This window comes from Onychomys torridus, chromosome 17, assembly GCF_903995425.1.
Source record: "Onychomys torridus chromosome 17, mOncTor1.1, whole genome shotgun sequence".
Classification (NCBI taxonomy): Eukaryota; Metazoa; Chordata; class Mammalia; order Rodentia; family Cricetidae; genus Onychomys; species Onychomys torridus.
In genome coordinates, this window is record NC_050459.1 from 52,582,670 (window position 1) to 52,704,565 (window position 121,896).

General features: G+C 41.3%; 1 protein-coding gene and 1 long non-coding RNA gene across 4 annotated transcripts; one reads left to right on the forward strand and one right to left on the reverse strand.

Annotated features, from left to right (window-relative positions):
• Positions 1-63,253: 63,253 nt before the first annotated feature.
• LOC118569100 lies at positions 63,254-73,164 on the reverse strand. The gene is made up of 2 exons (XR_004943016.1): positions 72,393-73,164; positions 63,254-63,696 (listed from the first exon to the last, which is right to left on the reverse strand). It is a non-coding gene; the product is annotated as an uncharacterized LOC118569100 (long non-coding RNA).
• Positions 73,165-73,187: 23 nt separating this feature from the next.
• On the forward strand, positions 73,188-114,637 carry Aadat (aminoadipate aminotransferase). Of its 3 annotated transcripts, none has more exons than XM_036166821.1 (13): positions 73,201-73,508; positions 74,054-74,222; positions 89,409-89,541; positions 92,384-92,458; positions 96,518-96,727; positions 99,039-99,104; positions 101,236-101,318; positions 101,776-101,872; positions 103,978-104,039; positions 105,104-105,168; positions 107,064-107,170; positions 113,082-113,183; positions 114,287-114,637. In XM_036166821.1, exons 1-13 carry the CDS (start codon positions 73,442-73,444, stop codon positions 114,326-114,328), a joined length of 1,278 nt encoding a protein of 425 aa, XP_036022714.1. In that variant the 5' UTR covers positions 73,201-73,441; the 3' UTR covers positions 114,329-114,637. The 3 variants fall into 3 exon arrangements, with proteins under 3 accessions (XP_036022715.1, XP_036022714.1, XP_036022716.1); XM_036166823.1 differs by lacking the exon at positions 73,201-73,508 and adding an exon at positions 73,554-73,679; XM_036166822.1 differs by lacking the exon at positions 99,039-99,104 and having other exon boundaries at positions 73,188-73,508.
• The last annotated feature ends 7,259 nt before the right edge of the window (positions 114,638-121,896 follow it).

The following is a 121,896-nucleotide window of genomic DNA, read 5'->3' on the forward strand; positions in this document are numbered from 1 at the left end:
GTATGCATATAAATAATTATAGTGGGAAATTATATGTGAGGCATTCCAAATGATCTACAGATGGAGTCATGACACTAATAATCTGAACTATGCAAAACAGGCACTTACTTTGTATGTAGGAGGAGTCACTCTACAGATGAAAAGGTCGGATTCACTAAAACTATGTTTATGTCCTCTAATACTACAGAAGGAATAAACTCTTTCATCCCTAAGAGAGGATCAGGGGCTTTTTGGGTGAATGAATTATGTATATGAGTATGGGATGCTGGCCTATAGAACATACATCACCAGACAGAGAGGCAAGATGAGTCATTTGGAGCTCAAGTCCTAAAGATGCAAGCATTTTGATACATTTTGATGAAAAATAAACCCAAGAAAATACAAAGATTTGATTTTAATCTAGTGCTTTGATTTTAGTCTGGTCTAGTAAAGCATACCCACCTCATTGATCCAAAGGTCACTTGTCAAACAATGACTGACAATTTTCTCATTATGAAGTCCTGTTGTCCAGGAGATGCCCAGATGTACCTGCTATACATCCTGGACCAAGACTGAAAATGAGCACAGCACAGGCTGTCTGTCCCACACAATGAAGAGTCCTCTCCTCAAGCTATAGGGATCATTGTTTGGCGAGTGCTTCAAGGCAAGCCAGGGAAGCATGTTTGGAAAACAAAGGACTTTTTAATTGCTGCTGTCATGAATGAACTCTCTGAAACAACAGCTGTGTCTTGAGATTACATTACAAGGCATGTGAGCAGGATGCAGAGCATCCTCATAAAAAGACAAAGCCAAAGAAGCCTTTTATTGCTGCTGAAAAAAAAATCCCAAGGCTAGGATGCCTAATTCCAGTTCCTGCAGGATGCAACAATCATATGTTTGCAGAACCAAACAGAGAAACAATCAATGTACTTTCAGTAGCGGATTAAAAAAAAAAAAAAAAAAAAAAAACTCCAAGCAGGCAGTTTGGGCAAGCCTCAGAAATCAGCTGGCAAGGTTATCTTTGTCCTAAGAAGTTGGTCAGTGGCAGTGACATCTGGCCATTAAAATATCGTCCCAAGAGATTATTTCCTTTCTCTCTGTTCACAGAATGTCTGCGGCTGGGTATAAATTATGGACAAAAGAACTCATTTGGAGAAATATTGACCCACTCATACTTCATAGGTTTATTACTACCCTGAGAGAAATGAACCTTGTGAAATTATAATGGCTGACCTACAACGAAGATCCTTTCAAAGACAGACCTCAAGGAAAAAGGAAGAGAAGGTTACGGTGGAGGAGGAGAATCAAGAGTACATCAAGAGGAAAGGGGAGGGCGAGGAAATGGGGATTTAGTGCACAGAGCAATGGGTCTGACACCTAGGAAATGATGATGTGGAGACCAGGCCCAGCACTGCTCTAGGTTGGTCCACACACTGGGTGAAGCGGTGGCTTTGGGGCTGTGCCTTGCCCTAGGTGACTCCACTTCAACAAAGCACTGTGTAGCTCCATTTTGAGTAGAAATGCACCCCCACTGTGCATGTAGACACCATCACCAGTCCAGCTCCACCTGTGAGGCATGGGTTGGTAGATAACATATCCCTTCAAGTTACAAGCTACAACCTATAAACTAATCAAGATTGATTACAAGCACATGGTGTATTAAAAACCACAGTAACAGAAAAGCAAAGTAGACAGCATGGGGCGGGGCAGGGGGGGATGTGTGATCAAGAGTGAATAGAAGTAACTGAAATTGTAATAAAAGAACTTGTGATTGAGGGGAGATTGGGGCTTCTTGGTAAACTGCAGTCAATGAAAGTAACATGGTTTGTGAATGTATTGTTATTCAATGGATTGTGACATTGTGAAAAGATACAAACATGTTTGTCTGTGTTTCTGGCATCGCATGCTCACAACAGATGATGACATTATTTCTAGAATTCTCTTTGTCAAAAACTCTATTTTAGATATTTTTAGGATAATCATTTTCATCAAAACTGCATATGAAATGCACTGAGAGTGAGTTTTCCCATGAGATTCTCAGGCTCTACGAACTGAGAAGGTTAGAAGCAATTATGGCTAAAGAAAGCTCCCAAATTGTCCTTAGCATGGAGATGTGGGATCTATTTCCCCTCCATTGAGTCTAGCATGGGTGATGACTTTTTGGCTGACAGGAATAATGAACCAGTTCCAGATTCAACCTACAGGAAGGCTTTGTGCCTTGGCCCTCTGAATACCTGAGCTCTCCTAAGATCACAGTAGATAAAATGCCCAGTCAACATGGGAGAATCTCTGCAGACATATGAATAGTAAGGGACGCTAGGAGTGAAAAGGCACCAGAAATGCGAGGGGAGAGGGAAGGACCTTTTTTTTTTTTCTTTTTTTAATTTTGGTTTTTTGAGACAGGGTTTCTCTGTGTAGCTTTGCACCTGTAGACCAGGGTGGCCTCAAACTCACAGACATCCACCTGGGTCTGCCCAAGTGCTGGGATTAATGGTGTGAGCCACCGCCACCTGGCAAAATCAACCACCAATTCTTTTTGTTTTGTTTTGTTTTGCTGGAGCTGAGGACGGAACCCAGGGCCTTGCACTTGCTAGGCAAGTGCTCTACTGCTGAGCTAAATCCCCAACCCCAGGAGGGCCATTTTTGAGCCTCTCTCAAGACCTTTATCTCCTAAGCCCACTGCTGCCAACTCGATCAGAGATTATCACCTTGCCTGGACCTTTCTAAATTAATTCCTCAAGCAAAAATTGAAAGAAGATGCCTTCCTTAGCCTGGTTGACTCCAGCCTGTCTCTCTCTTGCCTGTGTTTTTCTAAGTAGCTCTTCCCTCTGTTTATATTAAATTCCCAGAACACAGATCTGAAAGATGATAAACATCCTGCAAAGCTAGTGGAGATCACCGCCTGGTTCCAGGATCCCAAGCCTGATGAATATGTGAATACCCTCCCCTGGGTTGCTTCTGTGCACAAGAAGACCCTGCATGCCAGGGAAACCCTGAGCTTTCCTTTGTTCTTCTCCCCTACATAAACTCAAATACCCCAAGAATAACAGTTACACTTGCCCTCCCTTCCATATGGCCACTCTGAAATCAAATTTCCTTTTCTCAGTTTATCGCCAACTTCTCTGTCTTTTGTGGGGGGAGGGGCCAACCCTAGGTTTGGGGGGCACCACCCCCAGGTGCCACTTTTTATCTTAGGGTTCTGGTGCCAAAATCATGGTCAAAGTAATGTGTTAAATCATGAAATTCAAGAGTAATTTGCTCTAGAGGGAGAGATATCAAAATACACTAAAAAAATTTTTTTAATGGTTTTAAACAACTCAAAACTTTTGGACAGTTTGCAAAATTGGGGATTAACATATCATTCTAAGACAAAAGTTTTTATAATACACTCCTACATAATCTCTGATCATTGTATTTCTAGCTAGTAAAACAACTCTTTGTCATAAAAGGAAAATAACTTGCCCAAACTAAAAATAAATATGAATATCAGAACTTACATTTTCCATTTGTCTTTCAGCAAATGATACTTTACGTGATTCTTAGCTTATTTCATGCCTAATTTCTTTCCTGTCTTTTAGCTTCTTTGAATGTGGTGCTCACTGCTACTTTTCAGTGACTTCGCTTTCTTATTAAATTAGTTAGTTCTTGCACGGGTGAAATGGTTCAGTTTTTAAAGGACTCACCAACAAGACACATTTCTTACATAACTACTAGATATTTACGAAAGAATTTCTCGTTTTCCTTTTGCTCAGGATTGATCTGAGTAGTTTGTCAGTACATGGAATAAAAACTGATTTTTGAAATTTGTATTTAGGTCTATACTTCTTGATGACTTCATACCCTATCTTTCTTTCCTGTGACTTTGCTATGGGAGACATTAACTATAGAAGTTTCCATTCAATTAAAGTGGATATGATTTCCTAGAATTTCTCATCCTTCAACTCACCTGACCAGGAAGCAAGAAGCCTCATAACTTTACATCAGCTTTAAGTAATTGCCAGTCTTATGAGTGATTTTAATTTTTCTTTTAAAAATTATACCTAATTCCATGAATCAACCAAGTTGTCCTATTTATTTTTACACTAGTTTCCCATTTCTGGCTAGAACTTCCTCCAGACATCCTGCTTAAATAAGCTCTTGGATGGACCACTGGGCACTGCTCCTCTCCTGAGCATGAGGCAGAGACAGAGCACTAAGAAGCTGACTCCTCCTGGGAGGCCTCACCCTCTCTGAGGATGGAGGGTGGGGTAGGGCAGAGGTAGGGGGTGAGCAGGGGGAAAGGAAAGGAGAGGAAACTGTTGTTGACTCCCCCTGGGAGGCCTCACCCTCTCTGGATAGTGGGGAGGGAGGAGCAGAAGAAGGGAAGGGAGGGGAAACTGTGGTTGGTATGTAAAATGAAGGGGAAAAAAAGCTGTTAAATAATAATAAAACAAAATAAAAAGAATGAGCTTTGGCTTAGGACTGCACCTGTGCCCTCTCCCACAGTGTGACCTCTCCCTTCACCAGGCCATTCTGACTCAGACATCTCACTAGATAGCAACACCCTGAGAACCCTTCTATAAAGTTGTGCTCATAGGCCCCAGTTAACCCACACTTCTTTTCACTTTCAGCACCGTTTGCCCCTCCCCAAATTTTTTTTTCCTGCAAATAATTTTTATCTGCTGTTATCCAAGGTACCTAGTAACACTTTCTCATTTGTATTAAGAAGTACTGGTAGTTGATAGGGTCATCTCATGGCTCCTTAGGGGCTGGGATAATGGCTCAGTTGGTCAAACCCATGCCTGTAAGCCATGAATATCTGAGATCTATATCCAGCACCCATGTAAAGAGCTGGCCTTGGTAACCCGTGCTTGTAATTCCAGTGTTGGAAATACAGAAGCAAAGTTTCTCTGGGACTCGTTGACAAGGCACCCTATAGTAACCTGTGACTCCCGGCTCCCAATGAGAGATGCTGTTTCAGATAACAAGGCAGACCTTTCATGCATTGACCTCTGGCCTCTATCACCCATATGTGTGCACACATGCAGTGGTCTTCCCAGGTCCTGGTATTTTCAAGCCTTAGCATTTTTTCTCTGTTTTAATCACCTTGCTTTGGCATAAAGATATAATTACAATAAAAAATATCTGCTGATCTCACCTTCCCCAGAACCAATGTTTTAAACAAATATTGCAGTACTCTGTGTGCAGAGAAAATTCTGGGGCAAACATGTGTCTTTTTATTCCCTGTTAATGGCTCCTGAGGGAGATGAGCAACAAAAACAATAGCCTACCTTCCTTACTAAAACTTTGTTTTCCAAATTGTAGAAACAAAGCAAATATTATGATCATTTCCAGCTATTCCGTGTTTTTCTCCTCCAGGTCAGAGGTGGCGATTTCTTTTCGTCGCCTCAAGCATGACATCTGTATTAGCAGGGTGGAAGTTCTCATTTGCCTCTTTCATTTTTCAGAGAACATCCTACCCAAGCCTGTAACATTCCCCAAAGAAAAAAATTCATTGTTACTTCATTTCTCCCTCAAACATCCTATTGCTCTTAAAAAAAAAAAAAAAAAGAAAAGAAAAAAAGAAATAAAAACTTCCTCAATAGGACATAGCTATCTTTTCCAAATGGCCAGCATTTGAGTTTCTTGATATCTCATTTTTTAATCTAATAAGATGGGAACTTCACGCTTTTGGTGAAAGATAAATACTATGTTCTGTGTAGTAGATTAAAAACATTCTGACCTTCGAATTCTTTCATACTAAGATTGTGAGCTTGGCTGGGCCATGGTGGTGCACATACATACATATAGGCAAAACATTCATACACATAAAATAAAAACAAATTCAAAAAGAAAGAAGTATTTCCTATGCTGGTTCTAGTGGTGCACAAGTGTATTTACAACCCTCTGGAAGCAGAGGTGGAAAGGATTCTGTAAATTCAAAGCCACCCTGGTCTACATAGGAAGTCTCAGGCCAGCCTCATCTACACAGTGTGATCCTGTCTTAAAACAAACAAAACGAAAGTTAAGGTGTGCTGGTGAGCGCCTGTCATCACAGCACTCACTAAGCAAAGGCAAGAGAGTCAAGAGTTCAAGGTTTGCCTGGGTTTCATGAGGAGACCCGATGTCAAAAAATAAATATTTGTATTTGTTAAGTGCATGATATATAATCAATTTCCTGAAGAGCAACAAACAAAATTTTCATTTTTAAACTGAGACTTCAGCATTCTTATCCTAAAACATAAACATGTTCTTACAAAGGAGTAGGGATCCCAGGCTTCGTATAATCCAGACTCAGTCAATGCACTGCACTAGAGTTTTCTGAAACGTATGCACTAGTGAGATTTTGCTTTTAATCATGTTTTAGAATAAGTCAAATTCTTTGACCATAGGAGGGATTAGTCATAGTGCTGTAATTTTTTTTCTTATACCAGATCTTTATTCACATCCTTCCAAATATTCATTCTTCTTCACATAAGGACAACTGGCCCAGGTTTCTAAGTCTGGACATAATATACCAATTGTGGTAGCTCTCAACATAGAATCAGACCAGATTTTGTCCATGAACCTGGTGTTCTGTCTGTAAGCTTCCATAAGCTCTGCATGTCCTTTGTCCTCATGTCCCAATGTCCAGCCACACGACGAGCATCATTCACTGTGTCCCATCCTTTGTATCACAGCTATGTCATTTTCCTGAGTTCCATTTCCCATCGCCATTATTTGAAGACAGCGACAAGCAAATAACTGCTGTGGAAACACTGGAGCTTGCTCAGTGTGACATTCAAGAACACGGCTTGCATCCGAAATCCCTGTAGTCTGACTGCCATCTAGAGAAGACCGGAGACACAGCTAAGCAAGCACCTCCACAACTTTCCTTTGACAAAACATCATAAAGGAATGCATTTAAAGCCTGAAATGCAAAATATGTGTAATGTTGTGTGGTGCTAGTATTAATCTGTTTTTCAAAAAAAAAAAAAAAGTATTACATTTCTAAGGAGGAATTATCCTATTGGTGATAGCAATCTTCTTGCTTGGCTGTTAAATGTACTTTATGGAATCCTTATGAAAATATTCATCAAAGTAATGTAGGTGCATGCACGCTTGCAATGTTGTAATTAAGACTGAAAAGTTGGACTCATTCAATTCTCTAGATTGTTTATTAACTCCTGGCTTCATCTTAAAACAGATTCTGAAATTGTCTGTGCTTCTTGTATTAATACTGACAGACAACAAATTTCCCCAGTTTTATAAAAGTGTTGTAAAAGGCCCTTTCAGCATCCTTATGCAGAAGCAGCTTCAATTGTTTATGTTTTTTTTTTAATCTTACAAGACTTTTGCTTGTATGTTATAGTTTCTGATCTTGTGTTTTTATGGGGTTTATTTTTGTTTTGTGTGTGTGCCTGCCTCCCTACACGTGTATATTTTAGAGGCTTTTTCTTTCTTCTTTTTTTTTTAATTCTGTTGTGTTTTATTCTTTTAATTTATCAATTTTTTTTCTAAAGAAAGAGAGAAAGAAGGCATGGAGTTGGGAAGGTAGGGTGATCTGGGAAGAGATAAGGGAGGAGAAAACATAAAGCATGGACAGAATGTATTGTATGAAAAATGTATTTTCAATTAAAAATATATTTTTAAAAAGTGACAAACAGAATACTCTGAACCAGAGTATTTAAAAACCAGTTTCTTTCAGAAAATCACCAGAAGGTATCATCTGCATACAAACATTCAATGTCAATTTTCTTCTCATTTCTGCTATGAAAACATTGATGGACCAGCCTGACCCCATCTTAAAGATGGAAGCCATTTTGTTATAAGGTCAAAACAGATTCATTTCTGGTAGGTGCAAAATTCAAGCTCGAGCATGTTTTAACCTGTTTCTGGAATTTGACATGCTCTCCACCCCCACTGAGTTTGACTCACACCTTGCATATACCCTGATAAGATGTTCTGCCAAAGAATTTTGAAATATTCAGCCAAGTTCTTAAATAGCCAACATTCCTCTGGAAATCCTCCAACCCTTGGAAACTCCCTAGCCTTGCACTTTTAGGGGCTATATAAACCCCACTTCTCCTATATTCAAAGCTATTTTCTCAGACTCTGCTTTGGGGAAGATAGCCCTGTCTGACAGAAAATAAAGCTGTCAACTTTGACCAAAGAATTTGGGGAATGTTCTTTACTTTGGTGGGATTAATAGAAATTTAGAGGAATTGAAAGAGCTCAGTATCTTCAAGGTACCCTGAGAACTTCTGATATTGGAGTGCCAAGGAGTCAAGGCTTGGGCTTATTGAGTCTCAACCATTTCCACTACTTGCTTTTGGTTTCTCAGAGTTTCTGATGATGGTAGTGAGAGTGTTATATTAAGGAAACTAGCCAAGCAAATATGTAATTGCATGAACAGAGAGAAAGATTGGTATCTTTACAGCTTATACTGAGGCATGGAGGTGGTGAAGATGGAGCACCCAAGCATGTATATAAAAACCAGTGGACTATATGTCCATAGTGTGCTGTACTGCCTCCCATCCCTTGGAAGAAGCTGATTGAAAACTGAGGCCAAATGAGAACAGAGAGAGGATCTGCAAGAATATGGAAGGAGATTCTTGGCAAGAGGAAATCAGTAACCCAAATGTTCTATTCTTAATCTCCTCACCCAGAAGATCTTAACCTATTTTTAGATATGACTCTAAAGGCAGTACTATTAAAGTAGTATTCACCTTGAAATAGTCTATCAAGGGATTACTTATTACAATGAGTCCCAGTAGACTCAGAGTATGGTGTGCTGCCAACAGGGGTCAGTAAACTTGTTCTTCTACATCCAGATGGTAACTGCTTTAGGCTTTCTGGAAAGTGTGGTCATAAGTACACAGTTGTCACTGTAGTTTGAAAACTGTCATAGACAAACTGCCATGGCTATGTGCTGATAAAACTCTATCTGTAGTAATGATGCATGCATGCCTACAAACCCAGACCACAGGAGGCTGAGGCAGGAAGACTGTGAGTTTGAGACCAGCCTGAATTACTACATAAAAAGACAGAGAGAAAAAGGAGGGAAAGGGAAGATTAAAAAATTAAGAGAGAAGACGCCAGCGAGATGCCTGCCCACAGCCACAGCTGGGCATGAGAGACACCAGAGAGGATCTACCTACAGAGATGGCTGCAGAGACAGAGCAGGTACTTGGGATGAGCAAGTATGTATTGGAGAGATGGGAGAGGAAGGAAAGCAGAACAGTTTGTGTACTATGAAGAGAGACAGAGCTGGAGGTGTGAGGGTGGTGAGGAACAGCCGACTGTGAGTAGCCTGGGCTGCCCCCTGAGGCCATGGAGATGTCCTGGCCCATGTTGCCACTGGGGGCCATGTCTGGGTCCAAAGGGCCCTATAGCAGCAGGGGTCTGGGTCTATGTCCATGGCCCATGTTAGCACTAAAGGCCATGTGGACCTCCCTGGTCTGGGCTGCTGCCTGGGGTCATGTTGATGTCTGAGGGCTGTGCAGAGCTGGCCCTGGCCCTCACTCAGGAAAACAGTCCTGCACTTCATCTGGGCAGCACAGTAGAGCTGGTCCTGGTGGTGGGGGTGCTGGTGAGCAGGCCCTGAGGGTGTGAGGGCCCCCAGCCCTCATTAGCTGTATGGTCGTGTGGGTGTGGGAAAGATGCCACGCCCCCTTGCTGCCTATGGCAGGCAGGAGAGCTGGCCCTAAGAGTGGGAGAGGTGGCACTGCCCCTCGCCAGCTACAGCACTCAGCAGAGCAGGCCCCAACCAGACCAATGACTCACTGCAGTCAACATCTGCGAGAAAAGCTGTTTGGGCGAAAGTGTAGACTGGGTGACACACCCTGACACAACCCAGCTTTGACTTTGCCCACATATATACAATTTAAAATAAATAAATCTTCAATAAAAATTATCAGTTACTCAAGTGCTTAATGAACCAAACCTTAATGTATAAACATCTCATTTACAAATCACTAGGAAAAAAACGTTAAGGTATCAGGGGCACCTTCTAACATTATAAGACTTAAAGTAAGTTCAAGAATAAGTACTTTTCCTGAGACACTGCCAAATTCTCTCTCTCTCTTTCTCTCTCTCTCTCTCTCTCTCTCTCTCTCTCTCTCTCTCTCTCTCTCCCTCCCTCCCTCCCTCTCTCCCTCCCTCCCCTCACTCACTCTGTTTCTGTGTCTCTGTTTCTCTGTCTCTATCTCACACACACTGACTGAAACACACACACACACACACACACACACACACACACACACACACACACACACACACAAACACACACACCATTTCTTAGATTAACAATGGCAGCGTCAGGTATAAGTAAGTAAGTGAACAGGTATGTCCTATGCACAGCCATGCTGGCTGTAGGTTGCTGTCCTTGCCTGACCTGTGAGTTCTACACAAGCTTCCAAATGCTTTCTGTCAACTTGAAGCTGACCTTGTTTTTCACACCAGGTGTTCTACCCTAAGTAATACCTATCCAGGGCACCCCAGAAAAAGAAGTTGCCCATAAGAGCCCTAAGCAGTAAAGGACCTATGCTCCATTGGGGATTCACAAAACCATATTATCTTCATATCTTCATACCTGTTCACATAGGGCACATAGGGAGAGTCACAGACCAATGACGTACTAATGGGAAGGAGAAAAGCAACACACAGGTTGTCCTCTGACCTCCACACCCTGTGGCACATGCAGGCTTACACGCATGCACACACATGTGTGTCTCCAGGGCTGTATGTGTTTCTTGTGCTTTTGTTTGTAATTTTTCTTTCTGTTTGTTTGTCTGTTTTGTACGATTCTGGTTCATTTGGAGGTGTTTTTTGTTTGGTTGGTTTGGTTTTTAGTCTCCTGTTTGTTTTCTATCTGATGAGAGAAAGGAAGAATGTTGATTTTGGTGGATGGGGAGGCTGGGAGAATCTGAGAGGAGTTGGGGGAAAGTAAAATCATGATTAGAATATATTTTCATTAAAAAAATCTATTTTCAATAAAAAATAATTGGCTTAAGGTAATGTTGAACTTGTGTGGCCTTCAATCCAGGCCATGGAATTGTCCATATCATCAATGAGGCTGTTTTATTTCCCCCCCCCCTGTGTCTCGGTTCCTAGAAGAACATTTATTTATTTATTTATTTTTTGGCTGTGTGTGTGAGGTCCAAGAGTGTAGATATGATTCTTTGCAAGAACCTAGCTTTTAGCTTACCTCAGCTTTCAGTTGATCTTCCTCACTACGCCATCTCTAGCTTTTGATTTAAAGTGACATATGTGCTACTCTTTCATTCCTTTGAACACTTAGAAGTTATTATAGAGCTCCTACTGGCTTGAGAGTTGCCCAGGAAGCTGGACCAGCAAGCTCCAGACTTCCTCACATCTCATGTCTCTACTGCCCTTTTTTTTTTTTTTAACGTGAGCTCTGAGAAATCAAAGTCAGGTCCTCATACTTGCATGGCAAGCATTTTACCCACTCAGTTGCCCCTCCAGCCCTCCACATGTATTCTTGACAAATAATCCGTCACTAAAGTCTCCTCCAAAAAAAAAAATTAATAGGCTTCCTATTGAAAGTGAGTTTATATATATATATATATATATATATATATATATATATATATTATCTGTCATAGAACCTTCAAACACAACTGAAGAGAACAAATGGAATTTGAAAGTTTTAAGCTACTTCTACCCTCCAAGCCACAGCCTTTATTTTCCTTTCCCAGTAGGCTTCAGTATTGGGGTTTGCATGTTGTAACATACTGAGAAATCTGTCGCTCTGGCAAGCACATAGGCATTTTCAAGCTCTGGGAAAATGTCACTTGCTCTGCGAAAGCTTCCTTTTCTTCCTCACTCAGGTGGATGCACTTCCGTCTCTCATATAATCTTTACACATATTTCATAGTGCATCTGCCTTCATCAACACCGTGGGCCTCTCCCAGACTGTACCTTTAACCTCATGGATCTTGTGTTTCTTCACGTCAAAACCATTGTTAAGGTAATCCCAACCTCTCCCTGGAGGACATATTGGTGTTTACATGCATACAGAAGTATAGGGTGTCAGCAACAAACAAAAGCTTTTTCTTTGGAAATTCCTTCCTAAAACCAGACAGGGAGAGAGAAAACTAGGGCACATGATGCTACAGACTGACAATTCATCATGAGCCCTGCTGCTAATTCTGAAATGATAACCTCTGGGCTTCTCGTGTTTGTGCTTGTAAGAATTGCAAGCATTACCTACCTAGTCTGCAATTAGTTCTGTACAACGTTGAAGGTGTCGTCTGCAGTGTCACACGGGAGTCCCCATGAGTCTGCCGGGTTAAACAGTTCCTGTCACATTTAGAGCTGTTGCTATTGAATTCTGCTACAAATGCCTAGTTTTTAAGATGACTGAACACAAAGCCAAGCACAAAGCTGAAGCCTTTTGATGAGTGTCAAGTTGCCATTGGACACCACTCATATACTGGAGGATACAGTCCATGTCATCTTTCTCTGCCCAGGAGCAACTGCTTCTTCTCAACATCTTGACAGATCTGCATGAGTCCATAGATCATCACTGTCTTCTAACTCTTTATCATGTTTTAAATCTGTTGAAGTGTGGAAGAAAAAAATCTAGTGTGCTCCACAGAACAGGGCCATAAAAAAAAATGAAGTTGGATGGAGCTGTCTTTGACGGGAATTTTTGAATTATGCCTCAGACAAGTCCAAAGAAAGACAAGGAAGTTGGGAGGGCATCAGAACAGAAGCCCTAGATACAGTGGCACCTTAAGGGCAAGAAGATGAGGCTCTCTTCACGTGTGAGTTTAAAAAAAAAAAGTGCTATGCCAGGAAACAAAACAGGCTGCAGGAGCAGTAGGTGTGAACACGCTTCTGGAACCTCCTTCAGGTCTTCACACTCGAGATACCGTCAGGCTAAAGATTTGAATCCGTCCCAACCCCCATCTTCTGTCGTGGTTTAGGGTTGCTGAGCTGTTAGTGACTACCACTAGTGAGCGATGTGCCCTTTCCACTGTCACCTCGAAATATGCACCATCTTCTCTGCTCTGCCCTTCAGCCTCACCTGATCTCCCCCTCGAAGAAACGGAACTCCAGCTACTTGACTGGCTTTTCATTTCAAACCTTCAGGACTCAGGGATGCTCCGTGTACCTGCAACACTCAAGGAAATAAAATGGCCCGCACTTGGCCACGCTTGACATCTGGGTTCTCAGCCTTTTCATTCTTAACATAATTCATCAATTTGCATTGTATTTTATTTCCTCTGGTCCTTGACGCAAAGATCAGAATTTCTCTCCCCTTAGCCTTAAAATCTTACAAACCGTGAAAATACTCACTACGCCAAAGCCTAAGATTAATATCAACTTTATTTAATGCATATGTGTTCAGATGTGTCCATGTGTTCTCTTGTGTTTCAGTGTTGCTCCATTTGAATTTTGAATTACCATTTGCTTTGGTAATTTAGTAATCTGTGTGGATTTTTTTAATGAAGTGCATTTTGTATAAATATTCTTTTGTTGTTATTGTTTTTGTTGTTGTTTCAAGACAGGGTTTCTCTGTGTAGTTTTGGTGCCTCTCCTGGATCTCACTAGGTAGACCAGGCTGGCCTCAAACTCACAGAGATCCCCGCCTGGTTCTGCCTCCCAAGTGCTGGGATTAAAGGTGTGTGCCACCACTGCCTGGCTTGTGTAATCATTCTTAAGAAAATAAAACACAGGGAAAAAAAAAAATACTGAAATCTCAGGTTCCAAAAAAAAAAAAAAAAAAAGCCAGGCGGTGGTGGCACACACCTTTAATCCCAGCACTCTGGAGGCAAAGGCAGGCAGATCTCTGTGAGTTTGAGGCCCGCCTGGTCTATAGAGGGAAATCCAGGAAAGACACAAAGCTACACAGAGAAACCCTGTCTCGAAGAAAAAACAAAACAAAACTCAGGTTAACAAGCACAGGTCTTGTTATTTCTGAAATGGAAGACTTGCTTTTCTTATATTTGGGAGAATGTAGTCAAGCAGAGCTTTGGTAAGTCCATGTGACAAAAATGAGCCAGACTCTTCCTCTATTCTTTGTGTGGGTATTTGCAAACAAAAATAGATAATAGTAAAGGAAATGCCGGGGTTAACAGAGTATTAAGAAGCTGAAGTGCTAATACACCACTGCCCCCAGAGAAGCCCGGAGCTAAGCAGTTGAATGTTCTTCCCTCTGTCACTTAGGTTATATAAAGAGTGTGAAATCTGGCCAGCAACACAGATGATGAGAAACCAAGTAGATGTGTGCTTACCAGACTGTGGCGGCAACATCTAGTCAGTGTTCAAGATGAGACCAGCCTTTACGAATCACCACATTGTTATGACAGGAACTAGAGATAAGGCAAACTCTTTGGACTCAGACTTTGCAGACAGGAAGAAGCCAAGAAGAGAAATGCCATGATTAGGGATCACATTGTACCACAGACATTTTCCACCACAGCCTTGGGAGCAGGTGGCACTGATCTGCTCATCCATTGGAGAATTTCCTTCACACTTCCTTTCCAAAGATGAAAGCACAGTGGACTGCATGCTTATGTCACACAAGAGTATAAATTGTATCCATAATCCCTATGTGATTGTATTATAAGATAAAGCCTTTCAGGGACAACCAGACTCAGATGAGGTCACTAGGACCCAGCCCTTGTGATAGAGCATTGTGCTCTGAGTATAAGAAACAGTAAGGATGTTTTGGCTTTCCCTCTCCTCAGGTGTGGACACAAAAAGAAATGAAGACAACCCTCACCGTAAACTGACTATACTCACTTCTCATTCTTGAACTTCAAGTTTATAAAGTAAAAGTGAATTTCTAATTCTTAAACTTCACAAGGCATGCTACTTTGAGGTGAAAAGCATGAGCATTCTTTAAAAAAAAAATAAGCAACAAAAACCACGGAAAGGAATGAGAAAAGAATATTCTGAAAGGTGGTTATGGATTGTCATTACCTGGTAGGCAATTCAAGGAATATGATAGAGAAAAAAGTCTATATTATAGAAGAGAAAGGTAGACTCCCTACAAGGACCTTACTCCTGATCCACAGACCTCTAAGAAGGTTCAGAAAGACAGATACATCACCCTATTAGCAGGTTACTTCTTCTTCAGAAACATGAGGCTACCCTGAGTAGAACAGTGGAAGAATCAGGAGGCATGCTGTCCTTACTGAAGACAGATGTGAGGAAAAGACCAGCCACAGGCAAGGGTGCGCAACACTGAGAACTCTAAGATGACAGTCCCCAGGAGGGTACAGGTCTAATTTGCCCAAGCTCCAGCCATAGCTCAGACTCATGTGTCAAGTAAGGCCCACTCACATCTACAAGACCGACATGCTTTAGAGACCCTGAAGCGCTAAGCTGTGCAGAAAGGTGCATCAGCGTAGCTACTAGTTTGAAGAGTGTGGCTTCAGAATAGAAGAAACATGCCAGAACGGGAAAGTGATCACTATGAATGATGTTGAAGAAAGAGAATTGGACTTCCTGTTTTAAAGCTTGGGAAAGTAAAGGGAAGAAGTATTTACACAAACACCAGATGATCTTTATAAATGCCTGTGTTAGTTCCTTTACTCACTGCTATGACCAAATAACTGACAAGAAGCAACTTAATGGAGCAGGGATTTGTTTAGCTGGTGAAGTGTGGAGGGCCGCAATCCAGCGCGATGGGGAAGGCGTGGCAGCAGCAGGCTTCTTGCTGGTGGGCAGCCAGAGGTCATTGCCTCCTCATATCTTGGCAGAACAGGAAGCAGAGAGGTCAGCCTGTAACCAGGACTGAGATACAAGCCTGAAAGTCCATGCCTTAGTGACTCACTTTCTCCAGCTGTGCTCCACCTCACAAGACTCCTCAGCTCCCCAAAACAATACAGCAGCTCATGACTGAGTGTGTAAACACACGAACCCATGAGGGATGTTTCACATTCTGATGGTAACATCACCCGATCTATAGTATGCTGAGAAACAAGGGATGAAGAGTGAGTAAAAAAAATCATAGGACAACAATATTGAGATTATCAAACGCATGATCCAAGAAAGAATCAGAGGTGGACCTTACCTTTGCCAACAAGACAATCAAGAACCTCACTCACCAAACAACTTCTTCCTAAAATCACAGTGGCTGGCCAACCCTAGAAAGACAAATTTAGGATTCAAATTTCTCAAAACAGAATTTTAAATGGTAAGACACTGATCATAACTCTGAAGATTGTCTCATGCCAGTTAAGTCATGGGAATCCCCACTGAAGTGAGTAGTGCCAGATGAAAAACAGAGTGATGACTAGGGACAATCTAATTCTACCTCAGTCAAAAAAGAATTGGAATATTCTCTCCATGGAAATTATCACAGGATAAAAGTTGTCTAGAAATTCCAAAGTCCAGGCAATCACAAATAGTGCCATTTCACTGTTTATTTAGTATCTTAGTACTACATGTTATGGTTTCAAAATACAAAGACAAATATAATCCTAAAATAAAATAGTCTATGGGTGGCTAAAATAATAATCATACCATATTTAGACAGCTCATCAAAACCATAGCAATATAAGCCATCTCCTTGCTCTAACTGGATATGATGCATTATTGCATGTTGGTGACTTTTGTGGGTGAACTGAACACCTGTAATCCCAGCACTCTGAAGAGGCAAAGGCAAAAAGATCATGAGTTTGAGGGAAGGCTGGACTGTACATCAAGACCCTGTATCAAAACCTAAAATACGTTTAAAAATAATAACAGTTAAAGGAGGCTACATTTGTAGAGTAAAAGTAGCGTGAAAGGAAAATTAATTAACCTGTGAAATTACAGTGACTTTTGATTCTAGGTAAATATTGAGGGAAAATCTTGAAGATGATACTGTCATTAGTAGTCTGTGAGAAGATGACAGTGCAATATGTCACTGCTCATCTAAAAGTGATCCAGTCTCAAATACATCCACACAAGCAGACAGGAAAATACTGCATGATTCATTTCATCCCAAATCCTCTATACTTGAGATACAGTTATTATCACCATTACACAGGTGAGAAAAACAACCATCAGGGAGAGGAAGGCTTATGTCAACAACAGCTTTTAAAAACTGAGTCAATAGATCAGCTAAGATTTAAATGCAACTGAGCACTGTAATCTGTAGTCCTAACTACTTCATTGAGAGATTAAAAACAGTAGCTGGTAAAAGAATATTGATTTAATTTTTAAAATTAAAATATAATTACATTACTTTCCCCTTTCCCATACCTTCCTCCAATTCTTCCCATATACCCTGTCTTCCCCATCTTGCTCCCTCTGGAGTTTATGGTCCCTTGTGTGTGTGTGTGTGTGTGTGTGTGTGTGTGTTTGTATGTGTGTATGTGTATTCATAAATATATGAATACCACCCATTCAATCTCTTTAGTGTTACCTGTAATGTATGAGATTTCAGGGCTGACCACTTGGTATTGTTTAATCAAATAAAGGTCATTACCTCAGGAAGACTATTTCTCCCACTTAGTTGCCTATAGTTCTTTGTCTAGAGGCAGGGTCCTGTGAGATTTCCTTTTTCCATATTAGTATGTCTACAGGTGTTGTCTTTGTTCAGGTCTCTTTAGACAGCCATCACTGAGGTATCATGGATGAAGTGTTCTTGTCATTTCTAGGAGACACAGCAGGTTTTCTAGTCCTCTGGCTGTTAACAATCTTTCCACTTGCAGGGTGTGGTGGTGCATGCCTTTAAATCCAGCACTTGGGAAGCAGAGGCAGATGAGTCTCTGGGAGTTAGTTCAATGTCAGCCTGGTCTACATAACAATCTTTCCACTCACCCTTCCACAAGGTTCCCTGAGCCTTATGTGAAGGAGTTGATACAAGAAAATATTTAGGGATCATTTTGGAATACTCATAATTAAAAAAAATAACAACCACACACACAAAAAAAAAATCAGGGTTCCATGAGTCTTCTTTTTGCAGAGTGACCGGTTTTCTCTTGTGATGGCTGATTTGGGCTATCTGCTCAGTTCGTGAGTCACTTGGGAGATTCATGAGTCATACTTCAGAGTATGTCTGTGCAGACATAATCAGATCGTGTTGGTCCTGAGTAATGAATGCATTAATCTCTTGAGGGATTCATTCATATGATGGGATTGTCTGGAAGTATTGAAAAGGAAGAGTTTGTGTCTAGTTAAAGGAAATAACTCACAGAGGTCATGTCTCATGGGAAAATATCATGTCCTAACTTCTTCTCATATACTCACTTCTCTGCTTCTTGTCTGCCACAAACAGGCTCCTCCTTACACTCCTATCATCACATTGTTCTGATTCTCAGGTTCTCCTTACACTCCTATAGGTGGAATTTTTTGTCCCACCAGCCAGCTCCCAAATAACCACAGGAAGACTTCTTATTTATTACAAATGTTCTGCCAATAACTTAGGCTTGTTACTAACTAACTCTTAAATCTTAAATTAACCCGTATTTCTTATCTACATTCTACCACGTGTAGATCTGTATCTTTCTGTAACATGGCATGTTCATCTTCCTTCTCTCCACATCTCTGAGTCTCCTCCAGACTCTGACGTCCTACTTCCCAGCATCCTCTCAGTCTGGCTCTCCCGCCTAACCTCTTCCCGCCCAGCTGTTAGACAGTTAGCTCTTTTAAAACCAATGAGAGCAGCACCTCTTTACAGTATACAAAAGGATTATTCCACACCACACGCCTACTATCACATTGTTCTGCTTCACAGTGGTCCCAGAAACACAAAAACATAAGACCAGGGACTGGACTGTAAGCATTACAGCTTGGATAGAAAGGTATCCTGCCAGTTGGGAGCCAAGAAATACCACGGAGTCACACCACACAACAAACCTCACACAAGAGACTTATTGGGAGGCAGATAAACAGGAGGGTGGCTGCCTCTGCTCCAGCAAGATAGTACTGTGGGGATAATATGGCAGTTGGAGGTCCTCAGAGGAGGAGCCTGGCCACTGGTGTGGCTAGAGAGACTTACATTGGACCCTCAGAAATCAGAAGCCCAACCAAAAGATTCCTCCCTGAATTTGTTCTCTCAGGTTCTGTGTCACAGAAAAAAAAAAAAAAAAAAAAAACTAATGCCAACCATACACTGTGCATGATCTACCATGTAGTACTGATACTGAGGCAGGAACGCCAAGTATCAAGACTCCTATTGTACTTCCAGAGCTTGAGGTCATGTTCAAACTATAAATACTGATTCCACAAATATGGAGGGCTTTCAAATAATATGCCTCAAGAATTCCCGATCCTTACCTCAACATTATGGGTCACTGTAGTTGGAGTTTTCTCCAGTCCCGCTCAGACCCGCAGCCACTCAGACCCAAATACACACAGAGATGCTTATAGTATTTAAACTGTTTGGCCTAATGGCTCAGGCTTCTTGCTATCTAGTTCTTATATCTTAAATTAACCCATTTCTATTAATCTATAAGTTGTCATGTAGCTTGTGGCTTACCAGTATCTTACATCTTGCTTCTCATGGCAGCAGCTGGCAGCATCTCCTGACTCAGAGCAACACTTTCACAGCAGGAGGTGGATTTAGCCTTTGCTAATACATTTTTTTAATAAAAAAAAAAAGAGGTCTCTAGCTTGGCTCCAACAGAAATTGCACAACAAGACAATTTCCTTATCTGACCTGCTTTGAGAAGCAACTCCAGTAGAGCGTTGCCTATTGAAAAACTAAGAGTAGAAATAGAAAACCTCAAGAATCTAACTTTTATTGTTCCAAATCTGAGAATTTGTTGTCTGGATAACATAGTTACACAGGTGTATTTTATTAATGGTCTACTTAAATTCATATATTCTCTTTATTATCATTTACAAATGCTCTACAGCTTTGCAACACTCCCCCACTAATGATCATCTAGATTCTAGCCATGGACTGACTCATGGTATCCCTCATCTAAGCTGTGCTCTGCTTACGTTGCTGTTTCTGTTTGCTACCAGCCCTCAAACACAGTTCCATTCTACATCTTAGAATCTATAGTTGACACACCACTTTTAATTATGCACCTCATAGTGTAGCTTTAAAAATCAAATTAGACAATCAAAATAGTAAAACATCACATTCTTAAATTTGCAGGTTGGTTACTATTATTATATTCCTTATGCTCATTGTAAAGTATGACATTCCATTTCATTATCATACCCTTTCTCCCCTAAATGAGGATGGATTTTATTTTTCCAAATTTTTTCAATCTGTTTTTTTTTTCCACAGAATGTATTAGCAATAAAACTTAGGTGGTTGAAAGTGGAACATTGAAATCTTGACAAATGCTACATTTTTATACTCTGTAATTTCTGAACCATGTTCAGGTAGTAAAACATGCAGGACCTTTCTTATCAAGAGATTTATGATACAAAACAGTTGTTAAAATATCTGTCAAGGCAATAAACTGCCGTTCCAAGAAATAACTAGGTGGTCTTGACCTTAAGATCTCATGTGAGCTATAAATCTAGGGAGAAGATGGTTTACGGCCAGCCATCAATCTGTAGATGTGTTTCCACACAAATTCTAGAAGTCTTGTGTTGGCTCACAAATCTCCTCATCAAATATGATTGACAAGCTTCTAAAATCCTAACTGTGCAAACATATCAAGAGTGTTTTCGAAGTTAATGTGAAGTGTCAAGCGCAATTAGTAGCACTTAATAGCGTCTTAGAGAAAACGGGTTGTGGAACTACAAGAACATTGCCTTCTGCCTCAGGAGCCCAGAAAAGATACTAAGAATGTCCCCTGAAGCCACGCAGGCAATGGGGCACCGAGATGTGGGAAACGCCCTATCTCGGTGACGTTCTGACACTATTATTTCCTCCAAGCTCACTTCCGTGTCTGTTATTCAGCAGTCCAGTCTCTCAAATCCTGTGAGTGGAGAGAATTCTCCCACAGCGGGAGTCACATTTCCTGTCACAGATATTATAGTTAATATCATCGTATTCGCAACAATCCATGATCTTTGTGTTTCACTGATAGTGAAAATATCCATTCCAATATAATATCTTCTCTCTGCATTAATATTCCTGTAGGAGAATGCCTAGAAGGTAAAATAACCAAAATGCAATCCAGCTTTGGATCAATACGATCTACATGTCCTTCATGTACTTTTTTTCTACCAAGGCCAATTCTTTCTCAGCTTCAGGTGATAATTCTCTTGGACTATTTAAGTCCTTGTCACCTTCTACAGTTTTGAACAAATTATTCAGTTCATCATTTTTTACCCCAACAATAGTTCGTAGATGAGAAATGTCCCCAAATAATCTTTGAAAGTCATTAAGAGTCTGTAAGCGATCTCTCCTAATTTGTACCTTTTGAGGTCTAATTTTTTGTAACTCTATTGTATATCCTAAATAACTAATAGAATCTCCTCTTTGTATCTTTTCAGGAACAATTTGTAATTCCCAGCAAGGCAATATTTTCTTTACTTCTTCAAACATTCTTTCTAAAGTATCTGCATTTGAGTCAGCTAGTAAAATATCATCCATATAATGATAAATTATAGATTTAGGAAATTTTTTACGTATCACTTCCAAGGGCTGTTGTACAAAATATTGGCACAGGGTTGGACTATTCAACATTCCCTGTGGGAGGACTCTCCATTGAAATCTTCTAACTGGTTGAGAATTATTGTAAGTGGGCACCGTGAAAGCAAATCTTTCTCTGTCTTTTTCTTGTAGGGGTATTGAAAAGAAACAGTCTTTTAAATAGATAACTATGAGAGGCCATCCTTTAGGTAACAGAGTAGGCAAAGGAATTCCAGATTGTAGAGAGCCCATTGGCTGAATTACTTTGTTAATTGCTCAAAGGTCTGTTACCATTCTCCATTGATCAGATTTCTTTTTAATAACAAATACAGGAGAATTCCATGGGCTAGTAGATTCTTCAATATGCTGAGCATTTAACTGTTCTTCTACCAGCTCTTCTAAAGCCTGGAGTTTCTCTGTTGTTAAAGGCCATTGATTCAATTATTATCTGGCTAGCTTCTGAATTTGGGACCATTCTCTTTACTGCTGAAGTCAGCCATTGTAAGAAATCTGTGAAAGATTCTTTTGGGCCCTGTATAACCTTTGTAAATGACTCAGTTTTCTTCCCTGGTTCCTCAACTCTGTCCCATGCATTCAAGGCTGCCATTCGACATAGAATTAGAGTTTGCATATCATATAAACATTGTGTTTGTACTGCAGCATATTGGCCTTCTCCAACAAGCTGATCCTGGAAGATGTGGAGAAGAACAGATGCTGAGATGAAGCCACATATACACAGCCAAGAAAAATGGACAGCTGAATTGAAAAGACATCAATAATTTCCAGAATTTAAAATCCTGAATCATGACATGACACTAATGGAATTCAGGTGTTTCTGGTACATGGACTGCTCTCACCAAATGTGAGGTCAAACTGTTGACCTTGTATACATCCTAGTTCACAAAAGAGTCTGTCAGATACGCTAAGCCTGTAGGCTGAAGATGATGCCCCAACACTGCGGAGAAACCTCAGGTGACTGTCCAAGCAGCTGGCTGTTTCTGTCAACTCACATTTTTTTTTTTTTGGAAGCTGCTTGCATGCACTTCTTGTTTTTATTTTTTATTAGGTAGTATTATTTCCTTCTTGGGTCTCTGAGGGAGTTGAAGATCAGTTAGTTATAGTTATAATTATCTTTGTTAAGGATTTCAGAAAAACTCACTAAGAGCTGTAAGTGTATAAATTTGAAAGACGTTATAAGACAGTTCTGTTAGCTATATAAGTTAGGATAAAAAGTGGATCAGGTACATTCTAGACTTACCAAAATAAGATAGATAATGGAATTATTTTCTCTGAATTTGTCAAATACAAATAGACTAGACATTGTTTAGGTATTTATTGTTTGTATATATGGTATATATAGTTATTGTACTTTTGTATATAGTTTTTCTTATATTAGTTATAACTTTTTCCTTTTTTTCTCTTTATTAAAATAGAAAAGGGGAAATATAGTGATATTTTATTTGTATTGAAATGTGATTTTATTTGTATGTCAATAAAGTTGCCTTGAGGTCAGAGCAAGCCAGAGCAGAAGCTGAGCAGTAGTGGGGCACGCCTTTAATCCCAGCACTTGGGAGGCAGAGCTAGGTAGATCTCTGTGTGTTCAAGGACACAGCCAGCATGGCAGACACACGCCTTTAATCTCAATACCAACCATAGAAGACCTGGAGGTCTGTACAAACAGGCAGTGATGAGGAGGTCATGTGGCTGGGTTTACAACCAATGAGAGAGGAGAACAGAAAGTCTTTAAATAGACAGGACACACAGAAGTAGGCCTCTTGCGGAGAGGAAGAACAGCAGAAGCAGTGAAGGGTAAGGTTTTCCGCTCTTGCTCTGACCTTGTGTTTTTTAACTCTGCAATCCGTTCTGTGTTTCTTATTTAACAAGCCGGTTACATCTACAACATGCGGCACTCTCGGAATTTTCTTTTGACCCCTTTTCTCCCTGCATTTCATTTGGGATTTCCTCTTCCTTTTCACTTACTCATTTTCAGAAGGCAAGATGAAATAAATGTGAAACCATGTTCTATTCTGCTACTAATCAATCTGATGTATAATTGCAAGCCTATTTAGAAAAAAAATGTATAATTATTTTCCAAACAAGAACCTATACTCCCGAAGGTGAGGTGAAGCTGGGAGCTGAGGCACACTGAAAGCAGTGCAAATTGATAAACATTCTGACAAACAGCATCAGAAATAACTATGAAATGATCCTATCCCACTCCCCAAAAATATCATGCCTTTGTGCTATTGTAATCCCGTTTGGAGAAAAACATGTAAGAGCCCAAGAGAAAGACAAGCTTTGTTCATGGGTATGTGCATTGCCATATCACTCACAGAGGAAAACCGGAAGCGGCTGCCAGGATTAATTGAATTACCTGTTTTTATGATATTCTAGCACGTGTGTTCTTTCTTCCTGAGCCGCAAATGCATCTCTAACTTAATGCCTATTTAAACCCTGTGAAGTAAAGAAAAAAGAAAAGCCAAACCAAAGTTAGTGCTTCACTTTCAAAATGCACGTCAGCCTAAGGGTAATTGCTATAGCTGAAGATGAGGCCGCGCAATCAGAGATATAATAATAGCAAATGGTAGAACCCACATCCACGCCTCCATGATCTTCTCCACAGACTGAGTGGTTAACCACCCCCCTCGCATGCCTCCCCATTATTACCCCTTCAAACTGCTCCCTATTTAAAAACATGACAGTTCAGTGAGAAGCAAGCTGCCCTGCATTAGGAATTCCTGTGCACGGCTCCAGAAGGGACATACAAATTTAAAACTCTTCCACAGAACTTATTTTTTTAATCCAGATTCATGCTGTTTAAGAGATGAATGTCATTTTTAAAAATAATATTTGTGCTGCCTCTTCTTTGTTTTTATTTTTTATTCGGGTTTATTTGCTTGTTTGTTTTCTAGAGAGAGAAAAAAGGCATGAGTTGGGAAGGTGGAGATGTGGAGAGACCCCAGGAGGAGACAGAGGAGAGGAAACCATGATCAAAATATATAACATGAAAAAATTATTTTTGATAAAAAAGAAATTAAAATTACATCATTTTCTCTTTACTTATTTAAAAATAAGTAAATGAATAAATTCTCTTTTTTTAAAAATTCATACAAAAATACAAATGTTTGGGATGTGGTATGACAATCCTTATGATTTTAAACATGTTTTTTAAAATACATACTAGTAAAAGAGAAACATGAGAACTTACTTCAAAATATGAGATAGGGATTATGTGGTGGTTTTATGTGGATTCATGTATTTGAGCACTTACACCCAGTTTATGGAACTGTTTAGAAAGGATTAGGATCTGTGGACATGTTGGAGGAGGTGTGTCACTGGCTGAGGGCTTTGAGGTTTCAAAAGACTCATGCCATTCCAGTGTGCCCTCTCTGCCTCCTGCATTCAAACCAGCATGTCAGCTCTCAGCCTTTCCTCCATCACTGTGGACTCTAACCTGCTAAAACAGTAAGCCCAATTAACACTGTCTTTTGTAAGTTGTCTTAGTCATGGTGTTTTAGCACAGCAACAGTGGAACCAATACCCAACAGTTATTGAGTGACTAAGAATCTAAGACTAGATAGCCCAGGGACCTGGGGCAAAACCAAATAATACTGGTCTAAAAAATATATATAGTGATAAAATGACTTCTAATGATATTCTGCTATATTCATGGATCAGCGCCTTGTTCCGTCATCATCAGAGAAGCTTCTTCCTGCAGCAGATGGGAACAAATATAAAGACCCGCAGCCAGACATTAGGCAGAGAGTAAGAGATCTTGAAAAACTCAGCCTTAAATGAGATGTTTCCATCAAATCACTTCTCCTCAGAGCTTAGGGAACCCTGTGGAAGAGGAAATTGAAAGAGTTAAGATCCAGAGGGGATGGAGGATGCCAGGAGAACAAGGCCATCCAAATCAACTTCACAAAACTCGTATGAGTTCACAGAGACTGAAGCAGGATGCACAGGGCCTGCACGGGTCTGCAGCAGCTCCTCTGTGGATGTATTATGCCTTCTAGTTTAAGGTTTGCATGGGATTCCTAAGTGTTCAAACCAGTGCGTCTCTGATCCTTGTGCCTTCTCCTGGAGCATTTTTCATTCTGTTGGTTTGGTTTGGTTAACTTTGATATGACATTTTTTGTTTTATCTTATGATAATTTATTTTGTTATATTTTTTAAAAGGGGTGAATGAATAAAAACATGGCCACTAGTGTAGAGGTTAACAACCAGACTGTCATTTACACCTGCTGGGAGGAGGAAAAATCAAATTTCTCCTATGGAGTAACACTGGGTATGTCAAACACTTTAGTTCCGGACTTACGTTCAGGAGTAGTTGACCAAGATATAATGTATAATGAATTCTGCAATTCGTTTACATGATTTTATTTGCTCACAGTCTGGGGAGAGGGTTGGAGGGTGGTTTTTGTTTTTATTTTGTTTTCTTGTTTTTGTGGGATCTTGTTGTTGTATTGGACTTTTGTTTGTTTTTTTAAGAAAGAATTTAAATGTGGGTAAGTAGGAAGGGAAAGAAGATCTGGACGGACTTGGGGGAAGGGACCATGATCAAAATATATTTAAATTTAAAAATTATTTTAAATTATAAAAATATAACAGAAAAAAGAAAAAGAACTAAGGCATAATATGTAAATAAAACAAGATAAAACAGGAATTTGAAAGGGAAGCATCTGGGGATGAATAGATGAGGATTCATTTGTCTAGTTTTCCCTCTGTAAGATCCACTTGCTGTTTCCTATGATAAAATGTTCAAAATTCATCATAGGTGCACATTAAAATTCGTGTGCAGAGCTAAGAATTGAATAGTTATGTACAATAGTCAGTATTGGTCATGACTAAAATCCCTGGTCATGGTAAAAATCATCCTACAGTTTATGGTATACTTATATGCTTAAGCATCCATAATCAGCCAGCATTCACATTTTCTCCAAAAGTTAGTTGACTATATTACAAGCATATCCATAATATAACATTAAGTAGGAAACTGTTTATTCATAGACAGAAGTTATTAAGAAACATATTAAAATATTACCAAGTTAATCTTAGCAAAGCACTAAGAAAATAAGTATGCGATGGTGATCTCTAAGTAGTCACAGGTGGGTGGTTTTTTTTTTTTTCCTCTTAATCTGTACATATTTTCCAATATTTCTACCATGAAGGTGGACTGTTTCTGCTCATTTAAAGATCATATTTATTAAGGAATTTAAAGAACATAAAGAAATCTGTGTTCAAAGAGTAAAGGACTCGTTAGAGAGTTGTGAGGGTTTTCTGTGGAGAGGATTGTTCAGTTGTTCAAGCCCCTGTTGCAGAGAGATGGGAGTGCATGTTCCCAACGGTTAGAGCTGGCTGCTAGTCAGCTGTTAGCTCCAAACTCTACTAGCATCCTATAATCGGTCGCTCATGGCCCAGGTGATACACTGGCCTTACCCAATACCCTCAATCCATTTACTTAGCATATGCAAAAAGATGTGGACAGACAAATGCTAATCTTTTAAAGAACTACAAAAGGAAGTGACTGAGCAGAGTCATGAAATATAGAGGCAATCTATATACTACATACACAGTGAAATGGTATTACTTCTAGGTACTTGGAGACAAAACAATTTAACATGTGCCAATATGAGAAAAAAAAAGAAAATAAACAAAACAAAAGCGGCCTTAGGGTGGGTGATCATTGGCATGAAAAAACATGGTAAACTTCGTATTGTTAAAAAATATTCTTGGCCTAAACTCTCTGTCTTCTACCAGCATTCATATTTACAGATATGTCTAATGAAACATTGCAAAGAAATGGTGGGTGGGCAAATTTGGTTACCATGTTACCAGAGAGCTTGTCACAGAGGAATGGCCCTATATGTATGCTTGCCTCAGCACTACTGCTCAGAATATCTGAATATTGTCTAAATTTCTGGATTTATCCTTGAGTTTAAAGTGGATGAAAAGGTCTTCCTCCCCAGTGATTCCCTGACCTTTGAACATGTGAACTCAGCTGAAACTTTTTTAAAGGTTCCATCTTAAAAGAACAACTCAGGAAGAACATGGACATTAAAATCCTTCATTTGATGAGTTCTGAAACTTTCACATTTTCCCCCAACCATGGAAACAGTGCCTCCTATGTTATGGTATCTTCAAACACTCTAATACACTTACTCTGACATCCAAAAAAACATGTGACATCACTAGATATGTATGTATATGAATATCATTTTTAACTTTGTTGATCCATAATCTTACCATTTTGAGATTTTAGCCAGATGAATTGGTCAAAAATATCCATGAGGGACCAGTGAGGTGGTACAATATGTAGAAATACTTGTCACACAAGTCTGAAAGCCTGAGTTCAAACCCAGGAAACTACATAAATGTGGAAAGAGAAAACTGACTCCAGAAAGCTGTCCTCTGACCTCCACACTCATGTACATACCATGCGCAGCACATATATAATAATAAAAAGTTGAAATGTAAAAATATATTTATGGTATTTATCCTTGATCATTCATACCTCTGACACCTATGAACCACAGCCTTAGGCACTATCCCATTCCCCAGCCTACAGAGCTCCTTCCTCTCCTGCCAGTACTCCAGACCTCAACATCCCGGCTGCCCTATACCTGATCATCCTTCAGATTGAGGAAGCACCATGACTATGAGTTAGGGATGGTAGAGCCTGAAGCTAGGTTCTGAACAAGCCCACACTCCAATTGCTGGCATCCATGGCTGCTGTGAACCTTGCCAACTTGAGGCTCTAATGTCCTGGAAAGTTTACTAGTAACACCACCATTACATAAAATGCACTCACAAACCATTCTGAATGCCAAGGATTTCCTCAGATGCTCTTCCTGAGCAAGAGGGGGTAAAAAAAAGCCATGAGGATTCCAGAAGAATTCACAACTGAGAGTCCCAAGAGTGCCCATTGCTATTATGACACACACTGCTTAGATGCTGAGGATTTCTCACCAATACCAAAGGTGAGAGTCTTCTCCACAAAGCCCTCCTACAAAATCTAGAAGAGATCATTAATCACACAGAAAATGCACGAACTTCAACACAAGGCAACAAGAGATATGCAAACTCAAGAACATAACACCACCAAAGAGCATCGTCTAGAAAGAAAGTCAAAGACATAGAAGCCTACAAAACCTTCTTTTTGCTTCAAAAAGTAATCAAAAGTATTTTTTAGAAAGCTTGAGGATTGTGAGTGTGATGGTGCACACTTCTAATACCAGCAATTGGAGGCAGAGACAGGCAGATCTCTGTGAACTGGAGGTCAGCCTGGTCTACATAGCAAGTTCAGTTCCAGGCCAGTCAGGACTACAGGCTGATATCCTGTCTTGATAGAAAAATAGATAGATAGATAGATAGATAGATAGATAGATAGATAGATAGATAGATAGATGATTGATAGATGATAGATAGATAGATAGATAGATAGATAAACTGTGCAAAAATTCTAGACCTGAGGAACACACTTGATTAAAAATTTAAACTTCACAATAGCATCAACAATTGACTTTTTTAAAATATTTACTTATTATGTATACAATGTTCTGCCTGCATATGTCCCTGCAGGTCAGAAGAGGGCACGAGATCTCATTACAGGAGGTTGTGAGCTACTGTGTGGTTGCTGGGAATTAAATCAGGACCTCTGGAAGAACAGTCAGTGCTCTTAACCACTGAGCCATCTCTCTAGCCCCAAGAGTTGACTTCTTAAAGTAGAAGAAGTGATCTTGGAAAATGTCTACTGAAAGAAGGGGTAGACAAAAGGACAAAAAGGAATTGCTTTAAAGCTTAGGCAATCTATGGAGTTCCATAAAGAAAACTAACTTCCATTATGGTGATATTTTATTGGTGCTGAAATGTGATATTTTATTTGTATGTTAATAAATAAAGCTTGCTTAGAGATCAGAGGTCATAGCCAGCCATAATCAGAAGTCAGGTAGTGGTAGCATGTAACAGGAAACTTAAAAGGTCTTATTAATGAAACTCAAACCCGAGGCCAGTTATTGGGGTGATTGCTGGAAGATCAGAGAAGCAGAACAAGCCACAGTTTTCTCACCTCACCAGTTCCTCAGCTGGTCTTGTTTCCTCAGACTGCAAGCTTCTTAATCCTCATCCCAATGGCTCTCAGCTGAACTGTGTTCGAAAGCCTGAATGCTTAACCAGCCAAATGCTTTACTCACTACATGCTTTTTTCTCTTTAGTTCCTGGTCCTCACGCCTTATACCTTTTTTCTTTCTGCTCCCATTCCCTGGGATTAAAGGCGTGGGTCACCATGCTTAGCTGTTTCTAAAGTGGCCTTGAACTCAGAGATCTGGCTAGCTCTGCCTCCCAAGTGCTGGGATTAAAGGTGTGTACCACCACCACCCAACTTCTTTTATGGCTTAGTCTTCCCATTTTCTAGCCACCATTTCTGGCTTTGTTCTAGTGGCTGTCTGTTCTCTGACCCCAGATATGTTTATTTCGGGGAACACACAATATTTCAGGGAACACAATACCCACCACAGTAGCACACACCCTTAATCTGATCACATGACAGGCAGAGTCTCTGTGTGTTGAAGGATACAGCCAAGCATGGTGACACACTCCTTTAATCCCAGTACCAACCATAGAGACCTGAAGGTCTGTATAGACAGGCAGTGATGAAGAAGTGATGTGACTGGGCTTAGAGCCAATGAGAAGGCAGAATGGCAAGGCAATAAAGGTGCAGGTTACACAGGAAGAGGCGCTCTTGGGAAGCTACAGCGACGTGGTGAGCTAAGGTTAGTTGGTGGCTATTGCTTTGATCTGTATGGCTTGCACCCCATATTTGGCTCAGTGTTTCTTATTTAATAAGACTGTTTAGAAATTCGTCTACATTCCATAAGTGAGACATTCAAGAGAAGGAGAGAAGTAGAGATAGACAGTTTGTACAAACTAACAATGCCCGAAACCTTCTCACATGTGAGGGAAGAGGTACACGTGCAGGAGCTGTGGGGGACAGTGACGTCCCAGCCTTGTCTACATCCTATCACACTATGCCTTTCATTTAAAAAGAAAGAATTTTAATTTATTCTTTGAAAGTTTCATACAGTACATCTTGATAATTTCCATTCCCCACTCTCTCCAACTTTCCCTAAGCCCCAACATATCTCCTGCCCAACTTCATGTCCCTTCTTTTTTATATAACCCAGTGAGTACATTTTGATTGGTGTGAAGCTTTTATTAGCCCATTATTCTTCAATAGAGTTCTTTAAAGTAGAGTATCTATATGCATTTTAATCTCCTATTTTATAAAAGTTTCTGTTAAAGTCTGATATTCAAGAAAATTTCCATTTGTCTTTATCCTTCTCGAGGGCAACTGTCTACTAGAGCATATTACAACCCTGTGCACTCCTAAAGACTGGAAGTTCAGGTCACCTAATCACTGCCATCTGTGAAGCTATCATATGTATCTATAGAACAGAGTGAAATACAGAGCCTCTCTGACTTACAGTGGTTTGACAGGATTTTTCAGAGTTAAGATGTTGCAAACAGGAGATGCTTTCAGTAGAAACCATACTTCAGATTTTGAATTTTCATTTTTCTATGCTGGTGATAAGCAATATAATACTTCTCTGTGGTGTTATACAGTGGAAAGACCGCGTGCCCAGCCAGTCATGTGACAAAGGCTGACAATTGTGTTTCTATATCACACTACACAACTAATGCAGGTGAACTATACTCAGTGCACTTTGACTTACGTTAATTTCATTACATGAAGTTTATTGGACTATAGCTCGATCATAATGCTATCAATATCTGAATGTTATTTTTACCATGAGGACTTCAAGTCAATCTCATTCTGCAAGTGATGTTTTCAAATTCTATCCCAAATTTTCAAGCTATATCATTTTTGTATAAGAAGAAAAATGGGGAGGAAGCATTACATCTCTAGCTCTGGTTAGTCAGTAGGATAAAAATGAGGCTTCTAGAATAAATGTCTTCCTTCGTCACCTTATGTGAGTTACAGTAAAAAACAGAAAAGAAAAGAAAAACATAGCTGAATTGGGACCTGAGTGAGAAAGGTAGAGAAATTCAGTCTGTTTCACAATGCCCAGCATCTTTAGAAATAAAATTAATGAACACCTGCACCGAGGAAGAGTTGGATATTAAAGTTTATGCTGCCAGTAGTGGCTGCACAATATCAATTTCAAATGACAACCTGAAGTTTTGTGCAGCCACATTCATCTTTGTATTTGTCAGAAGTCATTTCATTTCCTATGATTCATTTCATTTGTACTGTAATGTATTAGTTGGAGACTCTATTGATCCCTGTTCCATACAATTTGGGCTTTCACAGACAGAAGAAAATTCAGTTTGAAAGATAAGTATTGTAATCTGCTCACCAGTAACACTAATGACATTAACAACACAAAGAAAGAAAGAAAGAAAGAAAGAAAGAAAGAAAGAAAGAAAGAAAGAAAGAAAGAAAGAAAGAAAGAAAGAAAGAAAGAAAACATGGCTGGGTAAACTGCTATATTGAAATGCTATTGAAGGTAATTGTGACTCCAGAATAAACAGGCAGCTGGCTGGTTTTTGTATATTTTTGTATGTTCGTTTCTATTGATTCATGGGCAAGTAGATAATTAGGGCACTATACAAACTTCTCCACAAATCTGGATAAATACATAGCCAAATCTCTATTTTCTCAAGTAAATTAATAGCTTGAACATCACTTGCAGTGTCAGAAGAAAGTTAGTCAGTAAATATTGAGTGACTGCTGTGTGAGTCACTTTTCTGAACCACAACAATTTAAGCTTCAGTTGGCTTAAGTTTTCCTAGGCCTGCCTTTAGAGGCAACTCCATCCCTCAATTACCCAGGAACTAAACTAGTCTAAATGTCTGTCTAGCAGGCCAACCTCTAGGTCCTGATGAAGGATGATCTGTTCATCCAATGATTCCACTCTTTTCATTGCTTCCTTGGAGCACACAGAGCTGAAACACCTGCCAATAGTGTGGTGGGTAGTAGTGGGTGCTGATTTGTGTTAGCTGAGCTAATGATCATTCAGATTCCATCGAAAAACCAAATGAATCTTAAAATAAGGAAAACACAATTTGATCTAAGCAAATCCGTGACTGAGCTTCCTATGACCCATCATTAGCTTGCCCCACCAGGGAAGCCAAAGATTAGGGTGTTTGACTGTGGGGCCCTCCAGCCACGTGCTTTGCCCAGTCTAAAAATACATCTCTTCAGAGATCCAACAGAAGTTCACTTTCCATCTGTGACACCCTGAGTCTGATTGCACATGGCTTCCTATCCCATGAAAGAGTATTTTGTAATCTCCTGAAGGCATTACATCATCATACATTCATCCAGTCCTCCCTTCTGTCACACCTCTGGGTCAGTCACTGTTCTTAGTTCCTATTGCCTGCAGGAAGAACCTTGTGGAGGAAGCTACGCTCATATCTGTGAAGGAGTCACACCTATGAAGGAAAGCGAATGACTATGTGACAGCTTTCCATCCTGGAACACATGGAAAGGCCACCACAGGACTTACCACGGAGCATCCCTTATAAGAGTAAATGTAAATGTATGAGTAAAGTGTAAACAAAAGGGCAGGGAAACTACTTGACAGTTCAATGACAGTGCAAACTAATATCAATTGCTTTCCCAAAGGTAATTGCTATGAATAAAGATGAGCTTATTAAAATTAAAAAATATTTTAGTGTTTGTAGCTATTCATCTAACCAGAAATTGAGAGATTCATCCTGACTGCAGGCCAGGCCGGACAAGGAAAACTCCCAGCTACAGAAGGCAAGATACCCTGAACCCCATAGAATAGAAAGCGGAGAACAGTCTTGAATTCATTGGTACAGGAAAGACTTTTGGAATTGGACAGCAATAACAAAGGAACTAAAAACAATAATTAATAAATGGGATCTCATGAAACAGAAAAACTTTTTATTAATTAATTGATTAATTAATTTTCCAAGTTCAATCAGATTTCCTCCCCTCAACCTCCCCTCCTTCTCCCATCTACTCCTCCTCCTTTCTCTTCAGAAAAGGACAGGCATGGCATATCAATTGCAGTAAGACTAGACGTTTCCTCTCCTATTAAGGCTGGACAAGGCAATCCAGTAGGAGGAAAGAGTCCCAGAAGCAGGTAACAGAGTCAGAGACATCCCTTCTCCCGCTGTTAGGAGTCCCACAGGAAGACTAAGCTATACAACCATGACATATGTGCAGAGGGCCTAGGTCAGTCCCATGCAAGCTCTCTGGTTGGTGCTTCAGTCTCTGTGAGGCCCTATGGGCCCAAGTTAGTTTATTCTGTGGGTCTTTGTGGTGTCTTTGACCCCTCTGGCACCCATAATCCTTCCTCTCCCTCTTCCATAAGATTTCCTGAGCTCCACCTAATGCTCGGCTGTGAGTCCCTACATCTGTTTCTATCAGTTGCTGGGTTAAGCCTCTCTGGTGATAATTGGACTAGGCAATGATCTATGAGTATGGCAAAATATCACTAGGAATCATTTCATTGACTTTTTTGCCAGTCATATTTGGTTCTATGCTTGGTCTCTGGGCTGTCCAGACTCTGGGTCCTGATCCTCCAGTCCTCATTAAGACTGGGCTCCCTCTCGTGGTATGAGTCTCCAGCTGGACCAGTCATTGGTTGGCCACTTCCAAAATTTCTGTGCCACCTTTACCTTACCATATCTTGTAGGCAGGACAGATTGTAGGTCAAAGATTATGTGGCTTGATTAAGGTCCCAATCCCTCCACTGGAAGTCTTGCCTAGTTACAGGAGGTTACAGGACATTACAGGACTTTACAGGAGGGGGCCAGTTCAGGCTCTGTATCTCCCATTGCTAGAAGTATTAGCTTACAGATTCCCTAGAATTTCCACTGCACCAGGTTTCTAACTCATCCCAGAGATGCCTAATTCCAATTGTCTTTCCCAGTACTCTCTCCCTCTACCCTCCACCAACTTGATCCCTCCTGTTTGAGCACACAACCCTCCCATCCAGGAGACACACACACACACACACACACACACACACACACACACACACACACACGCTGGTTGACCTGTGCTGTCTCTTCCATTTCTCCCTCACAGTGAGAATCATGTATTTCTCCCTTGTTATTTGGCTTCTTTGGGTCTATGGATTGTGGTATGATTATTCTTTACTGTACTGCTAATATCCACTTATAAATAAGTACATACCATGTTTGTCTTTCTGAGTCTGGGTTACCTCGCTCAGGATGATTTTTTTTTTTTCTAGTTCCATCCATTTGCCTGAAAATTTCAGGATGTCACTGTTTTCAACAGCTGGGTAACACCCCATTGTGTACGTGTTCCACATTTTCTTTATCCATTCTTCAGTTGAAGGGCATCTAGGTTGTTTCCAGGTTCTGGCTATTACAAACAAAGCTGCCATGAACACAGTTGAGTAAGTTACTTCTATTTCCATTTTCATGTCTTGAACAGTTTCCTTCACCTGTTTGTTTTTCTTGGCATTCTTTGAAGAATTTACTCATTTTCTCCAAATGTTTGTGTCTTCCTGTATTTCTTTAAGGGATTTATTCATTTCCTCTTTAAGGACCTCTATCATCACCATCGTAAAGTTGGTTTTAAAGTCATTTTCTCGTATTTCAGCTATGTTGGAATGTTCAAGTCTTGATGTAATAGGGTAGCTGGGCTCTGTTGGTGCCATGTTGCCCTTTCTGATGTTGATTGTGTTCTTACCCTGGCATCTAGGCATCTGGCTTTGGAATGACTATAGGTTTAGGTGTTGATACCTGAGTTTGTCTTCTTTGGTTGGGTGTTTTCTTCCTTGGTTTCTGTTTCATCTCTGGTCTTCTACCCTAAGTGGTAAAATACTCTGACCAAGGCAACTTAAGGGAGAAAGGTTGATTTGGGCTCCCAATTCCAGGTGACAGTCCATCATGGTGGACCAGTCACAGTGTCTGGAGCTGGAAGGAGCTGTACTGTAGCTGAAGTCAAGAGGCAGAGAGAACAATGAAAAATAGTGCTCAAGTGGCTTTCTCCATTTTACACGGTCTAGCATTCCCTACCCAGGAATGGTACTGCACACAACTAAGGTGAGTCTTCCCACAGCAATTAGTGTGGTCAGGATAGTCTCCCACATGCATGCCCAGAGGCCCATCTTCCAGATAAGTGTAGATCCTGGCATGTCAACAACACCAACCATCACATAGCTATTGCAGGCCAAGATTCTGAAAGAAGCTCTTAAAAGCTGCATATGCTGAGTGCCTGAGCTGACTTACTCTGGTGATCGGATGGCTGAATACCCTAACTGTCATCATAGAACCCTCATCCAGTGACTGATGGAGACAGATGCAGAGATCCACGGCCAGGTCCCAGGTGGAGCTCCAGGAGTCCAACAGACGAGAGAGAGGAGGGATTCTGTGAGCAAGAGGTATCAAGATCATGATTGGAAAAAGTACAGACACAACTAGCCAAACTAGTGGAGAAACATGAACTGTGGACCAATAGCTGAGGAGCCTCCCTAGTACTGGACTAGGCCCTCTGGATAGGCAAGACAGTTGTTTAGCTTGAAGTTTAGGGGGCCCCAGGCAGTGGAAATGGGACCTGTCCCTAGTGCATGAGCCAGCTTTTTGGAACCTAGTGCCTATGGTGAGACACTTTGAACAGCCTTGGTACAGGGAGGAGGGGCTTGGACCTGCCTCAACTGAGTATACCAGGCTCTGCTGACTCCCCACGGGAGACCTTGCCTTGGAGGGGATGGTAATTAGGGGTAGTTGGGGCTATAGCTGGGGGGTGGGAAGAGGGAAGACAGGGGAATCTGTTGTTGGTATGTAAAATGATTAGAAAATCTCTTAATTAAAAAAAAGAAAAAGGAAAAAAGACAGATTGAGAGCTGGAAAATACATTCCAGTTGGTAGAATATCTGTCTAGTGCATTGGTCAGGATGCTCTAGACTAACAGAACAAACAAAGAGAATGAACTCTTTATATATATAAAGAGTATATAATAGAATGACTTATAAACTGTGGTCCAGCTATTCCAACATCAGTTGCCTATGAACAAAATATCCAGAAATCCATTTGTTGTTCTTTTTACAAGGCTGTATGTCTCAGATGGTCTTCAGTATAAACTGGAATCCTAAAGAAGCAGGATCTAATGCCAGTGAAGGAGTGGACTTGCTGTCGAAGGTGAGAGGAAACAGGCAAAGAACAAAAGCTTACCTCTTCCATGCTCTTATATAAGATTGCAGCAGAAGGTATTCAGCAGAAGGGTCTTCCCACCTCTGAAGATCTGGATTAAAGGTGTTTCTTCCCGCCATACCTCTGGAGGAAGCCTCTCACTTCTCAGAGGCCAGGCCTTTAATTCCAACACTCAACAGACAGAGGCAGGTCAATTTCTGTGAGTTCCAGGCTAGTCTGGCCTATTAGTGAGAAACAAAGAAAGAATAAAAGGAAGGAAAGAAGGAAGGAAGGAAGGAAGGAAGGAAGGAAGGAAGGAAGGAAGGAAGGAAGGAAGGACAACATATGATAACAAGGATGGGTGTTGGGGCACACCCAAAGAATCAAACACAGTAGCATGAGGTGCACTGATGTTAATGGAGACACTTTCATGTAGACCTAGCTGTGGAATCATTTATTGGTGAATAAATAGATAAAGAAAATGTGACATCCATAAACTTGCAGAAAAAATAAATGATGGTACTGGAATTCAACACAGTCAATAAACCAGACAAGTACATTATGGGTTTTTTTCCTCATGTGCAGAATGTAAATTAAAAACAAAAATAGACATGACAGAAGAAGTGAGATTGTCTGGAGAAGAGAGGACCAGCAGTGGTTGGGAGAGACCTATGAAAGCAAAGGGGAGGTGAATGTAGTTGGAGCCCATTTTACCTGTCTATGAAGATGCCACAATGAAAGCCATTAAATAACATATTAGTAAAAGTGATGGTTTCAGAAAGAAAATACACATGAATACAAACCATGCTTGTAGCTGTGGAAGTAATTTTTCTTCTTTTTCAAGTCTGAATTGCTGTGGGATATTCTGTATGTCAAATGTGTTGATCTGATTGGTTAAAATAAATAAAGTGCTGATTGCCCAGTAGCCAGGCAGGAAGGATAGAGTAGGCGGGACAAGGAGGAAGAGAATTGTGGGAAGTGGAAGCCTGGGTGGAAAGACGCTGCCAGCCACCGCCATGACAGAAAAGACATAAGGTACTGGTAAGCCATGAGCCACATGGCAAAGTATAGATTAATAGAAATGGGTTAATTTAAGATAGAAGAAGTAGATAACAAGAAGCCTGCCACAGCCATGCAGTTTGTAAACAATGTAAGTTTCTGTGTGTTTACTTGGTTGGTTCTGAGTGTCTATGGACCTGGCGGGTGAGAGAGATTTGTCCTGACTGTGGGCCAGGCAGGAAAACTCTAACTACACTGAATAATTATTTTTTTTATAAAAGTGGAAGAAGAAAAGGTAGAAACCAATCTAGACATTAAGTGAGATCAATTCATAGGTGAATTTACTAAAGATAGATTATTGACTGAGCAGGTTAAGAATCCAGTCCACACTTATTCACTGAATACCCTTGACTACTCTTGACACCAGCCTATGCATGGTACCTAGTTCAGGCCTCTCTCTTTCCTGAGTCATCCTCTCCCTCATCCCTCTCTGAAAAGGCCTGGGTATAACAAGTGCATCCACTTGGTCCCATCTGTCACCTGTATCTTCAAGCCATTGACACTAAGTACTGTAATTTTTACTCATATAATTCATTTTCTCATCATGATACGCTCTGAAATATGTGAAGTTTCAAACCCTCACTCTTGTCTCATGCAACAACTTTCCATTGTTTTCTTATTATTGTTCTGTTTTTACCCAGAATCTCATGTATACCACACTGGCTTTGAACTAGATACGTACCCAAGGATGACTTTGAACCTCCATTCCTCCTGCTTCTACTTCCTAAGAGCTGGGATTCCAGGCATGTACCACCATGCCTGGGGTATTGGAAATTGAATCCATGGCTTTCTTCATGCTGTGCAAGTACTTTACCAACTAAGCTATATCCCCATCCTCCTTATCTCTTTTTTTTTATTTTTCACACAATGTATTTTATCATATTTTCCCCTCCCCAAACTCATCCAGTTCCACCTCTCTACCCACCCAACTTTATGTTCCTTCTCTCTCTCAAAACAAAATAAATAAATAGAAATCAAGACAAACAATAAACTAATAAGACAAAAAAATACCAAAAATATGGAGTCTATCTTGTGTTAATCAAATAATCCTGGGCATGGGGTCTGCCCTGGAGTATGGTTGATATACCCAGCAACATTCCATTGGAAAAAAAGGAAAAAAATTTCCCTTACCCAGCAGGTATCAATTACGAATAGCTTCTTAGCTTTAGGTAGAATCTGTGTTCACTTCCCCTTCTCAGTGTTGGGTTTTGTCTGGTTTGAATGTATGCAGGTCTTCTGCACACCATCATGGTCTCTGTGAATTCATGTGTGCATCAGTGTCCTATTGTTTCTTTGGAGTCCTCCACTACCTTTTCCCCTTACACTCTTTCTGCCTCCTCTACTGCCTTGGTCCCTGAGCCTTTAGAGGAGGGGTTTGATGAAGACATCCTTTTGTGGATTGGGAAGCTCCAATATCTATTCTCTGCACATTTTCTGTTTGTAGGTGTCTGAATTAATTCCTACCTATTGCAAGAGGAAGCTTCTCTAGTGAGGGCTAAGTGATACTCTCATCTATGGGTATATCAATACATCATTAAGAGTCATTTAATTGCTATGTTCCTTCTGCAGAATAATAACTTCTTAAATAATACTGTTTCTAATCTGTAGAGTTCTGATTCCTCTGAACACACTCCAGATTGTCTATGTCCTAATTAAAGAATAATACTGATGTTCTGTGTACCCAGTTTATACTTCAACAAATTTTCCTTAAGGAAATAATTTTGAACAAATTGTTATCTACATCCTCACAGCACTACTTAAAATATTTCAAAATAATAGCACAATATACTGTTCCAGTTTGGTTTCTGTTGCAGTGATAAAACACTGAGCAAAACCAGCTTGGGGAGAAAGGGGTTTATTTGGCTGACAGGTTACAATCCATCATTAGGGAAAGCCATGGCAGAACCCTAGAGGCAGAAACTGAAATGCTGATTACTGGACTGTTCTCATGGCTTGTGCTCAGCCTTCTTCCTTATATAGCCCAGGACCACCCGGCCAGGGGTAGCAGTGCCTACAGTGAACTGTGTTCTCCTGCATTGATTTTTAATCAAAATGCCTCACAGACATGCCCACAGGCCAATCTGATGGAGGCATGTCAGTTGAGAGCCCCTCCTCCCAGGTGACTCTGGGTTTTGTAGAGTTCGCAAAAAGTAAGCAGCACCTATACTTATAGAATAAAAATAAAACTGTATCAAAGAGGTCCTTGAAAGACATGTTAGAATTTGTGATGTATAATCAAGTGGTAATAAAAGGCAAAAGTATCCATAAGATAATCTACATATACATACATGAAGCATGCCTAAGAAGTATGGGGATATATAGCATATAACAAAATAACTTTGTAATAAAAAGAAGTCATACATTATTACTGAAAAGCGAACATACTCTAAAAGGCCAACTGGGTCCTCGAGTGGGAGCTGATCAGCTGGTAGAGAGAGACATGCCAGCTTCCCACTCACACTCCCGTGCACACCCACACCGTAGCACGTGGATGTTTCTCCAGCCACACGACATAGAGGAGCCATTTCAGGAATGTGTTCATCTAGTTTCCATTGCTGTGGCTGAGACAATGCTGCACAGGAGGGCACTTTTATTTTTGTTCTGTTACAACTGCTTCTTCATTTGTGATCAATTGGTTCTGCTGCTTTTAGGTCTGTGGTTCAAAAAAAAAAAGTTTCATGGCTGGGTGTGTGCACATGGAGGCCTCTACACTGTATGGCAATAAGAAATTAAAAACGGGGACAGTCAGGGACCAGTTCCAAGATGTCTTTCAAGAGAATATGCCCTGATGGCCTTCCATGAAACCCCCATCTCCTGACATGCAGCATTATTCTTTATTTCCACAAAAAATTCTGGCAAATTTCTACTGCGTTATTGTTGACATTATTGTCTTGTTTTCTTTAGTTCATTGTAATATGTGAAATTTGTGTTCTTAAAGTTATGTGACATGATTACTGCCACCTGAGGCCTCACCAGTGCCACTGAGGGTCCACCATGTCCAGTACCACTGAAGGTCCATCATGTCCAGTACCACTGAGGGTCCATCATGTCTAGTACCACTGAAGGTCCACCATGTCCAGAACACTGAAAGTCCACCATGTCCAATACCACTGAAGGTCTACCATGTCCAGTACCACTGAGGGTCCATCATGTCCAGTACCACTGAGGGTCCATCATGTCCAGTACCGCTGAGGGTCCATCATGTCCAGTACCACTGAGGGTCCATCATGTCCAGTACCACCGAGGGTCCATCATGTCCACTACCACCAAGGGTCCACCATGTCCAGTACCACTGAGAATCCATCATGTCCAGCAGAAGCTCAGCTCAGGATCTCTCTTGAAAACTGAACAGATGATCCTGGATCTGAGTTAGGCAATTGTAATGCTTTGTATTAATTCTCAGCTTGACAGAATATAGAACCTTGTGAGAGATGAGCCTGTGTGCACACTGATGTGGTGTTATCTTGACTATCTTAATGAAATACGCACCCTTGCCCACTGAGAATCTGGACCACACAAAGCAGGGGCGGGGGAAGTTTCTGAATAGCAACATGCATACACTCTTTTCTGTTCCCTGATTGTGGAGGCAGGCTATCTGGTTTCTTCAAACTCCTGCAGCCTTAACCTCCCCACCATGATGGAGTGTACCTTGAACTGTAGGTCAGAGCAAACCCTCTTTCCTCTCATGTTGCCTTTGTCAAAATACATTTGAACTCTAACTTAAGAATGAAAGGACCTATAAATTCTTAAATGGATCTCCTGTTTCAAGTAGAAAACTACTTTCCCCAATATATTTTACTTCTGACTTCAACATCAACCCACAATATTTGTTTTTCTCTGTGAACAGAAATCAGACTATCAGCATGGTGACACCTTGCCTGCAGTCCCAGCAGAAAGATCCTGAGTTCAGGACCAGCCTGGGTTAACTTGGCTCTAAAAAGGAAGGAAATTAAGGGAGGAGGAGGAAAGAACCAAGTCTCATCCATCATTGCTTCTTTGTAATGTCTCTTCCTCAGCATCTGTGATACTGTGGCATGCACTTCCTGCTTACTCCAGCCAAAACATCTGCCCACTGCTCATCCTGCTAGATGTCCAGGGGTCACTCAAGTTCACTGTTTCCTAATAGCATTGCCGAGAAAAAGAAGTCTATGTGTTAGACAAAACTGTGTTGGCTCCAAGGGTAAATAGAGCGACGTCACTACTAATACACACTCAACATAGTAGCTGATGTTGATTGCTGAGAACTTTGAATGATGCACACCAGTGTCTCCATTTGATGACAGGGATGACTACTTAACTTACCTAGGATAGCTGGCTCAGGTAGGGCATCCCTGAGCCACAGGGTGACCAGTCTCTATCCATCAGACACTGGAGGTATAATTCCGGGGCTGCTCAGCCAAATCCACCCACTCTTCTCCACTTAGTATTTTTCCCTTATTCATCATCCATTACCCTCTCCTTCAGACACTGGGAACCATGATGTCCCTCCCCAAAGCACTAGCAACATCAGACAGAATTACTATTTTTAGATAGAGAACACATACTTTTTAGGAAAACTCTCTATGCTACACACTTGTTTGGGTAAAGGAAGGACTAGAGAAATTTTAATTTAACCCCAAAAATCCTTCTAAATGCAGTGGAGACAAAACTTGAGGTTTGTTTGTGTGTGTTGTTGTTTTGTTTTTCACATCAAAACGCAAGCCTATTCTGCACACACAACAGAAACTTGCAAACTTTTGTCCGGTAAAGAAATGAGCGACTCGTCCCGCTGTATACGAGGTATTTTGAACGGAACTATAAACATTGTGAGACGCTTTGCAAAAAAGCAGAGCAAAAACCCCGGGGGGCCTACAACGCGGTGAAGAAGGAGAATCGACGAGTGTGTTCTTAATAAAGCAGAGATCCCAGGAAGAAGAATGGGGCTTAGGGAAAGAGCGAGGATTACCAGGAGAGTGGCACAAATACGAGAGGAGAATGTGTGAGCGCCTGGGAAAGATTCAGAACCATCAATCAAGGACAGGGTCTACTCAGGAAGTACCATCGGCTCCTGCGGCTGAAAAACCAGTCCGAGAGTGACACCTAGTGTTCAAGAGTGTAAACGCAGCTTCCCTCCCAGATCCGACTATCACGGAAGTTTCAGCCTGCACTAATGGCTGGAACCCACCCGATCTCGTAGCCCACCGGATGTTTTTAGATACAAGAAAACTGATTTCGAAAGAGAAAAACTTGATAGATAAACAGCAACCCCAGAAGACATGCTGAACTAGAACCCGGAAGGTCAGCTTCATGCTCTGTAAGCGTTTCCCAGATGGGAAACTTCTGAACAGAGTTCTCTCTCTCTCTCTCTCTCTCTCTCTCTCTCTCTCTCTCTCTCTCTCTCTCTCTCTCTCTCTCTCTCCTTAAAAATAATTTCTTTATTGACTCTTTGGGAATTTCACATCATGAACCCCAATTCTGCTTATTTTGCAGTCCCTCCATATCTACCCTTCACTTTTGCAGCATCCTCCCCAAATAAAGAAAATTTTTAAAAATAAAAATTAAATTAAATAGATAGATGATTGATAGATGGTAGGTATGTAGATAGATAGATGGATGGATGGATGGATGGATGGATGGATGGATCGATCGATCGATCGATCGATCGATCGATAGATAGATAGATAGATAGATAGATGATAAACTTTACACCCCAGCTACAGCATGGCCCTCTAGTACCAACATGGCCCCAGGTGGAGGCCCAGACTTTGGGGCATCCACGTGGCCTTTGATGATGACAGGAGCCTGTAGCCAGGGTCTGAGCTGACATCCTTGGGTCCTGTTACCACCAAAGGCCACAGAGATTCCTGGGGTCTGGCATGCCTCTTGAGGCCATGTTGGTGCCATGCTGCAGCTGTGAGATGCTGATGTGGGTAGCCTGCACTGCCACCCAGGGCCATGTGACCTCCAGGCCCAGGCTACTGCTGAGGACCATGTCTGGGTCCATGGTCCTACCACAACTAGGATCTATGTCAGCATTCATGGTCCATGTTACCACCAAAGGTCTCATGGATGCCCAAGTCTAGGGCCCACCTGAGTCTTAGTGTCCGAGGGCCATGCTACCTCTGGACTATGCTGATCTATGTGGCTTGTGCTGCCACCTGGAGCCATGGTGACATCCAAGACAGAGCTGCAGCTGAGGGCCATGTCTGTGTCCTTGACCCAGCTGAGAAAATGATCTGTGTTGATGGCCGTGGTTCCCATTACCACAAAGATAATTGGGTCTGGGCTGCCACCTGAAGCCGTGTTAGTGTCTGAGAGTCATGATCCAGCTAGGGCCACACAGATCTGAGTGGCCTGGGCTGCGACCTGGTGCCGTGGTGATGTCTAGGCCAGAGCTGCAGCTGAGGGCCACGTCTGGATCCGTGGCCTTACTTCAGCCAGTATCTGTGCTGATGACCGAGTGGTCTTTTTAAACCGGTCTCTTGCATCCTTAAACAGGAGTGGATAGCAATGCCCTCTATGGAAACACTATTGGCACTGCACTTAAAACAAGGAAGTGTTAGCCAGGGGTGGTGACACAGTCAGAGCTCTGTGAGTTCAAGATCATCCTGGTCTACAAAAGTTCCAGGTCAGCCAGAGCAGCAAGGTGAGACCCTGTCTCAAACAACAATAGTCAGTGTTGTTAGAGCAAGAAGGCAAGGTCCAGGTGGATTTATTTCTACAAAACTAAGAAAAAATGCTACTAATTCCTGAATTTCTGTATGTGTGTCATGTGTGTACATATTCATGTTTGCATGTGTGTTTGAATATGTGTGTGTGTGCAGACAAGTCTGGTAATTTCCTCAGTCACTCTCCACCTTATTTTTTGAGCAGGGTCTCTCACTGAACCTGGAGCTCATTAATTCAGGGAGCAGTCTGACTCTATCCCTCCAGTGCTGGCATTACAGATGCCCTGCCACACTCAAATCATTTTTTATGTGCATTCTACAGATCTGACGTCAGATCCCCATAATCGCACAGCAAGTGCTTCACCAATGAAGCCCTCCTCCCAGGCCTGATTATTGAATTTCTCATGTGTCCTAAGTAATGGACTAGTGATGTCAGAATTACTGTCTCTAATCCTTACAGTAGGGCTGCCGTTCAGGAAACACACTGAAATGCTACGTCTTAATTGAAACTCGAGATGAGTGTGGTGGTTTGAATAAGCATGGCCTCCGTAGACTTATATGTGTGAATGCTTAGCCATCAGAGAGTGGTACTGCCTGAGAGGGATTAGGAAGTGGGGCCTCATTGGAGTGGGTGTGGTCTTGTTAGAGGAAGTGTGTCACTGGGGGTGGGCTTTGAGGTTTCAAAAGCCCAAGCCAGGCCCAATGTCTCTCTCTTCCTGCTGCCTGCAGGTTCAGATATAGGACTCTCAACTACTTCTCCAGCACCATGTCTGCCTTCGTGCTGCCATGCTCCCTGCCATGATGACGATGGACTAAACCTCTGAAATTATAAGCAAGTCCCAGGTAAATGTTTTCCTTCATAAAAGTTGCCTTGGACATGGTGTCTCTTCCCAGCAACGCAACAGTGACTAAGACAATGAGTAACTTACCAGATACTTGCCTGAGAAAGATTTTGAAATGTCGCACATAACTGAAACATAGTAAGAAAATTCTTCAGCCCGTGAAAATGTGAGGCGCCAGGACACAGTCACCATCGTCATTCTGATCTAGTGTTCAGGTTTCTGCAGATTCTGAAGCCCACTAAGAAAAGAAATAGCCGGGCTGTGGTGGCACACGCCTTTAATCCCAGCACTCGGGAGGCAGAGGCAGGGCAGATTTTCGTGTGAGTTTGAGGCCAGCCTGGTCTACAGATTGAGTTCCAGGAAAGGCGCAAGGCTACCCAGAGAAACCCTGTCTTGAAAAAACAAAGAGAGAGAGACAGAGACAGAGACAGAGAGACAGAGAGAGAGAGACAGAGAGAGAAATAACCTCAGAAGAAGCCACCTCTTTCCTATGACAATTTCTTCTTTTGGGTTTAAAAAAATTAACTAAAATATAATTATATCCCTTCCCCTTTCACTGTCCTCCCAACCGTACTTCCGGTGTCCCCTCCCTCTGGCTCCTCCCATGGCCTCCTCTCACTTGTCTCAAATTGATGGCCTCTCCTCAGTAGTGTGTGTGTGTGTGTGTGTGTGTGTGTGTGTGCGCATGCATAAATATATAAAGACAACCAGCTGAGCCCACTGAGTGTGGTTGATCTGTACATGATTTCAGGGTTGGATAATCAGCTGGGGGCTGGGCGTACATCCCTGAGAGAGGCTAATTCTCTCATCAGTCATTAGTTCCCTGTAGATCTTTATCTAGGAGTGGGACCCCATGAATATTTTTTCCCTTCCATGTTAGCATGTCTATTGACATTCACATTGTTCAGGCCTGGTCCGGGCAGCCATGTTTTTGACATGGTAAAGCTTCCCTGTCATTTCCAGGAGGCATTGTTGTACTCCTGGTCCTCTGGCTCTTGATGTCTTTCTTCTATATTCCTGGAGCATTAGGTGGAAGAATTGTGTTATAAATGCATCCATTAAGGCTGGGCTCCACATCATCCATTAATCTCTGAATTATGGCCTATTCTGGCTTCCTGTAATGGTCACCACATGGCCCATGGTGTACCAGTTCTCAGATGCAATTATAATAAAAACCAGAAACTGAGCTACCATCCGCTGAGGAGTTAATGAAAACAAGTTCCTAATCAAGAGCTTGGAACAAAGACTCCTTTAATAACAACACCTGGGGAAGGAGCCATCTCTGTGGGAGGAGACTAAAACAGATCTGAACACTGTCTGAGGCCAACCCAGGACCCAGCTGCCGATCCTGCAAAACCCAACAACTTGGAGGTGTAACTGAGACTACCCTACTCAGCTGAAATCCATCTGGAAGAGGAATCAGAAACCTACAGTCTGCAGTCTGAGGAAACAAGAACAGTGGTGGAGGAGTTCATGAAAGAGCAAAACATGACCTGAGAACACAAAAGAAGGCAACACCCAACCACCAAACCAGATCACCAGAATCATAAGTATACACTTCCCCGACTGAGAACAGGTAAGCTCCCATCTCCAGACAGGCAGATCATGTCTCTAACTCCTAGGCCCTACCCATTGGAGGCCCAGCAACCAGACAGATACCTTTCCCTACTCCCCTCCCCCACCCCACAAAAAAAACAAAAAACAAACAAAAAAACCTAACCCCTATGAACCTAACAACCACTGAAACCATAAGCACACCCTACACCAACTGGGAACTACTGTTCCCAGAGACAGAACCCACTAACACTGATTTGACTAAGCTGATCCCAAACAAACAGAGACCAACAGCATCAATTTAACAAAGAAATCCTAGTGAACCAAGACTAACAATTAGAACAAGAGAGGCACCTTCAGACACAGACACTGCCTGCACTAAACAGAGGAAGAGATGAGTAGACGCCAGTGCAAAAACACAGGCAACAACATGAAGACCTATATGACAACATCACAACCTAGTGGTTCTACACCTACAAGACCTGAACATACCAAGGCAGAAGAAACAGAAGAAAATCAACCCTAAAAATGACTTTAAGAAGATGATAGAGGCCCTTAAAGAGGAAACAAATAATTCCTTTAAAGAGGAAATAAATAATTCCCTTAAAGAGGAAATGAAAATCTCCATCAAAGAGGAAATAAAAAATTCCCTTAAAGAGGAAATGAAAAACTCCATTAAAGAGGAAGTGAAAAACTCCCTTAGAGAGGAAACAAAAAAATTCCCTTAAAGAAATGGAAGAAAAAAAAATTGGAAGAAATCAAAGAAAGCCAAGAAAAAGTAAATAAACAGAGGAAGGAAACAATCCAAGATCTAAAAAATGAAATTGAGACAATAAAGAAAACACAAACTGAGGAAATGCTAGAAATAGAAATCCTGACTAAATGAACAGGAACTACAGAAACAAGCATAACCAACCGAATGCAAGAGATGGAAGAGAGAATCAATGAAGACACAATAGAGAAAATAGATGTATCACTCAAAGAAAACACTAAAGACAAAAAAGTCATAACACAAAACATCCAAGAAATATGGGACACCATGAAAAGACCAAACCTAAGAACAATAGGGATAGAAGGAGAAGAACACCAACTCAAAGGCACAGAAAACATATTCAACAAAATCATAGAAGAAAACTTTCCTAACCTAAAGAAAGAAATACCTATGAAGATACAAGAAGCTTACAGAACACCAAATAGGCTGGATCCAAAAATAAAAAATGTCCCCTTGCCACATAATAATCAAAACACTAAACATACAGAACAAAGAAAAAATATTAAGTGCCGCAAAGGAAAAAGACCAAGTAACATATAAAGACAAACCCATCAGAATAACACCAGACTTCTCAATAGAGACTATGAAAGCTAAAAGGTCCTGGAAAAATGTTACGCAGACACTAAGAGACCATGGATGCCAACCCAGAATATTATACCCAGCAAAACTCTCAATCAACATAGACAGAGTAAGCAAAGTATTCCATGATAAAAATCAAATTTAAACAATACTTGTCCACAAACCCAGCCCTACAGAAAGCACTAGAAGGAAAAATCCAACATAAAGAAGCTAAACACACCTATGAAAACTCAGGCAATAGATAATCCCACACCAACAAACAACAAAGAAGGACAACACAACACGACCACAACATGAACTAACAATCACTGGTCCATCAATATCAATGGTCTCAACTCACCTATAAAAAGACACAGACTAACAGAATGGATGAGAAAACAGGATCCATCCTTCTGCTGCATACCAGAAACACACCTCAACTTTAAAGACAGACACTTCCTCAGAGTAAAGGGCTGGGAAAAGGCTTTCCATGCAAATGGACCTAAGAAACAAGCTGGTGTAGCTATCCTTATATATAATAAAATAGACTTCAAACTAAAATCAATCAAAAGAGATCAAGATGAACATTACATATTTATCACAGGAAAAATACAAGATGAAGTCCTGATCCTGAACATTTATGCCCCAAATACAAAGGCACCCACATTCATAAAAGAAACACTACTAAAGCTTAAAACACACATCAAACCCCACACATTAGTAGTGGAAGATTTCAACACACCACTCTCACCAAAAGATAGATCTACCAGACTGAAACTCAACAAAGAAATAAAGGACCTAACAGATGCTATGACTCAAATGGACTTAATAGATATCTACAGAACATTCTATCCTAACACAAAAGGATATACCTTCTTCTTAGCACCCCATGGAACCTTCTCAAAAATTGACCACATACTTGGTCACAAAACAAATCTCAACAGATACAAAAACATTGGAATAACCCCCTGCATCTTATCTGACCACCAAGCATTAAAGTTAGACTTCAACAAAAACAAAAATTATAGAAAGTTTACAATCTCATGGAAACTGAATAATGCTCACCTGAAACAATGGGTCAAGGAGGAAATAAAGAAAGAAATTAAAGATTTCCTAGAATTCAATGAAAATGAAAGTACAACATACCCAAACTTATGGGACACTATGAAAACAGTACTAAGAGGAAAATTCATGACCCTGAATGCACACATAAAGAAGATGGAGAAATCTCATACCAATGAATTAACAGCACAACTGAAAGCACTAGAACAAAAAGAAACAAACTCACCCAAGAGAAGTAGATGCCAGGAAATAAGCAAATTGAGGGCTGAAAACAACGAAATAGAAACCAAGAGAACAATACAAAAAAAAAAAAAATCAATGAAAGAAAGAGTTGGTTCTTTGAAAAAATCAACAGGATAGATAAACCCCTAGCCAAATTAACCAAAAGGCAAAGAGAGAGCACCCAAATTAACAAAATCAGAAATGAAAAGGGAGACATAACAACAGACAACAAGGAAATCCAGAGAATCATCAGGTCATACTTCAAAAGCCAATACTCCCCAAAATTGGAAAATCTGGAAGAAATGGACAATTTTCTGGATAGATACCACATACCAAAGTTAAATCAAGACCAGGTAAACCATTTAAATAGACCAATAACCCCTAAAGAAATAGAAATAGTCATCAAAAGTCTCCCAACCAAAAAAAGCCCAGGACCAGATGGTTTCGGTGCAGAATTCTACCAGACTTTCAAAGAAGAACTAATACCAATACTCTTCAAATTGTTCCACACAATAGAAACAGAAAGAACACTAGCAAACTCTTTCTATGAAGCTACAATTACCCTGATACCCAAACCAAACAAAGATGCAACAAAGAAAGAGAATTACAGACCAATCTCCCTCATGAACATTGATGCAAAAATACTCAACAAAATATTGGCAAACGGAATCCAAGAATACATCAAAAAATTATCCACCATGACCAAATAGGTTTCATACCAGGGATGCAAGGATGGTTCAACATATGAAAATCTGTCAACATAATACACCATATAAACAAACTGAAAGAAAAAAAAAAACACATGATCATCTCATTAGTTGCTGAAAAAGCATTTGACAAAATCCAACACCCCTTCATGATAAAGGTCTTAGAGAGATCAGGAATACAAGGAACATTCCTAAACATAATAAAGGTAATTTACAGCAAGCCAGCAGCCACTATCAAATTAAATAGAGAGAAACTCAAACCGATACCACTAAAATCAGGAACAAGACAACACTGTCCACTCTCCCCATATGTATTCAATATAGCACTAGAAGTTCTAGCTAGCTCAATAAGACAACAAAAAGAGATCAAAGGGACACAAATTGGAAAGGAAGAAGTCAAACTTACACTATTTTCAGATGATATGATAGTATACATAAGTGGCCCCAAAAATTCTACCAGGGAACTCCTACAGCTGATAAACTCCTTCAGTAAAGTGGCAGGATACAAGATCAACTCAAAAAAATCAGAGCCCTTCTATACACAAATGATAAAAGGACTGAGAAAGAAGTCAGAGAAACATCACCCTTTAGCAATAGCCATAAATGATATAAAATACCTTGGGATAACACTAACTAAACAAGTGAAGGACCTTTTTGATAAAAACTTTAAATCTCTAAAGAAAGAAATTGAAGAAGATATCAGAAAATGGAAGGATATCCCATGCTCATGGATATGTTAAGATTAATATAGTAAAAATGGCAATCTTACCAAAAGCAATCAACAGATTCAATGCAATCCCCATCAAAATGCCAACACAATTCTTCACAGACATGGAAAGAACAATATTCAATTTCGTATGGAAAAACAAAAGACCCAGGATAGCTAAAAGAATCCTGTATGATAAAGCAACCTCTGGAGGCATCACTATCCCTGACCTCAAGCTCTACTATAGAGCTATAGTAATAAAAACAGCCTGGTACTGGTATAAAAACCGACAGACCAATGGAATTGAATTGAAGACCCTGACATTAATCCACACACATATGAACACCTGATTTTTTGCAAAGAAGCCAAAACCATACAGTGGAAAAAAAGAAAGTATCTTCAACAAATGGTGCTGGCATAACTGGATGTCAATATGTAAAAGATTACAAACAGATCCATATCTGTCACCATGCACAAAACTCAAGTCCAAGTGGATCAAAGACCTCAATATAAATCCTGTTACACTAAACTTAATAGAAGAGAAAGTAGGAAGTACTCTTGAATACATTGGCACTGGAGATCACTTCCTAAATGTAACACCAGCAGCACAGACACTGAGCACAACAATTAATCAATGGGACCTGTTGAAACTGAGAAAATTTTGCAGGGCAAGAGATATGGTCAATAACACAAAAAGACAGCCTATAGAATGGGAAAAGATTTTCACCAACCCCACATCTGACAGAGGATTGATCTCCACTCAAGAAATTAGACATCAAAATACCAAACAATCCAATTACAAAATGGGCTAAAGAGCCATTTGTGTTTCTTGTTTTGTGAATTCTCTGTTTAGCTCTTTAAAGAAATGCTCAACATCCTTAATCATCAGAGAAATGCAAATCAAAACGACTCTGAGACACCACCAGATGCCCATCAACTGAAGAATGGATTAAGAAAATGTAGTACATATACACAATGGAGTACTACGCAGCAGAGAAAAACAATGACAGCATGAAATTTACAGGCAAATGGATGGAACTAGAAAAAAATCATCCTGAGTGAGGTAACCCAAACCCAGAAGGACAAATATGGTATGTACTCACTCATAAGGGGATTCTAGATAGAAAGCAAAAAACAATCAGACTGTAACCCACAGAACCATAAATATATATATATATGATATGGAGGACCTTAGGATGACTGTTGCTTATAATAAGATCTGGTTTTACTCAATTACTGAGCAACCCTCAATGAATCACAATATTAAGGTAAGAATTTATTCTGTATCAAGCTGATAATAGAAAAATAAATTAATTAATCTAAAAAATAAAAAAGAAGAAAAAATTGAACTATTAAAAACAAACAGACAGACAAACATATTTTGCTACAGCAAAAAGTGGAAACCAGGGGCTCATCATTCCTCTCCACATTCTATTCTTTCCTTTGTATTATATATTTTAAATTTCTTATCAGTGGATTCTGCTGGAATATCCACTACAGATAAGCACTGGAGGGCTTCTGATGCAAATCACCCTCTGGAGCGATGGAAGGACCTTCCTACTGACACTTGGAGGGGAACCAATCTGGTGTTGGTGTGGGCCCCCGGGTTCTGCTTATGTCCTTCCTCAGGACAATGAAATTCCTCATTGGGTTTCTGAGCGCTGAGTGCGCCCTGTGGCTGCAGCTGAAGCCCAACATGGTAGAGACCTATTGGGTCTTCGTGAAAAACTCTCCCCTTCCGATGCCATTGGGGACTGAAAGCCCAATACGGCCAGCTTTGGCAAGTACTAACGTAAGCCTAGGAACTGCAGCCATGCAGTTGGATTCTCCAGAAGGTAATGTATGGTAACTGCTCTTTCAAGTATGTTTGAGAACGTGTCACCCAGACACCTAGGAGATTAAGGATAACACTGAAGATCACTGACCTCTATTTATTAACAGTAGCATGCCAGCTAAGCATTTTCATTCTCACAACCCTATTCAAGCTGGAGCGGTACCTGCTTCTCGGGAGTGGCTCTGTGCAGCATTTTTTGGCCTCCTGAAATTCATTTAGCCCCCTTTGAAGATACCTTAAAATTTGTAAGTCTGAATGTAGTCATTATGAAACCATTAGTTCTGTTCCTTGTGAGCTGCCTGTTTTTTCTTTATGGTCTTAGTTGTTCCTTTGCAGAGCTGCCAGCTTGGGTCATGCTGGGATCAAGAATAATGGGCCTTAGCGGTTTGTGTTCCTGGAGTTGCGTCCATGCCAATGGATACCCACATGCTCCAGAAGAGAATTTGACATCGCTGCTGCCATTGTTGTTGCTATAACAGTGGCAACCATTGCTACTACTGTTTCAGGGATTGCCATTTCATAATTGGTTACTACAGCTAGCACAGTGGAGACGACCCTGGCAGCAAAAGTAGCTAACACAGTTAATTAATCTTTCATTCTATTGGGCATGGCAAATTTAAATCAACAGTTATCTACACTCCAATTGGCCTTGAAAGCTATAAATTTACAAAGACTTCTGTTGGTCTTTTCTGTGTCAAACACATAGATTGCAAGCCCAGTGCCACTTAGAGATCTTTGGCAACAGTTAACTCTGCAGCTCTCACACAATTGAGCCTGTATGATAATGAGTATTCAGAGACAGGTAATGACTGGGGGGGGGGGGGGCGCTCACCAACCTAACACAGAACACCTGTGTGGCGTGGACAGGTGTCTCCATGATGGGTAAGGTGACCTGCTGACATCCCAAGCAACCTAAGTCAGAAGCTCATTTTTTAGTAAAAGGGGGGGACCTGGCCCCCGTTTGGGGTAACTGTTGTCTTGCTTGCTGACCTTGACCTTGATATCCTCCCTATGCTAATTCCCTGCGAGATTCCACCCTCCTGAATGCTTAAGGGAAGCTCCTTGTCTGTGAATCCAGCATATTGGATGTTAACTGCTTAGATGCAAGATTGTAAAACATCAGGAGCGGAGGGTGGGGATTTAGCTCAATGGTAGAGTGCTTGCCTAGCAAGTGCAAGGCCCGGGGTTCGATCCTCAGCTCAAAAAAAATAAACAAAACAAAAACAAAAAAAACATCAGAAGCGAACTTCTGCCACCCAGGGTTCCCCCATTATGCTGTAAGCCTGTATTTAAGACCTCCTTCCCTCCTTCAGTAAATGACATTCAACATTAAAAAAAAAAAGAAGAGGAGGTCAAGAACATGATGGGGAAACCCACAGAGACAGCTGACCAGTGCTAGTTGGAGCTCACTGACACTAGACTGACAGCTCAGGAACCTACATGGGACTGAACTAGGCCCGCTGAATGTGGGTGACAGCTATGTGGCTTAATCTGTTTGTGGGGTCCCTGGCAGCAGGACAAGGATTTATCCCAGATGCATGAACTGGCTTTTTGGAGCCCATTCCCTGTGTGGGATTCCTTGCTCAGCCTTGATACAATGGAGAGGGGCTAGGTTCTCCTTCAACTTGGTATGCCAGACTTTGTTGACTACCATGGGAGGCCTTACCCATTCTGAGGAGTGGATGGGGGCATAGTGGGAGGGAGGTGAGGAGGCAGGAGAAAGGGAGGGAGGGGGAACTGGGGTTGGTATGTAAAATGGAAAAAATTTTATAATAATAAATAAACATATTTAATAAAAAACAGATAATGGTCCTGCTTTCACTAGCAAAATTTTCAAGAAATTATCTTATGAATGGCAGATTCAACATATCACTGGACTCCCTTACAACCCACAGGGTCAAGCATTTGTAGAATGTGTTCATTCTACCCTAAGAAGCAACTTTTTAAAAAAAAGGGAAAAGGAGGGAAATACTCCTGAGATACTTTTGCTATTACCCTATTTACTTTAAATTACAGATGTTAGACTCACAAAATCCACCCTTCGGTATGATTGGAACATTACTAGTTACTGCATACCCCTGCTTTTACAACAAGTATCATTTAGAAGACGTGTAAGAGAATTTGTCTCTTAATGGCACTGCCTTACAGGATGAAATTTTTCAGACATTTTCTAAGCAGTTGCCTAGAATTTCAGGACAAGGAATAGCAGACAAGATCACTGATACCTTACAAGGTGTAGGTCCTCACTCTTGGTGGCAAAGTATCATGCATAGTGCTCTTGCATCTAGCCTTGCACATATCATGTCCTTTCATGCTTCTCTTAGGAAGTCAAAGACTCCAAACAAGAATAAATGCCCAAGAACCCTCAGCTTCATCTACTGTGCTGGCTATTCTTGCTTTAAAAAATTAAAAACAGGGAGAGATGTTGGAACACACCCAAAAGAATGACCCATGGTGAACAATAGCTTGGGGAACTGTAGGAGAGGTGCCAAGGGAAAAGGCAGAGGGCCTTTTACCTCAGGTGCATTTTTGTTCCCTGGATTGTTCTTGGACAAGATTTCCTGCCTCCTGTGACAAATATTTGCATTCAATTTATGAGATGTTTATTCTTGTTGGATGTCAGTATGTACCAATTCTAGTGAAAATATATGATGAGGGCTGTCCTCAAAGTACCTGAATCTGGATGTGACCTCTGCCTTGCTTTCCCAGATATAATACATGCGAGGCAATTATGTTTAAACTGATCAATCCTGAGGGGGAAGCTCTGTTAATATTAGTTCTGGGAAGCTCTGTTAATATTAGTATGTGCTTACTGACATTTATTTACATATTTTTCTGATCATGTTCTTCTGATAATGTTTTTCTAAACAACCTTGCTGGGACCATTGCTCTCTTTGTTAAATTAGTGTATAAAAGTATACTAAAACTGAAGTAAAGTTGTCTGGAGCATTAGTCTACAATCTGCCCCATTCTTTCAGATCATTGGGTCCCAGGTCTCGAAGACAGATCTACATAGGTCAACAAAAGTCAACACTTCTCTTTCCAAGATACCCTAACTCTTGGGAGAACTTTTTCTCCAGAGTCTAGTTTTCTCTGTAATGAGGTTCTCTATGTAATCCAAATGCCAAACACAGTACAAAATATCTAGAGTATTCATTTACTGGAGAAACAGTTATAAAATACCTCAAGCATTCCAGAAACTAAGCAAAGCTGAATAATTCAGGTAAAGAATAAAAAGTGACTGCCATCAATGAGTTTCCAAGATATTAGAGGAAAGAGGCCCTATAGCAGGATGTTAAATGCTACACCAAGGTAGCTAGGCACGATAGTATGCCTAGAATCCAAGGATTTGGGAGGTAGAGGCAGGAGGATAAAACTTGAAAGTCACTCTCAGCTACATAACAAGTTTCTAGTCTAGAATAGTTTACATGAGACCCTATCTCTAAAGCAAAGGGGAAGAGACGGACACAAGATAAAAAATGGAAATGATGAGTTAAGACCAGAAAAGACATTCTTGAAAAGGCTAAATGAGGTAAGTGAACTTTGAGATCAATTACTATAAATGTACCCTGTGTTTCATTAAGTCACTTTACTGGGTTGTTTCCCTGCACTTAACTTCTTCTCCACCCCATATAGTCATCTAAGACTTCTTTTTACTCATTTCTAGCCCACCTACTCAAACTGCCTCCATTATGCTACAATATTTAATGTCATTCCCTACCAGCTCTGGTCTCAGACCTGTATACTCCATGCTATTAAGTAGATGGCTTCTGTAAATGCTGTAACACTATATAGGTTTCCCAATACCACTGCACAGAATCCAGCTGAACCCAAACTGAAAGCCTCATCTATCTCAAGATAAGCCCCACACAGAGCCACTCTTCAATGTGAACTTTGCTGATCACATCACAGTGTATGACAGGAGCTCCACCATCAGATTCAGTCCCCCAGGCACATGCTTTGTAGGTATGTATGTATGTATGTATTATTATTATTATTATTATTATTATTATTATTATTATGTGTTTTAATTTTATACATCAGCCATGGGTTCCCCTGTCCTCCCCCCTCCCGCCCCCACCCCCACTTTCCCCCCAGGCCCTCCCCTCCATTCCCACCTCCTCCAGGACCAAGACTCCCCTGGGGATTCATTTAAACCTGGTGGATTCAGTACAGGCAGGTCCTGTCCCCTCCTTCCAGGCTGAGCATGTGTATGCATTTATGAACAAAATGTTGACAGACAGAGTATAGTATAAAACTCTTAGAAAGAAAATAACACCCCTACAAACCTTCCAGTCAAACCTGGAAACTAACACAGTATGTTGGTGAAGCTATTTGTGATATTGCCCACACACTCAACAACTGTTGCATCAGACCCCTGATGCTCCATACAATGAAGACATTTTGTGATGGCTCAATCCTTTGCCTTGCAATTTGGATTCAATCTATTCATGTAGATTAATGCTTCATTTTCTATTACAATTTCTACTTTTGATTCCACACAAACTGACTGAGGAGACATGAACAAAATACAAAGTACCCTTTTATTGATTTTCAGTAATAAAATTCCCAATGCATATTTTTGTCTACAATGTTAAAAGCATCTCTTTTTAATAATGTATTCCAGTGTTTAGTATCTTGTCCTATTTCACCAAGCAAGCTTCCCAAAGAAGCAAATCCATCAGTCAAATACTGGCAGTCAACAAGACCAGGTCAGATCTTTTATAAAATGTTAACACCTTAAGTTGTTCTTCCAAAGGCATTGCAAAACTCTCCTAACAAGCACATGTTTTCTTCTGCTGAGGCAAATTAAATTGAGTAATTTATAAATATCTTCTGAGTAGCTTAGTTTCATCATCATGGACACAAGTCTCTTCTTGGCTTATTCCGGTTGACTATAATCGTTGTTTTCAATTGTTTCCCTTGTCACTGTTGACCACATCTACAAAGCCCTCTCCTAGGTTGAAATCTATGCTGTACCAACACTACCCCAGAGTTCTTTAAACCAGTCTTTGCTCCCTTACACTGTCACAACAGTAACTCCCCAATGGTTTTGCCTCACCCAGCCCTAGTTCTTTTTTTTTTCTATGAAAGTGCAATGGTCTAACTATCAGGCTCAGGGATATATATGCATATATGTATGTATATGTGTGTGCATATATGTAAGTATATATGTGTGTGTGTGTGTGTGTGTGTGTGTGTGTGTGTGTGTGTGTGTATTGTGGTTGTTAGTAGAAAGTCAAGGGTGGCAAATGACCTACTATTTCAAAAACACAAGAGTTTGAAAGTCATGAGTTCAGTACAGTCTTAGCAGAGCCCCCCTTGCTTCACTTGAAGATAACAATCTCATGTTTCTGTTTTCTCTTTCTGTCATAACTCTAGATACGCATTGCTGTGTACGCTGTTTCCTTTCTAACATGCTGTTCAACATTCACCCTATAGTCTGTAATATTTTAATAGATAACTTATATTTCTAGACTTCTTAATCCTTCACTTACTACCAGCAGTTTTTCTGTATGGTACAGTTAGGCTGGTTTTATATTAAGTTATCTTTATTCAAAAATTAATCCTTGGTAGACTCATGGTGAGAGACTGCTAAACACGTGTTGCTTGCAACTATGATCAGCTTCTTTCTGCTGTGAATGAGAGTGAGTGCAGACTCTTGGCTGCTCAAGTTACTGAGGACAAGCTACTTCTGTGTGCTCAGCTCTAAGCAGGACATCTAGATCACCACCCCCCTTCGAGGCTCAGGAAAACATAGAAGAGAGAATGAAAAGAATATAAAAGCCAGATGAGGAGGGGGAATGTAAAACCCTATCTTCTGAGAAATCATGAATACATAAGCAGTCGTAGCTCTATACACTAGGCTTGCACAAGACTGGGCATGTCAACATTTAGTTATGAACAAGTGAAGAGCTCATTACGCCTCTACGCCTCTGTGGGGAACTATTGGTTGTTGATGAATGCTGAGCAGAGGGGAGTCATTGGCTTCAGGGATGTAGCCACTAGTAAGTGCCCCATGCCTCCGGTGATAGCTCGACACACATGTGCATATAGAAGGCCTTCACTAAACTCAGTGGGTCACAAAACAAAAACAAAATAACAGAAAAGCACAGGAGGACCTGGAAGGAGGAGAGAGCTGAGTCAACAGAAATGCAAGGGGAATAAGTGAGTGTGGGGTAAGTCTAATCATAATGCACTGTGTGTGTGTGTGTGTGTGTGTGTGTGCACATGTACATGCACTATATATTCATTAATATATAAAACTATCACAGAATAAATCTAACTTTTTTTAAAGGAGCAAGGGAAGTACATAATTCATGTCTATATTTAGGAAATAACCATCATATGTGCAAAATTATCCACAAGTCACTATATATTCATATATATATGAATATTAAAAAGCTTCTATCTGGCGTCTAGAATGAATTTCATGCAAAAACTTATCCAGTATTTCTTCCATCTTCACTTCAAGAACAAGACACTAAATATTTATAAAATATGAGAAAGGCAAGGGTAAGCTAAAAGAAAATAATTTTGGAGTTTATGGAACCAGAAACAAGATGATCTAGAAGGTATGGAAACAGGCCTGTGGATCTGAGCAGCAAGCTCTGGCATTTCAACTCCTGGAAGACATGGTTCCAAAACCAGGAAGAAGCCAAGACTCAAAACAACCATAGGAAAGGAGGACTAGAAGTCTGAAAGTAAGACTCTTCCTGTGAAGAAAGGTTAAAAACAACTAGCACCACTTCTCCAGGATAACTATAACAAGAGGCCTCTTGCCAAAAGTGAGTAAAAAGTAAACCCAATCCCAAGAGACACATCTACAAAACAGCACCTGCACCGAAGGCACAGGGAACATTGCAAATGATCGTAAGAGCCAGAGGACCAGGAAGTCTGCTGTGATGTGTCTCCTGGAAATGTCAGAAGCTACACCCATAAAGTCTCACCAACATGACGGCCTAAATATGCGCTCATCAAGGATGACATCAATAGACATGCCAAAAAGGACAGGGAAAGGTGCATGCGGCATCAATCCTACACAAAAGAACTATGGTCCACTGTAGAAAGTCGGGAGCAGAAAAGGTGGTCTTCTCCAGGGAAGAGAATACCCATTGGTTATCTAATGCTGTCTTAGTCAGTGTTACATTGCTGTGAAGAGACACCATGACCATGGCAACTCTCATAAAGGGAAGCAATTAATTGGGACTGGCTTACAGTTTTGGAAGTTTAAATGTCCAGTGTCGTCATAGTTGAAGTACTGTGGCGTGCAGGCAGCCTGGTGCTGGAGAAGTAGCTTGACAGTTCCACATCCAGATCTGTAGTCAGCAAGAAGAGAGAGACACTGGGCCTGGCTTGAGCATCTGAAACCCCAAAGTCTACCCTTACTGATACACTCCCTCCCACAAGGACACACCTACTCCAACAAGGCCACTAATCTCTGTCAAGTAGTACCATTCCCTAATGACCGAGCACTCAAATACATGAGCCTATGGGAGCCATATATACAAATAACATTATACTACGATGGGGGGACATACATACACATAACATTATACTACTGAGCAGGTTATAGTTAGGAATATATATGCATGCAATAACAATTCATGATAAAAGGGGCATGAATTTGAAGGAGTGTAGAAAGATGTATTTGGGAGGTTTTGGAGGGAGGGAAGGGAAGGTAAAAATGTTGTACATATTATAATCTCAAAAATAAAATAGAAAGAATTGAGCTGACTGTATCACTGAGCAGCACCCAAGCCAGCCCTGGCAGTAGAAAGCACCTGTTGCATGCTGTGGAGAAGAGGCTCTTAGACTCCTGACAGTGTCTCTTCTGTGTCCCCAGGAAGCCAGAAAGGAGGGAAGAGTGCCAGGAGGAAAGACCCAAAGCTCCCCGTCTAAGATCTCAAAGATGCAGGGAAAGCAAGCGCAGTGAATAAGAGGGAAAGAAATTCGACTGCAGTGCACTCTAAGGAAAATGGAAAAGAGCGAGCAACAGAAGACAGACTTTTCAATGATCCTGTTTAAAATCTCCAAGAAATATGAAGACATATTTACTTTTTCAATTGATTTTATGCATATGAGCATTTCCCCTGCATGCGTGTGTTTGTGTACCACATGCATGACTGATGCCCACAGAGGTCAGAAGAGGGTGTTGGATCCCCTGGAATAGGAGTTAGGTGGCTGGAAGCTACCATGTGGATTCTAGGAACTGAACCCAGATCTTCAACAATAGAAGCAAGTGTGCTTAGCCTCTGAGCCATCTCTCCAGCCCCAAGTATCTACTTGTTAAAGTCAAATAATGCAGCGCAGATGAGAAAGAATCATGAATATGGAAAAGACCCATCAAATCTCCAGAAATAAAAATAAATGCTGGCTCCAGAACTTTTAGCACAGGAAAATGGAGTAAACAATTAGAAATGATAGAATAAGAAATTAATAATTTAAAAATAGAACTGCAGAAACCACCAGACAGAGTAGTAAGATAAATAAAGAAAATATGAGATTTGTTGAAAGAAACAAATAATAAATTGAAAATTTATTACTTAATTTAATACACAAAACCTGAAAAGCCATGCTGTGTACACTGCGTGTCATGAAGACTCAGGATGGACCACAAATTGTCCATCATTAACTCCTTGTCTGCCATGTCTGCTTGTAATATGAATCATTGTTCTCTATGGTGGCAACCAGCTCATGCTTGCCTGGCTGCTGAAGTCTATCTGAAAGCTAATTTCACTACTACTTGAGACTTAATAACAAGACCATAACTGTTATTTATTAAGTGGTGCAATGTTATTTATTAAGCGGCGCTGTTCACTATGGAGAAAAACCATGAGGCACAACAAAGCCCATTATAAGAGTTTATTAAGGGAACAGAGGAGGGGTGGGCATAGGCCTATGGAATGACTGTGCAGGAAGAGAAGGAAGGAATAGGTGGAACCCGCTTTTATAGCACCCCCACCACCACCGCACATGCGCATATAGGCTTATGTAGCTATGCCACTCATGAGCATAGATTACCTGATCACACAGCGCCTAGATTACGTAGGATATAAGGCCCAAGGATGACTAAGCGTCTTGCCTGGCTAGTGGACAGCACACACGCAGTCATGTAGCTGGGGTAGTGGCTAGGAATTCTAACAATAACCAGTGTAGCCCACTGACCTCCCACCTCCATTACCAGTGGAGACCACACATTATGAACCAAAACAAACTTCCTTCTCTTACTCAACCTTGAGTAGTTCAGTCAGGGTAGTGAGAAGTCATTAATAGGGATGATAAATGGTCCCGTTTTGATCTCTCTTTTTAAGTCCATTGGCAATATCATGGCACCACTTCAACCGGTTGTTTTCGTGATTTCAAGGAAATGCTACAGATTCAACCCAGGGTCTCGTATTGTGTATTCCAGGTCAATATGCTATCACTGAGCTGTATCTCCAGCCCTACCTATGCTAGTTAAGAGCTAAAAACCTAAATTAAGCTAGATCCCCAGCACTACCTTCACTATTTTTTTTCTTTTTAACCTTTTTGGTAACAATCTACTTTTCACAAGCACTGAGCACAGGGGGGAAATGTCTCTTATACTGAAAACCATGAGGAAATGGTTCTCTGTTGTAACTCTCCATTTCTTCTCTTAGTCTGAGACAGAACTCACTCTGTTAATATTTCTCTGTTGAGGTAGATGTGGGGGAGGAGGGGCTCACTTTGGGTTCCATGTGCGTTAACCAGACATTGGTTGATTACTCTAATTAAACTGCATCATTAGTGGAACATCTTCTCCTCCTTTGGGGGCAATGCATGTTAATATAGTTCAGACCATATCTGTCCCCTGTGGAGGGACCCCAAAACAGCTTGACCACACAGCTGCCATGACAGGCTTAGAGGCCCAGACACAGCTTCCGTGACAGGCTTACTGGCAGGCAACACCCAGATCCAGGAAAAGCCATAAGCTGACCCTAGTCAGGGAGGGCCGGCATCCAAGGGGAACTACCTGACATCCCAAACATTCCAACCATTATATAAGATAGCCAGATGTCCCTGAGTCTAGCACACACCTATTTTTGTTATACAGGTACCCCTAGACAAATGTCAGCCAATCAGGGTCCTGAACCCTGGAAATACCCTCACCCAACCTCTGCTATGATTTAATTAAAAAAAAAAATCCTGCCTGGGCTCTGGGCTCTCTGCTCTCTCCATTGTGTTGAACAGACAGGGAAACCAAACCCCAGAGCTTGAAAATAAAGGCTCTTTGCTTTTACATACAGGATTCGGTCTCTGTGGTAGTCTTTTGGGGGTCCCTGTGATCTGGGCATAACATCATCCAAAGACCCATGTACTGAACCTCAAGTTAGTACTATTGGGAGGTAACAGGGCCTCAAGGAGGTATAGCCTCATTGGATGTCTTTGAGTCTTAAGAGTCAGGACCTGAAGTGGATAGTTGAGCCCTAACCTCATTCTCTATTTTCCTCCTTGAAGGTGAGTGGTTTCCCTCAGCTCCATACTCCTGCCATAGTGTCAGCATTATATAAAGCAAAGAGGTGAATCCATCATGGACTAAAATCTAAACTGAGCTGAAATTAACCTTTTCCATAAGACTATTACCTCAAGTGCTTATTAGGGTAACAAAGAGCAGATTAACATGCATGTGAATCACAGTTTGTGGTCAAAGCTGTTTCAATTTGGTGTGATCATGATAATCATAATATCTTTATTATAATGATCCAAGAGTAAAGTCAGTTAAGAGTTGAATGGTCCAAGGTCAATGTCTGCTGAAGACCCTGGAGTTGTTTTGTTTCTGGTGTTACCTGGTTCTTAGCCTATCTTTCACCAGAATTTCTTGTTAGTGGTCCTCCATGTACTTCCTATAGGTCTTCTTTTTGTTCCTATCAGGGATGTGTCTGAATGAAAGTCAAAACCTCCAATGAAGTTCCACTTAAGTGGGATTCCCTACTTTTCATTTTATGTGCAGAACTAAGAGAGGAATCCAGATGTAGGCGGGAGTTTTCCATCTGCTTTGGAGATCCATTCTTTTCTCTCCTTCCTGCTCTGTCCAAGGCCATAGCGCTCATCGCCTTAGCAGCCTCTTATGTACCTCGGCTTCCAAGTAGACACATTCATAGTGAGCCCTGGGAAAAAAGTGAAGACAAAGGAGAGTGAGATTCAGCGTCTAGTCCTTGCACTTCCTCTCGTTAGGCAGCTCCAATTCTAGGTCAGAACCTCTGCCAAGCAGTTCTTTCCACATACCCTTCTCATTTCAGTAGATCCTACTGGGGTGCAGTTTGGAGTACTGAGCCTTCTTAGTAATTTCTTCATACCTAAGCCATGCCTTTATGAATACTGCTGTTATTTGAATGTTTCTTCTTCTTCCCCCAGGATCCCACCTGATAGAGCAAAGATCTATCAATCTTCTATCTGCAAGAATGTACTTCCATTACAATTACTGCACAATTTCAATAACCTGTGACTGAGTCCAAAAGGGCACATGCAAAGAAAGGTTAGCCAAGGAGTGGTAAGACCCAGACATCTTCGACTATCCCCTTATTTGGACCAGTTTTCTATTCTCTGCAGGATAAAGCCCTGGGAATTACTTGACACACTTTGCCAGGTTCATGATGGAATTCTCTTCTTGCTAGAAAAGAATAAAGGGGGTGGTGGTGGTGAAGCCAACATTGACTAGACTTCAGTGTCTGAGAAGGCACAGTGAGGACTGCTGTCACATACAACACCAACTCATATGACAGGCACAGATGACCCGCATGGATTGATGCTGTGCACTGAAAAATGGTTTGGAGCACATTCCATTCTTCTTCATTTTGTTTTTTTCTCTTTATACCACATTATTTAATATTAAAAGCAGATGATATGGGCAGCAGTTGATGTCATAAACAACAAAAAATAGCTCATGGCTCATTCCAGGATTTATTGCTTTTCTTTCTTTTTTTTCCCCCTCCTTGTTTTAATCTGATGCCCACATCTTTCCTGACACCTCAGGCCATGCACCTGAGCCATTTTCCAAGTTACATGGTCAGAAATGACATGCCAACTTGTCATTAAGGGTAGCTGCCAAGTCATCAGGAGGATGTAGGTGTGTGGACATGTTCCAAGCATTTTGACAGAGGCCATAATACACAGTAAGTTGCATTTAGTTGGTTTTATTCTCTTACATGTATGTGTCACCCTCTACTCAAGAGTTATTTTCAGAAATCAAAAGACTTGAATTTATACTGCTGTGGGACTTTTCCAGAGGAGATGTGAACAGACATCTATTTACCTCAGATAGTACACTAATGACAGTTTAAAGAAACTATTATACCCAAGTCCATGAATTAATGAGCTTATTGGGATCACTTTCAGGAAAATAGGTGGTTACTCTCAGAAACATGGATGGCTCAGAGGCAGCTACATCACCAAACTGTGCACCTGAGCAGAAGTGATAAATCACAAAAGCTGCATCCCTGGAACATCTACCTCTTAGACAGCCCCATCTGAAAGCTTCCTGTTTTCAACGGCTGTTTACTTCCTGAATAATAATTATGAGTCATATTTTCAGACTTGGACATATGTATCTTTATCTTCCTGAGTCCTATGACCTTCCCTCAGCCCTTCTCAGTCTGTGTGAGGCCACAAGGCACCATTTCCTTTTGTTCTCATTCAATCTAAACTTTCAATAGCAAATGCTTGCTGGTGGCTGGGAAGAGATGTTCATCCCTAGAGACACCCATGGCCGTGTTTCTCCTCCCCTTCTCTCTGCCACTGTACTGTTACTTTTCAAAACTGTCAAGAAGGTTAAGGGAGGTGTGTATAGCTTCCAGCCTCAAGGGAGATGTGGAGAGTACAGAAAGGATCTGCCCATGAGAAAGTACCAGTGGCAGGAGGTCCAGTTTATGGGATGAGTAGGACTGGGGCTTCACTTGACTCTTGGGGACAAACTGCAGGGTGCCTCTGAGCCCTAAAGTCTAAATTCGCATGTGACTTTAAAGCTTGCTGTCTGCCATCTTTGGAGTCACAAGGGGTGATAGGATAGACCAAGCTATTGGCATCTCTTCCTCTTCGGGGCACTGCTATGTGGCTCAAACTTCATACTATCTAAAAAACACAATATTGATGATAGAATTCCTCAGTAGATGCTTTGTGCTGCCATGTGGTTGGTCACCTTGGTGATTAACCTGATGCTTCACTGCTCTAAGGAATTTTAGAATGCTGTGGGGGCTGACGTTAGGCAATACGAACATTGTCATTGTCCCATTTGTGAAAATCATTGCTTTGGGCCCTGGAATCCTAATCCCAGAATCATTTGCTACACTAATTGGTTGGGTGCCCAGGAGGTTTGGCTGGTTTTAAAGTATAAGAAGAGTCAAAACCTCTGCTAAATTACACTGGGTCTGGGCTGTCAGCAGTCAGTGCTATCACACTCTTATTTATCAGAAGTGAAATACAAAATCACTCTTGTTCCATGAACAGAACATGTATCATCGTCACAATTGCAGGTCATTGCACTGGCTCCTCCTGGATGGGAATACTTTCTACCTCACACCTCTCCATGCCAAAGCCTGGCAGCAATATTGAAGAATTCAATAGATTTAGGACTGTGCACAGCATTTATATCAAGGGCCACAGCAAAAGAAATGATAGCATGTGTGCAGCAACACGCCAGTGTGGTTTAGACTTTGTTTTACATGCTTCATTTTCGTCTTTCTTATGAGCAAAGCCTATTTCAGTCTGCTGTAGAGCTGTGGGAAACAGTAGTGGGATGTGTCCCTAGGCAGTCTTCTCTGTGGTCCTGTCAGGGTGCTTTGCAATGTCTGGCTGGTTGAAAGGTAGTCACTGTTAGTACCATGCTCACTTTTCCTATGAGTGCTGCTGCTCCAAGGTTACATTTTACGGAAACAGAGGACTTTGGAAGGATGTATGCATTTTGTATTTTTGGGGCTGGAGTATCAGCATTGTGTAAAGCTTTTTCTGACATCTAACTGTTCATTGGAAGGCCAGCAGGTGGACAAAAGAGGAAGTCAGCTGAGGAGAGGTGATTGTCATTGTTGTTGTTTTGTTTGTTTTAATGCAAACAAATAATAAATGTTGTTAGGAAGAGCCACATGACTGATTTCCACATAGACAAGACAAGGAAACTGGTTCCAATCGAGTATAAAAACTGTTTTGATGACCCATTAATGGAGGGAGATCTTTGATGGGTGACTAAAACACACATCTACATTCTTGTAGCATTATATCCAGGGATGCTGGTTTGATCAGAGTATTGACATAGTGGTGTATAATGTAGGAAAAAATATGCACTCCATATGTAAAGAAGTCACCAGGCAAACTTCTAACTTGTAATTTATTATTAAATTATACTAGGCTAGCAAGATGATTATCTGAGTAAAAGTGCCTGCTACCAAACCTGATGAGCAGAATTCTATCTCTGGGACCCATATGGTAGAAGGAGAGAACCAACTTCTAAAAGTTGTCCTCTTACCTCCACATGCATACTGTGGCACTTCATACACACACACACACACACACACACACACACACACACACACACATCATATATCACAAAAATAAATAAATGAAAAATTCAAATTATGTTGTAATAACAATTAAGTGCAAAAATAAATACACCACATAGGAGAGGAAAGAGGTCAACAACTTACCTTACAGATTAAATTTAAAAGATGTCTGTATCCTTGGCTACACAAAGCATCAGTGTTGATGCCAAATGTTTAAAAGGTCACTTTATTGCTGTGGATATTGCTGTGATTGGTTAATAAATAAAATGCTGATTGGCCAGTAGCCAGGCAGGAAGTATAGGCAGGACAAGGAGAGAAGAGAATTCTGGGAAGTGGAAGGCTGAGGCAGAGAGACGCTGCCAGCCACTGCCATGACAAGGGAGATGTAAGGTACCGGTAAGCCACGAGCTATGTGACAAGGTATAATAGAAATAGGTTAATTTAAGATATAAGAACAACTGGGCGATGGTGGCACATGCCTTTAATCCCAGCACTCGGGAGGCAGAGCCAGGCATATCTCTGTGAGTTCGAGGCCAGCCTGGACTACAGAGCGAGATCCAGGAAAAGCACAAAGCTACACAGAGAAACCCTGTCTCAAAAAACAAAACAAAACAAAAAAAGATATAAGAACAGTTAGCAAGAAGCCTGCCACAGCCATACAGTTTATAAGTAACACAAGTCTCTATGTGTTTACTCAGTTGGGTCTGAGCGGCTGTGGGACTGGCGGGTGAGAGAGATTTGTCCTGACCGTGGGCCAGGCAAGACCAGGAAAACTTCATTATTTGTAACCAAAACTTATTCACATTGATATTTCTCAGCTCTTACATCCCCAATCCTTCTTAGCTCAACATGCTTCTGACTATCTCCACTTAAAATCCTTGCTAGTACAGGTGAGATGGCTCAGCAGGTAAAGAGATCAGCCAGCAAGCCTGACAACCTGAGTTCGGTTCCCGGGGCACACATGGTAGTGTCTTCTCACCTCCACCTACTTTATGGCACATATATGTATGCACACACTCAGAGAGAGAGAGAGAGAGAGACTAAGTGAGTGTAAACAAAACCCTTAATGTTTTTTGAAGGGCTAAAAGAGATTTCAGGATCTCCATAGTAATTGTGTAATGCCACAATAAAGTTGAAATTATTCAGAATGAGAAGGCACATAAAATACATGGCATAGTTTCATGATGTAAACAAAGACAATGAATTGAACACTGTGATAAGCCAGGCATTTAAATTAGCTAGCAAGGGTCTGAGAACACCTACATCAACTGGGTTAAACAAACTATTGCAACACATCAGAAGAACAGAGTGAATGGAAGGATGGTCCCAAGAGAAAACTGGAGATTCTTATAAAGGAACAAGGAAAGTATAGAACTAAAAATATAATGTCTGAAATTTAAAAGGCAGCCTTTCTGCTGACACTTCCTTTCCCAGAAGTTCTGTTTTGTTTTCTTTCTAGTGTTTCTGGGAACCCATTTTAGCTATGTGCCTACTCGATCCTGGAGAGTTTCAAGGCCTGAATCAACCACTGATGTCAAGTACCATCTCTGTGACTTGGTTCGCAGGTGAACCCCTCTCTCCCTCACTTGCCTGATATGGACTAACTTGGATTCCCTTCAATTATGGTTTTCAAGCTAAATGTATTCTTTGCTTCAAAAGATAGACTCTGACTCCCATTCGTGTGGACTGGACTTAGCAAACCATTTCCAGTGAACAAAACGCAGCAGAAGTGGGGACAATTGGCTTTTGAAAGCTGACATAGTGAGGCCTTCTTTTTAAGTTACTCAGAGGAAATCAAGTCATCTGCCCCAGAGACAAAAGCATCCAGGCTCCCAGCCAACAAGAGATCGTGGGCTGATAACCCACTTATTCCTGATAAAACCAGCATACTGAAAAGCAGATATGTTATCATCTTAACTCCTGTTACCTCTGAATGCATATCTTCCCTGAAGATAGAGTTTTGTATACACAGGCAATGAGGAAAACTGCTAAGGTAAGGTAAGGACAGGAAACCCTGGCACCAACACCAGAGTTACAGTCAATCATTAGTCAACAAAAACAAGTTGGAAAGCAAGCCAGCAGAACACGGAAGAAGATAAACAGATGATCTTCCTGGGATTTTTGCTTTTTTTTTTTTTCTTCAGAGAGAGCCAACCTTCTTTTGTACTTTTAACTTTGCAAACCTGTGAAATGATAAGAATCTGCTACCCTATTTGGACTCCTTTGTTGCAATTGCTGTAAACTAATACAGCACTTGAACGAGCCACTTTGGAAGCTGCTCTTCCAGGCCCACTCCGTCTTCCCAGTGGAGTCAGCCCACACCATTATCTTGACCACACCATTATCTTCATGGGGTCAACAACAGCAGAGCCACCACCTAAGAAGCTCCCGGATTCCAGCACCAACATATTTATGAAATAAGCATTTGATGTTTGGGCCAAGACTGAAGAGGCACTAAGGGGAGATTTATTCATAGTTCCAGTCCATCTGGACACTATTGTGAGCTCCATTTGCACCAAAGGAAGGAAGAACAGTTTCCATTCCTACAGGAAGGCGGAAACGCTCACAAACTGCTTAGATGCAAAGAGTCAATGGTCTTGGAGACCTGAGATAAGTAAGCTGGATCCAGCTCGGAGATACCATTGCAGGGTAGCTTCTTCTGTCCTGACCATCTTTTTCTATATTGACACAATCTTAAAGACTACTAAAAGTGTGCACAGCTTGGACATAATGAGAAGCAGTTTCTTGTGCATTCTGTAGAAACTCCTGGAAACAGAACTTAAAACACACAGCAAATATGAATTCCCCTTCATAACACCCTGACCCTGACAAACACAGTTTCATCTTGGTGTCAACAACCCTTAAACCCTGGCCCCACTCTGACTCTGTTGAATAGGGATTTTAAGGAGGTAAACTAGGGTCCTGAGGATAGGCCTGATACGATATAACCAATATCCTTAAACGAGGAGAGATACCAGCTGTGTAGATATCCCCAAAGAAGTTGCAAGATGCATGGGGGGGGGGGGGACACGAACGGACGGACATCCACACACTGAAGAGAATGGCCTCTAAAGAAAGCAGGCTAGCTAACACATTGACCTTGGCCTGACAGCCTCTCTACTGGGAGAAAATAACTCCCACTAAGTGAGCTGCTCAGGAGTATTTTATCATGAAAGCCTTAGCAGGCACATTTGATTGTTATGTTTGGGAATAACTTGTCAAAAATAGGTAATATACTTTTTGTTCATTATCCTCCCAGTAAATAGAGCCATTTTTCATTTCACAAGCCAAGGTCAACAACTTAGCCTCAAAGTATGCAGATTAGATAAATGAGAAAAGTTTATCCAAACACAATCATGTGTCTTAGTTGTGCTTTGCTCTACTCTGTGGTGCTGAGGACTAAACCCAGGATGTTGTACATGCTAGGCAAGTACTCTACCACTATGCTATATCTCGAGTCCCAAATGTGGTGTTTGGTTATCTCCCTAATTAAGGGACAAGAACCTGATAAGTGAAAAACAGGCCCTTCTTTGTCCTCTAAGTTTTAAGATAAGTTTGTGGAAAATGACAATTAGGCTGTGTGTGACCCTGTTTGATTTTAGACTGCAACTATGACCAAGATAAATAAAAGAAATATGTTTCCAACCCAGCTGTGAATGTCTGCCTGTTAAAAATCATCGTTTCCCTCTTTCTCCTTTCTTTAACAGAGCCTCCACCTCTGCCAGACACCTGCCTCATATGAAATTGCTCACCTCTCCTGCTCTTCCAGAACACTGAATAGTCTCCACTATCCTTTAAAATTCCTTACATGTCTTTGCAGAGAGTAAGGGATTCAATAAATGTTTGGATAAAGGATCTGGTCCCTCAGCTCTAGCCTCTGGCAATCCTAAACTAAGTCTTTAAGGACTCAGCCCTAAAACATGAGCTTTGCTCCTTCATCTCGCTCCCTCGAGAGAACCGCTCCTGCCGCTCCTGACAGAGCCAGAGCCTGGCCTCTCTGACGGTCAATTTTGCCTTCAACTTGTGACTTCAGATTGACAGCTAAGCTCTTCTCTGCTTAACTCCTGACAGTCTGTGGTGGTTTGAATGTGAAATCTCTCCCACAAGCTCACGGGTTTGCATACACAGTGAGGCTGCTCAGGAAGGTTCTAAAATCTTTAGATGAGGAGCCTGGCTGGAGAAAGTGGCGCACTAGGGGGAGACCTTAAGGTTTGACTTCCTGGTCCCAGTTCCTCCCTCCGTAAGTAGGCTTTCTGCTTTCTGACTGTAGAGGTCATGGGATTAGACACCTACTCTCCTGCCTCTGAGCTTCTCTGCCAATATGACCATATCTCATTAAACTGTGAGCCAGAATAGCCCTTGTTGTCCCTTAAGTTGCTTCTTCACGGGTATTTGGTTACCTCAACAAGAAAAAAATAATATGCAGCCGCTTTCCATGGACTGTGGCTCTAGTCTGTCTACCTTGCATCTCTATAGCCATAACCCCCAGCACACATTACCTTCTCTGATGGGCCACTTTGTGTTCCTACCTGGCTTGAATTATTGTCACCCAGCATATAACCAGTCCGTATCTCAATTATTTTGTCTGTCTAATTCCAGGTTGTGGTGGTTTGAGTGGGAAAGAGCTCACATGTTTGAATACTTGGTCCCCAGCTGCTGGGACAGGTTTGGGAAGGATATGGAGGTATGGCCTTGTTGGAGAAGACGTGTCACTGACTGACACCATTCCCAGTTAGCTCTCCCTATCCCTTGCCTGTGGATCAAAACGTGAACTCTCAACTACAGCTTCAGCAACACTGCCCCGCCCCCTGCTATGGTGGTCAAGGACTCTAACCCTCTGGAACTGGGAGCCCTGAAATCAAATGCTTTCTTTTATAAGTTGCCTTGGGCCCGGTGTCTCTATCACGACAGTATAAAATTAATTAAAACACAGGAAAAGCCGTATGGAGAATGCAGCAAGCTACTGGGAGATAAGGAGTCCTCATCTCGTGATTTGTTGGTCTTGGACGCTATACACTGTGTTCTCTGTGTTCTCTCTTCAGAGTGTGTGAGTACAGTCAGAAGTTGGACTCCGATGCTGAGAAGTCAAGCTACTGCAGTATGTGCTCCCTTTAACCTTGGAATGATTATCATCTCCAAAGCCCATCTCACCCACCCCAGCTCAGCCTCTTGGGTGAAGGATCTCACTTGCCAAGCTGTTTTTAGCTACCATGGTCAACTAGAGATGACACCTCCAAACCATGGGCTGCCTTGTTTCCCAGAGACAAGCTTTAACCCTGAATTTCCAGCTGTTCTTTCATCATTTTGTAACTCACTTTCTGTGCGGCCCAGGGCACCTCGACTGCCAAGTAGTCCCGGTGGGATTTGTTCACTGTATCCTTCTCCTTTAAATGATTGTGAACCTAAGACGGTTTCTCTTTGTAAGGCCGGCGGCGGCGGCCAGGCAGTTCATGAGCTCCTACTTGAATGTCGCTTTATTTCTGCCATGGGCAACACACTTCCAATCGCGGGGTTCTTACAGGGTGAGAGCGCTGGAACTCAGCGGGAGACTGAGAATCCAGGAGACTTCAGGAGACTTCAGAATGCATCTTTGAATTTGGGGCCAACTCTCCCCACTCACTCTTCCGGGCTCATATACTGGAATTCATCTGATTCCCCTTGAAGACTGGCCAGAGAGTGCCAAGAGTTTAATTAAAGAGAGGAGAGAGGGAGAGAGAGAGAGAAAGAGAGAGAGAGGGAGAGGGAGAGGGAGAGGGAGAGAGAATTTAGCACAGCCTTGGTACTGAGATACCAGGCTGAGCGCCTCTTACAGTAGCCGCTGCTATGGAACAAAGCCACCACCAGATGGCACCGAAGGACCAGGATCCTGAGATCAGGTCCGGTGCGAGGGGCTCATTCCAAAAACCTGGCAAGCTACACCTTGTCCAACGGCGACTCTGAGTTGCATGACTCCGCGCTGCAAGGTCAAGAGTCCACGCTGCCTTCGTGTAGATTCCGGCACTAATCCCTGTGGCGTTTGTGCATCACTGCGGGGCCTTGGCCTTTCTCATCCCGACACGCCCATTCTGGCGGGTGCGCAGCTGTAGGGCCACGCCCTGCGGTCGGCTGCCATAGGCCGGGGCACGGGGTGGGAGAGGGCGTGGCCTACTGCAAGCTACCCGGGTCAGCCACGGTGCCCATCCCCTCTGCAGATGGACTTTGCCCCTGCTGCTGCCTGGCCCGGGCCTATTTAGATCGCAGACACCCGAGGAAGCCCCATAGCCAAGCAGGTTGGTGGTGTTCTGCAGCATTCCGCAGACTGCTGCCTCCGTGAGCTGCGGAGTGACCAGCTTTCCTAGTCCTGTGCCAGGCGACCAGCAGAGACATGAATTACTCCCGGTTCCTCACGGCAACCAGCCTTGCCAGAAAGCCTTCCCCCATCAGAGCAACAGGTGAAAACCAAAGCCAGAGCCTCCCCCTGGTGTGCAGTTGTGGAGTTTTCTTCTCAGAAGCTCCGCACGGTTGCACCCATTCGTTCAAGTGTGAAGACAATCTGTGAGCATTAACTGAAGGAGGAATACAGAACTTTTGTTCACTAGCAACTTGGGCTGAGAGGCAAGGCAGTGAGTACTTTCACTGGGGTGTTGGAGGAGCTGAAATAGCGAGAATGTTCCTCTCTTGGTTCTGGAGGCTGGGAAGTCCCAAAGAGGGCAATTGCCGATGAGGATGCTTGTTGCTGCAGCTCGGCCTCTTTCGTGAGAACACCAATTCCATTTCTGAGGGCAGAGTTATCATGATCTAATCTCATCTTTAATATATCATATCGGGTACTAGATTCTAATATAAGAATTGGTCAGAGACACCCATATTCAGGCCACAGCACATTCTGTCACTAGAAGCTGTAAAACATGAATGTTGACTATAATGCATACAGAATTGTCCGTTTATAATACGCTTCAGTAGACATATGTTTTCTTCTTTTTCATGTTTATCATAGTTGAGATAATGAGCAGGGCACCAAAAACTCTCATTTCTCTGGCTCCTGGAAGTCCAAACCCGAGCGTGTTCCCATTTAAGGAGGCTACTTTCACTGTGGAAAATGGAAACACCATCCAATTTGAAGAAAATGTGCTCCAAAGAGCCCTCCAGTACTCTCCAAGCTATGGGTAAGCTCTCAAGAGATGATAGAATTCTATTGGCTTATTTTCATATTCCATTGGTAAAGTGACTTTTTTGTTAATGGGGAATACAATGACTGAGGAAATTTGGAGAACAAATTTTCAAATGCTAAAAGCAAAATCTAAATGTTTCACACTCCCCAGTGACTAGCTTTCAATCTTCAATGAATGGGAAAGCCAGAGAGAGAAAAAAAAAATCTAGAAGAAAGTACTATTTGATTGAGCTGAGTATGAATGTGAGAAATCCACGGAGCCCATTAATGAGCAAAGGAATTTATTTGTGGGTTAACTCACTACCATGGGAGATTAATTGTAGGGTTAGAGAAAGCTGGGAAAGCTGAGCTACGTCCCACACTGATTTGCCTGGTCCAAGATCTCAGCATCCAATACCACAAGGAGATGAAGAGAGAGAGCCACCTATGTGCATCCCAGGTCTTAAGGGTCCCAAGTGGCCATGCCCCAGAGACCTGTACTTCAAGGTCATAGGCAGGTGTAACAGTCACCTGTCACCTCTCTAGGGCTGGTGCTTCAAGGTCATAGCTAGACCAGCTACCCACTACAGAGTACAACCCTAAAAAGAATGCTAGGTGAAGCAGTATAGTGGAAAAGAGAGAAAATGAATAAAACAGCCCTTGGACAATAACGATGTTTCTTTTTTTTCTCTTTTTTTTTATTATATTTTTGTTTTAATTTTGATGTTTCTTTTTTAAAGAATTAAATGTGGGCTTTATTTTTATTGAAAATAGATTATTTTGTCATACAATATATCCTGGTTATCGTTTCCCCTCCATCCACTCCTCCCAGTTCCTCCCCACATCTCGTCCCTTCCTAATCCACTCCCCTTCTGGCTCATGAGAAAAGAAGGAATTCTAAGCGATAACAACCAAATAGGACAAAATAAAATGTGTAAGATGAGTCAAAAACTTTCATATCGATGTTTGGGCACAGCAACCCAACAGGAAGAGTCCCAAGAGCAGGCACAAAAGTCAGAGACCCACTCATTCTCATAATCAGGAGTCCCACAAAAATACTAAACTAATAGCTATAGCATATATACAGATGACCTACTGCAGACCCGTGTGGGTCCTGTGCCTGCTGCTTCAGTCGCTGTGAGCTCATATGTGCCTTGCTTAGTTGATTCAGAGGGCCATGTACTCCTGGTATCCTCCATCCTCTCTGACTCTTCCAATCTTACCACCTCCTCTCTCACAGGATTCCCTGAGCTCTTAGGGGAGGTGTTTGATGGAGAACTCCAATTTAAACTCTCTCTGCATAATGTCTGGCTGTGGGTCTCTGCATGTGTTCCCTTCTGCTGCAGGAGGAAGCCTCTCTGATGATGACTGGACAAGGCACTGACCTATGAGTACAGCAGAATATCATTAGGAATCATTTCATTGTTTTTTTGTTGTTGTTTGGTTGGTTGCTTGGTTTGGTTTTTGTTTGTTTGTTTGTTTGTTGTTGTTGGGGTCTTGTTTGTTTTTTGGGTTCTTTGTTTGTTTTACCAATCCTGTTTGGTTGTACCCTAGGTCTTTGGGCTATCTAGTCTCTGATTCTTGGTTACCCAAGCAGTGTTGGGTATGGGTTCCTTCTCATGGAGTGGACCATAAGTCAAACCAGACATTGGTTGGTACTCCCACAAGTTCTGCACTACCTTTGGCTTAGCACTTTTTGCAGGCAGGACAGATTGTCAGTCAAAGGTTTTGTGGGTGGGTTGGTCTACAGAGTACCTTCCTGCACCAAAGAGACTAGAGCATAGGTATGAAGGCTCCATGTGGGCACCAGCTCCACTTCTCCATGTTTCAATGAGTTGTATGGGTGTTGTCCTCAATAGTGGGGCTGTCAGTTTGCAGAGAGAAAAACCCTTTATCTTAGCATCAGCCTGGGTAGTTTTGGGATTTCCACAAGACCTTTTGGCAAACAACTCAATTGAATGCAACCTAGTTCCTAGTCCCTCTATTAGAAGCCTTGCCTGGCTACAAGAGATGGCCCGTTGAGACTCCATATCCCCCATTACTGTGAGTCCTCTTTAGGATTACCTTCATAGATTCCAGAAAGCTCCCACTGCACTAGGATTTCATACCACCCCCAAATGCCCCACAATTTCAGCCATCTCTCCTAAACTCTCTCGCCCAGTCCCATCCCCCCACCTGTTCCCTCCCAACCCCTCCCCACCTACCCCCAGTCCACTCACAAAATCTACTCGATTTCCTCTTCCCAGGGAGATCCATATATCCTCCCAGACTATTCCTCTTTACCTAAAACTCTGTGGGTCTGTGGACTGTAGCTTGGTTATCATTGATTTAGCTGCTAATATCCACTTACAAGTGAATAAATACCTATGTGCCATATTTGTCTTTCTGGGTCTGGTTACCTCACTCAACATGATTATTTTTTTCTAGTTCCATCCATTTGCCTGTGAATTTGTGAATTTCTTTTTCTTTTTTCTCAGCTGAGTAATACTCCATTGTGTGAATGTACTACAATTTCTTTATCCATTCTTCTGTTGAGGGACATATGGGTTGTTTGCAGTTTCTGGCTATTATGAATAGAGCAGCAATGAACACAGTTGAGCAAGTGTCCTGACAGGACGGAACACCCTTTCGGTATATACCTAAGAGCGATATAACTGGGTCTTGAAGCAGATGGATTCCCAATTTTCTGAGGAACTCCATATTGATTTTCCATAGTGGCTGTACTAGCTTGCACTCCCACCAGCAAAGGACAAGTGTTCCCCTTGATCCACATTCTTGCCAGCATGAGCTTGTGTTGTGAACCTTAGCCATTCTGACAGGTGTAAGACAGAATCTCAAAGTTGTTTTAATTTGCATTTCCCTGATGGCTAAGGATGTTGACCATTTCTTTAAATATTTCTTTTTTTTTTTCCTCTATCGAGAATTCTCTGTTTAGATCTGTACCTCATTTTTAATTGTATTATTTGGTTTCTTGACATCGAGTTTTTTTTTTTTATATATTTTGGATATTAGTCTTCTATTGGATGTGGAGTGGGTAAAATCTTTTCCCATATTGTAGGCTGCCACTTTATCCATTTGACGGTGTCCTTTGCCTTACAGGAGCTATTCAGTTTCTTGAGGTCCCTGTGGGGGCCCACAGAGGTTTCCTCGTAAGATCCCTTGCTTTACCCAGCAGGGTTAACTGCATTAAGGGATGACTTGACCACATTGTGTGATGGGTGATGGTGCTCTGCATGCTGTGAATGTGTAATACTTCAGTTACACATGTGTGGTTACCAGGTGTTTGGGAGGGTCTGCACTTGGCTATGCTTGGGGGAGGTCTTTTGCTCCACCCCTTGGCATTCCTATAAATAGCCCTTTAGAAGAGACAGAGGAGTAGCTGGATATTGATCATGCCCTCTCGATGCTATCCTGTGTTTTTGTCTCTCTCTTCTCCACAATATCTTTCTATCTAAATATTTCTTATCCCTCTCTCCTCAAGAGTACCCTAGGAAAAAGTGGGAGCTGGCCTCCCACAGATGGCTCCAGAACTAGGGACCTGACTAGGGACTTGGTGAAAGGAGATTGGGGGCATTGAATTGTTAAAAGTAAAGGCGACAGTAGTCTATTTTGGGAGGAAAATTGTATGTAGATGAAAGCAGCTGAAAGAAAAGCCAAATTCGCATGCACACCTGCAATGTCTCTCTTTCTCTTTCTTAAATTAATCTATTAAAATTAGGAGAAAATATGGGGTTAAGTATAGGAACATAGTGTAGTAAAAAAATTTAGGGTAAGGTAGAATATAGGAATATAGTGTAGGGGGAAAATTAGGGTAAGGTAAAAAAGCAACAAGACAGAGGACCTGTGTTCTTGGGACTCTGAACGCAGACTCCTGGGGAGAATGGGAGCCATGCAAAAATACTATGAGGAAACCGGATAGAAAAAGATTCCTGCAGAAGCTTTTGGCCTGGGGACAGCTGAGATTGGAGTCCTGAGGGGCAGGGAAGAATTTTCCTGAGGTGGATGCAGGAGAGACAAAACTCTGCCCCGCTGGCATGGCCGCTGCATGAAAATACTGTTCAGTCAGAGTCAGTTCCCTTCTTGGCCATGAAGCAGAATTTAAGAAACAGAAGTCTTGGGATGAGACAAGGGAGGAACTGAAGGTCTTGAAAAAAACTAATAATTTCTCTTACACACAAAAAAAGAAAGCTCTTTAGATCTCATCTTCTTTCCCTAAGGGTAAAATAAGACTCAGGGAGGGAACATCTATCAGAAGTGGAAAGCCGCCCATAATTGCCCTAGGGGGGAATATCCCCAGGAACATTGCAAACCCTGTTAGGTTGTATTTCCCCTTCTAACAGGAAGCAACTAGCGGTGGTCCAGAGAGCAAGCACCTCAGAGTTTGAGTGTGTTCCAGGGACACCACCAGGGTCCCTGCAGTAGCTAGCCAGGCAGCATCTCCCAGGACAGAACCACGGTAGAGGTGGTGCAGGACCCGGGGTGGGAAAAGATGGTATGGAAAAAGCAGTGGTGGCTTTGAAATCCTCCATGCAGTGAAAAGAGCAGGCAGTCGCTGCAGTGGCAGCAGGAAAGGCTGAGGCTGCCTTTGGATGTACAAACCAGGCAGAAACGGGGACGCGAGCCTCTACCCTCAGAACACAAAGCAGTTAGCAGAGGGCTGAGCTGCGCCTGGAGGCCTGGGAGACAGCATCTAGGGGGAGGAGACAAGGCAGGACAAAGAGTATCTATGTGGGGCGCAAGCGCGTGCCCTGCGCTGGAGGATGTGTGTGGCGGGGGCGGGGGCGGGGGGGGAGGACCTCTCTCTGAAAGAAACTCTTATTTCAAGTACTCTTATATTTTTATTCACTGACCTGGTGAGGTGAGGGAGCGAAGCCCTGAAGGGTTTTTGCTTCTGGCACCGAGTGTGGGTCTGAGTGCACGTGGGCGGACCGGTGCGACACGCTCCAGGGACAGTGCCCGATGAAAAGTCTGATTAGGGAGGTCATTCTGTCAAACAGTAACACAGATGTCCTAACGCCAGCTTAGGGAAGACGAAAACCTCCCGTGGCAAAAGAGCCAAAGCCTGATCTTGACTTCAGTAAAATGCTAATGCCATTTGTCAACAAGCCGCTTTAAAACCCTTTAGAAAGCAAGCGAAGGCGGTTCGGATACCGGGAAGTTGCTTTGGGTGTAGAAAAAAAAACTTACAGGGCAAATAAGAAACTTGAGTTGTGCTTGAGATGCAAGAGAGAAACATTGGTATCGTTAAAAGAGCTCATGGCGATTTTAAGACGCAGCTCCAAAAAATTAAGAAGGGGAAAGTTTACCCTTAGTCACCAAATGAAGATTGCTGGCTGCCTGAGTTTGGTACGATGTGTGGAACAGAGAAATGTCAGCTCTGATGATACCCTAGCTGCTGACATTCCTTCTGAAAAGCTGGAATGAAACGGAACCTGGAGGCACACCGCTTCTAGTAGCAAATTAATGTGTGGCCCCTTTAAGAAACAGTTTGAGTCTTACCAGCTAGCTGAACAGAAAAGAGTCTCCGTTACTATGGCAACCATTCTCGCCCTGGGGAAAGACTTCTGGGGAAAACTAACCTAAAATGCTGCTGTACCTGAGTGCTCTGGAAAGCTTGAGTTTCAGCAAATTGTAGCACTCAGGAGCTGCAATTCCCCAAGTGTTACACAGCCCCCCGGCAGCAAGTGGTCCAGCCCCCTAGAAATGGCACTCACTGAATTCCAGGGTCTAGGAAGCTGGATACACAAGACTCTAGGGCCACTGACAATTATGCTCGGACTTGAAACTGTCAGGAAAACTTTGAGGATGATATCAGAGCTGACTGTGAACTCCGTACTTCAAACATGAAGCCGTTTTGAGCTCGCCTGCAATTTTAACTGTGGTGACTCAGAATTTGCGTACTCTGTCTTGTTGGAAGAACATGTAAACGGTTTCGTTAAGCGATCTCTTCTAGATGTTTGCTAAGGTTTATAAAGTCATCAATGTAAGTTTGTAAAAAAAAAAAAGTGTAAAGATGTATAGTGACAGTGTAAAGAATTGTCTGTTTGTTTGGTTTTTTTGAGTTACAGGTAAATGGAGCCATCGTAGCAGGATGTGGGAGTGTACTCAGCAGGCAGAATAACCGGACTCCATGGTTTTCTGTCATCTACATGAAGGAGTCTTTCAAAATTAAGTCCCTCCTCCAATAGAGCCCAGGAGGCTTTAGCCTAAGGTGTATAATTTTCGTGGTCATCTTGGATTAGGGTCACCAATGAGGAACATCAGAGGTTGGAATACAACTGTGGGTATATCCAAATAGGTACATACCCCGGAGATATCATCAAGCAGCCTTTGAAAATCATTTAAAGTGTTTAAAACGGTCCATTCTCAATTGAAAAGGTTGGGAAGAAACAAAATCTGTGTGAATAACACATCCTAACATGAAAAAAGAGGCTGAATTTGGATTTTTCTCAGGGCCACTTGAAGCCCATATAAATCAATTGTTGAACCAGAAATTGTAATGCCTCTTGCCAATAGGATCTGTCAGCATGAGAAATCAATATATTATCCATATAATGAACAAGATAAACATCAGAATATATTTTATGAACTTGCGAAAGCACCGCATCCGCAAACTTTTGACATAAGGTTGGGCTGGTTTTCCTTCCTCTGAGAGGGTCTCTGAAAATTTGGAGAAGGAGGGCTAAAAGTGAAATGCTGACAGTCTTTAGGATGAAGAGGTATGATAAAAGAAGAAATCTTGTAAATCTATGACAATCATATTTTTATTTCTAGGGATGGCTGTAGGAGATAGCAAACCAGGCTGTAAAGTTCTCATCAGCTCCATGATCTCATTTAACTTTCTAAGATCTGTAACAGTCGCCATTTGCCTGATTTTCCCTTAATAACAAACATTGGAGCGTTCCAAGGGCTGGTGGAGGGCTCTATATGCCCTTATACGTTGTTTCTCCATCAGACAGGCAGCAGCTTCAATTTTCTCCGCACTCAAGGCCTCTGTTCAACCCAGATAGGAGCGTCAGACTTCCATGTAATGGGGTCATCTGTGAGGAGTTGTGTGTGTGGCCCCTAGGATAAATTTTGATACCCTGGGCCATGTCTGTCATTTATATTTCTGGAATAATGGGCTTAATTCTGCTTTGGGCTTGTTTACCCAAGCCTTTCTCAGGGTTAATAACCCATCTGCAGCATTTGAGCTGATACTAGTCCATAGCAGAGATTAATAATACACCCACTCGTTACGGCACAACTCTCCCCACAGAGTGATAGGATGGAGGGGACGACATATGGACAGAATGTGCCATGATTTTCTCCATCAGACCACCTGAGTATTCCTGAGCTTCTGGCTACATTATAGCTTGACCTAGGCCCACTAGAGATGAAGGGTTAATGAGTCATCTCCCAGGTACTCCACTAATCTTTTCCTGAAATGCAACAAATGTCCATGTCTGTATCTAGCTGGCTAATTATTTTCTTTTCCTGTATTTAAGCATTTAGTTGGTCTGGAGTATTTAATTTCCTGAACCCAGAAAGCCATGTCACTAGCAGCAGTGGTTGCCCTATGTGCTGTCCCACATGAATCTGATTGTTTTGGTAGGGGACTGTAAATGATCTTAATTTCTCCAGTAAAGTCAGGATCAGTCTCTCCTGGGACAACATTAATACCTTGTACAGCAGAGGTGCTATAGCCTGTGATTAGCCCCAGTGTCCCTTCAGGGGAGATCTTTAGACTCCCATATAAAGGCATACAGTTGTGGAGTCAGGTGTCAGTATTGTGAAGGAGGTGGAACATAAATCCATTCCTAAAGCCTATGTATTTCAGACCTCAATAAAAAAAATTTATCCATATTCAAACCTTTATGACATATTTCATAACTTTAGACCTAACTTAGGCATATATCCTCAGTATATCTAGATTATTTACTCAGACTCATGTATCATTTATAACATATCTAGATGTTTGTTATATTTATCTATCCCAATAACCTATATGTCTCATATGCTGTTATTTCCTAACTTTCCTAAACATTCATTATATCTAAGCCTTCATATCCTTATAAAAACTTTACATCTAAAAGCATCTTTGTATTTAATTCATCAGGAGACATAGCTTATTGATTACTGAGAGCAGCCAATGTAGAGTAAATTCCTTTAAACAAAGGAACAGTAAAAGGTTATTTTGAAATCTGTTTGATGAATTATCATTTATTTGAAATTAGATAGCAAGGTAAATCATCTTTAGACTTGGTAGATGGAAATATGATCTAAATGATCCCAAAGCACAATTTAGATAAAGCCCTGGCAATAAGAGGCATGGTATAGTTTTGTCTACAGTGGGAAGCTTAAACATTTAGCATACATGGAATGCATATAAACATAGTTTTGTATACATTAGAGAATTTGATCATTTATAAGATTATCAAGCTCAAACTTACATCCTAATTATCTTTAATAGCTTATAATTTAAGTACAACTTATCCTTAACAGTTTATAATTTAAGTTGACCAACTAATCAATAAGTTGTATTCCTTAACCATCTTTAATAGTTTATAATTAAGGTAAACTTATTCTGAACAGTTTATAAGTTAGTTGTCCTTATAAACTTAGGACTTAAATTTTATCCCTATTAGGTTTAGCCTTAAAAATAATAAGTTTATGCCGAAGTTATTTTAATATAGAAACAAGAGCTCTTATTCAGAAATATAGTATATAAGGAGAATGACAATTTAATAAGTACTGTATGGTATATCATGACATAAGATAAGCACAGTAAAGAGGCCAAAATAATTTTTATAGGAGTGAAAAGGGGAAAAGATTTATTTTTAAGCTGTATCAGCCTGTCTGTATCAGGCCAGCCAGTCACTGGGAATGGCAAGGGAAGGGAAAGAGGTGAAGGCGCACACAGTCCGAGGTGAAAGCTGAGATGTAGACAGAGGAGATGTAAGGAGATTAGTTACTGGCAAGCAGTCAGACTCAGGGAGTAAAAAGAAGGCAGATGTTCAGAAGAGAAGGAAGTGTTTCTTTGGGCAGGATTTCTCAGTCCTCAAATGTCTTTGGGGTCCAAGAAACCTGTAGGAATTTACAGATCATCGGAAGAGCATCCCCCTCTCATAGAGCTGGTTCTGAGTGAATTAACTAAAAGTTCCTGGACTTGGCCAAGATTTTTCCAAGAACTTCATTGTAACAGTCAACCCCGAAAGAGAAAGTGAGAAAAAGACACTTTTAAATTCAGCAATAGGGAAAGAGCTAAAGAAATCATTTATGAATGTTGGAAATTGCCATTAGTTTTTTACATTGGCTTGGCAATGAGGCTTGTTTTATTATTTAAATGGGGGCTGCTGGAGCAAGCTCCAAGTTGCAAGGCAGTTTAAAGTCTTAAAGTGAAAGCTCACTCTTTAGTTTCCAGTGAGTCTTAGCAAAAAAAAAAAAAAAAAAAAAAAGAAAAAAAGCTGTTTGTAGCAGGAACTGCCACCTTGGAAACTCGGGGTAACATAGCAAACTTCATTGGCTCTGGCTCTAGTTGACCTTCTCAGGAGGTCTCGTAATGTGATAATATCATGTTATCTCTTTGTAAGACCCCAAATGAAATAATAGCACTTTTCTCCCTAGAAGGGAGGGGTTAGAATCTCTGCCGCCTATCATAGCCTGCCAATGAATCCATCCCACAAGGTCAGTGTCTCTCAGGGGTCCCCTTAATCTTTCTTAATCTTTCTTTAGGTTTTTCAGGGGGCCTTTTGGGATAAAGACAGTCTATTGCTTCCTCATCTAAGTCTGTAAACTGACCGGAGCTGACTGAAATGCCTCTCATCTCTAGCCTGTGTTCCATAACTTCTATCAAAAGCTGTTTCTCTTTAGACTCATTCTGACCCATGGTGCGAGAAATATTCTTAGGGGAGAGGGGGGGAGGGTTATTCATATTCAAGCTACTCACTGAGGTACAGGATCCTTGGGGTCTGCAACACCCTTCGGTGAGGTCCACTTGTAACTGAAGACTTGAAGTCACCTTTTCATCCTCCCAGGAAGCTAGATCTCTGTCTGGACAGCCTCCGGCAGTGACAGCTCTCTCCCTGAAAGTACTTGGATGATTTCTCTTCTTATTCTAAGGGTACTGTTCAAAGGCGCCAGGTAACAAATACTATGTACAGCCCCTCTATAGTCTTTTCCTAGAGTTCCAGAAGAGATGCTATCAGTGACAAATTAATCAATCTGAGGGATTCTCAAATCTATGTACACAGAACTCTTTAGTCCATTCACTTTATTCTTCTCAGTCAGTTCTCTCTTTACACAGCTTCTTCTCTGCTCTCATACTTAGCTCCTATTTCTCCTGATTCTCTCTACATTTTTCTGCACTTAATTCTCCCTCTTTAGTTCTTCCCATCTTAATTCTACCCCATCTAGTTCTTCTTCCCCATGTAGATCTTCCCATCTTAGTTCTTTCCCATGTCATTCTTCCTGTTGTAATTCTTCCAATCCAGTTCTCTCAGGTTGCTGAGGTTCACAGTTATATACCCATGCAATCAGCAATGCCCTGGCCAAAGCAAGGTCACACCGCTTGAATTCTTTTAGGGTCAAACAGAGAGGTGATAAGATCCACACCAAGAGCAGTAATTGTCAGCTATCATTTACAACCCACAAGGGAAGTGACTAATAGGGCATAGAATCAACTGAGGGCTAAATTCGGTTGAAGGATCTAAAAAAGGGAATTTATGCGCTCGAACTATATTCTTGGGAGTGGTTGGTTAAAATGTTAAGAGCCTATAATTTTCTAAGTCACAGGTGAAAATAAAACTGCCTTATTTTCCTTTGGAACCATGTCTGTCTCAGCCCAATCTCGGCTGTGCCATTTTTTGGCAGGGCAGGGGTAGCTAGGCAGCCTGTGTCACAGCTTGATGTACCTGGTATGTAAAAGCCCTTTTGTTCTGAGTTAATTGTTAAAAGGGAAGTCTAGAGACACCACTAGGGCTTTGGGAGAAAGGAGGGTTTAAGTTTAATTTGCACAAGAAATAATAAGGCTTTGCACCTAACTTCCACTTGGCAGTTGTCTCAGTATGGACATTTACCTTATTTCAGGAGGCTAGCAGGTGGTCTGGATGCTTATCTATCTGCATTTTGTCCTTGGATGTTTGAGAGGTATCTCAGATAAAATGCTTTTGTCCTTAGATGGCTGTGGCCCTGGATACTTGCTAAAGGAGATAATTACAGAAGGCAGATATCTGATTCTAATGATAAAAAGGGGAAACAAAAACCTGGAAAAAGGAAGTCTTGCTGGTGTGGCTGTTGTCAACACAGTTGGAGGAAGTTATAGGGAAAAACTGTGCCCAATAAATGTTCAATCACACTGTTAGAAGTTCTTAGAATCAATTGGGAAAGCTATAATAGCACACATGAAATTCATAGCAGGAAACAGCTAATATTCAAAAGCCAGTATCACCAAGACTCAAGTCTTGGCTTTATCCTCTGGAAAGGCCCTTGCCTTCTTCCAGGTAGAGCTTTGTCATAGCCAGCCACATTCCTACTTCATATTTCTGCACCCGATAGCAGTTCTTGTTTCTATTTTGTTGATTTGAGCCCTCAGTCCTCAGGATTTTTTGTTTTTTTGTTTGTTTGTTTGGGTTTTTTTGTTTTTTGTTTTTTTGTCATCTTGGGTGCGCTTTACTTCTTTTTGTTCTAGAGTTTTCAGGTATGCTGCTAAGTCGCTAGAATGAGATCTCTCCAGTTTTGCTGTGTAGATACTTAATGCTATGAACTTTCCTTCTTAGCACGACTTTCATTGTCCCATAAGTTTGAGTATGCTGTGTATTCATTTTATTAAATTCTAGAAAGTCTTTTATTTCTGTCTTGATCCATTTTTCATTCATTGAAGAGTTGTTCAGTTTCCATGAGTTTATATGATTTCTGTTGTTTCTGCTACTGAAATCCAGGTTTTCCCTGGTGGTCTGGTAGGATGCAGGGAATCATTTCAATTTTTTGTATCTGTTCAGACTTGCTTTGTATCCTAGAATGTGGTCAGTTTTGGTGAATGTTCCATGAGATGCTGAGAAGAAGATATATTCCTTTGTGTTTTGGTAAAATGTACTGTAAATATCTGTTAAATTCATTTGGCTTATAACATCTGTTAGATACTTGAGTGCCTTTGTATTTGGGGCATAGATGTTAAGAACTGAAATGTCATTTGGTTGAATTTTTTCTTGGATAAGTATGTAGTGTCCTTCCCTATCTCTTTTGACTAGTTTTGGTTTGAAGTCTACTTTGTTAGATATAAAATGGCGATGCCAGCTTGCTTCTTAGTATATCTTTTTCCTATCCTTTGCTGTGACGTAATGTCTATCCTTGATGTTGAGGTGTATTTCTTGGATACAGCAGAAAGACGTATCCTGTTTTCATATCCATTCTGTTAGTCTGTGTCTTTTTATTGGGCAGTTGAGAACACTGATATTGAGAGATATCAAAGACCAATTATTGTTGATTCCTGTAATTTTTTTCTTGATGCTTTTATTGTTGGAGGTGGTGTGTGTGTGTATGTGTGTTCCTGTGTTCACATCCATTTTTTAGTCTGTATCTTTTTATTGGGCAATTGAGACCACTGATATTAAGAGATATCAAAGACCAATTATTATTTATTCCTGTCTTTTTTTCTTGATGCTTTTATTGTTGGTAGTGGTGGTGAAGGTGGTGGTATGTGTGTGTGCATGTGCGTGTGCGTGTGCGTGTGTGTGCATGTGCGTGTGCGTGTGCGTGTGCGTGTGCGTGTGCGTGTGCGTGTGTGTGTGTGTGTGTGTGTGTGTGTGTGTGTGTTTGGGTCTTTGGGTTTTGCTGGTATGAGATTATTTCCTATGTTTTCATGGGTGGTGTAGTTAACCTCCTTAGGCTGGAGTTTTCCTTCTAGAACCTTCTGTAAGGGCTGAATTTGTAGATAGGTACTGTTTAAATTTAACTTTATCATGGAATCTTTTCCCTTCTATGGTGATTGAACGTTTTGCTGGGCATAGTAGTCTGGGCTGGCATCTGTGGTCTCTTAGAGTCTGCTGCACATCTGTCCAGGCCTTTCTGACTTTTATTCTCCATTGAGACGTCAGGTGTAATTCTAATAGCTCTACTTTTATACATTTCTTGGTCTTTTTCCCTTGCAGCTTTTTATTATTATTATTATTATTCTGTATGTTTAGTGTTTTGGTTATTATGTGGCAAGGGGTCTTTCTATACTGGTCAAATCAATTTGGTGTTTTGTATGCTGCTTGAACCTTTATATCCTTCATTAGATTAGGACATTTTTCTTCTATGATTTTGTGAAAAATATTTTGGGTCCTTTGAGCTGCCTTTCTTCTTACTATATTCTAGTTATTCTTAGTTTGATCTTTTTACTTCCTTCCTTCCTTCCTTCCTTCCTTCCTTTCTTCCTTCCTTCCTTCCTTCCTTTCTTCCTTTCTTTCTTCCTTCCTTCCTTCCTTCCTTTCTTCCTTCCTTCCTTCCTTCCTTCCTTTCTTCCTTTCTTTCTTTCTTTCTTCCTTCCTTCCTTCCTTCCTTCCTTCCTTCCTTCCTTCCTTCCTTCCTTCCTTCCTTCCTTCCTTTCTTCCTTTCTTCCTTCCTTCCTTCCTTCCTTCCTTCCTTCCTTTCTTCCTTTCTTTCTTCCTTTCTTCCTTCCTTCCTTCCTTCCTTTCTTCCTTCCTTTCTTCCTTCCTTCCTTCCTTCCTTCCTTTCTTCCTTCCTTTTGGTAGGTGTTTTTTTCTAGACAGGGTGTTTTTATATAGTTCTAACTGTCCTGGAACTAGCTCTGTGGACCAGGCTGACCTTGAACTCACAGAGATCCTTCCAGGTGTTAGGATTAAAAGATTGTGCCTCCACTACCTAGTCAAGTTTAATCTTTTCATGGTGTTTCAGATTTTCTGGATGCTTTGTGTTGGGGTTTTTTTGTTTGTTTGTTTTTTAGATTTAACATTTTTTGACCAACATGTACATTATTTCTATCATATCTTCAATGTCTGAGATCCTCTCTTCCATCTCTTGCATTCTGTTAGTGAAGCCTGCCTCTGTAGTTCACGCTCTAATTCTTAAACTTTTCATTTCCAGAATTCCCTTGGTTTGTGTTGGGGTTTTGTGGTTATTCTTGTTAATTTTTTTGTTTTGTTTTTGTTTTTATTGCTCCTGTTTTCATTTTCAGGTCTTGAACAGTTTCATTCATTTCCTTCTACTGTTTGTTTGTTTCTTCTTGAATTGCTTTAGAAGATTCATTCATTCCCTCCAAGTGTTTGTGCTTTCCTGGATTTCTGTAAGGGATTTATTCATTTCCTCCTTAGGGAACTCTATCATGTTCACATAATTGGTTTTAAGGCCTTTTTCTTTTGCTTCAGCTATGAGGAAATCTTCATGGCTTGCTGTTGTAGGATAGCTGGGCTCTAGTGCAGACATGTTGCCCTGGCTATTATTGGTTGTGTTCTTATGCTAGCACCTTGGCATCTGGGTTTGGGGTGATTATAGGTCTAGGTGCTGACTTCTGGGTTTATCTTTGTCGGGTAGGTATTTTGTTCTTTAGTTTCTGTTTCCTCTCTGGATTTTGGGAGAGTGTGATGGCTGTGTATTACCTATTTTACTGGCCCGCTCAGCTGGTATGTTCACAGAGAATGGCTGCTGGTGCTGGAGGCTGGGAGGCAGTGATGAGTGGGGGAAGGAAGTCAGGAAGGGATGGTCTGTGGGGTCCACAGAAGATGTGGGCTGAGGGGAGGGAGGTTGCAGCTGGTGTTCTGTTGCAGGACTAGGGAAGAGACTGAGGAATTGAGTCTGGGGGAACAGAGAGAGCTGAGAAGGTCTGTGGGCAGCGTACCTGGTTTTCTGGGCTATTAATGTGCACATGAATTGGATAAGCTTATAGTAACCTTCCTGTATAACAACAATTCTACTATGTAATGAATGTCCTGGGGAAAACAGGGCTTCAGGCTTTGGCATAAGTAGGATGTAGATTCAAGGTTGGCTTGTGGATTAAAGGACTGGCTTTGTGTGAATTTCTGGCTGATTGAATTTATGTGAATCTCTTAATGTCTCATTCTATTGCCTCATCTTTCAAGTGAGGATATTGAAACTGCTGAGAGGCATTTGAAGAGTTTCTAAATTGAATGTACAATGAGTTTGATATTAAGTCACTATGTTTTCCCTGCCTACTCTGTCTATGATTATTATGACCATAAATTTTAAAATGCATCATATGCCTTAGAATTCCAGAACTTCTGTCCTGGCTGAAACAGTTTCAAATAAAATTGCATAATCCCCCGACGGTCCACTACCCACCCGATCAAGGACAGATGGATCTCTGCATCACATCCGGCTGCCAGGATGGTCTCTGTAAGGTAAGAATGGAAGAGAAGGAAGGTTTTGTATAAAACAAAGCACACTCCTAAATGTGGTCATCTCCCACATGCTATAAGGGGATCATGTTTTGTGGGCCATAGGAGGCCTTTTTCTCTTCATCTAGGATAATAAACAGGAAATTCAAAGTCAAAATACAGGATGGAGGAAGACCGATGGTACATAAAAGTCAGGTACTAGTGCTTTGGGTTGATCAGTTGATATTAGAAATCAAAATAATCTGTTCTTTTTGTGTTTAGAAAAAAAAAAAAATCAGCTACTGTGTAGATTTTTGCCAGAGGAGAAACATTTGTGGTTCTATGGACTGACACTTAGGAATTCTCTCAAAGAAATGACTTTCATTGGCAAGCATATTGTGACCTTTCCTTGTGGAAAGAGACAGAAAAATGTTTCTTCATTATCTGTTACAATTCCAGTCATATCAAAACAGGAAGTTAGTATAAGTGGCTTTATTATGGAGACCATAGCAATAATATTTGTCCCATGGTAGCAGGTTTGTCCTTGTATTTGAATCCTTTTTTTTTTTTTTTTTTAACTTCATTTCTACCGGGATAGGTTAAGAATAGATTTTTTTTTTTTATTTCTCTTAAAGCTGTTTTATTTTTTAATGTATTCTGGGACTTTTATAAATGAATACAATGATTACGATCATTCCCACCCCATATTTCCTCCCTCCAAGTCTCTTGAACCCACAAACATGTCTTCCTCCCAAAATCACAGACTCTTCCTTTTTTTAATAACTGGCTAAGTCCAGTTAACACTTTCTATATTTGTGTGGGTGTGGCACCACCCACTGGAGTGTGGGCCACCTACCAGCGGACACACATGCCAGAAGGATGATCCTCTGTCCCAGGCAGCTGCCAACTGCCACTAGCTCCTCTGTTAGGGGTGAGCCCATGAGACTTCCTCCCCATTCTAATCTCCATTCTCTAATCAGTGCCAGAGGTGAGGAACAGGCCCCCTTTCAGCTGGGACATGCGGTGTCTGGAGGCCCCCTAGCCATGGGAAATGTACATGATAAGCTGTTCCTTTCATTTTTTCATCAAGGCTCATGTCAGTCATTCAGCTGGTTTGCTTGGTGACAGGATGTCTCGTGAAGGCCTGGTCCATTAGCAATGTTTGGGAGGAGTATGTTTTCTATAAGATGTCCAAAGCTGAGAAAGAAAAAGATGAATGAAGCACCAGGCCACATTGGAGAACAAAAGTTAAATCATCTGGCTCAGTTGAAAATTGCCCTATTTTTATTGCAACATATAGACTATTAAACTGACAGGAAGAAAGACTTGAGGCAGGGACTGTGTAATACAGCGTAAGGTAGGGAGAGATCATTCTGTGGCTTGTGTACAATTGAGTCATGATAGACCCACACATTTGGAATGGAAACACTTTTGCCTGCAGCAAAGGACCTCAGGAGTCTTCGCACAGCCCACAACCCCCAGCTTTGTCACACTTAACTGCTAAATACTGTTGAACAGCACTGGTCACTGCATCCTTTTTTGACATGCCACCTCTCTCAGCCTGTGGCTCTCCTCCATCAGACTTGTGTGGCCTCCTTGGCTTAGCTGTGATTTCCTGGAGTCACGGCTCAGTCCTTGAGTATATCTGCATGCAGCAGCTGAGTGCCTTTGCTCATACCCAGGTGATGAAGCATGCCCACCATTTCCATGCTCTTTCCGGGTGCATTTGTCCATTTGTCTACCCACCACTACAACAGGATGTTTAAGGAAAAGAAAAAAAAAAAAAAAAACTAAACTAAACCACTCCTCTCAATCAGATGCAGGCTACTTTTGGGTGATTGACACTAAAAATCGTCATCTCTTCCTCCTTAGTCCCTTATAGTCTATAAGCATCCCCATTGCTTTTATTTCCTCAATACCTCTCAGGCCTTCCCTACATTGCTACCTCTCTAGCTCAGACTACCTGTGTCTACCCTTGGGACCGTATCAATAAATTCCCAAACAGTCCTCTAGACTTCCACCTGTTTCTCCCTCTTCTCTTGCTATTTTATACTGTAGTCAGAAGAATCTTCCCAAACTACATGTCTGATAATGTGACTCCCCTTTCCCTTCTAAAGTCCTTAATCACCTCCTGGGGCATGAATGATTACATGGGGGTAGTCTCTTCGTGCCCACACCCACCTACTCTCTCTCTTCACCCTCTTCACACTTCACCTCAAGTCCCAGAAGTCTCCCAGCTTATGGTTTACCAAAAGGTACCAATTGCCCTTTATCCCCACATGCACCAGGACATCACCTCCTCAATGAAGTCTTACCTAAGTTCTCTGAGTGCCACGTCCTGCAATGAGATGCCCCCACCAATTGGCCTCTCGATTGGGATAATTATCTGATTAGTCTCTGGCTCTCCCAGAGGGACCAGCGACCTCATGAGAGTAGGAACCTGCTCCTTTTGCCCAGGATTTTATCTCCAGTACTCTTCCCTGGCCTGATCCATAGTCGATATCCAACACATTTTCCAAAAAGCAATAAAAGAGACAGATGGGTTTTAGGAGCCAAACCAGTTATGTTCTTTTTCATGTTACCCTGCAGAAGGGGTCAACAAACTGCTGGGTAGCAAACTCCAGACCATTAGCTAAGTTGGTAAATAAAGTTTTATTGGCACTCCGATGCTCTCAGTTGTTACACTTTGCCTGTGACTGCTCTCTCACTATAGAGCAGCTGCATCAGAAACACTGTGGCTCACACAGCAGTTATTGCCTAGCCCTTACAGGAAATTTCCAACACCCCCGCTAGATCCTGTGAGCACAAACGATGTCCTCAGAATGGGAGCTATTCTTTCCTCGCTAACCTATGCTTCTTTTGTCAGGTGTTTGAAATGCTCATCAATCCTGGAGACACTATCCTCGTAAACGAACCTTTGTTTACAGGCACCCTTTATGCCGTAAGTACATATTTTTACAAAAGAGCAAGTTTCTTCCACCCCTTTAGAATATCTGTTGCCACATAGACCTTTTTGTTTGTTTGTTTTTTTGTTTTGTTTTGTTTCTCGCTCCGTAAACCAGGCTGGCCTCGAACTCACAGAGATCCGCCTGCCTCTGCCTCCTGAGTGCTGGGATTAAAGGTGTGTGCCACCACTGCCCGGCCACACAAAGACCTTTTTTAAGAGAAGGGTTCTTCCTTTGCAACAAAGCTTAATAGTGTCATGTGTTTCAAACTTGTGTGGTTTATGACCATCTGAGCAGCCATTTGATCCCCAACCTGTCTCTCACAGTAAAGTCACTTTGATTACAGTTTAACATGATGCTTGATTGTGTGACAGTTTAATTCTGAGTGTGTGATATGTTGTTAATCATATTAGCATCAAAACACTAGGGTCAAAGCTGCTGTTCTATAAAAGAAAATTGAGTTTTTTTGAAAAGGCAGTTTAGGGGACTGAGGAGGCATTTTAGGGATTAAAATGTTGGCTCCTGCAAGGAGAGAACAAAATTCAGATGCCCAGAATTCAAATAAATTCTGGTGGAAGTGAGACCTATCTGTAATTCCAGACTCAGAGGGTAGAGCCTAGGAACCCCCAGAGCCGGCTGGCTATCTAACTAGCTATGTGTCAGGATTCTGGATTGGATGGAGAGTCCCTGACTTAACGAACAAGGTGGAAGATCAATAGAGGATGATTTCCCAACATCAACCTTGTGTCTGTGCATGCACCACACACACACACACACACACACACACACACACACACACACACACACGGAAGTAGACCAAGAAAAAAGGCATTCTGTATTAAATTGCTTTTAGAAAGTCTTTGGTTTCATTTAAGTTTTCTGGAATCCTGTGAATATTTTTAGTTATTTACTCTCAACAGCAATGAACTACTACCACCATATGGTCATAAGTTTAAGGAGTCAGGGGAGAGTGTGTTCCAATTCCTTGGCACCAAGCAGAAATGATTGGTTTGTGTTACAGGAAAAAAAGTTCTCTCTACAGCACCATGATATGTTTTGAAACATCCAGGATAGGAGTTATGGGGAAGGCAAAGGGGGGTTAGGGGTAGGTAAAAGTTTTAGTTTAAAAAGAAGGTTTAAGTAAATGGAATTATTTTGACTAAATATATTGAATTTGACCTGGGTGTTTTAAATCATATGGTTAAGTTAACTTAATCTGTGGTTGAGTTTCAGACAGAAGTGTCTGAGGTTATGTGTGAGTGAGTGTGCTGTGAGGCCGGCTGTGCTTTGTGGGGCTTAATGACTTCAAACACTGTATTGTGCATAGGGGAGATGTTACCTTCCTATTTGTATGCGTATGATATACCTTGGTGCTTGAAATTATATATTCTGTAAAGTGCGCTTACGTTTCCAAACCAGATTCGATTTTGTGCTGTTTTTCCTTGAATTCACACCAATAGGAGGATATAAACAAACAAAAAAACCCAGTATCTGTCCACTACAAATTATAATTATCATCTTCATCTGTGACCCAGAGGCTCCTAAAAAGTGTATGGGACACAGTGAGCACGCCCCATTTCTTCTTTAAAACGGAAAGGAGTATGTCCCGAAATCACACTGTATAGAAACCATGTCCAATTTCTAATGTTTCATATCAAATGTGACTTAATTTACAACAACATGCTTTTTCATGGCCAAGTGCCTAAGTACAGCCATGTTACATGTCAGTTTACTGTACCTGTGAACAAAGTTCCTACTCTAGTGTTAAGGCCGTGAGGCTGCAACACGCAGGAAGAGGGGAGGATCTGCCTCGCCGCACTGTTAGGTTGGTTTGGGGCATCCATTTTAGGATGGCCACGTCTACAAACTGGAGCACCAACAGGAAGTGCAACAGGAACTAATGGGGAGTTTAAAACTGTCCAGTGATATAAGGAATAGTTCTGGGCACTGTGGCAGTTTTCCACCTCAAAGAAGCACAGGAATTATCCTCATCATATGCAATAATTAAGTCTAGTTGTCCACAATTGTTAGGGTGGTAGAACTGAAAATTGAAAATAGATGCTTTTCTCATCCAACGTATCCTGATTATAGTTTCCCCTCCCTCTCCTCTTGCCAGTTTCTCCCCATCTCCCCTCCCCTACAGATCCACTCTCTTCCTGTCTCTCATTAGAAAAGAATTCTAAGAGATAACCAAACATGACAAAAATAATGCAAAATAAGATGAAGCAAAAACTTTCATGTCAAAGTTGGACACAGGAACTCAACAGAAAAGGGTCCCAAGAGCAGGCACAAGAGTCAGGAACCACATAAGAAAACTAAGCTAATAGCTATAATACACACTCAGAAGAACTGGTGCAGTCCCATGTGGGTCCTGTGCTTGCTGCTTCAGTCTCTGGCCTCATATGTGCTGTGGTGATATATTGTGTACCCCAATATGTTGTGCTTGAAATTATAATAAACTAATAAATCCCCTAATAAACTTATCTGGGGATTAGAGGACAGAGCCAGCCACTAGATTAGACATAGAGGCAAAAGAGTGGTGACACATGCCTTTAATCCTAGCACTAGTTAACCATAGAGGTCTGGAGGTCTGTACAGATAGACAGGAAGTGATAGAGCTGGGTGGGAAGAGGAAGTGATGTAGCTGAGTGGAGAGAGGAAATAAGATGGCAGGGCACAGAAAGGTATGTAAGGCGTGAGTATACAGGAAGTAGCTTTCTTGGGCTGAGGATTTCCTAGAGGTAAGAACTTGTGCCTGTCTTGTGCTATTCCTCTGATCTTTCAGTTTTTACCCCAATGTCTGGCTCCGGGGTTTGTTTGTTTGTTTGTTTGTTTTCTTTTTTTCTTTTGTGGACTTCTTTATTAATAAGACCATTTAGCAATTTGTGTTGCAATGTGCCTTGGTTAGTTGATTCGGAGTGTCTTGTTCTCTTGGTGTCCCCCACTCCCTCTGACTCTTACTATCTTTCCACCTCCTCTTCCACAGTCTTCCCTGAGGGAAAGGGATTTGGTGGAAACCTCCAATTTAAACTCTATCTCCACATAATGTCTGGCTGTGGGTCTCTGCATCTGTGAAGGAAATTCCACTTGTAATAAGAACTTCCTAACCATCAATCTTACCAATCTGCCTAGAGAGATGTAATGGCTAGTGTTGGTTGTCGGCCTGATTAACCTGAGAATTCTCTCTCTCTCCCTCTCTCTCTCTCTCTCTCTCTCTCTCTCTCTCTCTCTCTCTCTCCCTCTCTGTGTGTGTGTGTGTGTGTGTGTATCTCTTCCCTCCCTCCCCCTACTCCTTACCTCTACTCCTTCCCCTCACCCTCTCTCTCTTTTCCTGACCACTATGATGTGAGCTATATGCTCTCCCTGTCACCAGGACTGAAATCTTGGAAACCATAAGCCTATATAAATCTGTCCTTCCTTAAATAGTTTTGTCTGGGAACTTTGTCACAGCATTGCAGAATGCATATGATGTTGCCCATAATTACCCATAGGTACTGATGAACATGTTCTATCTCTTGTAAGATAATTCCGTCAGAGGAGGCATGTCTCGTGTGCTGGCAGCTGTCAAGCTTTATTTCTCTCATACTGCACACCCAGCCCAAGGCTACCGCAGCTTGCTTTCTGGTGTCTTCTTTCCAAGCCCCAACCTCACAGAAGTATCCTTGGTTTGGCACATTGCCAGTCTTGGAGCCAATGGAAAAACACATAGACAACCGAGAGCTGGTGTTTTAAAGTTTCTGCTTAGGGAAGAAGAGCACATTAATTGCTGCTCGCCTTTTGTGGACCAGAATAAGACTCACATGACCAAGCTTAATACAGATGAGACTAAGAAGCGTAAGCCTTCCCACGGGAATAGACAGGAGCTGTTGCTGACTTCAGAGGAATAGTAGGATTGCAATATACAGCTCAACCCTCCAGAGCTTGGAGCTGAGTACAGTTTACATATTCAAGGGCATGACCAGTACCGACCGTTCTTGACACTTTCTTAAAAAAGAAAATTGTGCTTGCATTTAGCAATCATGCTGTATTCTTGGGCTTTCTTTTGTCCTCCACAGATGAAACCTTTGGGTGGCAACATTATTAATGTCCCCAGTGATGAGCATGGGATTATTCCAGAGGCTCTCAAAAGAATACTTTCACAGTGGAAACCAGAAGATTCCAAGGATCCCATGAAAAAGACTCCAAAATTTCTGTATACGGTCCCAAATGGCAACAACCCTACAGGCTACTCGTTGACAGGTGACCGCAAGAAGGAAATCTATGAGGTATTTACAAGAGGGTGACAAGGATGTGTTCTGGCTTCTTGTTTATCTTTGGGGAGAGTCTTCAATTCAAGTTGCTTTTCTTATAATCCCCTTGTTTTCAGGGAAGATACCTTTTAATAAAAGGGACTCCTTCATCTATGCCAAGATTCCTACTAAAGTGATACACAATAATTGCCATATCTTTTGTTCCTGAATTTACTTTCACTTAATTGGCTTTTTTTTCCCCCAGAGCTGAGGACCAAACCCAGGGCCTTGTGCTTGCTAGGCAAGCACTCTACCACTGAGCTAAATCCCCAACCTAATTGGCATTTTAATACATGAAAAAAAAATGCCATTCTTGACAACCTGTTACGGGAACACATTTGGTTTCCATTACTGGATGTTGGTGTTGGCCCTGTATTTTAGACTTGCTGGATCTATTTGCTACTCATTGTCATTCCGGGCTACAAAGAATTTTTTGAAAAATGACAGGGGACTCTTGATTCTAAGATCGCTGTAGGTACCTATGCTGCCTTGTATTTTTGCCATTTTTTAATATCAAGCATATACAGAGCTATACAAAATTCTGAAAAAAATAAGATAAAAAGCCTCTGTAAAGTCTTGCTGCTCTACCTGAGTTCATTACCTTTCTCTATAAATTGCTTTAAAAATAAATGTTAAGTCCCATTTAACTACATTTAACAGAACCTAATCATGTGCAGTGGAATCCCAGTCAGTTTTCAACTAGTGCCTTTCACCTGGAAAAAAAACAAAGGTTCAAGATATTGCTTTGATATTTATATTCTATTTTTTCTCCCCTGGGATCTTTCCTGAGCTGTACTGTCTACATATTCCTCTATGATAGCATTACCCAGTTCCATGATTATGAATTTCATTTTGCATAAGGTGATTTCCCTCTCGCTCAGCTCCATCTCTTCCCTGAACTCCAACTTATGTATCATTGTGATATCTCTGTTGATGACCAATGGCATTTCAAGCATAACCTGGCCCAAACAGAACTCCTAGCTTTTCCTGAACCCCAACCCTAAACCTCTCATGTACAACCAGCCCCTTCACACTCTCAAGCCTCATTAATAATGTCCATAAACAATTACCTTCTTTTCTCTTTTTCTCTCTCTTCTCCCTTGTTGCATTCAATTCGTCCTGTGGACTCCACTACCAAGGTCCTCTAAGTTGATCCCTTTTCTCCATCACTATTCCTACCCCCACTTCCTAAGCCACTGTCTGTGCACACTGTATAACAGTAGGACCTCATCACTCACCCTGCTGCATTTGATTCATAGTGTCTAACTGGTCACTGTTTGAATGGCAACCAGTCCTAGCCCCTGCTGTATGGTAAATGAAAAGCTGGCCGTGGCTTTCAAAATTCCGAAAGTTAAATAATTTTGTTACGAGTTAGTAAAGCTGTGTGATAGCATTACTCGATTCTCAATCTCTCTTTCTGTCTCTCCCTCCCCCTTTCTCTGCATCTCAGCTGCACCCTATATACCAAAGCCATGTTGTCCTCTTCGGTCTTTTTAATCACCCCAAGTTTTTGTTCACTCCATCCTTCAGTGTAGAATCATCTTCCTTAAATTTGCATAACTAATTTATTCTGATCATCTTGAGTTCTAGTGTTACCTTGCCAGGAAGAGGGCTCCCCAGAGGTTTGACCAGAGTAATTTTCTGTCTTAGTTGGGGTTACTCTTTGCTGTGATGAAACACTATGACCAAAGCAATTTGTAGAGGAAAGGGTTTATTTGGCTAATGCTTCTATATCACAGTTCTTCATCAAAAGGAAGTCAGGACAGGAACTCAAGCAGAGCAGGAACCTGAAAGCAGGAGCTGATACAGAGGCCTTGGAGGGATGCTGCTTACTGACTTGATCCGCATGGCTTACTCAGCCTGCTTTCTTATAGAACCCAGGACCACCAGCCCAGGGAAGGAACCACCCAAAATGGACTGGGCCCTCCCCCATCAATAACTAATAAAGAAAATACCTTACACCTCGCGGAGGCATTTTCTCAATTGAGAGTCCCTCCTTTCAGATAATTCTAGCTTGTGTCAAGTCGACTTAAGACTAGTCAGCACACTATCCTATCACTCTCCAACAGATGTGACCTCTATTTAATTCTCACCCAACTGGCTTATGCACATTCTGTCTTTATGAGAAAAAGAGCCTTTAGCAACTCATTCATCTCTAACATCAAAGTCTAGGATATCAGGAACTCAACCGTTCATGAGTGGGTGAATGAGACTAAAGAACTGTGATTCCAATCATTTTCATTTCAGACAGCTCTTAAGAAATAAATATACTGTTTGAACCTTTTAGCTTGCAAGGAAATATGATTTCCTCATCATAGAAGACGATCCTTACTATTTTCTCCAGTTCAACAAGGTATGTGATCCCGTGGGCTTATGTCACTATTGAAAGATCATTTGTGGTAAGTTATTAGCTGCATTGAAAGGGAACCGGACTTGAGTCAAATGTACTTCTTGTTCTCACAATGAACTTGAATACATACTTAGTGCATTCTGTATAGTTTTTCAGTCTCACAGTCTTGCCAGTTTTCTTTTGTGTATTAATGTTCCTTCTAGAAGTCAGTTCCCTTTAGAAGAGTAGCTAGTTCTCTGAAACATGTATTTAGATGAGCAGAGCCTATCAGGCTGGCGGTGCTGAACTCCAAATCCTGTTTCACATTACCTCAGACATCAAATGAGGGCCATGACATTGGTTTTGTTGGGTCCAAGGTCTCAAATAATGGAGAATCGACCATCAAAGTTTATTAAACCAGAAGCAAACTTTACTCCAGAAAAAAATTAAAAATTAAAAAAAAAATAAACAAAACACCATGGGACACAAAAGCTTATCCACTAGCTGAGACCACAGCAAATATTGGAATTCTGAGGCTGTGTTAAAAGTCACATAGAAACAACTATTGAAAGTTAACTTGGGTCCAGGCAGTTGTTGGCTATAAGGGGCAAGGGGGTTAAAAGTTAACCCCTGGCTGTTGACAGAGGAGCTGGCTGTAAAGCAGAGAGCCGTTGTTAGCAGTTAACCTTTAGAGCTGATGACTGTCAGTTTTTACCTCTTAAGCTGGTCATTTTATAGTTCTGTGTTCCTGGACCCTTCAGTTTCTTATATTTCACCTTCAGTCTGGCAACAATACCTGACATGAATGCTAGCTAAGGGGGAGGAGAGAGTATCCAAGCTGAAGGGGAGACAGGACTGTGCTCAACGCTCTCCGTAGATACAGAAGGAAACTCGGAAGCCACGTAACTGCACCCTCATCACATGCTCCGAGCCTTACCTGAAGCATCAAGGATTTCTTAAGCCATCCTCACTGTAAGCGTATGCTACACTTCATGAAAACCGTCTTCTAGTGGGCAGTCGCAGTGGTACAGGCAGGCCTAACCAGTACATGCCCTCGTGACCACAGACAACCATCCTACAGTTGGATTCAGCTCCTCTCTTTACATTGTCTGTTCTTGGCTGCATAGTTTTGCAGAGCATGATTTGCCCTGCCCTCCCTCCCTGAGTGTGACTATGAACCCCTTTCTCACTGGGCCCTACTTTCAAAGAAAATCTTAGTGTCTGTAGGGAAAAGTTGGCTCAGGAACCCCAAGACCACTGCCACAGCTCAAAGGAGATTCATGTGCCCCAGAGGGACAGAGGGCAGGGAATAAGAGGCAAAGACAGGAGATAGAGAGTGGGGGAGAAGCGGAAGAGAACCAGAGAGATGAGGAAGGAATGTTTGTCCTGGCGCATGGGCAGGATACAAGGTCTGCTTCTGGATAGAGAGGAGACAAATGACAGGCTATAAAGGTAAAGTGGGAGACCCAGTGTTATGATGAGGTATTCAACTTTATTTGGCATGTTAATTAGGTGAGCCAAAGGGGGCTTTGGATTTCTAGACTTCAGTACTTGGATAGCCGCACCTTGACAGTCCCCCTCAGTAGGAGAGATTGGCCAAATAAGGGAATAGATCTAGGGGCCTTGCTTTAGGAACGTAATCTAATGGCTTTTAGCAAGGCAAGAGGAATCAGAGAGAAGGACGAGGCCTGCCCAAGCCATGTTTGCCACGCTCAGGATGGCTGGAGTCCCTTCTGTGTTACCATGCAGCATTAACTAAATTTCTCACCTGCCTTCACATCAGTTTTTATCTTTCTAATCAGTTCCAAGGATCACCATTGTATCTGAACACCACCAAACAGGTCATCTTGTCTCAACTCATTTCTCTTGGGTCCTTCATCTAAATCTAATAACCCCAGATTTCAGTCCCAAGGGGGGAAAGAGGGCCTGTTGGAAGTTTCTCCAGATTCATAGTAATGATATCCTGAGCCAGTAAGGGAAGCTTTGCGAGTGTATTCAGCAGAGAAACCCTGAGGTCTGAAGGCCTAGACAAAGGGAAGACATCACTGCTGTGTGTGCCCAGGCTGTGATTGTGACTGTCTTCTCCACTCTGTGCAGAGCAGCCTTGCCCCGATCAGAGTTTGCAAACCAACAGTGGTTTCCTTTCTATTTTAAGCCCTGGATCCCAACCTTTCTCTCCATGGATGTCGATGGGCGTGTGATCAGAGCCGACACCTTCTCCAAGATCATCTCCTCTGGGTAAGGCTCCCATCTCTAACATGAAGCAAGCCTCAAGTCTTATAGTTCAAGAGCTTCTTCTCATTGGAAGGCTTGTATTCCATTTGCCTGAAAATACACTTCATCATTAACAGGCATGAGTGGCCTGTACCCTTTCAAGTATTTCACTTGAGTATTATTTTTACAATGAGTATTATGATTGCCAGTGTTCAAAGATACTTGGCTAGTAGTGTACATTGCAGGAGGATGATCAGCATTTTGGAAACCGCTATTAGAATACCAGGTTGAGAAATTCTTGATAATACTTGTATTGTGTTATCAGACATACTTAAATTTAAGTATTTTTGAAGTGAGAAGTAAGTACTTTGATAAGACTATTTAAGTCATCAAGGTCTATTTGTCCCTAGTGAAATCACCAAAATGATTCAATTACTTGTTTATGTGGGATCGGTATAAAGCCTTTTCTCTTCCTGTGTAGGTTGAGAGTAGGGTTTATGACTGGCCCCAAGTCCTTGATAGAGAGGATTGTTTTACACACACAAGTTTCAACACTACATCCCTGCACTTTCTCACAGGTAAGCACTATTTAGGATTGTTTGTTTGTTTGTTTGTTTGTTTATCAGAATCAGATGTAGGCAAATAAGATTGACTTAAGTTGACAGGGAAGAAAAATCAAATGCTGAATCTCCATTTCCAAGACAGAATTAGCAGACCAGCAGCTGCAGAGGTTTAATCTAAGCAGCAGATGAGAAATCATTTAAGCTAGTGTCATTATGCTGCCTGCCCAGAGTCCTCACAATTCAGGGCAAACTCATCTGGGTCATCTGGGTCTCTGGGAGAACACTCAAAGTCAGTCAATTAATCAACATTTAAAAAGGGGGGCTGGAGAGATGACTCAGAAGTTAAGAGCACTGGCTGCTCTTCCAGAGGTCCTGAATTCAATTCCCAGTACCCATATGTTGGCTCACAGCCATCTATAGTGACATCTGGTGCCCTCCTCTGGTGTGCAGGCATGCATGCAGGCAGAACACTGTATACATAATAAATAAATAAATCTTAAAAAAAAAAACCATAAAAAAACCTATGTAGAGCTAAACAAAATAGAACTGAATCTGATGGCCTAATTCAAACTTAGGCTTCATTGTGTTGGTACTTATAATGATGTGAAGAAACCAAGCCTGTTCAGTGTCTTCCTGTCCATTCCTCAGCGGTTCATCAGAAAGCATTTTAATTAAAATAAAGTTAAGTAGGGAGAGTGTATAAATTTCCTCTCAAGCTTTGAAAAAGGCCTGGATTTGGAAATTATTATAATCTTGAGAATTAGAGCTTGCGTGAATGCTTGCATTTGTTCATGCATTTGCACATGTGTGCACCTGTGTATGCAGATCAGCAGTCTCCAGATGTCTTCCTTAACTGCTCTCCATGTTACTTTTTGAGACAAAGTCTTTTATTGAGCCCAGAGCTCACCTAGTTGGCTAGACTGGCTGGTCAGTAAGCCCCATGGATTCTCCTGTATCCAGCTCCCCAGTGTTGGGGTTACATTTTCCTGCGGCTGCGTCGGACTTTTCACTTGGATAATCCGAACTCAGGTCCTTGTATTTGAGTACCAAATACTTTACTGACTGAACCAGATCTTTGGCCCTCAAAACACAAAGTTTATATCTCACAGGACACATGCTTTATGTTGTTCATTCTATAGACATCCCAGTGTTTCACCGAACAAAGAACTTTTCTCATAGTTTTATACCTTATCAACAAAAGCTTATTATAACATTTAGAGTTCCTCCATCTTAAATATAAAATCTCTCAATATTTAGTAGAATATACCTGCCCTATATGTTTAGAGGACTAAGGATATAGCTTTGTGGTTTAGAATACACTTAGCAGTCATTCAGACTTGGGTTTGATCCCTCACACCACCAAAAAGGAAAGAAAGAGAATATTATGCATGTTTTCAAATATGCAGAGGCATTCTAGCCCAGGAGTCAATAGCATGGACCTAGAGCTGGAAAATTCGTCTTGGAATCCAAGCTCTATGATCAGTTGTTTGACATAAAGAAAATGATGTCTTTCTGCTTCAGTCTCCTTATCGGCTAAACAGAACTAACCTTTAATGATTGTGAAGGTTCAAATACTCAGATCTATATTAATAGTCATAATAGAGCCTGGCACATAATAAAGCTCTGTATTTGAGGGAACTTTTGCTTTGTTTTTTGTTTGTGTGTGTTTGTGGTCATTTGTATGCACATGGGCACGTCTAGGCCAGAGGTCAGCATCGGGTGTCCATTTATTTATTTACTTATTTATTTTGAGACAAGCTCTCTCACTGAACCTGCAGCCTGCTCACTAGCCAGCCTCAGGAATTTCCCCTGTTCCTAACCACCCCCCCCCCACCTCCCAACCTCCCACCCTGCACTAGAGTTGTAAGTGTACACCGTTATGCTCAGCACTTTGCAAAGGCGCTGGGGTCTGCACTCAGGCCCACATGCTTCTGTGTACTGTTGCCGTCCTGGTTTTTAATGGGAGTTTGTTGAAGTGACTGATAGGACCCCAGGCTCCTTGCTGCACCCTTTTGTGTGTTGGCATGCAAGCTGAAGTGACTGCCTTGTGTGTTTCGAAAGCACAAACTCGGTTTTGAGAATGAACTCTGACCTGCCGTTTTGACTGTCCTGTCTTTCAGCTGATGGTATCACAGCTTCTCTACCAATGGGGAGAAGGGGGCTTCCTGGCTCACATTGACAGGTACTGTGTCTGCTGTTAAGACTTTTGTGAACAAAATAGGAGCCTGGAATACAAAGTACAAACGATCCCGAGTTCTGATTTATTATTCTTCCTTCTCTTGTAAAGATTTATCTATTTTTAGTTTGTGTATATGAATGTTTGCTTGTATATGTTTGTGAACCCTATGCCAGGTGCTTGGGAGGCCAGAAGCAGACACTGGCTCCCCTGGGACCAGAATTACAGACGGTTGTGAACTAGTTAGGGGATGATGATAAACTGTTAGGTCTGTGCTGGAAACCTTACCCAGGTCCTCTGCAAGAGTAGCAACTGTTCATAACCATTGAGCCGCGTCTCTATCCCCTTTATTCTTCCTTCTTAAAGGTCCCAAGTCACACAAACAGAATAGTCTCTTTCTTTTAGTTGCTTTTCACATAAAAAGTCTCCTCAGCAGCATTCAAGGTCTAGCCTGAGCTACTGTCCACCCACACCAACACCACAGTGACTCAGGTTAGGGGTCACCGATTTAGTTGAAAAACTATCCACACACATAAACATTTTAATGGGTAATCAGCTGAGGACATAGGAACTGATTCAAGTAAGACTGAGTGAAAGTGCCCTTTGCCTGGTCGGTATCTCACAGCAAGTCATGAATTGCTTTTGTTATGTAAATGTGGTATTTCCCTAGTCACATAGAAACAAGCAGAGACTGGTCCCTGTTCCTAGACCAGTGACTCAGCATTCCAGTGCAGCTGTCTTTGATCTCCAGTGTCCTCCTTCACTGAAGATGACATCACTTCAGTCAACTAAACACAAAGGCCTGTCCTGCTACCTCCGCTACATCTAAACTCCATATTTTATAGAGAAATGGATTTTGCTATGTTAATTTTTATTCTTTTAACTTCTCTATAATAAAGGGGGAAAGAATATTTTTTAAAGTTTTTTAGTACCTGTGTCAAAGCAATACTGTGTTCTCTTATGAAGCAGTCGATGTTGCAATCAAAGCAGGAAACATGCTTGCAGGCTGGTGTCCAGAGCTCTTCTTGAGTCCTTGTTCTGAACTCATAATCCTTGTCATTGCCTCCTAGAACTATTGACTTCTACAAGGACCAGAGGACTGCAATATTAGCAGCTGCAGACAAGTGGTTAAGTGGTGAGTGGAGAGCATCTGGCTTTAATATAAATATAAACAATAGCATCTCTAAGAGTAGATTGTTATGCCCAGATCATGAGGACCCCCAAAAGACCACCACAAAGACCGAATCCCGCATGTAAAAGCAAAGAGCCTTTATTTCAAGCTCCAGAGCTTGGTCCCTTTGTCTGTCAGACACAGTGGTGAGAGCAGAGAGCCCTGAGCTCAGGTGGAGCAGAGTTTCTATCATAGCAGAGGTTAGGGTGAGGGGATGTCCAGGGTCCAGGACCCTGATTGGCCGACAATTGTCTAGTGGTATCAGTAAAACAAAAAATGTGCATGTGCTAGACTCTATGACATTTGGCCACTTTATCTAATGGAATGTTTGGGATGTCAGGTACTTCCTCACCCCTGGGTAGATCCCTGGGTTGTATCAGCTTAAGGCTTTTCCTGGATCTGGTTGTTGCCTGCCAGTAAGCCTACCACAGAAGCTGTGTCTAGGCCCCTAAGCCTGTCATGGCTGCTGTATGGTCAAGCTACTTTGGGGCCCCTTCACAGGATGACAGACAGACACAACATGTGACCAGTCCTCCTGGTGTGGGAGAGATAGTAGTGGAGGTATGTTCTGGCAAAGGAAGGGGGGCCCTAAGGATAATCAAGTACCACATTGTCAACCCTTGAGTTCTATCATCTCCGCCATCATGCCACAAGATTTTTTTTTTTTTTTTAAGTCAGGTTCTCATGTAGCCCAGCCTGGCCTTGAACTTCTGGTCCTCCTACCTCCAGCTCCCAAATGCTGAAATTGCAGATGTATACCACCACACCCAGTTTATGAGGTGCTGGCAATGGAACCTGGGTCCTCATGCAATCAAGGCAAGCACTCTGTCACCTGGGATACATGTTGACAACAGATTTTATGGTTTTAAGAAATTTAAAAAAAAAAAAAAACTTCAGTCAAAAAATTAACCAGAAATATTACCTGCAGCTGAATAAAACCCATCTTCAACAAAAACTTTCAGAAATTTTTAGTTGTTTCAAAATTTTGTTTCTAACTAAAAACAAAAACAAATGGTATAGTATAATTTTAAATTTGTTAAATCCTTTGCCTTCTATTCATTAGCCACACATATTTGCTTAATATTTTCTATTGTTGCTTTGAATTTAGGATGTTAAATTACCCAGTTTTAATTATACCATTAAAAGTACAAATGGTGTAAAGATTAATAAGTCAAAAATATCAGTGCCTTGTGTCTGTCATCTATCATTCTCTGCAAAGTTTTCACTTAAAACAGAATTATATCTGTATGATAAGAGTGTTTTTCTACCATTTTGTATAGGAGTGGTGACAAAATATTAATGGCAAGATTTTTTAAGTAATTAAAATCAAAATACTTGTCCTTTCTCCTCAGTTTTTCTGTCATCATATTTACATGTAAAGCTTGTAGATGCATCTGGAATTATTGGATTTAAGTACTTTTAACCCAATTAATTATATTTCTGCAGAAATTAATCCATGGCTATTACAGGAATAATAGGATTTATGAAATCCAAGAAGACTCCAGAAAGAACTGAAGAATTAGCTTTAAAATTGGAACCACCATTTGTCTTAGGTGTGAGTCTAACTGTGTGACAGAGAGACAGGTTGAATTTCTTGCTCTCTCTGAAGGCTGACAGTAATCACTGCACATGGGAACTACTGTCTCCCCACATTCAGCCTCTGACCCCAACACTGAGTTCTTTAAATAAACCCAAGGCATCATTTTGGCTGCCTTGTCAAATCGTATCTTTGAGATGCTTTCACAGCAACCCATTATCTAGAAGTACTTATTTCCAATCACTGCACCTGTGCTGTTGGAACTGGAAGTTTGGTGTCATCAGAAATGTCTAGAAGATACTGTCTCCTTTTTTGTTTGTAGGTTTGGCTGAGTGGCATGTTCCCAAGGCTGGGATGTTTCTATGGATTAAAGTAAAGGGAATCCCCGATACAAAACAACTGATTGAAGAAAAGGCTGTGGAAAAAGAGGTAAAAGTGGGAGGGGACCAGCAGACAATCTCTGCTATTTCTTTGAACTAATTTTCTTCAGATAGAATAAAAAGATACTTTATGGCCCAGCCACTTGTGATGTTGGGATATTAGGTATCTCATCATTAAATTATAATAAATTTTGAAGTTACCATTCAGATGGGCTAAATTGATGGAAATACAGTCATTCTTGTCAGTACCCAATTTCAGACATCCTCCTTGATTTTGATTTCAGAGTCCCTCCTGACCACATATGTAGCTTTGGGTATCTTACACTCCTCTGATTTATTGAAAAAGACAGTAAAACCCTTTCCTGGCCCAGCAAGACAGCCAGGCAGGTAATCCTGGTGTCTTGGGTTTCTGCTGCTGTGGAGAGACACCATAGCCACAGCAACTCTTATAAAGGAAAATATTTAATGGAGTGGCTTACCTTTTCAGAGGTTTATTTCATTATTATCATGGTAGAACATGATGGCATACAGGCAGACATGGTGCTGGAGAAGTAGCTGAGAGTCCTACATCTTGGAGGCAACAGGAAGTGGACTGAGACACAGGGTGATAAGTTAAGCATATACGAGACCTCAAAGCCTTCCTTCATAGTGACACACTTCCTCCAAATAGTACCGTTCCCTTTGGGGGCCATTGTAGCAGGCATTTTTGCACTGCCAGCCCCCAAATCATAACACAGAGATTTATTACTAATTAGAAAAGTTTGGCCTATAGCTTAGGCTTGTTTCTAACTAGCTCTTATAACTTAAATTAGCCCATTTCTATTCCTCTACATGTCACCATGTGACTCGTGGCTTTTCCCTTTCCTTCTGCATGTCTTGTTCCCTCTGCATGAGGCTGGTGACTCTCTCTTTTTTTTCCCAGAGCTCTCTGTCCCCAGAAGTCCTGCCTAACCTTTTCTTGCCTATCTAATGGCCATTCAGTCCTTTACAAAACCAATCCCAGTCGTAAAGGAATATTCTGTAACAGGCCGTTTTCATTCAAACCACCACACCTGGTGAGTAGGTAAGGCTTGCTGTGCTAAGCCTGGCACCTGGCCTGAATTCAGTCCTGGAACTCACACAAAGGTGCCGGAGAGGATCCGACTTCACAGACTTGTCTGCACACCACCACTTGTATACTCATGCACATACAAGAGGAATCCTGCCCCATCAAGTCCAAGTCCTTGTGATGCTTAGGTGACCCCTGTGTAAACTAGTACCTGGCACTTTGATATGCACACAGTGAATGCTTGGGAGTCACTCACCATTAGTGCTAGATATGGAAGGACTTTTTTTTTCCTGAGCATGAAAATAAACTATGCTCATTGTAAGAAATTTGGAAGATACATTTTTAAAAAATGAAATTCCCCATCATTTTAATTACCCAGACTTTATGAACATTTGTGTTGTGTTTTTCTACAAGAGCTTGCATATATTCTAGCTTTTTGACTAATTTACATGGCTAAAATTACAAAGGAAGTAAAATTAAGTCATGTCGGTTTTCATTTTCCCCTCTCATACTTAAATCACAAGTCTTAACCTTCACTGGTAGGTACTGAGGAAACTTGAAACTCTAAGTGAAATTTTCTGTGCAGCTTTTCAGCTGGCCAATTAAATTGTTCCTTCTCCCCATTTCTTACCTTATTGTGTTTATCGGTTGTCTCTGTAAGCCCTGAGATCTGTTTTCAGAATCACTTTTGTCTAGATTGTGACTCTAAAAGAACAGATTGGGTTGATGGTGGTAAGATACCATGTAGGCACGTTAGAGACAAGTCCCGCCACAGTTAGCTCCAGAACTAGACTGCCCAAGCAGGACTTGTGTTTTGCTCATTAGCCTAGTTGCTACACAGAGTAGGTACTTCATACATACACACATATAGCTTCTTTCAAATGAATTCATTTTAATATGCTTGGCTAATTTGATTTTTTCTTCAGTTTTATTTTTTTTTTTCTGTCAATGCCATCATTATTATTAACTTTTGCTAAGTGTCTGTTTGAATACATCCATGAGCCAAATGGGAAAGATGGAGACTGATATGGTGTCTGCTTTTTTTTTTTTTTTTTTTTAACCAAATCCTGCATCTAATATATAGATATATAGATATCCTGGTGTGGGCTTCTTAACCTATTCTAAATAATCTCCAACTTCATCACCAGTGCCTTAGCCCAGGTTTTGATAACATCCTCCTTCTCTTACAGGTCTTTACTTCTAGTCCATCTCAAAACAGTGGGAGAAATGATGGCTTTCACATTTTATAAATCAGGATAATGAAACCCATCTTCTGCCTGAAATCTTCCATGTAGAGTGGACCTTTATTATTTCAGCTTAAACTCATCTGGCTTTAGCAAGTGGTACCCAGATTTACAGATTGTAACAACAATTGTGTCATGTTTTTGAGGATTAATGGCAATTGCTACATAAAATATAAACTCCAAATCTTAAGACTTAAAAACAATAGAGTTTATTTCTGACTCACTTAAAAATTAAAACCATGACCCTGGGACCTTTGGCCTCCAGTCTTAATGTGTATTCTAAGATTGCTACAAAATGGAAGGAGTTTACATCCATTAGTTAAAATTTATTAACATGACCCATATAACTATGAAAGGACTCAAGGTGCCAGGAGCCACAGTGCATGCTTAGAATGTGTAAGGTCCTGGATTCAAACCCTGGCATGAAAATGAGAATGAAAGGAGGGGAGGAGGGATGGACGGACAGACAGACAGACAGATGGATGGACAGATGATAGAATGGAGATAGAGAGACTGGAAAGGGAATACAGTGTCTGTGTGTCTAGGATGAAGAGGGGGTGAGTATCCAGTCACTCCCCTGTCCCTGCCAGCATGGTCATAAGAAGAGCAGTTTGTTATTCTCAGCACCTCATCTTGACACACTTAACATTTTTATCTACTTTATGCATTAAGCATTTGCACCCCTTCAGTTCCCTTAAATGTACCACTTTCTTCCTATCCCAGGGCCTTTACATATTGGTGAAATTATTAAGGCCATTCCACGTAGTTAAAAGGGAGGTTTATTTTGTGGGGTAACTTACAAATGAAGGGGTAGGTTTCAGGGTCTGGCAAAGATATAGGGCAGTCCGGCAGTGTTCTCTGGAGAACTCTGCTCGGTCTCTTCCTGCGTCCCGCGTCCCGGAACCAAGAGAGCCACCTCCTCCTGTTCCTCGGTCTTCTGCTCCCTCCTCTGTCCCGCCTTGTGGGCATGATCATTACTGAAGCCTCAATGGAGGTTGGAACTTCCAGGCCAATGCTGGGATGGCTATCCACTACATCTCCCCCTTTTGTCTAAATAAGAAAGTTTTAACCTAATACAAGATTATACATAAAGAGATGGTTATCAAATATTGTCCAGGAGTAATGAGGGATAATGACTTAGATAAGTTGGAATTATAATAAGTGCAAACAATATCAAGCAAAAAACATATAGTAAAATCCAGGGAAGTCTAGAGCGTGGGTAGGTGGCATGTTACAAAGATCATTCCAAAAGGTATCCTATCCTAAAGAACCTGAGTCTAATATATAATATATTTTATTTAAGATATTATATATGTATATATATTAAGTTGTAACTATAACTGTTAATCTCCAACCTCATCAAAGATCTGAGAAGGATAAAATAATACCTGAGAAATGGGAGAAGGACGCAAGCAACTTTCGGGAGTCTTGCAAGAGTAGACAGAGACAGCTAGCAGCCTGGACAGTCACCTAATGTTTCTCAGTTTCGTTGGTGCATTCAAATTGGCTACAGGCCTAAAGTATCTGACAGACCATTTCAGAAGCAGGAATTCTGAAAGACCATCTTACCCTGTCTTGGCAAAGTATGGTGGTCGCTTTCATTGTGTCCCGCTTGTCCAGAAAGGACAGCATTTGTACTGTCAGCAGTTGAGGCAAGGGCAGTTCTTTGCCCAGTAGGCCATTTTGTGCCAAGAAGACAAACTTCCAAATGGAAATGTCTTAGAAGCCCAACATTCTCTCGGGATCAAATTGGTGCTGCCAGGAGCAATTGTGTCTCACGTCAACAGAATTCTAAATTATTTAAATGCCATATTCTCTAGGTCCATGAAGTGTTTGAAGATTACCTGTCCATCTGACCTATGTATTTATAAATCTGGATAACCTAACTAACATAATTATAGAGGTGACAAGCATAGGTGACAATAACTCTGTAAGTCTCATCTACCTAAACAACCTAAGAACTAAGGCTTCCTATAAATAAGGCAAACAGTCTGTAAGCAATTGTACAGTAAAAGGACAATGACTTTAAATTGTGACAATACATAAAATATCTTTAACAGAGGTAGGAATGTATAGTGTAATATGCAATATGATAATAATCCTAAATATATATCAGTATACAGAATATCTTAAACAGAAGTAGAACATACATATAGTATGACAGATATAAATTCATATTTGTATCAATATACAAATATTTCAAATAAGAGTAAAAATATGTGTACAATATAACAAACATAGTTCTGTATTTGTATCAATATACAAATTATCTTAAATAGGAATATAAAAAGTTTATATTTGTATCAACATATAAGAATTCATAACAGTGTAAAGGCTGTTATATTACTAAATTTGTTTACTAATGTATGTGATAGTCTATCATAATATCTTATATATATATATATATTCGTTTTTAAATTTTTGTGAGGTATGTTGTCTGTCATATTATAAGAATTATTTAAAATTTGTTAGTCAGTTTTAAGGTGTAAAATTATCAAGTATTTTTATCTGAAAGAAGTTTATCTTTTTGTGGTTTTGGGGGGTGTAGTAGCATTTTTTAGTCAGCAGGAGGCGTTGGTATAGCTCCAAAGCAAGGCCTGTTAGCGACCTTGGCTGGCGGCAGCTGAAGGCAGGAGCCAAGATGGCAGGGAGCCGGCATTTAGGAAGGAGTGGGAATGTCTCATTTATAGCAGTTTTTGTTGGTCTAGGGGCTAAGATGGGGAACTGAGACCGGATTAGCTGTTTCCTTTTTTGGGAATGGGACCGTGTAGGTGTCCCCTGGTTAAATGGAACTTTGTAGGCGGGTTTAGGTGCCCGCCAGTCACCAGCCGGGAGGAGGCTGAGGGAGGGAGCCGCCTGGGTCTTTGGAATTTGCCCCACGTTGGGCGCCAGATATTGGTGAAATTATTAAGGCCACTCCACGTAGTTAAAAGGGAGGTTTATTTTGTGGGGTAACTTACAAATGAAGGGGTAGGTTGCAGGGTCTGGCAAAGGTATAGGGCAGTCCGGCGGTGTTCTCTGGAGAACTCTGCTCGGTCTCTTCCTGCGTCCCGCGTCCCGGAACCAAGAGAGCCACCTCCTCCTGTTCCTCAGTCTTCCGCTCCCTCCTCTGTCCCGCCTTGTGGGCATGATTATTACTGAAGCCTCAATGGAGGTTGGAACTTCCAGGCCAATGCTGGGATGGCTATCCACTACATTTACATTTCAAAGTTCCTCCCTAAAAGACTGGTCCCCACTCTTTCTTAGGCCATCATCTAGTTGTCTTTCGGGTCCCAGTTAGAAATCTCAATGTTTGCGTTGGCATTAGTTTTGTAGACAGGCTAGCCACGTATTCTTATCTTACCATTTCTTTCTAACCTGTCCTCTTTACATTTAAACTTAAATGTTGGCATTTGCTTCTCACTTCCTATGCATTCTTTATATGTGGAGAAGAAAGAGCATTGGTCATATTGATGGTAAATATTTTTTCTAATTCTGTGCCCTCAGGTGTGTCTATTGCATGTCATATGTGTTTTTGTATGATTTTTTGTTCTCTGTTGTGATTTATTACTTCAATAGTGGTTTTTAAGCTTAAAATATTCCTCCCCACAGTAATACTACATTTCTATAAATTTTCTTTTAGTTTTTCTTCAGTGGTATAACGAAGAATTTTCTGCAACCCTTCACAGGTCTTATTTGTTCCTGGAAATGGTTTCTTCATCAACAACTCAGCCCCCACTTCCTTCTTCAGAGCGTCCTTCTCTCTGGCTAGTCCGGAGGAGATGGACATAGTGAGTATGCTCCTTAGTCAGTCACACAGCCTCTTGGTTCTGATGTTGGATGTGTGTGTTCACCTTGTAAGTTAGAAAGGATTCCATGTCTTCTTACACTTCTAAAAGCTGGATTTTAGTGAACCAGTCATGAACTGTCACTAGGCATCTGTAGGCAAATAAGACTAAAGTAGAGTTGAAGTTCATCATCTTTTCGAGTAACAAGCCAGAACTTACATAACTGTAGTGGGGGGGGGGGCGGTCCAACAGGTTCTGGGGCAGTGCCTTTTCATCTCTTGGAATCACATAAAGGAATAGTAAAATCATAAGCCACTGGCCTGTTCCTCTGAAGAAAAAGGACTAAAAAGATCATAAGAACCGTATGCAGAGAAACACAAAAGGAAAAGCTATTAACCAAGTGTTGCCTTTGACCTTCAGAAGAGTGTGTATGTGTGCTGGGACAGGCCACATGTGTGTGCTCTCTTTACTCCAGAAGTGTGTGTATGTGTGCTGGGACAGGCCACATGTGTGTGCTCTCTTTACTCCAAAAGTGTGTGTATGTGTGCTGGGACAGGCCCCTGAATGTCCTCTCTTTACTTCAGAAGTGTGTGTATGTGTGCTGGGACAGGCCACATGCGTGTGCTCTCTTTACTCCAGAAGTGTGTATATGTGCCAGGACAGGCCACATGCGTGTGCTCTCTTTACTTCAGAAGTGTGTGTATGTGTTCCAGGACAGGCCACATGCATGTCCTCTCTTTACTTGCTTCCCATGCTTCTCATATGCTGTCTATAAACTTTCTCTGCTTTATACATGAACAGATTTGAGCAGTCCAAACTATGTTATATTTGTAGACGAGAGTATGTATGAAAATGCAGACTATTTATACTGTGAACAAAGCAGAAAATGATGCATGAAAGTTCTAATTAAAAAAAAAAAACCTGGAAATTTGGATAAGCCTGGTGTGTATACTTATCCACATCTCAATGGCTCCTGAGGGCATTCTGCTCAGACAAAGCTGTTGTCAAACTTACTTTTCACCATCTCACCCCAACTTCAGGATTATGAAAGAGTCTCCCAAAGTAACATCCTCATTTCATCAATTCTTATCTCTTTCCTATTTTAGGCCTTCAAGAGATTGGCCCAACTCATAAAAGAGTCTACATGAAGAAGTCAAGCTAAGCGTTATACTCATGATTTTTATGTAAGTTATTTCTATACTTTGCTGAAGAAATGATTGTCACTCTCTGACTGACAGAATGGATCCGGTTCATGAAAAAACACACGTTGCCTCTTGGTGTCTGCAGCAATTTAACTAAACAACTTTAAAGTGCCTTTAAGTCCATCATCTTGCCAAAATATTTTTCTGATCTGTTTTTGCCTTTTGATTAATTTTCAACTCACAAAAGATTAAATTTTATTGTAAAGAATGATATAGCAGCTTTATAATGTCCAATAAATTTTTTCTTGAAATTAACATATTAGGCTGAATTATTTTCCAATTGCAAGGAATCAGTGAAAATGGTACACAGTGTGCAGTTTTTTTCTACTCAGAGAAAATTTCATGAACATTTATTGCAAAAATTGTTATAATTTGACAGTTATAAATGACTTTGTAATTTGTGGTACCAAAAAAAAACTCTTTAAAATTAAAATTCTGAAACTAAGCTTGCCAAAAGGAATCATACGTGTTAATTCCAAGGAAGAAAGAGGAGATTGTGGTCTTAGAAAACTTTACTTATATTTTCATGGTACTCCATAATTTACAAAAGTACAATTTGCAGATGTCTCCTTCAGCCCTTAAGGTGTTACATTGATTACTGCTCTAGTTGGTGGTGAGACCTGGGAGAATGGAGTGAATCAGTGAAGTGGGCTTAAGTCTCATGCAATAGCCAACTTTACCCAGACAATTTCTACTCTGAGAGTTAAGAGGAGTCACATGAGCGGAATGTACAATCATGAGGGGCTCATGGGACAGGCAAAACGTACTGTATGTGGCAAAAACAAAACAAAACAAAAAAACCTCCATAGAGGCATATAAACAAATAACAATAGCCAGTTGTAATGAATAATATAAAATAAACTCATTCCTAACTGCTACTCCTAGGAGATGCACAAAAGCATGATCTAAGAACAGTTGTGTGTTTTTCAGGAAACTAGGGTCACAAGATCCTTGTCTTAGTTTCTTGGTGTTTGTCATAAGCACTCAGAATTCTCTTCACATGAATCTGGACCAGGTTCTAACATCTTCCCCTTTTTTATTTTTTAGTAATAGGATATCCAGAGTGGTTTTGATTTGAGATGTAGTAGATAAATCTAATTGTTATTTGATGCATGAGTATCCTATAAGCAAGCACATTGTAAACGTAATGATTAATATTAGGACAGTGAAAGCATTGTGTGTAATGCTCTGCCACCAAGAACATGAATCCAAACTATGTCCAGCACTTTTGATTACATTATTATACTGATCAGAAAGATCTAGAGAATAACTTAAAAAGAGACCTACATGATTAGGAGTTCTGGGCTCTTGTAGACCATAAGCCCATATATCCCTGTTAATGTGAACACAAATGTTATGATGCACTATGCAAAAGGGAAGTGATTCAAATCCTAAGGAAAACTTAAATGTAGTCCCTTCTTCGGATGAATGAATGAGTCTATTATAGTCCCAAGGTCCAGTCATGAACACAGAATCATCAATAAAGATAACAAGAGCTGGATCCATCCACTCTCCAAGTTGAAGCAAAGAGGATGAGGAATACGAGACCAATACACATGTTTAGAGGCTCTCACTACAGATGCACAGGTCAAAGTCACTCCAGAAAAAGATTCTCAGGTGACACAGGGCTCTGTGTGTTTTGTAGAATGACTTCTCCTTTGGTGTATAAAGCTTTAACTTGGCCCCAGGAGGGCAGACTTGACTTCTGATGATATGGTCCATATCTCCTTTTGCCCTTTATCTGGAGTTTTGCTGTCTTTCTGATGACTTTCATTGACTCCTTAACCTTACACCATAGTTCTTGACAGCTCAGGGCTAGAGGAGCCAACGAGGAATCCATAATGTTTTGGTGCATCCATCTGCAATGACAGATGCATACCCCTTCCCAATTTTCTTTAGGGGAAGTGAAAATAGGGTAGGTTAATGCATCAGATTGCTTATTTCCTACTGCAATAAAACCAGGGAGGTTAGAGTGTGCATAGATGTGAGAAATAAACAAAGGATGTGTGTGGGTTTTAGCTAGATGTTATATTTAAGGGTTTATGAATGAACAGTACTAGATGAATCAAAACAGCTAGTTCTACCCGGTGAGCTGAGGAAAAAGAAATATTAGTAGAGTGTTGAATATCTGGACCATGAATCCCTCCTGTACCCTTAGATGACCCATCTCCTTGTGCTATAATATCTGTAGGAGACAGTTTGGTGGGTAAAATAAGTTTAAAGGCAGTGAAATATCCACACAATACACAAATGTTTCTTTTGGTCTGGGCTCAAATAGCTGTAGTTCTTTTCCTGCCTCTCATGGTAATATGTGAGGACTATCCAATACTAGTGTTCCTCCTAGAGTTGTAAATAGATTGGTTAGTGAATTGCAAATACCAAGTGCAGCTTATAAGGCCAGGGAGGAATTGGAAAATGAATTCCCTGTGTACCCTAGCTTGTCTAGGTTGTAAAATTAGCTTTTTCATAGTCCTCGCCAAAAAGTGGAGAGAATTCAAAATTAGATTGATTATCAAATCCCTCACCTCACACTTCAGGGTTATTTTCAAACACTGGCAATACATATCTAAAGGTTTGTATAAAGAAGCTGAGAGAGTCAATACCAGCATAGTTATCAGTGGTCAGTGGCACTGTTTTGACTTTCAGTTTTTCATGAAAAGGGACACCCCTTTGTCCCTTGTTACCAGTTTTAAGGTTTGATCATCTAGGTTATATTCCTTCAAGGAATTAGCCAACTTTTCCTCATGATTAATATCTTCCTTAAGAATTTGATAACAGTCCAAATTAATGCTCAGATGTCTTAGTTAAGGTTTCTATTGCTGTGAAGAGACACCACTACCATAACAACTCTTTTAAGGAAAATGGTTAATTGGGTCTGGCTTACAGTTTCATAGGTTTAGTTTATTATCTTCATGGTGGCATGCAGATAGACATGGTGCTGGGGAAGGAGCTAAGAGTTCTACATCTGGTTCCACAGGTAGCAGAAGTGACTATGACCCATACTGGGTATAGCTTGAACATATAAGACCTCAAAGCCCACCTCCACAGTGACACACTTCCTTCAACAAGACCATACTCTCCAACAAGGCCACACCTACTCCAACAAGGTCACACCTTCTTCTTTTTTTTCTTTCTTTATTTTTGTTTTTTGAATGCTGAATGCCATTTATTGAAGGAGGGAGGAGGTCTTAAATACAGGCTTACAGCATAATGGGAGAACCCCAGAGGACAGAAGTTCGCTTCCAATGTTTTACAATCTTGCATCTAAGCTGTTAGTGCCCAATATACAGGATACACGGACAAGGAACTTCCCTTAAGCATTCAGGAGGGTGGAATCTCACAGGGAATTAGCATAGGGAGGATATCAAGGTCAAGGTCAGCAAACAAGGCACTAGTTACCCAAAACGGGGGTCAGGGCCCTACAGGTTCCCACCTTTTACTAAAAAATGAGCTTCTGACTTAGGTTGCATGGGACATCAGCAGGTCTCCTTACCTGTCATGGAGACAGATACCTATCCAGGCAACACAGGTGTTCTGTCTTAGGTTGGTGAGCGCACCCCAGGCATACCCATCTCTGAATACTCATTATCATACAGGCTCAATTGAAGGTCACACCTTCTAATAGTGCCAATCACTATGGGCCAAGCATTCAAACACATGAGGGGGCCATTCCTGTTCAAACTACCACGGCAAGTGACCCAAAATTAAATAAAGATCTTTCCCTCCCTCTGATTTATAATGCCTTTTCAATATTCTTTTGGACTCTGTATCATACGTCTTCATCTAAATTTTCCCATCCTGGGTACTAGGAATTGTTAACATGAAATCTAATAGTTATGATTTTGATACTTGTGTTCCTCTTTTCTTTAAAAATTATGGACAAACTTGACATGAAGCAAAGCTTTCCCAAGTTTCTACACCACTCTTCTCACTCACCCGGTTCTGTGAGCATCCCCACCCTCTTATCTCATAGCCCACCTCAGGTCCCCGTTTGGGTCAGCACCACTTCTTTATCACTCTACTTGGTGGTGGGACCTGACAGAGTGGAGTGGATAGAGATGAGGTAGACTAAAGTCTCACGCAATAACCAACTTTATTCAGAGCATCAGATAATTCATTCTATGAGAGTTAAGAGGAGTCACATGAGCCACATGAATAAAGTGTCCAATCACAAGGGCGAGCCACGCGTGACAGGCGAGCCTCACGAGGCAAAAATAGTGTTTTTCCATAGAGACATAATCAACAACAGCCAGTTGGAATGAATAATCTGAAGTCAACTCCTATCTCTACACTTGGGAGGGGCCACAAAAGCATAATCCAAAAACAATTCCAGGGTTTTGAAGAAACTGAGGTCACAAAACTCTTATCTTGTTTTCTTGGAGTTTTCTCACAAGCACCCAAAATTCCCTTCTTGGACCATGTTCCAACATTACATAATTTTTAAATAATTTTCTTCACTTTTAAAAACATTTTCCCATCAGGTGGGTCATGTATTATCATCTGGAATTTGTGAGATTTCCAGAAAGGTATAAAATGAATGCCACTCAATGTCTTACCCCTAGTGAGCACAGTTCCCCAACTCTGTCACTTTTCCCTTGTGTTTCCACATGGACACCTGAGAGAACAGGAGCCAACTGCAGCGTGATCGCTCTGCATTCATCTTCTGTCACTACTGCACAAGGTACCCCAGGGTTTCAAGAGTGTGAAGACCTGAAGAAAATTAAAGATGCTAGAAGATGGAAAGATTTCCCCTGCTTGCAAATTAGCAGAGTTAATGCGTGAAAATGACCACACTATTAAAAATAATGCACAAATTCCACACACACCCCCTAAAAATTGACATAATTACAGAACTTAGAAAAATGACAATTCATATGAAGCAGAAAAGACAGCAGGTTGCCAAGGCCATCCTAAGAAAAACAGCAATGCTGGCGCAGCACAATACCCAACCACTGGCTACACTATAGAGCTGTATCACAAATACATTGTGGAACCGGCACAGAAACATACACATAAATTGATGTCATAGAATCGAGTGCTCAGAGATAAACCCATACCTAATAGCTTCCTGATCTTTGACAAGGTGTCAAAAAAAAATACATTGAGGAAGAATAGCCTCTTCACCACCTGGTGCCAGGAGAACTGATACCCAGATGTATTACAGAGTGAGACTAGATCCATAGCTCTCATTCTGCACAAAAGTCAACTCAAAACGGATCAAAAACCTTCATGTAAGAGCAGAAACTCTGAAAATGCTAGTGGAAAACAAGTTAAATATTTTAAGACACAGGAACAGTTGAAGACTTTCTGCAGGGCTCTCAGCAGGTCTTGTAGGTAATTCTAGAGCCTGTCGAGTCAACAATCAACATTAACCATTACTAGTATTGATTCAGGGTCATGCTATCTCACAAAACAACATGAGCAGCTACTATTCTTGACCACAGTGCTCACCATCCTTGGGTAGGGGGGGTAAAACAACATGGTTAAGTTACAGCATTGCACTGTAGGCAGACATAGAAAGGAAAAGAACACCACGTGTTTCTATTCATCTACTTGGCAAAAACTGCGGTCTGACTGGAATTTAGTACTTTCCATGGCATATGAGATTTGCAAATAAAGTTGATTTCCTAAAAAGCCAGCTCAGATGAATGTCCTACCATTTAGCTGCTACTCCTGTTTTTGAAACTGAGGATGTGCCAGAGATCCTGAGTCTAATTCCAGGTATTCTCTCCCACATGTTCTGCATTCACATACTCAGCACTCAAGAACAAACAAAATAGAGTGTTTAATATAATTTGAAATTCCTCAAGCTGATAGCTGCGGTAAGGCCAGTTTGGTTTAGTTAAAGCCTGATTGTGGCTATCTTCCCAAGGCAGTGCATTGTTAGTGAACTCATATAACAGTGAGGAACTAGGATCTTTGATTCCTAGAAAAACTCTTAACTGTCACTTGGTTGTAGACCAAGGAAAAGTTAGTACTTAGTATCCTCTCAGTGTTGGAGCCCGTTTTCAGATACCTGGTGGCTTTACCCAGCAGGTCTGCATAATAAGAATGATTAGACTACAGGCCTGAGTGCAGGTGTCTGAGGTGTCTGCACTTGGCTGTGCTGGGGGGAGGTCTTTTGTTCCACCCCTTGGCATTTCTATAAATGCCTTAGGGCAGAGAGAGTCAGGGCCCATTGGAATAGGTTCCAGGCCCTCTTGAGGCTCCTGTATTTCTTTTATTATTATTATTATTATATTTGTGTTTTAATTTTACACATCAGCCATGGTTCCCCTGTCCTCCCTCCTCCCGCACCCAACCCCACCTCCCGCCCATCCCCTCCCCTCTGTTCCCATCTCCTCCAGGGCCAAGACTCCCCTGGAGATTCATTTAAACCTGGTGGATTCATTACAGGCAGGTCCAGTCCCCTCCTTCCAGGCTGAACAAAGTGTCCCTGTGTAAGCCCAAGGTTCCAAGCTGCCAGCTCATGCACTAAGGACAGGTCCCGGTCCCACAGCCTGGATACCTCCCAAACAGTTCAAGCTATTCAATTGTCTCACTTATCCAGAGGGCCTGATCCAGATGGGGGCTCCACAGCCGTTGGTTCATAATTCATGTGCTTCCATTTGTTTGGCTATTTGTCCCTGTGCTATTTCCAATCTTGGGCTCAACAATTCACGCTCTTACAGTCCCTCCTCTTTTCCGACAATTGGACACCTGGAGCTCCACCTGGGGCCTGGCCGAGGATCTCTGCATCCACTTCCATCAGTTATTGGATGAGAGTTCCAAGATGACTGTTAGGGTGTTTGGCCATCTGATCACCAGACTAGGTCAGATCAGGCTTTCTCTTGACCATTGTCAGCAATCTACAGTGGATGTATCATTGTGAATTTAAGGAGACCTCTCAAGCACTCTGGCTATTCCTGTTCTCATGTGGTCTTCATTTATCATGGTCTGTTATTCCTTGTTCTCCCTTTCTGTTCTTGATCCAGCTGGGATCTCCTGCTCCCATAAGCTTTCTTTCCCTCAAACCTTGCCCTTCATTACTCCCACTGTCCTCCAGGTTGTTCATGTAGATCTCATCCATTTCTCTGTCATTGGGTGATCCCTGTGTCTTTCCTAGGGTCCCGTTTTCTAGGTAGCCTCCCTGGAGTTGTGTAGCAGTCTAGTCATCTTTGTTTTACATCTAGTATCCTCCTATGAGTGAGTACATACCATGTTTGTCCTTCTGAGTCTGGGTTACCTCACTCAGGATGATTTTTTCTAGATCCATCCATTTGCCTGCAAACCTCATGATGTCATTGTTTTTCTCTGCTGAGTAGTACTCCATTGTGTATATGTACCATATTTTCTTTATCCATTCTTCAGTTGAAGGGCATCTAGGTTGTTTCCAGGTTCTGGCTATTACAAACAATGCTGATATGAACATAGCTGAGCAAATGCCCTTGTGGTATGATTGAGCATTCCTTGGGTATATGCCCAAGAGTGCTACAGCTGGGTCTTGGGGAAGATGGATTCCCAATTTTCTAAGG

What these genes read in the sequence shown, in the direction of transcription:
- Aadat (XM_036166821.1), top strand. Translation starts at nt 73,442, where the DNA reads ATGAATTACTCCCGGTTCCTCACGGCAACCAGCCTTGCCAGAAAGCCT. An exon ending in CAGTACTCTCCAAGCTATGG is followed by an intron (nt 74,223 to 89,408) that starts GTAAGCTCTCAA and finishes CATATGCCTTAG; the next exon opens with AATTCCAGAACTTCTGTCCT. An exon ending in TCCAAGATCATCTCCTCTGG is followed by an intron (nt 101,319 to 101,775) that starts GTAAGGCTCCCA and finishes CTTCCTGTGTAG; the next exon opens with GTTGAGAGTAGGGTTTATGA.